This window comes from Rattus norvegicus, chromosome 6 (assembly GCF_021556685.1).
Source record: "Rattus norvegicus strain SHRSP/BbbUtx chromosome 6, alternate assembly SHRSP_T2T, whole genome shotgun sequence".
Classification (NCBI taxonomy): Eukaryota; Metazoa; Chordata; class Mammalia; order Rodentia; family Muridae; genus Rattus; species Rattus norvegicus.
The window spans coordinates 33,031,159-33,173,063 of record NC_141539.1 but is presented as its reverse complement, the minus strand read 5'-3'; the positions used below and the strand labels follow the sequence as shown (position 1 = coordinate 33,173,063).

The window sequence follows — 141,905 nt, the reverse complement described above, 5'->3', positions numbered from 1 at the left end:
GAGGGGGATGTTTGCCCGGAAACCGGGAAAGGGAATAACACTCGAAATGTATATAAGAAATACTCAAGTTAATAAAAAAAATAAATAAATAAATAAAAATAAAAAAAAGAAAGGGGGTTCAGGAACTACACGGGAGTTCCAGTCAGAGGAAATGCTGGGGTACGGCTTGGCCTGGGTTCCAGAACCATTGGTGCATTCTGGGGACTCCCAGCCTTTTCTGTATTAGCTTTCATTTCCCTAAACAACCTGGAGGACAGTCGACCCCTTTCCTTGCTTGCTCCTCCATGTGGTGTTTTGGAGGTTCACAAAGTTCTTTACCAGTTTGGTTCCACCGCTGCCTGCCACGTGAGAACTCAAAAAGTTCTCAGAGCAGGGCCTGGAACCAAGTGGGAAGCTCTGTTCCCGAGGTCACCGAAATGCAGACAGGAGGGCAGAGGGTGGAAGGAAGAAAGGAGAGATGGAGGGAGGAAGGGGAGGGGGAGAGGGAGAGATGGCCCAGAGGGGCTTCTGACTGACTCTTGTGACGCCTGCATGGTAAAGCCAGAGTTCTGCACCTGGCTGCAGTCATGCCAGGTGGCTGCGGGCACAGGGCTGGGGCTGCTCCCGTCAGTCCGGCTTTTCACCTGGGAGGGTTTAATTGGAAAAGAGATGTCACCAAGGTGTGAGTACGTTACAAAGGCAGGTGGAGAGATGACCTCCTTATGAGAGAAAAGGGCTAGCGGGGGTGGGGAGGGGGAATGGAAGGAAGACCAGATGGCAGAGAGCCCAACACCGGACACCCAACACCCCAGTACTAGGGGTCACCTCACCGGGAGAAAAGTCATTGGGATGAGACTGTAGCCCAACTCCGTTTGGGAGACCGGGCTCTCTGAGCCCTGAGGGTGAGAGCAAGCAAGTTCAGCTTGGCCCTGACCCCTGGTCTCCACGGAAATGTAGGAATAGCTGCCCTGAGGTAGAAGAAGCACATTGTGCCCTCCCAGGGCCCCTTGACAGAATAACAGCTTTCCATTGCTGTTTGAGGAAAGGCCCTCCAAAGGTTGGACTGGTGCCACTGTTGGCAAGGACACAGCAAGGGGCAATTTTTTTGTGAGAGAAGAAAGAGGAGACTAAGGGACCAGGAGTCCCCTTTTGCCTTCCCCTGGTAAGATCCTTTCTAGGCTGCTCTTGAGGACCAAAGAGCCTGGAGCAGAAGATGACTTTTCCCACCTCCTTCAGGTCCATCTGGGAGTTAACCCAGCACCTGTGCCTTCGTGTGTTGAGTTGTGATGCACTGGTGTTGGAGAGGAGAAGAGGAAAGCCCACGAGTAAGCATGGATGTGAGGTATAGAGTGTGTATCATGGGAAAGCAGGATGTGTACTGCCAAGCAGTCCCAGGGCCAGGGGTACACTCTGGGGCTCTGGATAAGAAAGGTCAGGAAAGGGCCTAAACTAGACGTTAGAATAAGCTGGATTCTGGGTGTGGGGGGGAGGATCTGGTCAGCTTCTAAGGGCAGAATTAGGACAGCAGGTGTGGTGGCACACACCTTAATCCCAGTACCTGGAAGGCAGAGGCAGATCTGTGGGTTGGAGGCTAGCCTGGTCTATGTGTCGAGTTCCAGGCCAACCTGAGTTACCCGAGATCCTGTTTGTTTTTTTTTTTTAAAGTTGAAGATGTTACACATGAGCTGGAGTCAAAGCCATTATTCTGAGAACTTCTTAGTCCCTGGATATGAAATATACTTATCTAGAGGTGATGGGGCCTGGGAGAATGGAGCCAATAAAACAAGGAGCACGAAAGTCTCGAGTAATGGCCAGCTTTAGTCAGAGAAGCAGCCGGTTCATACTCTGAGGGCTAAGAAGAGTCACATGAGGAACGTGCCCAATCACAAAGGCGAACGGGGCGAACGGCACATGGCAGGCACGCTGCATGCAGAGGGCAGGCACCAGGCGGTGGGCAAACTGCACTTGGAGGCCAAGCTGCGCATGGCAAACCATTTTTCCAAGGAGACATATCGCACCGATAATAATCAGTTAGAGTGAATAATCTGAAGTAAACTCACTCTTATCCAATACCCCTGAGAGGGGCCCACAAACACATTCTAAGAACAATTTTGTGTTTTGAAGAAAACTGAAACCACAAGAATCTTATCTTTTTCTCTTGGGGTTCTCTCACAAAAATTCTCTCTCTCTCTCTCTCTCTCTCTCTCTCTCTCTCTCTCTCTCTTTCTCACTAATGTTGGGAATCAAACCCAGGGTCTCACACACTAACCAGGTAGTCTGCCACTGAACCACACCCCAGACATGCTGGGTCCAAGCCAAAGACAAGATCCAGAAGGCATCCATGCGTGGCGCCTCTGGCCATTTTTGCAGAGCCACTCGAAGACTAAAGGTTCTGAAATTTCTCAGGATGCCCAGCAGCTGGCTGCACCACACTGGGATGTGGGAAAGGCTGAGGGGTGAAAGCATGAACCCAGTGAGCATGAGCAGTTACTTAACCTCTCTGAGCTTCTCAAAGGCCCACATCACCTCACTGGTGAGGGGTCAAGCAGATTGCAGAAGTTCCAATCGCTGTTAAGACTTCGCACGCACGCACACCTTTGATCCCAGCACTCCTGAGGCAGAGGCGGGTGAGTCTCTGAATTCTGTAGTGCAAATTCTAGAACAGCCAGGGCTACACAAAAAGATTACCAGTGCAAACACTGGGTCCACTTGCTATGCACAGTTCACGTCTGCCATCCCAGCACCCAGGATGCTGAGGCAAGGACCTCTCAAGGTTGAGGTTAGGCTGGGCAACTTAGTAAAAGGGCATTGGGCCTCCTTTGAGGACAGCCTGGTGGACTGAGGGAAGAATCCACAGATGGGTTCTGAAGCCATGAGCATGCTGAAGGAGAGTGTCCCTGGTGCCCCAGATGCTCTAGGGAAAGGGGAGGATCCACTGACCCTCGTCCCTGCCGAAACCCCAGGGGAAGCAATTTTTCAGGCTGTCCCATCCAGCTACAGCTGGGCCCCTTTATGGCATTCAGTGTGACCTCAAGGGCACAGAGGAATCAATTTGTGTGGAGAAGTGGAATGAAAGAGATTTCAATTGACCTTCGAATGGGGTTTTAATTTGCTTTATTACAGCCAAAGGGCCACGGTGAAGAGCCCCTTGAGACAGCTTTCATCCACTAATGCATGTATTAGCACAGCAGCCCACCACAGCCTACAAGGACTGCATGCCCTACAGAACAGAAGGGTCCAGGCTAGAGGCCCAAAGCTAGGGCATGGCCTCTCCCTGGGACAGGCTTTCAGTACCCTGAGGCCCAAGTAAAGTCAGAGTGTGGGAGGGAGAAGTGCGCGCAAGCAGGGTTCCATGCGTGGCTTTGATCCTTCCAGGCATTACATTCTATGGATTAAAATCAGCTCTAAAATGTGACTCTGAAGAAATGATGGTGGCTGAATGTGGTGGCTTCTGCCCGTAACGCCAACCCTTGAGAGAGGCTTGGGTAGGAGGACTGCTGTGAGTTCAAGGCTAATCTGAGCTACATAGCAAGACCTTACAGAAAAGGGGTGGAGGGGAGGGAGGGGGTGGGGGAAAAGGAGAGGGGGAAAGAGATGAGAAGAAACTGGGAGCATGGTCCAGTTGGCGTTTTTTACCTAGTACACAGAACTCTAGGTTCAGTCCTCAGCACTGCATGGAGCCAGGTGAGGTGGTCCACCTCTGAAACTCTAGGACTCTTGTAGTGATAATTCTGGAATTTTAGTTTCTTTTTAAAAAAGCACAGAAACATTATAGAAAAATGTTTTCATTTTAATCCCACATATGGAGATACAAGGACGTTTCGGATTGTTTGAAACAACTCACTAAGATTTGCCTCTTGCTCCAGCAGAGGTGTGGTTTTGCCAGCTACGATAGTTTCTGCCATTGTGTGACATTGAGAATTATGGGAACTTTTCAGAGGGTATGTAAGTGCTAGGGCCCCAAGAGAGAGGTGAGGTTGGTGGTTGTTTATGGAATTGGTTGTGGTTTGTTAGTAGCCGTGCTCAAAGAAGAAACAAAAGGGGTTGGGGATTTAGCTCAGTGGTAGAGCGTTTGCCTAGCAAGCGCAAGGCCCTAAGTTTGATCCTCAGCTCCGGAAAAAAAAAGAAGAAGAAACAAAAGGAAAGAAATTAGGTGGGGGATCTCATCCCCCCCCCATCCTTCTTTCTCTTCTATCTAGTGATAGGGGGTGAAACCTGGCAGGGAGGGAATTAAAGGTGGGAAAAAGAATCTACAAAGTTGGGCTGGAGAGATAGCTCAGGGGTTAAGAGCACTGACTGTTCTTCCAGAGTTCCTGAGTTCAAATCCCAGCAACCGGGGGTTGGGGATTTAGTTCAGTGGTAGAGGGTTTGCCTAGCAAGCGCAAGGCCCTGGGTTCGGTCCCCAGCTCCGAAAAAAAGAAAAAAGAAAAAGAAACAAACAAACAAACAAAAAAAAAATCCCAGCAACCACATGGTGGCTCACAACCATCTGTAATAAGATCAGATGACCTCTTCTGGTGTGTCCGAAGACAGCTACAGTGCACTTATATATAACAAATGAATAAATCTTTTTTAGAAAAAAAAAAAAGAACCCACAAAGTAGCAAAGACCAGCTTCAGGCTCTTGAAATGGGTACCGGAAGAGTGAAGAGTTCACAAATGTCTTCAACTATATAGTGACTTCAAGGTCATCTTGGCCTTGGCCTACATGAGATAGGAGGGAAGACAAAATATGGTCAATGGACACAACAAAGCTGTCTGAGCTCTGAGCCAAGGAGTTAGACATTTGTCCATCTGTCTCTGTTTTCCTTTGTATCTGCTAAAGTCTCCTCAAATGGGCTGGCCAACGATCTTTCTGCTTAATCCCAGAGAAAACTAGAACCAAGACAGACCTCTTGTTAAGTACCAAAACTTCTGGCAAAAGAATTTGGTGGATGGCCGGCCAGCCTGGGTCACAACCTCTGTCTGCATCACTCCTACACGCAGCGCCCATTGCATCATGATGGAATGGTGTGGTGCAAGGCCGTGTGACGCAGGGCCCTGCGTTAGAACATCACGCTCTTGTTCCCTGGCTCAAGGCGTAGGCGTGTTCTTCTGCAGAGCCTCTTGTGCCCTTTCCCAAGCTTGCCTTAGCTCAAACGCTCTTTTCAAAATGAGGGTTTGTTTCTGGGCAGTCAGAATGGACTTCCTGGAGGTGCAGTCTTTGCTGAAGATGTCCTGGATATTAGAGTCACACCAGACTCTCGCGGATGACGTCCCTGCAACCACTTACTCCAGACTGAGCTCGGGTGCCAGCAGTCACCAGTCTGACTCAGTGAGGACCACAATGGGCCCTTTGTGAGGCCCTCAGGCACTGACTGCTGCTCTTCCTCAGGAATGCAGAGTTCTCCAGCAGGGTCTAAGGAAAAGAGAGCAATGGAGGAAGGACACTGTTAATGCACATCCATTAGCGCAATGCATCATGGGAAGAGGCATTCAAAGCTCAGACTTGCCCACCTGCTGCTGGCCCCACAATGGGGCTTGAAGTGGCCTTTTTACAGGCACTCAGCTCAGTCCCTGTCTCTGTCCCAGCTGCCTAGGGTCCTCTGCTATTCTCATGCCTGCTGCTCAAAGGTACGGTGCAGCCTGGACTTCAAATCAAGCAGCCCAAACTGAGGTTCAGAGCTGCCTCCCTCCTGCTGTCCGGGGTGAATGACACTGGGCCCCAGCTGAGGCAGCTCAGTGTGACCTGCTCCACAACAGAACCAAGAGCCCAATGCTCTCTGCATGTACCAAAATCTTGAGAATTGATAGCATCTAGTCTGTAAGCCAGCTCCCGGGGGCAGCTGTTCTTGGTCCTTTAGCCCCTTATTTGAAAAAGCCAGTTGACTCCAAAGGTTTTGTTTGTTTGTTTGGCAAAGTATCAGTTATTCTTTTATTTTATAAATCAGCCCTGCAGGATTGCTTCTATCAGTATAGACACGATGCATTTCATTCCAACATAGCCAATAGATCAATAGTCAAGGATGGGGGCTGGGGATTTAGCTCAGTGGTAGAGCGCTTACCTAGGAAGCGCAAGGCCCTGGGTTCGGTCCCCAGCTCTGAAAAAAAGAACCAAAAAAAAAAAAAAATAGTCAAGGATGGGCATGGGGGCAAATAACTCTTGTCCCAGGTTGGACAACTGAAGTAGCCAGACTGGAACTCCAGTTGCAAAGGGCCTGATGCTCTCTTCTGGCCTCCACAGGAACCTATCCACACAGAGCATACATTCAATCAACACACAAATACAATCGCGTGTGTGTGTGTGTGTGTGTGTGTGTGTGCGCTCGCGCACACACACACACACACACACACACACACACACACACACACACTCAAACAAATAAATAAAAATAAGAGATTGTCAGAGAAAGAACTGGAAGAGCTTGAAGGGGCTCGAGACCCCATATGTACAACAATGCTAAGCAACCAGAGCTTCCAGGGACTAAACCACTACCTAAAGACTATACATGGACTGACCCTGGACTCTGACCTCATAGGTAGCAATGAATATCCTAGTAAGAGCACCAGTGGAGGGGCTGAGGATTTAGCTCAGTGGTAGAGTGCTTACCTAGGAAGCGCAAGGCCCTGGGTTCGGTCCCCAGCTCCGAAAAAAAAAGAACCAAAAAAAAAAAAAAAAGAGCACCAGTGGAAGGGGAAGCCCTGGGTCCTGCTAAGACTGAACCCCCAGTGAACTAGACTGTTGGGGGGAGGGCGGCAATGGGGGGAGGGTTGGGAGGGGAACACCCATAAGGAAGGGGAGGGGGGAGGGGGATGTTTGCCCGGATACCGGGAAAGGGAATAACACTCGAAATGTATATAAGAAATACTCAAGTTAATAAAAAAGAAAAAAAAAAGAAAAAAAAAGACTATAAAAAAATAAGAGATTGTTTGTTTGTTTGTTTGTTTGTTTGTTTGTTGAGACAGGGTTTCTCTTATAACAACCCTGGCTGTCCTAGAACTCACTTTGTAGACCAGGTCAATAGAGGACATCTTAATCATACACAATAGTAATAAATATTTTTAAAGGGCCAGCAGGATAACTTATGTGCTTAAGAGCACTTTTCCCTGGGGTTGGGGATTTAGCTCAGTGGTAGAGCACTTGTCTAGCAAGTGCAAGGCCCTGGGTTCGGTCCCCAGCTCCAAAAAAAAAAAAAAAAGAGCACTTTTCCCACAAGTCCAATGACCTCAATTCAATCCCTAGAACCTAAGGGAAGATTGGAGAGTACCAATTTGTTCTGGTTTTTTTGTTTTGTTTAAGATTTATTTATTTTATGTATGTAAATATATTGTAGCTGTCTTCAGACACACCAGATGAGGGCAACAGATACCATTACAGATAGTTGTGAGCCACCATGTTGCTGGGAATTGAACTCAGGACCTCTGGAAGCGCAGTCAGTGCTCCCAACCACTGGGTCATCTCTCCAGCCCCCTATAAAATTGGGTTTTGACCTCCACACATACACTGTGGTACATACTCAGGCTTGTGTGCACAGACTATAACAATAACTTTTAACTTTTTTTTTTTCAGCTGGAAAACATTTTATTTTCTACTTCATATAACATTGTTCAAGACCATATGACTTCAAAAGTCTCTTTCCTGTAACTTTTATGATTTAAAGGTACCACTTAAAAATATTTACTGATGCTATAAATATTATTTTTCCTATATATTAATGATTTTAATGAATGCCATACCCATTATATCTCTTGCTCCTTTGGTCAAAAAGAGAAACAGAAAACTTTAAAATAAAATGTCTAGACGTTCCAAACTGGTTTTTAAGAGAACATACACACAAACCGAATCTACACCAGCAACTATTAGTTAAAAAATTACACACAATTTACAAAGCAAATTTTAAGTTTTAAACAAAAAACAATGACCAAATTAAAGAAAATTTAAGCATCAGATTTAGTATCTTAAATTTTAGGCTATCCAGAAATATAGTTTGTGAATAAGAATTACTTCATAAGGGGTTGGGGATTTGGCTCAGTGGTAGAGCGCTTGCCTAGCAACCGCAAGGCCCTGGGTTCGGTCCCCAGCTCCGAAAAAAAAAAAAAAAGAAAAAAAAAAGAATTACTTCATAAATATATATGTATAAATATAAATAGGTATCTACAGGATATCTGTGGTGCCAGAGAAAATCCTTTAAAGAAAAAAATTGCACTTTTAGATTTTCAGGATGTTGTCAGATTTATCTTCAAGTGAAACACAGTTACCCATGCAGGTGCTTTTGGCACAAGTGTTCAGGTGAATATTGACACAATCTGAAAACACAACGCTTTTTATTTATTCGCGGAATATGAAGAACCAAACAGAATTCAGAATTCTGACCAAAAAAAAATCCCAGATAACTGCAATTACTTAAATACAAAAAAATATTGTTTAAAAAGACTTTAAGCCTGCCTCTCTATCTGGAATGTATAAAATTTTACTAGTAATTTTTTTTCCAATCCCTTCAGCAAGAATTCCCAGCTTAATACAAATGTAACACCATCTTTTTGATTCATGTACAACTTGGATCACACCCCAGTATATAAGGACAAAAAATAAATGTACAGTAAAAAGATCGGATAAATGAGCAGAGGCTTTTTGGTCTTGAATTCTTCACCTACGAGTAATGAAGCAGCACTGTAGGCAGCCCAAAACACGCCAAATAGTTTTATAAGTGTAGACACCATTTCAAAAGATCCAACCACTAAAAGTATAGGGGCTATTACAATGAGAGGAAGTAATGAATATCCTATAACTCCAAGAACTTGGCCATATGCAACTTCTCCACCAAGAACCCTAGCCAGTAAGAAAATTGTCAGTGAACCAAATATCCAAATGGTTATAATCCATGAGACCACCCTAAACTGTCCATATAATGATATCATGGAGAAGAACAGAACAACAGCCAGTGGACCCCAAAAGTCAGGATTGTCTCTCACCACTTGTCTATTAAAACCAAGCGATGGCATTGGCATCAAAACACAGCGGATTTTGTAGTAAATATCCTTTAGGTCAATGTCCAATTCTTCCAAAAGTGGCTTATTATCTTCAGGATCCTCATCTTCGACTTCCAAAAGCCAGCCGTAGCCTCTCTGTCTCAGAAATGTTGTTGCTGTAGATTCTTTGATGAAATCTCCACTTACACCGAGGTCTAATTTGACATCTGGAGCTGCTATAGAACCACTGAGATCTTCTGCGTCCCCCGAAGAGACAAAGGTGAAGTCCCCGTTGGCAGGCGCATAGGCCGGGGGCGGGCCCGGAGGCTGCATTCCGCTGGCCTGGGAGCCCGCGAAGGTGCTGGGGAGCGGCTGGGCCCGGGCCTCGGGGACGACCTGCTAAGGGGCGGCCTGCGAGCCAGGAGGCGCAGGCTGGGGCGAGGGTGGAGACGCGCGAGCCAGTCCACCCTGCAGCTCCTAACGAGGTCGCACCAGAGCCCAGCCGGTGGCGAGCACCCAAGCACCACCAACTTTTAACATTTTTAAGTAGAAATGTTCTTAAGGTAATACACAATGATGAAAAATGCTGAAAACTATTTTGTAATTCCTACAAAAATTATAAACTGTCAGGGCAGTGCATATCCGTAATCACAGCCCTGGTGGGGAGGGCTGAAAAGCTCTGAAGCTCATAGGCCGACAGCCTGCCTAACCAAGGGACTTCAGGTGCAGGGAAAGACTGTCTCGAAAAAATAAAGGAGAACAGTTGAAGAAAGCAATTGTCTCAACCTCTAGACACACACACACACACACACACACACACACACACACATACACACACACACACATTAGACAAAGTTATTGTATGACCCAATAATTCCATTCTTTTTTTTTTCTTTTCTTTTTTTTTTTTTTTTGGAGCTGGGGACCGAACCCAGGGCCTTGAGCTTGCTAGGCAAGCTCTCTACCACTGAGCTAAATCCCCAACCCCTAATAATTCCATTCTTGAGCACATACTCAAATATTTGTACAGGAAATTGTATAAAAAGTGTGTGCTTGCTATCTATTATTATTTATAGCAACATTGTACATAATAGACAAAAGGTAGAAACAACCGGAAATGTCAGGTCCTGGTAAGTGGGTAAATAACATGATAGACTCATACAATGGACTACTATTGGGCAATAAAAGGAGATGAATTGCCCAGACACTGCATAGACCAGTCTGTAAAACATGGCGCAAACTGGAAGCATCCATACACACAGCCATACACATTCCAGAAATTGGTGGACACAGGGTCTCATGTAGCCAAGTCTGGCCTTGTTTTCGATATGTAGGTGAGGGTGACTTTGAATTAATTTCTGATCGTCCTGCATTTGCCTCCCAAGTGCCGAGATGACAGTCATGCATCGCCATACCCAACCACATGGTTTTGATTGGACATGCGCAGAATAGGCTAACCATCCAGAGACAGGGCAGACAGGTGGATGGAGGGCTGGAGAGCTTGCTGGGTGACTACTAGAGTGACGGAATGTCCTTTGTGAGAGCTGAAACATTGTAGCAGTAACTGACTCAAACTGGGCACAGGGTCACTCACCTGCAAATCCAGTTACTTGAGAGCCTGATACAAGGAGACCATGGCTTTAACCTAGGCTAACACAGTGAGAACCCCCATCTCAAAGAAAAGCATGGAGTCTTGGGACGTGGAGACTGGACGGTCAAGGAGTTCAAGGTCACCCTTGGCTACATAGCAAGTTTGAGTTCAGCCTGGGCTACATGAGAGTCTGTCTCAAAACAAAAAAAAAAAAAATCAAAAATCAAAACAAAACCCAACAAATACAGAACGATGTATACACAGGCATACAGATGTATCCATGCTATATGTCTGATTGTCTGTCACTGCCTCACAAGCCACTCAAATCCAGTGGCATAAACCAACGACCAACTGTCTACATTCGCAAGTGTCTGGAGGTCGGGGGTTTGGACAGAACACAGCAGAAACTATGTTAGCTTTCAGAACTGTGGGTTCTGCTATGTATAGTGCATTTGCACAACAAGGAATCGTTTGAATGGGTGAGGGCTGGAGTAATCTTGAGGCCTGTGCACTTCTGTTAATGTCTAGGTTCAGTGACTCAAAGACCAGGTTTAGCTGGGCTGTGTTTATTCACTTACACACCTTGAGCATCTGAGGTATCTTCATGGCATGGTGGCCTCAGGTAGCTGTGCTTACTGTATAGAGCAGTGGCCCTCAGCCTCCCTAGTGCTACCATCCTTTAATACAGCCTCATGTTGTGGTGACCCCTGTCTTAGTTAGGGTTTTATTGCTGTGAACAGACACCATGACCAAGGCAAGTCTTATAAAGGACATTTAATTGGGGCTGGCTTACAGGTTCAGAGGTTCAGTCATTATCAAGGCAGGAGCATGGCAGCGTCACAGCATCCAGGCAGACATGGTGCAGGAGGAGCTGAGTTCTACATCTTCACCCAAAGGCAGCCAGTAACAGACTCACATCCTCTGGCAGCTAGGAGGAAGCTCTCCAGACCCACCCCTGACAGTGACACACTTCCTCCAACAAGGCCACACCTTCTAATAGTGCCACTCCCTGGGCCAAGCATATGCAAGCCATCACACACACCTCCAACCAAAAAATTATTTCATTGCTACTTCGTAACTGTAAAATTTTGCTACTGTTATGAATCATAATGTAAATAATTATCTGTGTTTTCTGATGGTCTCAGGGGGCCCCTGTGAAAGGGTCATTTGACCCCCAGGTTGAAGAGATGGGAAGGGAAGGGAAGGGAAGGGAAGGGAAGGGAAGGGAAGGGAAGGGAAGGGAAGGGAAGGGAAGGGAAGCGAAGGGAAGGGAAGGGAAGGGAAGCGAAGGGAAGGGAAGGGAAGGGAAGGGAAGGGAAGGGAAGGGAAGGGAAGGGAAGGGAAGGGAAGGGAAGGGAAGGGAAGGGAAGGGAAGGGAAGGGAAGGGAAGCGAAGGGAAGCGAAGGGAAGGGAAGGGAAGGGAAGGGAAGGGAAGCGAAGGGAAGGGAAGGGAAGGGAAGGGAAGCGAAGGGAAGGGAAGGGAAGCGAAGGGAAGGGAAGGGAAGGGAAGGGAAGGGAAGGGAAGCGAAGGGAAGGGAAGGGAAGGGAAGGGAAGGGAAGGGAAGGGAAGCGAAGAAAAAAATTTTCCATTAATGCAGAGGCTATAGAGCTCCAAGAACAGAGTTTCAGAAAGATCATGGGCGTTTGCCTGGAACATTGGCCTGGCCTCTGAAGTCACCGAGCGTCTCTTCTGTCACACTTGGTTGGTAAGGTGGCCACACTATATTTCTTTGTTACCTATTTTTGTCATGGGGTGGGGGATATCTGATGGAAGCAACTTAAAGAAGAATTGACTTTAGCCCACAGTTTCCGGGGATTTCAGGTCACCCTGGCAGTTGCCATGGCAACAGAAGCAGCTTAGCCTTTGTTGGATGGCGCATGGGGATGCTGGTCTCTTCATGGCAGCCAACCCAGAAATACTGAGCTCAAACTGGAACCAGCAGCAAATACGACCTTCAAGAGCAGCCCCTCCCCCGCCCCCGTGACCCATTTCTAATAATGGCGCCCCCCATTTCCCAAAGGTTCTACAACCTCCACCCACCGGCTGGGAACCCAGTATTGAAACAATAACCTCTGGGGGACATTTTACATTCCAACCACGGTGCTCTCCCCTCGCAGCCCCCACCCACTCATATCTACCTCATAATGTGAAATGCATTCAGTTCAGATTCAAAAGTCCCCAGCATCCTAACCGTCCAATGATCTTCTCTGAGACTTGAGGCAGTCTCTTAGCTGTGGGGCCCTGCGAAATAAAATAAATAATAATAATATTAATAAAACTAACTAAAGTTCATACTTCTGGTATCCAATGGCATAAACCTCCTTACTGCAAGAGGACTTGGGATCTAGTTCGACAGTCAGCAGGGAGAATCTCAAGTTTTATAACTCCATGTCCGGGCCTGGAAGCATCATCTAGGCTCCCATGGGCTAAATTGAACCACCCCCTGCAGCCTATAGAACAATACGACCTCTCTGATGAGTGTCCACACCGTTCCTCAGTAGATGACTGACATACCGTTCTTCAACATATTGGGCCTTCTAATGAACTTCAGGCTTCACCTTCACGGATTGGTTTCACTTCAGAGACTTCCACCCTGTAACGTGTTGCCTGGCCTCACCGGCTCTCCTCTACAACCTTGCCACAAGCCTTCCCACCACTCTTGCATTCTGCATGTGTGTAAAAGTAGTACCACCTAAGTGGGGTCATGTTCTGTTATCAGTCCATCCCAACCGCTGTTTGTGGTGACTGGTCCCCAAGGCTGCTTAGTAGCCTGACCCTTTGGGGTTACTCTGGCTCTTTAATAGTCATAGGGAGGAAACAATGTCATTGAGGAGTGCCTCCTTCAGCTGGCTCCCAGGAGAAGAAGCAGTTGGAAGCTGGCTGCATGGGGGTTTGGGGGGGAGCAGTCACATCTCCAGTTTCTTCCAACTTTCAGAAAGCTTGAGGCTGTGAGATGGGAAGCATTTTGCTGAAAGGCAGGTTTCTCTGATGGAGCTGGCAGGGAGCAGAGCTCAAGAGGGCCTCGCTCTCAGGAAAGTGCCCGTCCTGAGCATCAATGGGCAGGAGAGCCATTTAGCATTGTGTCCATGACCTTCAGCCCACTGCACTCCTAGGGAAGTGGATGCAAACAAAGGCCCGGGAGCTCAGTGACTCAGGTCTCAGGGATGTTTTAGACACTAATGAGGGCTGGAGTGAGGTAATGGATGGAAAGAGATTGGGGGAAGGGGAAAGGGGGGGAGGAGAGGGGAAGGGGAGAGGGTGAGGGAGGGGAGCAGAGGGGGGAAGGGGAGAGGAGGGGGAAGGGGGAGGCCAAGAACAGGGGCACTTCCAGAAGGTCTCAGAGGATCTGAGACTCCCTTCTATAACCAGCCTTCCATGCCGCCCACCCAGGGCCCAACTGGGCCATCTGAAAGAATAAACTTTGGTCACCAAGACACATATGTCCTCCAAAGTCAGAAAAGGGACAAGGGCACACACACAGAGTCCCCCATTCCTGAGTATGCCTTGAGCATGCACCCACACGTTAGCCAGGAGCATCCGTATGCAGCACCTACCTGGGGAGAATATGACAGGACATGTGGGGGAGAAGGGGCCGTCCATGGGGGCCAAAGGGCCTCCTTCCAACTGATTCCATTAGGCCCCTTCGGGTGACAGTAAACCCTGTGGTGTCAGGCAAAGATGTTCATGCTGTGGATGTTGTTATCCCAAACAGGTGGAAAACAGCCACCAAAACCATCATCCCACACTTACCTTCCAAAAGAACATACCTAAGACTATCAGAAAATTTGAAAAGCATGTGTGTGTCTCTTGTGACTAATTCCCATCCAGGAACTGTTGGACATTCCTGTGTTTTTCTTGGTCTCTATCCTCCTGCATGCCGGAGGCTGAGTCAACGGTTGCCTAGCCTCTTTGCTACTTTTCCTTTTGCTGCAATAAAGTGTCTTGACAAAAGCAATGTAAGGGGCTGGCAAGACAGCTCAGCAAGTGAGGGCAATTGAAGCCTGAAGATCTGAGTTCAATCCCTAGGACCCACACGGCAGAAGGAGAAAACCCCAGTTTCCATATACATTCCTGCAGGCATGAGAAACACGTGTGCGCGTGCACACACACACACACGCACACACACACATACAAACACACATACACACACTCACACATACACACACACATACAAACACACATACACACACTCACACATACACACACACATACAAACACACATACACGCATGCACACACACTAAATAAATAAAAAATATATAATATATAAATACATGTAAAGAATTAAAGTCACTTAAGGAAAAGACATCTATTACAGCTCAGTGTTCAAAGGTACAGCCTGTGATGGGGAAGTAAAGGCGGCAGGAACTTGAACTAGCTGCCACTCTGCATCTACGGTCAGGAAGCAGTGCGTGCACACTGCTGCTCAGCTCCCTCTCTCCACTTGCATAGCCCTGGTTCCCACCCAGGGAGTGGTCCAACCTACAATGGGTAGGTCTTTCCACCTCAGTGAGTGACACCAAGACCATCCCCACAGGCATGCCGTAGTGGTTTGAATAAGGGTCCTCATAGGCTCATTTATTTGAACACTTGGTCCCCAGTTAGTGGAACTGTTTGGGAAGGATTGGGGGTGTGGCTTTTGTTAGAGGAGGTGTGCCACTAGGGGTGGTCTTTGAGATTTCAAAAGCCCACACTATTCCAACTGGATCTTCCCTGACTCATGTTTGTGGATGAAAGGTAAAGTCTCACCTACTGTTACAGCCTTCCTGCTGCTATGCCTTCCTGCTGTTATGCCTTCCTGCTGCTATGCCTTCCTGCTGCTATGCCTTCCTGCTGCTATGCCTTCCTGCTGCTATGCTCCCTACCATGACGGTGTGGGCACTATTATCCTCTGGAACCATGAACCAATTAAATGTTTTCCTATGTAAGTTCCCTTGATGGTAGTGTTTTGTCTTGGCACTAGAAACAGAACTAAGACACATATGTCCAGAGCCCTAACTCCCAAGTGATTCTAGATTCCTCAGGTTAATCAATACCAGCCAACACACCTAGCAAGCACTCATCCTTGGTCTTCATTCCCAGCACCATTTACACAGAGTATGGTGGTGCATACCTATAGTCTCAGAACTCGGGATGTGGCTATGTGGAGAGTTCAAAGCCAGCTCAGACTGCATCAGAGCATGTCTCCTAAAAAGAAAAGAACCTACTGGGTTGCTCAGAAGGTAAAGTGCTCCCCACACAAGCTTGATGATCTAAGTTTGATTCCTGGAGCCCACACAAGTTAAATATTGTAGGGCTCGGCAGTTAAGAACACTTTACTGCTCTTGCAGAAGCCCCAGGTTCACATCCCAGGACCCTCATAATGGCTACAAATCATCTCAGAGAGTAGAAACAGCAAGATTAGGGGTTCAAGGCCAATCTTAGCTACACAGTGGGGTCTCAAAACCCAAAATGGGGTGCTGAAACAATAGCTCAGTCAGTAAAGTGCTTGTCACCCAAGCATGAGTTCAGTTCCTAGCTCCCAGGTTAAAAAAAAAAAAGTTGGGGATTTAGCTCAGTGGTAGAGCACTTGCCTAGCAAGCACAAGGCCCTGGGTTCGGTCCCCAGCTCTGGAAAAAAAAAAAACTGAGCGCAGTGGCACATGCTTTTAATTCTAGCACTGGGGAGGCAGAGACAGGAGGATACCTGTATTAGTCAAGTACCAGAGGTTATAGAGTTATTAGAATTATTAGAATGACTTACAGGCTGTGGCCCTGCTAACCCACCAATGGCTGCCTATGAATGGAAGGTCCAAGAATCCAGTGCCTATGAATGGAAGGTCCAAGAATCCAGTAGTTGCTCAATCCACAAGGCTGGATGTCTCAGCTGGCCTTCGGAATAAGCCTGAATGCACAAGAAGGAGGCTCTAACGCCAGTGAAGGAATGGACTTACTAGCAAAGAGCAAAAGCTTCCTACTTCCTTGCCCTTATATAGCTTCCAGTAGAAGGTGTGGCACAGATCAGCAGCCAGTCTTCCCATCTCAGAAGATCTGCATTAAACTGTTTGAGAGGACTTTTAGATACTAAGGTCATATAAATGAAAAATGTCTGCCATCGCACCAGCTAGTGCTTAACAATTTCATTCAAGTCCTAAGTATGTGGTGCCCTGCTGTTACTTTCTTTGTCAGTTGACCATTGAATTCAGACTTTTTACTTGGTTTTAAGTATAAGCTAAACAAGCAATAAAAGGGGGGAATGGGGCGTGCTAGCATCTCGTTATGCTCTCCCGAGGCTCTCTGTGCCTCTGTGCATTATTACTATTTAGATGCACGCAGTGCTAGCATGGCACTCTGGTCTTCACAAATACTGCAGTTTTTCTAGAACATACTCACAAACCAATAAATGTCACAGACAACAACAACAGAAGATCTGGATTGAAGGGGTGTCTTCCCACCTCACAGATCCACATTAGAAGTGAATCTTCCCATTTCAAATTAAGCAACAACCCCCCCACAGGTGTGCCCCATTTGGGAGTTTTAGTTCATTCCAGATTAACTAAGTCAGGTTGACAACAATAAAAATAGCCATTGCACTCTCTGTGGGCACTAGCCAGTCTTATTCCTAGTTGTCAAGCCCCATGTCCCATGTGTCGGACAAGGAGCAGGTGTCAGACGCTGGGAATATTCTGGAAAGAACAGTCTTTGCTCTAGAAGCTTAAGTTCCAACGAGTGACTGAGACAGACAAGAAAATAAATAACCAAATAAATGCACAGTTTGCAAAGCGTGAGAAGTACCATGGGAGAAAAAAAAACTCGCAAGAATCTCTAACACGGTGTAATACTGGAAAATTATCAGGATTATGATAATAATAATAAGCATTTCGGGAACGAAACAGGCAATTAGACGCTCTCAGAAGAGCAAAAGCTGTGGAAAGAAATATAATCAGTGTGGGAATGTGTCTTCCCCTGAACAATATTTACATAGCCATAATGATTTAACTAAATGTAAAATGTCAGTTTGGAAGTAACAGATTACCTATTACCTAGTGGGAGAGTCCAGGAAAGTCAGTAGAGGGGTTAAAATGCATAAAATACATTTTAAAAAACTGAGCTCCAGGTGCTGGGATAGGCGCCTGTAGTCCCAGCACTGGGGAGGCAGAGGGGATGGGAGGTGGGGGCGGGTGAGCAGTGGGTGTAGAGTAATAAAATTGTTGCTTTTCACTCCTTGTTTCTGCTGGTTTAATGCCACTTTGTTGCCAGGCCCTATCCCTGACACTGGAAACTCAGAAGTAAATGTAACAGCCCCAAAGGTACAATACCAAAATCCACACAATGTTGTAGAGTGGTAATCAATATGTAAAAAGCAGATTGGGGGGGCAGCATGGAGATCAAAACTTGCTCAGAGGTTACAGCTGCTTGCCACTAGACCCAGTAACCTGAGTTCAGCCTCTGGGACCCACATGGTGGAAGGAGAGAGCCAAGGCCTGCAAGTTGTCCTCTGCTCACACGAGTGCCATGGCACATGCTTCCCCACAGCAGGCATGCATGCCCGTGTGTGTGTGTGTGTGTGTGTGTGTGTGTGTGTGTGTGTGTGTGTGTGATATTTGACAGAGAGGAAGAAGAAGAATTTTGGTTTTTATTCATTGGTTTTAAGATTTGTTTAGTGTATCTGGATGTCCGAGTACCACATGCATGCTGGTACCCTCAAAGGTCAGAAGAGGGTTTTGGATCCCCTAGAACTGGAGTTACAAACAGTTATGAGTCCCGGGGTCTGAACCTGTCCTCTCTCTGCGACAGCAGCAAACGTTTAACCACCTTGTCATCGCTCCAGCTCTTCATCTTTTTTGAGATAGCCTCATGCAGTCCAGGCTGACCTTGAACCCTTGAAGTAACTAAAGTTAGCCTTGAACCTCTGATCCTTCTGTCTTCATCTCCCAAATACTAGAATTACGTGCCTGCCCCTCCATGTTGGGTTTACACTGTGCTGGATATGAACCCAGGATTTGGTGCACGCTAGGCAAGCACCCTAGCAATGGAGGTACAGCCACAGTGCCTCCATTCTTTTTAGTATCTGAATAAAACTTCATCACATGGCTTATTTTATTCATATATCTGAGCTGTTCCTCATTTAGCTGTCATAAGTAGTGCTGTTCTGAGCATTCATGTTGAGTTTTCTGTGTAAATGTTAATTGCTTCTCTTGGGTTTAAGCCCAGAAGTGCCATCGCAGAAGTGCCATCGCTCATGTGCCGACTTTAAGCTTTACTTTTTTCCCTCTGAAGATTTTGAAACATTATAAATTTTATTCTTATTTATGTGTGTATTAGAGGTCAGAAGTCACCAGATGCCCAGGAGCAGGAATCATAGGCAGTTGTGAGTCACCTGACCCGGAGCTGAGAACTGAACTCAGGTCCTCTGCAAGCATGCTGCTTACTCTTAACTGCTGAGCCCTCTCTTCAGCTCCCTCACCTCCTTCCCTTTTGTGGAGATGCCATCTTATTATATAGCCCTGGCTAATCTAGAACTCACTGTGTAAACCAGGCTGGCCTCCGCCTCTGCCTCTGCCTCCTAAAAGTTAGGGCTAAGGGTGTATGCAGCCACCACAGACACTAGTTGTTCTTCTTGTCCTTATTCCTCTTCCTCCTCTTCCTCTTCTTCAAGGTTTTTCTATAGGTGGACAAGTAGTGGTGGCTCACACCTTCAATTCCAGAACTCAGGAAGCAAAGGCAGGCATATATCTCTGAGTTTGAGGCCAGTCTGGTCTACAGAGCAAGTTCCAGGACATCCAGGACTCCCTAGCCAGAGAAACCCTATATAGAAAAATAAAACGAATTGCCTTAAAACATAATTGCTCAGTGTTGGAGAGATGAGTCAGTGGTTAAGAGCTCTTAATGCTCTTGTACAAGACCTGGGTTCAGTTCCCAGCACCAATGTCAGGTGGCTAGAAACCATCTGTAACTCCAGTTCCAGGTAATCCAATACCCTCTGGCCTCCTCGGGTGGCCCATGCCTACCCATGGTGTATGTAAACTCCTACAGGCACACATATATACATATAAGTGAGCCTACTGTTTTGCACTGTGAGCCCTGCATATGAATCTGCACAAACCGGGCACTGCTGCGGGTATGCTGCATCCTACAGCAGGATGCACTGGACCACAGGACATGGACACTTAGGATATCAACGGACATCCCATCAGCATCACATGCAAGCATGGATCTCAGCCAGTGACAGAGCCAGAGTTGGGGCCAATCTAGGGCCAGTAGGGCTAATTCCCACCACAAACCTCTGAGCACAAGGACCCCTCCCTTCCAGAAAAAAAAAAGCTGGTTTGGTTCCTGGAACAGCTACAAGCCAAACTGTCACACAAAACTACTTGTGGCTTCCAACTGAGCCCCCCTCCCCCATGGGAAAGTCTTGAATGGTACACTGAGTCCGATCTGAGTCGATTTGTTTCGATTCACCAAATGTACATAGTACTCTGCATAGTTAACATTGTGCAAATTCTGCTCCAATTGTTTGAATTCTGCCCCAGTTGTTTGCAAGATATATAACTCTCTGTTAAAGTCTGCTCAGGGTCGTCTCCCCTTGAAGTGGGAGGACCCTGGCATGCCGGAATTAAACTCCTCTTGCTTTTGCATCGATCACCGTCTCCCTGAGTCTTATTCAAGAGGTCCTGGAAGAGGTTCAATTCGGACCTCACACCAGCATCTATTTCTGACCTGAGTGGTGAGTGAGAGGATCAAGGAGCCTGCCAAGTGCTGAGAAACCAGAGCTGCCTCAGAGGCCCATGGAAGCAAGGCAGGGTATGGAGTTGTAAGTGGGTGCGGTAGAGCTGGCGTGCTGACTGGCAAGGCACTAGCAGACCTCTGCTGCCACCCAGGGGATGCCATTGGGACTACGGAAACAGTTGTAAGAGGCTGGAGAGGAAGCACAGCAGCCATAGTCGGGCGCGCTAGTAGAGCAAGCCTTCATTTTAGAATCCATGGGGTTGCTGCCACATGGCCTCAGATGAGGCACATCACTGCGGATCTGGAATTCATCATCATCCTGTGGGCATTTCTGGCTTTGAACTCCATGGTTCCTGACAGACAACAGGGCTCTCTTGTGAATTCCAATGTCCCCAAATGCAGACGGCTTTTCCTGTGGAGGTTTTTGCTTCTAGTGGAGGGGTCTCCCTCGTGCTCTGGAAAGGGCTGGGAGGTTCTGATTTCTACTGGTTTGAACTAAAAACAGCTCAGTCCAATCCGGCAAGCACTTCTTGAGAGTCCTGGGTGCAAATCCACCGTCCTCGTCCACATGGATAGTTTCAGCAGCCTCCTGATCAGGCTCCTGACCTCTGTGATCAATCCTCCATACAGTAACTCACCGAGCAAAAGAACGGAGAGGCAGAGACCGCTGGAGTCCTGTATCCCTGCAGGTTCTTTATCGCCAGTCCACAGATACATACCCCACACGCGCACTCTGTCGCCACAGGCCTTTGCACATTCTGGCCTAACTTCTCCCCCACGTGTTGTCGCTGTTGTTTAAGGAGCTTTGAATTTTACTTTAGGGTTCCGGAGATCTAGCCTAGGCTACATGCTAGCCAAGCACTTTATTGTTGCGGCCATGATATTAACCTTCACTTTAGTCTTGCCTAGTTAATTTCCTAGAGGTGTCTATTGAGAGTTAATCTCATCAGAGGTTTCCCTGACCTTTGTATAAAATAGCACTTGCAGGGGCTGGGGAGACCGTTCAGAGAAGTGCTTGTAACCATACTTTTTGGCTACTTATATTTACCTCCCTTTTAACCTTCTCCACTAGTCCCTCCCAACCCCCCAACACTTGGTAGGCTAGAAAGGTTAAGGGGAAAGGAGGTGTAGATCTCTTTAGACTACTTCCTGCTGACTAGGGGCATTGAGTTCCCAGGGGCAAGTCCAATTGGTGTCATCAGGATACTTCCAACCAGCAAACCAGCAAAGTGCAAACTCAGCAAACGCAACGACAGGAAGCAGCAGCAAAGGGAGCAGCAGCCCACACCTCTCTCAGGGCTCTGGCATCCTATACCTTCTCAAAAGTGCCCAGAATTCCAAAAGTAAACTATCTTTACCTGGCAGAATCACGCCCCTGCCAGAGCATGACACAAATCACAGTCAGTCACTGTGGACAGTCTGAAGCAGCCCCCTACCCCACACCTGGGATGAAAGCAAAAACATAGTCACATAACTGTTTTTTTTTTTTTTTAATTTTCACTACAAGGGCTTACAAGTGTGCATCTAGACCCCCAGCATCTAATGAAAAGCTGTATGCGACAGGTAGTAGATGCCTTTATTCCCTCGATCTGGACAGAGGCAAGCTGATTCCTGGTCAGCCAGTCTAGCCAAATTGGTGGGTTCCAGTTTCAATCAATCCCAGTCCTTCTCTCTCAGTCCCCTCGCCTACTCTATTTTCTTCACAATATTTATCACAGCCCTCACAAGATCTGTTTATTTATCTTTCATTCATCCATAAACACCACACCACACCACACACGAACACACACACCATACCACACACACATACACACAGCATAACACACACACACACACACACACACACACACACACACACACACACACACCATGAGCTTCAGGGAAGGAAGGACTGTTGTTCAAGGTCTGTTCAGATTGGGCATTTGAGCCTCCTAGGCAAGACGAACTTGTCTGCAGCAGTCTGGAGGCTAGCGAGCCTTAAGTTTTTTTTCTGGAGAACAGGTGGGGCTTTCCTGCTGAAGGTCTCCTGAAACAAGGCTCTCAGAGAATGGTGAGTTCAGAGAAGGTAATTGACTGGCTGTGCTTATCACACAAAAGGCAGAAAGACAGCTTGGGGTGGCTCAGGGTCCCAGTCTAGGGGTTGTAATTGGAGTGAGGGGAAAAAGGCTGATTCTTATTTCTGTGAAGATCTCCAAGCAGATAGTTCCTCAGGCTTTCAAAACTCTGCCTGGAACTTAGGTGGTGACTATATTTCCACAGTAGAACAACCCTGCCCTCTGGTGGCCACCTCAGGGGCAGAGGCGCCTTGGGACCATTTAGCCAAAAGGGAGAAAAATTCTCTCTACTTAACCTAGCTTCCATACAGATGTGTTAGAAGGCATAACATATGGAGCTTTGAAAAAAATCCAGTAGATGTTGGAATGCACAACTTTAATCCCAACACTAGAGAGGCTGAAGCAGGACAGCCAGGAGTTCAAGATAACTTGCCGAGGATACATAGTGAGTTCAAGGACAGCCTGGGCTACCTGAGACCCTGTCCTGAAAGGAAGAAGAGAAAGGGAACAATAGTTATAGAAATCTCTTTATCTGGCCATGGTGTACACAATCCTCAGAACTCAGAGGCAGAGGCAGGTTTGCAGCAGGCCGGATGCTGGTCTGATCTGATTGTGAGTTCCAGATCATACAAGGCTACATAGCAAGACCCAGTCTCAAAACAAGAGTAGGCATTGTGGCTCCGGCCTTTAATCCCAGAACTTGGGAGGCAGAGGCAGGTGGATCTCTGTGAATCTGGGGACAGTCTGGTCTACAGAGTGAGTTCTAGAATAGCCAGAGCTACATGATAGACAGACCCTATCTCAAAAATACCAATGTACAAACAAAGAAACAAGCAAACGCCACAGGGGCTGGGGAAATGGTTCAGTGGTGAATAGTGCTTGCTGCTCTTCCGCTGGACCTGAGTTCTGTCCCGAGCACCCACATGGTCCAGTGCCTATAACTCCGTCTCCTGGGGTTTAACACCGTGACCTTCTTGTCACACACACACACACACACACACACACACACACACACACACACACACACACATTAAAAACAACAAAAATCAAATCATCTTTTGAAGGTTTGTTTGAGGGCAAGCAGTCACGGGCATGAATGCTTTTCTGTGTTGTGTCGTCAGAGAACATGGACTTTCCGTTTCAGGTCTCCGCCTCCCATCTCACTGAGAAATCTGGGTAATACTAGACTTCAAGGGATAACACCACGTGGGGCTCAGGGGCAGGGAGCATCAGGCTCATGCAGATATGTAGACCCTCTGAGCCATCTCGCTGGTACTTTGATAGGTGGAGGGCAACTTCTTTCTTTCTTTCTCTCTTTCTTTCTTTCTCTCTTTCTTTCTTTCTTTCTTTCTTTCCCTCCCCCTCCTCCCTTTCTTTCCCTTTCCCTTTTTTCTTTTCTTTTTCTAAGACAGGATTTCTCCTTGTAACAGCCCTGGCTGTCCTGAAACTCACTCTGTAGACCACCAGGCTGGTCTTGAACACACAGAGATCCACCCGCCCCTGACTCCAGAGTGCTGTGATTAAAGACCACCCCATCTGACACCGCAGCCAGCCCTTACATCACCCCATCACAGTGGGCCCTGATCAGATCCTTTTTATACTCCTGGTGCTCCTGGAGTTTCCACTGTGCTTTGTTCCCAGTCAAGTATTTACAGGGCACCTACGACATTGCAGGCATTGGCCAGTGGTAGAATGAATAAGACTCTGTGTGCAGCTTCTTTCTGTTCTGGGTGTAATCATCTTGTGCTTTTCTGCCCTGAAATCTTCACTCTGTGTCACAACCTATATTGTCACACACTTGGCAGGAAATCATTGCTAATGGCCGCAGGCGGCCTCCGAGTGAATGCCCTCAGCCATTTGTCTGGTAAACAGCCTGGATAAGTGGCTGCTGCTTCAGATCAGAATGAGGCAGAGTGAGGGGTGTTTGGTCTCTGCAGGAGTGAGCTCAAGATGGTCATTACCAACAGCCTCCAGGTCCTCCGCCCCATGCCGCAGAGTTCCAGCAACAGTCCAGTCGTCAAAGCACCCAATATCCAGAATCCTTTCAGCAACAGCCACCTTCAGAGTCTGCACTAGAACGGATCAGTGACAGACATGGCTTAAACCAGGGGCCACTTCCCTGTTAGACGCTTGTAGTGAGAATTTTGGTTCCTTTAAAATACATAAATATAATAAGAATATGTTTTTGTTTTAATCCTAGGCCAGGACTATAGGGCTGCTTCAGACCATCCACAGCCGCTGACTATGATTTGCCTTGTGCTCTAGTGCCCCTGTAAATTTGCCAGCCGCAGATAGTTCCTGTAATTGTGTGACCTTTGGGATTCGAGGACTTTTCAGAGGATATATAAATGTTAGAGCCCGATGGTGGGGGCCGTTGGGTTGCTGTTAGTAGTCATGTGCAAAGAAAAAACAAGAAGAAATTGGATGCCCTGACATCTAAGATCAAGCTCACAGGAAGTATTCTACTGATGATAAGGTTGCTCTCTGTCCCCTCTGTCCTGTTTTACCTCCTATCAGGGAGTTCAGGGGTTAAAAGGAAGGGTTGAAAGGTGGGAGGAAAAGCTCACAAAAAGAGCCAAAGCCCGGCATTCATGTTCAAATGGCAATCCTACAAACTCAGGAAGCAGAGGCAGGAAGATCAGGAGTTCAAGGCTAGCCTCGGCATAGCAACCAACTTAGGCTACACGATACCCTGTTTAAAGCAAGCATTTTTTTTTTTTTAGATCCCTTGTAATAACCACTTAGAAAGGACGCTGGATGAAAAGAATGCATTCATACTGCCAACACAAGAAGAGCTGTTTAGAAATTCATTACTGAGAATCCTCTCTAAATGAAAGACGAGAACTTGAAAGATAGAAAAGGATTGCATAGGGGCTGGAGAGATGGCTCAGTGGTTAAAAGCACCTGACTGCTCTTCCAGAGGTCCTGAGTTCAATTCCCAGCAACCACATGATGGCTACAACCATCTGTAAAGAGATCCGATGCCCTCTTCTGGTGTATCTGAAGGCAGCTACAGTGTGCTTATATATAATAAATGAATAAATAAATTTAAAAAAGAAAAGGCTTGAATAAATACAAAGATACAAGTTGGGGGGTTGCTTTTTTCTTTTTTTTTTTTTTTTTTTTTTGTGCATGATGTTTTCAGATGCTGGTTTCTGTACGGAAGTCTGGTTGGGATCCAGATTTTTCTTTTTTCTTTTTTTTCTTTTTCTTTTTTTTCTTTCCGGAGCTGGGGACGAACCCAGGGCCTTGCGCTCGCTAGGCAAGTGCTCTACCACTGAGCTAAATCCCCAACCCCTGGGATCCAGATTTTGGTATTGTCATTGTGAAGCAGTTCCTGACTCAGCTTTTGTAAACCATTGTTCTCCATCATCTTCTGATTGGTCAATACTGGTCAGCCTATAGCTGGGCAGGAGAGGAAAAGGCAGGATTTCTAAGCCCAGAGAGCCAGGGAGAGGGTCTCTGCTGGACACTGGGAAGTTCCCACTGGGACACAGATGAAGAAGGCCAGGGCCAGACCAAGGTGGCAGGTAGTGGGCCACGTGACTGGGAAGTAGGCCACGCCAGCATAGGATGGTTAAAATGACTCAGTAGCTGCCCCGGTATCATGCCCTTTATATCACACTAAATATAAAGGGCTCTGTGTCGTTACTAGGGAACAAGGGAGGGCATAGAGAAAAACCATCCTTTTGTAAATACATTTTGTCTTGACTGAAAGAACCGTGTTGTGCCCAGGGCAAGTGTGTAATCCCAGTATTTTGGAGGTAGGTAAAGAATTGGGAGTTCATGGTCATCCTTGGCTACATAGAGAATTTGGAGGTTACACATGATCTATTTTAAATAATGGGTTTGGTATCTGGGCAGTGGTGGGGGTGCACAGCTTTAATCCCAGCACTGGGGAGTCATAGGGAGGTGGGTCTCTGTGAGTTCGAGGCCAGCCTGGTCTACAGAGCAAGTTCCAGGACAGCCAGGGTTACACAGAAAAACCCTGCCTCAAAAACAAAACAAAAAGGGTTGTGGATTTAGCTCAGTGGTAGAGCGCTTGCCTAGGGAGTGCAAGGCCCTGGGTTCAGTCCCCAGCTCCGAAAAAAGAAAAAGAAAAAGAAAAAGAAAACAAAACAAAACAAAAACAAAAACAAGCAAACAAAACCCACATACAAACACAAAAACAAAAAAATGAAAATTAAGGCCATGATGGTTTAGATAACGAAACCCTGTCTTGGAAACCCAAATAAATAAATAAATAAGCTTAATTAATTAAATTAAAGGTGGTCTGTGTATTTAATCCCAGAATCTGGAAGATGGAGTCCGGCAGATCACTTTGGGTTTGTTGGAGGCCAGTGTGGTCTACATAGTGAGATCCCAGTTAAAGGGGGGTGTGTGTGACGTGTGTGAGGAAATGGTTCCCTGAGTTAACCTATATATTTGACAGATATGTTTTATCATAGACAAAACCTTCTGTCCTGTCTTCCCCTTTCCCACGCAGGACTCCCCCTCTGCAGAACGGGGGCTGGTGCAATTATGTTGTATGTGATTTATGTTGCTCTCCCGTGAGGCCAAGAAAACAACGCTGGAAGTCATCTGGAAGATAAATAAGTGAAAAGTGGCAATAAACCTCTTACCAGGTGGCAAAAGTACAGTGCGAACCTGTGGCAAACTTGGCCAGAGCTCAAAAATAGGCAGAAAAATCAATAAGACACACCCGATCGGAAACAGATCCACTAAGTGCGGACATTTCACACTAAGTGGCTCAAAACCGTCAGGGAAACAGTCTATTCAGTAAACATCGCTGGAGACAGGTGATCATGCAGAGAGCAATTAAATGTGGACGCAAACCTCTTTTCCTTTACGTTAGAGTTGATAGAGGGCGGGTTCAAAATGGAACCTGCAAAAAACGGGAACGTAGAGCGTGTGGGGGAGAAAGCGGGGTACGCGTGTATTAATCTGAGTCTTTAAAATATGAAGGTCCTTGCGAAAACAACATGGCTAGGCAGTAGATGTATACTAATTTTCTTAACTACAAAGAAGGATTAGAAATCCATAAAGCAGACAGTGAACCTAGAAGACAGAGTGAAGAAATCGATGCAAGATAGCAGTGTGGAAAGCCCAGCTCAACTCCCTACTGGGATAGCTCAGTGGTTAAGAGCACTGACTGCTCTTCCAGAGGTCCTGAGTTCAATTCCCAGCAACCACATGGTGGCTCACAACCATCTGTAAAGAGACCCGATGCCCTCTTCTGGTGTGTCTGAAGACAGCTAATATATATATATATATATATATATATATATATATATATATATATATGTGTATATATATGTGTATATATATATATATACATATGTATATATATATGAGAACAAGGTTCTGAGACCTAGGTCGGTCTGCTGCATACAGATGCGTCCATGTAGCTATGCACAGACTTACAACAGTTCCAGAGAGAAGCATCCAGGTGCTTGAAAAATGTTGGATGGGGCTAGTATTGGATGGGGGTAGTAAAGTCAGTTGGCTCTAGGCAGTAGGCTACAGCCTGGGGGTGAGGGAGATGCCCTTCTGGGCTTTCATCTAATATGCCGTGGAGATGTCTTTTCCTTTTAAACATTCTCTAAACTCATTTTTACTTAGCTGAGTGGCGGTGGTGTACAATACTTAGGAGGTAGAGCCAGGCAGATCTCTGAGTTCAAGGCCTGCCTAGTTTACAGAGCGAGTTCCAGGACAGCCAGGGCTACACAGAGAAACCCTGTTTGAATTTTTTTTTTCTTTTTTAAATTTTAATCTGGGTGTGTGATCATGAGAAGAAGGCACTGGGTCCCCTAGAGCTGGAGTTACACGTGCTTGTAAGATGCCCAGCTCAGGTACTGGGATCTGAACTCAGGTCTCCTACAAGAACACAGATATTCTCCAGCTCCCCACACCTTTCCAAACTAAAAGATTTTTTATTTCATGCACCTGCACGTATGTGTTAGAAATGAGGTTAGGATCACAGAAAGACCACCACTTCAAACGAAGTAGACAGGGCAAAGTTTACTCTTGATCAAGAGGGTGTGCTGAAGCCGGGAGTAGCAGGGCTCACCTTTAATTCTAACACTGGGATGCAGAGGCATGTGGAGCTCTGGGTTCGAGGCCACTCTGGTTTACAGAGCGAGTTCCAGGACAGCCAGGACAAAGGTATGCTCAGAAAAGCAGACACACAGAGACAGGAAGTGGACTTTGTATTCTAACTCAGGGGGTAAATGAGTCTTTTCCCCTTTGGCTGGGGTCTAACCTCACAGTTTTACTGACTGAGACACCGGAAACAGGGGAGGGGAGGGGCAACTACCCGGGCCATTGGATTCTTGAAATGCAGCAGTGGCCCCTTATGCAAACAAGTATTTTGCTGCTGGTGGCAGTAAAACATTTGCATGAAAAGACACAAGGTGGGGGAGATAGCAGATCGGATTTCCAGTCCTAAACACAAGCTTTATAGTATTTAATAGAAGAGACTCATATTTAATATTCCTTAAATATGCAAGCTTACTGCATGCATGAAAATATAAACCGGGGCCCAAGTGGGACCACGTCGGGTGTTTTCTCCAGCTGGTCCTGGGTTGGTGTCATTGGGTCTTCTGTCTTCTCCCCCACCCCCATCCTCCTCCAGGCTTGCATAGCTCACCCTGGACTAGCCACAGAGGCTCCAGACACTCCGGCACGGGCCAACTAAACTTCACCAGCAGGAAGCCCGGCTTGTCCCCAGAACCTCTCATTCAAACCATCCTGTGCGCCTAAAACACGCTCCCCGTTCCCTGCGGTAGCACAGAGCACCGTCCCATTCTGCAGGTCCCTTCCTGTCCCTGCCACGTGGCTTTGCAGAGGAGAAGCCAGAGGCGCTAGTCTCACCCGGTGTGTCCCAGGAGACCCCGAAGGAGGGTGACAAGCGTGACAGCTCCTCCAAGTGCTCTGGGCTGCTTGTCATTCTGCCACTCACATTCCAGGCGTGACACTGTGTGGGTAGGAACAGGTGGGGGCTTCAAGATTCTTCCCCACAGAGGTGGATGCTAAGAGGCTGGCAGGGAATTTTTGGTGGCTGTGAGGAAAGCCAGTCCGTGTAGGAAAGGCAGGGTTACCCTGACATCAGCTGAAAATGCAAATCTAAAACCTGCAAAGGCCCAAAACTCTGCCTGGCAACTCGACATCCGGGCATTTACCATGAAACACGAGCTCCCAGGAACACATGTGGAGTGAGCGTGCGCCCCCAGAGGCCATGCTGGAAGCCTAGAGGCCGGAAAGCTGTTGTGCAGCTGCAGAAGGACCTTCCACTGCTGAAGTCTAACCTGATAAATGCTTTAAGTAATAGTACGAAGTTGACCAGTGTTCCTGCAGAAAACAGCAGTTTCACTCCCTCCCTCTTTTAAGGTGTGTGTGTGTGTGTGTGTGTGTGTGTGTGTGTGTGTGTGTGTGTGTGTGTGTACGCACTCGAGTGTGATCTCCCCAGCCTTACTTTTTTACTTTTACTTCGAAAGGGTATTTATGGTTTTTGTTGTTGTTATTGTTTTGTCTCCTGGGGGGATTTTCATGACAAGGTCTCAGGGAGCCCAGTGTGCCCCCCACCCCATCCTTGTTTCCCCAAACCCTAAATTATCAAATGACACCATGAAACAACAGGTTTTTGTTAATCAAATGGCAGGCAGCTCCTTGCCTTGAGTAAGCTCTCCCAACCCTGTCTTGGATGGCCCTTAAGTATTTAGGAATAGCTTTCAGAACCATGAGTGTCTTCCCGTCTTTCCTGAGCCTTGGCATCAGTCTTGGGAGATTGAGACTGGGTTGTCCCTATCTGTATGCTTCCAACAAAGAGGATTTGCAAAACCCTCCTGCTTCTACTTAGTGTCTACCTTCTTAAAAGAGTCTTGGGCTGGAGATGGTTCCTTGGAAAAACCTGCTTGCTGTGTAAGTATAAAGACCTGAGTTCAATCCCAAGAACCTATATAAAAAGCCAGGTTTCACACCTATAATCCCAGCACTGGGAGGGGGGGGTGGTGGTGGTGGTGGTGGTGGTGGTGGTGGTGGTGGTGGTAAGGGACTGAGGGCTAGTGGGTAGCGCAAGTCAAGTTGCTTTTATCACACCCAATTTTATGCTCTGACTTCTAGACATGAATGTAACATGTACACTTTCCCACTGGGATTAACACATGTGTGTTACAGGTTCAGTGTGGCTTGTCTTTCTCTGCATTTCTCGGTAGCAGCATTGGTGAGGCGGGCCTTTGAGGCTGGGGTTCTATATGAAGTTGGTATTAAAGTATCTCTTCTGCCTGTGTCTGTTGTGACAGACAGCATGAGGCCCTGGATCCTGGACCCAGCTTTCAGAACAGTGAGCCTGGCTTCCTTTCTAAATCAACTCAGCCCCAGGGAACTTGTGGTGCTGTGGAGAACAGGCAGAGGCACGGGTGGGGATGGCTCACTAAGGGCCCAGTTTGTTTCTTGCCAGACAGAATCTCTGAGCTGGAACTCAAAGCCTGCCTGCTGGTCTCGTTGAAGGAATCAGGCAGAAACCAAAATGTCCACTGTGACTTTCTCCAATTGGTCTCAGTTCTGGGAATCTATTTCAAGGGAAAAAAAATACAAAAAGGGGGAAGCCAAAACATAAAGATGTTTATTGAAGCTCTATTTATAGCGAAAATAAAATATATATAAACAAACATTCAACAAGAAAATACCATGCAGCCATTTGAAAGTAAGATTCCACATCAACATTGAAAAACATCGAGAAAAGAAGTAGAGTAAAAGCCAAATATACATTTACAACCTTGTCAAAGGGAAAAAAGCAAGAAAAAGTGCCCATGAGAAAACCTGTCTAGCCGAGCTTTCCCCATCTGCTCAAGGATCCCCACACAGTGTGTCTGCTATCCCAAACCCGCCCAAAAGCCTGGGGGAGGAGACAGCCTGAACAATCCTTAGGAGTGGAAACCCAGGCCAAGCCTACTGGCTACTCCCGGAGATATGGGGGACAGACAGACTCTGCATTCAGACTGACCTTCTAGAAAGGTGAGACAGAGACACCATGGGCAATAACACCTCAGGCCATAAGGCCCTGCCAGAGAGCCTACACTCAGACCAGCAGTAGCCTGTTGGCCACTGGCCCCAGCCCTTGGGTTACCTGTCACGTGTTGGCAAAGATTGCCTTTAAACCCGAGGTTCTTCTAGGGTTCCCCCAGGGCCCAGCTGTCTCCCTCCTTTCCTCACTTCTTCCTTCTGAGCCTGGCATCGGTAAGTCCCCACTGGTTCTCCTGCCACCTAACCAGGATGCTGATCTGCTTCCTGTTCTGGTCTCAAGACATCTGCTGTGTCTGGAAGTCAACCAGACAACTTCATCTTTGTCCGACTCTTTGATCTTGAGCCAAACTCCCTCTGCCCTTGGGTCCCAGCCCCTAGTTAACACCCACTCGAGAGCTGCGTTAGAAATCCATTCCCCAGACGCCCCCCAGATATTATGCACACCCACTTCAGCCCACTGGAGGACCGCGAGCTGTCACATCAGGGGAAAGGAGTCGCAGGACAAAAGGACATTATGACGGTGCTTTTCGTTTTCCATTTTTCTTTTTGCACAAAAACAGTCCATTTATTCAAGTGTTCTCCAGCACAAGTACATTAGAAAGGAGCTTTATTATATTCTTCTGGGCACAAAAAAAAAAAAAAAAAAAAGAAAAAGAAAAGTGATGAAAGCGGAACTGACGGACTGTCTACACCTGCTGTACGCATTGACCTTTTTAATTATTTCTTCAACAGCTATGTCACAAGCATCACGTACACAGAGATACAACGGGACACCGGATGGTGCGGCAAGCTGTGCGCAGCCCCCCACACCCCTCCTGGCTGCCCCAGAACCAGACTGTGAAATGTACAGTATTACTGTCAATAAATAGAGAAGCAACCCTAACAAAAAAATACAGTGGTAGAAGGAAGCTGGGACCAGGGAAAACAAACGACAATTTAAAAAGAAAAAATAGGAAAAGAGAGAGATAGGAAGAGGAACGGAAAGAGGACCGAGGGGGACTAGGGGAAGGTTCTGGAAGGTCCTGCACTTAGCTGCGTGGAATGTGGAGTAAAAGTGCTCTGCCACCGGGGTCAAAGCGAAATCGTCTGTAACAGTAAAAGTTATTACCAAACCAGCCACGGAGTTTATTTTGTAGTATGAATACATGATTTCCCACAAGTAAGCACCCGATACTTCGATGCCTCAGCTAAAACACGTGAAATCGTTCACTTAGTTTTCAAGTACAAAGTTAAAATGCCTTTTTAATAATAATATATCAGAGTAAAATAATAGTCTCTTTTAAACTCCACTACAAGAAAACAAAACAGAACATCATTGTCCAGACAGCAGACTTAATTTAACAATATATATTTTTAATAAAATGTGTTTAGCACCGTGTGAGTCATCCCCTCCCTCTGCATATTCTAAGGAATTTCAACTTTTCATTATTGTTGTTTCTATAGAATTCTAGGGCCGGACAATCAAATTAGTCTGTAAAATGGGACTAGGTGAGACTTTAGACCACTGCTCATGTCCTCAGGCTCGGGGACTGGGTGGAGTTAGGAGGCCGCTTTATGAGCCCACAAATGGGGTTCATCCCAATGGGAGAGCCAGTTACAGGAGTTCCTGGGGTCCCCTAGAGAAGCTGTGCCTTCCTACCAGCAACGGCCTTCCATACATCCCGATCTTGGCCTACCTCTTGGTCTCAATGCTGAAACTCCAGTGTCTGGCCTAGAGACTTGTCTCCAACCAAAGGCCAACCTTAGCTGTTGTCTTGGAAGCCTGAAAGGACAAGGCCTTTCCTCCCAAAGACCTCGGCTTTCTCCACACAAACATATGCGAGCTCACAATGACCCTGACCAACCCGAGTCCTTTCCTTGGGGGTTCTTCCGAACCAGCACTGCTCCTAGCATGGGTACCGACCGGATGGGACAGGACCAATCAGAAGGGCCACAAACTCCACACACCATCACAGGGTGACAGGCTTCGGCTGTTCTCTGCCAAGTGAACAAGTGAGCACGGCCACCTCATCACAAGTGCCAAGCTCAGATGCAAACAAACACAGGCCTGCTTGGAAACACAGCTGCAATGGTCACACCGTCCCAGCTCACAGCCAGGACCCCTACAGTGACCGGTTCTGAAGACCCTATAGTGTCACAGCAGCTTTGCACCAACCGGACAAGCCCGGGAATTTGCTTCTACTCTCTGGACAAACTGCGTAGTAAATAGAGAAACCAATAATCTGTATCTTCTTGTGAGCACATTTCTTCAAGGTGGCTCAGACTAATTCCTAAACCAGCATGTGATGACCACAGCATCTCCAGTACAGAGATGCTATTGGGGAAGGTATATGCTTTTGATGTTGGCCCGCAAGGGCCACCAACTCTACCTGTTGCTTCTGCATCCACACTTCTGGTCATTTGCCAAAAGCCACAGGGGTCTTTATGCCTGTGGTTCTACCTGTGGGACTTTGGCTTTCTAATGGGTGTTCACAGCAGGGATCAGCTTACTGCAGGCTCCCAGGCTTCTGGGTCCTGTGGAGAGGAATTAGCACCAGCTTGGGACCCCGCTAGCATGTGTGCCTCCTCAGGAGGCCTTGGTTCTGTGACCCTGGCACTAGCACCAGCTACATCCCCTGGCAAGGGCCACACACAGATCTTGGGTGTGAGACTTCACACAGCACCAGCAGAGGGGTGGCTGTCACTCAGTCCCCCAGCACCTTAGTTTCTAGGGGAAACAAGACTATTCTTTGGAAAGGAAAGCCCGCGGGGAACCTTTGGGGATCCTCCCATCCCATGACCTGACTCCAGCTTCAATTCCACCTACAGTGAACTAGCTCCTACATGCTCTGCCAACTCCCCACAGCCTCTGCTCAGCTACCACAGCATCCTAGGAGCTCTCCTTGGAGGTGACCCTAGAAGCCCCACTTGGGGTAGAGATGGATGAAGACCAAGCAGGCGCAGTCACAAAGACCTCCCCAAAAGATATTGGGGGCTAACTGGACTGGTGCCTACACACTATGGTAAGACTGGGCTGGAAGGAAAGCTAGTGAAGAGGCCCCATGGGAATCTATTAGGGAACTTGTCAAGTCAGTATCGGCCAGCCACCTGGGAGCCTCTACTCAGTCCCTTGAGAATGCCACATCCATTGACAGAGACCCCTCTTCCTGAGCCCTCACATTAACCCCAGGCATTGGGGAGCACCAGGCCCAGCTGGGGTGGCATGAGGCTCCTGGGGAAGGCTAGCTTCTTCACATAAGCAGTGGGCAGAGGTGGGAGGACCTTGAAGACAGTCCTGACAGGAGCTGGGAAGACCTTGCCATTGCTAGTTGGGGAGGGAGCACCTTAGACTGCCTAAAGCAGCCTTCCTCCCCTCCAGTCCTCCTGCATGGTGCTGGTGGACTCCAGGTCAGAATGGAGCCCTGCTGGAGCAGGGGAGCTATCACATTTAGTATAGGGACTCCAAGTGGGCAAGCATCCCCTCTCCTGGATGCCCCAGCCCCATAGTCACTACCTGCCACGGCAGGGAAAACTAGCTGTCATTTTAAAACTATCCAGAGAAAATGAGCAGAGGTGGGCAGGACCACACAGCCCAAGAGGTGTTACCAAGCCACCAGCTAAGCTTACTCCTGAGCAGTGAGCAAGGGGACAAAGCCTTTGTTTAGTTCTAACACTAATTAATGATTTGCTTTACTCCAAAAGTGAGGTACACTGTCCCATTTTAAATTTTTTTAATATTTTATGTTCCCAATGGAAGACCAATGGCCAAGACAGATTTCAGTTCGACTTTGGTTGGGGAGAATAGGTAGGGGGAGTCGAGGGCTGACTTGACTGGTGCCTAGAGTTGCAGGTCAGTAACCACAGGCTGCTAACAGAAGAATCTTTGACATCACCAGGGGCAAAGGGTATAGAACACAGACCTGCTAGAGGAAGCACCTGCTTGGATCAAACCTCCTCCTTTTCCTGACTTCAGCACCTAGCAACTTCTGGGATCGAGTCTACCTGTCATCAGGGCAACAGATGTGTGAGAGCTGCAGAGCGACTCCAGCATCCTGACCCTGGGGAGAAGTGTGCTGGGAGCTCCCTGGTGTGCATCCAGACAGAGAGAAGTCCCTGTGCATGTGTCAGACTGATATACTGTTTGTGGGGCTGTCTGCGGGAGGGACCCAGGCTCAACACAGAGCCTGCTCCCTCCAACCCCCACTGTGTAAATTTCTTATACACGACCCTATCTATGTATTTATACAGGGCCTATCACAGGCCCCATCTTTCTAGGGATGCGGTCTCGGGACCATGTGCTTGACAGCACACCTCCCAGCCTCTGCTGGTCTCAGGAGGTGCCGTCCCCCCTCCCATTATAAAATATATATCTCTATATGCCACATATCTACACTCCATCCATCCAGACAAGCCCTCACCCCGGGGCCAACAACACCTTCCCTTCCCACGGCCAATGCCAGGCTGCCCTGGGTAGGAAGCAGAACAAAGTGTGAGCGCACAGGCCCCAGGTGAAGCTGACTCAAGGTAAGAGCACAGCTATCGGACCAAACACTAGAAAAGAAACACACGCCACTCCAACCACGCACACAAGGAGAGAGGCTGCCCCGGCCTCCCTCCAGCCCTGACACACCGGACTCACGAGGAGGGAAGAAGAGAAGAATGACGGCCCGGAGGGCGGGCCTTGGAACTCCCTGGCTGCCTGGCTTGGTGCTGTACTGCCCAGTGGCCCACCTGGCCTGAGGGGTGGAAGCCAGGGCACCAGAGCCACTGGTCCTTAAAAAAAAAGAAAAGAAAAAAAAGCACCTGCCACCCCCCTGCACCTTGGTTTGAAACCTAAAGGGAAGGGTGTTGGGTTTTTGTTTTCTCAAAGAAAATCTTAAAATGAACAATTATAGCCAGAACCATAAGAATAATTATAATAAAGGTGTCATCAGCCTCCCAAGTATGAAACTGCAGTCTTTAGAGATGACCAAAAACATCACATTCCAGGACCGGAGCTGCCGTGTGCACAGGGGGTAGTGGGGGGCCTCATAAAAGAACACACAAAAGGCAACTTAGACAGAAAGCACCAGTACGTTTTGTATGTTTTTTTATTTGCTCCAGGTGGGGTTAATGGCGGATCACTTTCCCTCACTCTGGATTATTTCTTATCCCACAAGGGGGCCTTCAATGTGGCTGACAGATTCAAAATCAGGGACAACTTTTTTTTTTTTTAAGCCATTTTTCTGAGGCAGTCGTTTTAGATTCATATTCAAAGGTTATTGCACGCGAGTCTGGATAAATTCCACACTCCGCTTCCCCAGGTTCCGACCACCTCAGCTGAGCCCCACTTTTGGCAGGAGAAGCTAGGCATGGGGTGGGGTGGGGGTGGGGGCAATATGGTTCCTCCTTTGGTTTGTTAAAAACCAAGAGGGACAAAAAAAAAAAAAAAAAACGACACCCTCTAGCTGCTTCCCTCCCCCATCCTGGGCTGAAACCCTTTGCACAGAGGGCCAGGTGGAGGTTGATGTTTTTGCTCATCTCGCTGTTTTGAAAGCACCATTATGAAGTTGGGATGTACAGTAGTTAACAGTACCTTTTATATATATATCTCATATCTATCGTATATATATAAACTGTAAACAAGAGGTAACAGCGGCTTCTAGAAACTGGTTTTCTTCAAGGTTTCCTGTGTGGTAGGCACCTGAAATACTGTAGAAAAGTGTCTGGTGTGGTATTCTCAGCGCCCTGCTGCTAGTTGGGTTCTGTTCTGCATGACCAGGGATGGTGCTGTTGAGACCGCTCGGGGGCTGCGAGAGGAGACTCTGCCTCCGAGGGTCTCTATTCTGTTCCTGTTTGTGCTCCTATCTGATCAGGCTAGAGACAACCAAAGAGATATATAGAAAAGGAAAAAAAAAAAACAATATTTTAAGTTTTTATAGAATTTTCCCTCTCTCCCTTTCCTCTCCAAGGCATTACTTTTTGTTGTTACTGATTTTGCTGCAATTAACTCTCTTGTTTCAGTCACAGCAAGAAACAAAAACCCAAACAAACAGAAAACCCCTCTGAAAAAAAGAGTAGAAAACAAAAGGTTCGCCTCCTAGGACCGGAGGGGAGGAAGGGGAGGGGCCTATCCTGCGTTTTAGTTAGGACTGAAGATGAACATTGAAAACTCAAGAGATGATGTCCAACCCTTCTGCAAGGCCAAGCCCTCCGGCATTTCCTCCTCTGTGGTTTGCTTTAAATTCCTTTTTCTCTTCTGGGTGCTGAACTTCTCTCCGTCCTCTCGTTCTTGGTGTTTTATTGTGTTTTGTTTTTTTGTTTGTTTAACTTGGTTATCATCACTACTTCAGTTTGCCCCCATGTCCCTTACACACAAGCAAAATATTCCTTCAGCGGAGCGAAGAGGTGGCGGATGACTGGCACGCTCCACGATCGGCCCAGCAGTCTCTGCCTCGCCAAGCGGCTCATGTTGGAGACGTCTGTGTAGTGGACAGGGAAGCCAAACACCCTGTGGGAGGAAGGCAGAAAGGGCCCAGTGAGTGTGGGTGAGACGGTGGGTGTTAGTTTACTCTGAATTCCTATCATGGGCTGCCCTGTTCTTCATGGCAATTCAGTCATGGGCCAGGCTTCCTGTGGATTTGAAGATAGGTAGTATAATCCCAGCTTCAAGGGGTCACATTTACCAGAAACAAAGGCAGTACTTAAAACAAAACAAAACCAACAAAAAAAGCCCCAGATCTCTGAAATGCCTCCTCTGGATGTGTTCAACAGACTCCATGAGATCTGGAGGCGCAGGCAGCCAGAGTCTGAATACAGTCTGATTCATCCCTAAATAACCTCACTGTGAAGAGAGGGGTCTCAAAGAATGGGACGCTCCCCTGACTTGGTGAGTTCAGCGGTTCCCATTGCCCAGGTGTCTGTGAGAACAGCTTTTCCCCCGCCCCCCCCCCAGAACAGCCTTTGTCTAAATCCTACTCAAACCCAAGCAGAGCCCACCCAGCTGTGTGCCATCTGTGCAGTTCACAGCCATCTAGACTGGCTTTCAAAGCACACACGAAATACCTAGTATCCAAGCCCAGGAAGCCAGACTGTGTTGGGATGTTCTAGTGGGCTCTTTGGGTGACTCCAAGACCCTTTGGAATAGGAACCCAGCCACAGAATGTACAGGTCCTCTCCAGGAGCCTGGCATGCTGGGAAAGGTTTGTTAAAATTCACTCACAAGGAATTTGGGGGAAATGAGGATGTGGCAGCTGACGCAGAGTCTTCCTTCCAACCCAGCCCTGGCCAGACGCAAGCACCCAGCACGCTACCTTTCCATTTCAGTGCACCAGAGGATGTCTTCCTTCTCATTCATGAAGACAGGGAAATGCTGGTCTTTGCCCTGCTTTATGGAGTTTGACCTGGTGGTAATGGTCCTCACTTTGCTGAACTAGAAGATAAAGAGGCAGAGGACTAAGCGGCATCATAGTGAGCCAGCATCACTGGCTGGTCCCTGCTGCCCTTCCCACTCAGAGGGCACTTGGGCAATCTTGGTCTAATCAGGCTAACAGGACTAGAGGCAGCAGCTGTGGCTAGCCCCCCCACCCCAAGTCTTCCAAGCCTGTGGCTCTCTCAGGGGGAGCAACTTTCAGGCAGAAGGATGTCAATAACTCAGCTGCTCACAGGCCCATTGTAGAGACCTGCAGTCTAGAAAGCTAGACTGTATGGGCGGAGCCTAACATCTGAATGCTCGTGTGAGCATTCTCCAGAGAGAAACTACTTCAGAAGAGCCCTCCCTCCGTGCTGCAGGCTTGTAGGTCCTAGCCAAACACGAACAAAAGCATCTTTCTTTTTGAAGAACCATTTTATTAGTTGAAGAGAAAAACTCCAGAAAAGGCAAACTAAATCTCAGCAGCAGCCTGGAGGAAGATGAAGGAGAGGGGGAAATGCCATGCTGTGTAAGCAGGCATGGAGATCAGACACATGGTATAGACAAACAGCCAATGTCCAGGAGGCAGGATTTGGGGGGGGGGGGGGAGAGAAAGCCCAAAGTTTCAGAAAGGGCAGACTTAGGTTCTAGCCAGCAATCAAAAGCAAGAAGCACAGAAGACAGGGGAATCAGTACGTGGGGAGACCCAGACAACCCTCGTAGGGACTGCGCTGGCAAGTTGAGACCTGGGACACCCAACTTAAAAAGCTCTGAGGCTGGAGAGATGTCTCAGTGATTGAGAACACTGCTCCACTTCCCAGTACCCACATGGAGGCTTGCAACCATCTTTAACTCCAGTCTCAGGGGATTTCACAACCTTTTCTGGCCTCTCCAAGCAAGCATAGATACAGTGCAGAGAATATGCAGGCAGAACGCCCATACGCGTATACAAACAAAAGCCTCTGTACTTCCCAGAACCTTGTTAAAGACCCCACAGTGCCTACCCAGGGTGGGATGGACGAAACACATCAGGAGAGGCTAAGGGTCAGCATGCTTGGCTCAGTCCCTGGCCAACTGGCTCTATGCTCCCACACCATCCCAAGAGGTCAAATGGGTGGTGTGCAGCTCGGCCACGCCCTCCTTAGCCTGCTGTCCTAGCACCCACCACACTGCCCGGGTGCTGAGGCTCACCTTGGCTATTCTGCCGTGTTCCAGACACTCTTGCAACTCCAGCTTATCATTCACAGTGGATGCCAATGGCCTAGAAAGCAAGAGACACCATAGAAGCACAAAGCAGGAAAACCCTATCTAAGTACCACCCCCTGGCACAACACACACAGCATAACCGTCTGCATACCGTGCCTGCCCACAAGCAACCAAACAGGCCTTAATCCTTACAGGCAAATTTAAAGGGGGTTTCAAAAATACATACCAGGCAGCTAACACCTACCTGGGGACAAAAAGTACATAAGCCACCTGCATCTTGCTTTCTGGTGGTTTGTTTTAGGGGTGGGTATACTGGCTGAAACTGATTGGAACATAAACCTTAAAAAGGCACCCTTTATAAACAAACAAAACAAAACAAAAACTCCTGCAGGAAAGAGCAGCACCAGGGAGGTGTTTGAGGCTAGCCCAAGACAAAAGTTTTTCTCCATCCAAAAGCTAAGGGTCTGTGTTGCTGTGTAGTACCTCAGGGCAGAACGGGGGATGTGAGGCCCACTTTTGACATTGCCCTTTCCTAGGGTAAGAGATAGCTGGGTACCATCCCAACACTCAAGAAGGGAAAGAAGCGGGGTTGGGGATTTAGCTCAGTAGTGGAGCGCTTGCCTAGGAAGCACAAGGCCCTGGGTTCGGTCCCCAGCTCCGAAAAAAAAAAAAAAAAAAAAAAAGAAGGAAAAGAAGCATTGAGGAGCCCCACGTTTGAAGTCAGACTTAGACTATAGAGAACCTGTCCCAGACACCAGGCTGGGGTTGCAGCTCAGTGTCCACAGAAGACGCTAAATCTTCAGTATCCATTTTCCCAAGAAGGTATTTAAAAAACAAACAAACAAAAAAAGCACGTCAGAGCAGCAGCCTCAGCAAAGGCAATCCTGGCTGGACACTCAGTTTCCCTTGGGCCGTCTGTCCTGCCTGTAGCCCTGCAGCCCCTCCTCCCATATCCCCCATGCCAGGAACCATAACTAACCTGTTCATGCCAGGAAGGTTACCCCAGAAATAACGGGCCCTGTGTGCAGCAGACACTTCTTTGGCGTCGATCATCACGGGGTTAGACTGTAAAACAGGAGATTGTTTCAAGGCGACCAAAGAGGAAGTATTAATTAAATACTGCTGGGTAACCAGGCTGCCCAAGAGCCTCGACTCCCCAGAGGAACTTCTTTCTTAGGAAGTCATACGCTGTAATGACCTGAAGACCCAAGGTCAGAACATTCCCCATGCGATTGCTAGAACATTCGAGACAGACCAGCATGATCCAACGGAACTTTCTGTAATGCTAGGAACGGTTATTGTTCCAGTAGCACTATGGGTGACTCCTGTGTGCTTAAAATGAGGTTCACTCTTGGAAGAATGGCCACAAGGCTGGTGACTCTGTAAGACCTTAGCAGAGCAAGCCCGTTTGTGTACTATGCCCTCACATTCACCATCTGAGTTATCACTGAGCTTGGGCTGACAGGAGCGTAAGCTGAGAGCCCACCACAAGAATGCCTTGGGTAGCAGCAATCCCCTGTGTATGGCTTGTACTTGGCTCAGTGTCAAACTAGGGGCTCACATAACAGGAAATGAAAGCAAAGACAAGCAAGCCATGATTTTATCTCAGATATCACAAGACCCCCACGAGGGTGCCAGAGCGTGGCCATCGGCCATTCTGATCAGAGAAAACTGATTTTGCAGTTCTCTACAGAACCGAAGTCTCAGGACTGGCCCCAGCCCATGTGTTCTAGCACTGCTTCTTCTCTACACGGGAAGACTTCCTCAAGCTGCCCTTGCAAGGAGAAGCCACCAGTCCCCAGCTCCAATCCCCCAGCTCCGCAATGCAGACACGACAGGGATGAAGCAGCAGTCACAGGGAGAAGCCATTAGTGAGCTGGCCAAACCGAGGTTGCAGTCTATACCTCAAGAAATCTCGAGATGTCCCTCTTGTCACTAACGCCCATGGCCACCACATTCTCAAAAAGCCAGAAGAAGGGGCGATCATCTCCCTCCTTGGGCCGCGCGTCATGCAGGAGGCGGTAGAACTCAAAGAAGAGGCGGCCCGTGCCCTCTGAGAGGTTGGAAGAAAGAAACAGCCATTAGCTGGGGCTGTCTGCATCGCACAGTAGTGAGGCTGGGCACGGTCAGGGCGGAGGGAAAGGGGCCACCGGAGGAGCTGCCAGGGCAGAAATGTCCAAAGCAAACTCCTGAGACCTAAGTGCAGAAGGCACAGATCAGAAGGTAGAGGAGGAGGAGGAGGAAACCTACCGTAAAGTCCCTTGCGGGCAGGGTTGACGATGGAGAGGTCATTGCAGGGACTGCCCCCAATCACCAGATCGAATGGGCCCCACTCCTGGATCTGGGAGGACAAAGGTAATGTGATGGGCCTGCTGTGCACGGGCAGAGGTGGAGGGGGGACCACCTATGAGTCTAAGAGTCAGGAGAGCCTAGAGAACTTCTAGGCTTATCATCTCAGTGAGCAAACAGACCCAGCAAGGAGCCCAGGAGGTGCCAAGCCACCCCTCTAAATGGCAGCCTTCCCTGAGGTGGGGAGGAGTTAATTGTGATTAATCATGTGATTGTCCCCCTGGGATTGGATCAATGAAACTGCCAGCACTCCCTTAAGCCCCTGAAACTTCCCAGAAGCACTTAGATGACAGGAGGCCTTCTCCAATCCACAACATATTACCACAAACAGTCCTGACAGCACTGGGGGGGCAGCTGGAGCCCCGGAGAGCACTCCACCCCCGCCCACTACACAAGTTGGGCCTAAACAGAGTCTTCAGACCCTCTAGGCAAGAGTTCTATGTTCTACCTTTGGCTCTTAAATCCCCATTTCCAATCCGCTCATCGCCCAGAGAGGCCACAGAAGTAAAATGGAAAACGAGGAAGAAAGGCCGGAGGAGAAAAGGAATAAATGAGAGGAATGGAAGGAGTGGATGGCGGTGTCCCCAGAAGCCGAGGGCACTGGGGGGGAACAGACATCCCCGCGCACGGACATACATGCTTCTGTGTGACGCTGCGGACGTCCCCGACGTACATGATCTTTCCCTGGTGCCGCACCATGCCCACTGTGATGGAGTCCTCGCACACCTCGGAGGCGATGTAGCGGTCCACTTGGATGCCCAGGTCCTTCAGCACCAGGAGCCCTGTGCCAGCCAGCAGAGGGGAAGCACTGTCACCAGAGCCATCCACCTGATACCTGGTCTTAAGACTGATCTTGCCAGCGTACACGGGGTCACCTGTAGGCCCGAGTCTCACCTTGCCCACGTGACGATCCCAGTATCTTTTCTCAAACCAAAGCGGATCAGCACAGACAAGCACCGTGACTACACTTCAGCTTTGCCTCAGTGAAGGGTGGTCAAAGCCAGGAAAGACCAACCAAAACGGCAGGCGATTTCAGGTCCACAGAGGTGGCCTTTGCTTAGTGTCCATGTGTCACATGACACAGTAGCATGGTGCCTGCTGTAGCATGGTTCACTACTGGCCCAGCTCCCCCAGCAGTCCCCTAGAACCAGTTTTCTGTGGCCAGGCACCCGGCACTTCAACCTGTTTATTTATGGCTTTGGATTACCAAGGTCAAATCTGGGTCCCTTCACTTTTCTTTCTCTCAACTAGCTGTTTCAACTTCCTTACAAACCTCTGCTGCCTACTGATGCAGGGAAGCAGTACCATAGCCAGAGAGGGACAGTGACAGCATTCCGACTGCTCCCAACAGCTCCCCCAATAGCTCCCCAGGGAGCCTCTATAATCTTAGGTGTAACAGCATTGACTTTTAATATTTTGTGGACAGGGCCTCACTATGTAGCCTCAGCTGGCTAGATCTTACTATGTTGAGCAAGCTGGCTTTAAACTCAGAGATCTGCCTGCCTCTACCTTCTGAGTGCTGGGGTTAAAGGTATGCACACCATGTCTAGCTCTAACAAGCAATAATCAGTCATTTACTGTTTTATTTTTGAGACACAACCCTGGGAGGCCTTGAACTAGCTCTGTAGCCTAAGCGGAATGAACTTCTGACCTATTCTGTCCAAGTACTAGAACATGTATCATGCCTACTACTTTCTTTCCTTCTTTTTTTTTAGACAGTGTTTCATTGTATACCCCTAGTCATTCTAGAACTTGCTCTGTAGACCAGGCTAGCCTCAAACTTAGAGATCTACCTGCCTTTCCCTCACTCCCGAATGCTGGGATTAAAGGCGTGTGCCACCACTGCGGGGTTCATGCTTAGTTCTTAATCATTCAGTTTTATGGGCTACATAAACTTACTACTTCCACTATCGGAAGAGAAGCAGACCCTCAGGCCCCCTGCCACTCACCTGTAGCAATCCCATCAAAGAGAGATAGCACCCGGATGGGCTTCCTCTTCTCAGCTGGCACAGGTGGGTAAACCTTCGGGGGGTCCTAAGTGGTGAACACCATTGATCAGATCCATGCTGGGACTACCCCTATCTCCCCATTCTGTGTTAGCCCCTCCAGCTGAAGATGACAGGCCTTCCTTCGAGACAGAGCTCACACACACCTCAGTCCCTCTTGCAACCTGCCCAGGCCCCACTGCCTACTCAAGGGCTGTCACGGAGGACTAGTCTCAGAAAGGCATGAGTGAGACCACAGCCTAGCCCCAGCACTCACAAATTCCTGGTCGTGGTTATTGGCGAAGAACATCTGGAGTCGAGAAGGCCAGTCCTCCCGTCTCCGCAGCAGCCCATACGTGCCCTTGTGCCCACACATGTAGCAGTTCCAGGGGTCTTCCTTAATGGCTGCTTGGGCAGCCCCTGGCCCCACCAAGAGATCCACACACTCCACACAAAAGCACCTGGAAGAAAGCGCATCAAAGAGGGGACAGACTGTCAGGCCTGATCGGCCACGGTGCAGAAGGAAGCAGGAGTGCTGGTCCAGAGCACGCGGGTGGACAGGCAGTGAGGGCCCAGTGGGAAGCTCTGAGGAGACCTCACCTGCAGCAGTTGTTGTTCCCACACATGAGCACTTCGCGCCCCCCACAGCAGATGGTACAGTAGGACTGGTACCCATCGTCATCGTATTGGTAAGCACACTCCAAGAAGCAGTTCTAGGGAGGATGTGAAGGGTCAGTGTGGAGTGCAGCAGAGCCAAGTGAAGACAGGCTCCGAACCCAAGGACGGCTGAGAGGGGAACTACACAAGACCTCCATCCTGCAGCCGTCTACAGGTCTCCCACCTATCATCAGCTTGTCTGACCCGCCTCTACCACCCTCCCTTCACCCATTGCTCTAAGTCCCACTCCTGCCCACGTGAGGACAAGACTCAAGTATGAGGGGATCAGAACGAGCCCCAATCTTTGGAGCACGCGAGGGTCCACACCACATCCAGTCAGGTGCTGGTTTCCAATGCCACGAGGTGGGTGGGTTGTTTCCCTACCTTACAGTTCTGGCACATTCCACCAATGAAGAGTGGGTGCTCCAGGGTAACATTGAGGCTCCCACATGAGATACAAATGTCTGTAAAATAATGGGACGCCATGAGCATCCATTCCCTGGAGTTCCTGCCCACCTGGGGCCAGAGCCCAGCTAAAACAGGATCCACCAAAGTGGGTGTCAGAACAGCAGCCAACACTAAGAAGTCACTCCCATAATCTCAGCATCTGAGAGGCTGAGAAAAATCAAAGATCAGCGTGGACTACAGAGTGAGTCTAAGGCAGGCTCAGTCAGTGAGACTCTGCCCTAAGACAAAGCAAAAATCTGCAAAGAGCTGTGAAGAGCGATGGCTCGAGCCAGCATGAGAGTCCAAGTTCAGACCCCGCATCCACACCCAACAGCCAGGTATGCTGCACCAACTGGACTCAGCGGGTTATGGGGGTTGGCAGACAAAGGTAAGAAAGAAGCATGTTGCAGTAAGTCCAATGGAGAGGCTGAGGAAGGCACGATCAAGAGACGCTGAATACACATGAAAAATTTAAAGTTAAAAAGAAAAAAGGTGCTGGGTGGTGGTGTGGCCCATTAGTCTAATCCCAGGCAGGCGAATGTCCCTGTGAGTTTAAGGCCAGCCTGGTCTACAGAGTAAGTTCTAGGACAGCCAGGGTTACACAGGGACTATCTTACAAATCCGAGAAGGAGGAAGAGGAGGAAAAGAATGAGGAAGAGCAGGAAGAAGAGGAGGAGGAAGAGGAGGAGAGGGAGGGAGAGAAGGAGGAGGAGGAAGATGAAGAGGAGGGGGATGAAGAGGAAGAGGAGGAGGAGGAAGAGGAGGAGGAGAGGGAGGGGAAGGAAGAGGAGGAGGAGGAAGAGGAGGAAGAGGAGGAGAGGGAGGGGAAGGAAGAGGAGGAGGAGGAAGAGGAGGAAGAGGAGGAGAGGGAGGGGAAGGAAGAGGAGGGGGAAGAGGAGGAGAGGGAGGGGAAGGAAGAGGAGGAGGAGGAAGAAGAGGAGGAGAGGGAGGGGAAGGAAGAGGAGGAGGAGGAAGAGGAGGAGGAGAGGGAGGGGAAGGAAGAGGAGGAGGAGGAGGAGGAAGAAGAGGAGGAAAGGGAGGGGAAGGAAGTGGAGGAGGAGGAGGAAGAAGAGGAGGAGAGGGAGGGGAAGGAAGTGGAAGAGGAGGAGGAAGAAGAGGAGGAGAGGGAGGGGAAGGAAGAGGAGGAGGAGGAAGAAGAGGAGGAGAGGGAGGGGAAGGAAGAGGAGGAGGAGGAAGAGGAGGAAGAGGAGGAGAGGGAGGGGAAGGAAGAGGAGGAAGAGGAGAAAGAAGAGGAGGAGGAGGAAGAAGAGGAGGAGAGGGAGGGGAAGGAAGAGGAGGAGGAGGAAGAAGAGGAGGAGAGGGAGGGGAAGGAAGAGGAGGAGAGGGAGGGGAAGGAAGAGGAGGAGAGGGAGGGGAAGGAAGAGGAGGAGAGGGAGGGGAAGGAAGAGGAGGAGAGGGAGGGGAAGGAAGAGGAGGAGAGGGAGGGGAAGGAAGAGGAGGAGAGGGAGGGGAAGGAAGAGGAGGAGGAGACCATCAGGCATGACAGTATAAGCCTGCAATCCCAGTGCTGGGGAGGGAAGAGGATGGGTGAATTCTTAAGAGCTCATTGCCCATCCAGCTTAGTTAAAATTTCTGAACTTTAGATTCAGGTTTGTCTCACAAAATAAGGTGGAGAGCAATTGAGCAGGACCCCTGACATCAGTCTATGCCCTCCACAGACGCATGCACCCACACATCGTTCACAGGCCCCCCACATGTTTTTGAAGGCAGCAGTCGGTCCCCCATCCCCGAAGCTCTGCATCCTTCAGTTATTCTAGGCCTAGGGCACCATGAGGACAAAAGCCATTCACGAGAGCAGGGTTCTTTCTCGGTCCATCCAAGTTGCCCTGACGACCTCCAATGCTGTTCTTTCCTAATTCTTCTAGATCTCAAGACCCTGGAGTTAGCATTATCACTGGACCAGGGGAGACAGATCCTGCCTTTGAGAAGGTGAAGGCTGAAAGAGACAACTTCAGTCAAGGCCACAGGACCAACCTCCCCTGAAGGGTTTAAAACCCTGAAGGACTAGGACTAGAAGCATCGGACGGATGGAGGGGTGTGCAGACAGCCCGAGTCACAGCCTTCCCAAGAACCCATGCCAATGCCACTCTACACACTAAGCTGTGTGAGGAGCAGGCCCACCCAGTCCCACCAACACTTACCCTCGATGTTTCGGCACTTCTGGCGCACCTCATACACGAGCCGTTCTGCAGAGGATGCAAACCTACATTAGGGGGTTGCCCAGATGATGTCCACCCCTCAGAGCTCCCAATTCTCTCTCCAGAGCCAGGTTCTACCTCTTGTGCGTTCATCAATGATCTCCTTGACCTTGGGTTTCTCTGTTGTGCTCTTTCTGGGTTTCTTGGCTGGTGGGGGTGGGGCATAAGCAGCTGCCTCAGGCTCCACCCACATGTCGGTGTAAACTTCCTTGTAAGGATTCTTCTCCTCTGTACCAGGAAGGCAGCGGTCACATAGTTACAGGCTGATACTAGCAGAGTACTCACAGTGGGAACCATATTGCCTCAGTGGCTTCCCACACCCCAGTTCTGAGAGTCTGGTGAGCCAATGGATGACAGGGTACTTTGGACTCGCCCAGTAGCAGCAGCACACCCTTGGGGTGACGGAAGCCTCACATGCCATTTCTATTCTGCCCTACTGTGCGGGCTCTGTGACTCTCCAAGTGTGGCTTTCCCAGTGCCAGCTGCACCAGACCAGACCACATTTACCTTCTGGTGGCTCCAGGCCTTTGGGACCAGAGGGCTGGAAGCCGCCAAGGGCCCACTCAATCATCTGCTTGTTCTGCACCTCCACAGCCTTGCCAGTGTCACTTTCATCGCTGTCATGACATGCTGGGAACAGCTTCCCTGCACGGCTGCTGGCCACCTAGAAGGGAACAAATGTAGGGACAGGCTAGAAGTCAGGGGAAGTGTGACTCAGAGCAGCAGAGGTGGGCAGGCAGTGGGTAGGAGGACAGCAGGGAGCCAAGGGCCTCGGGCTTGGCTAACACAGCTCCGCTCCGACTTCCAGGGGTCCGGATAGTTAAGCTCCTTGGAGCCGCTCACCTGGAGGACTTCGTAGATGGCTTTGCGGTACATGGGCTGCTTGTTGTAGGTGGCCTGGTGGAACGCACTGCAGAAGGAGCTCAGGGGCATGAGCTTCTCGACACACACCTAGGGACCAAGCCACCCTTAGTTTGTTCCTTTCTTTTTTTTTTCTTTTTTCTTTTTTTCGGAGCTGGGGACCGAACTCAGGGCCTTGCGCTTGCTAGGCAAGCGCTCTACCACTGAGCTAAATCCCCAACCCCTAGTTTGTTCCTTTCATAGGACACAGTCTCCCCCACAGTCCTGCATGGCCTAGCATGCACTACGGAGCTCAGGTTAGTCTTGAACTTGTAACCCTCCAGCTTTAGCAGGGAATACTATACCCAGTTGTCCCCTATACAGTTAAGCCACGTGCCTTGTAATGGTTATGCATGAGGATCATTAAGAGTCACTGGACCCTTGGGGGACCAGAGACAAAAGTGACAAATGGTAACAGAAGAGCCGAGATCAAGAGTGGGAAAACGCCTATGTGAAGGGCTCCAGCAGCTGACAGACCAGCACGCTTTCTGCTCAGCTCAGTGATGGCTAGTTATGGCTTCTTCCACTAAAAGGAGGGCAAGCAGAGTGCATTTTTACTGCCTGTATTCCAGACGGCACCCAGCAGAAACCAGGCCACAAGACCAAGACCCCTAATTCTCTCCCCCGACCTCCTAACCACCAAGCCCGACTCACCACTGAGAATTTGCCATCTCCGAACCACATGACCCAGCGAGTGCCTTCGGCTGCTCGGCTCCGGCCTGTCATCCACCAAGACACAATTCGGCCTGGCCACCAGGAGAAGCCCCGGAGTTTCCCCCACACCAGCTCTCCAATGCCAAAGCCCCGGCCATCCTGGAGCCCCAAGGAGCAAAAGTCAATACACAGCAGTCCTAAGTGCCAGCCACCCTGAAACCTCCCAGAGCTCGACCCCAGTCCTGGGAATCTGAGGGAAGGCAGGGGCCCATGAAAACAGGTCACAAAGCCAATCCAGGAACTGATATTCTGGAAGCAGCCAGTAATAGCTGGCAGACCAGGAGAGAGCTGGTCAAGGCTGCTAGAGAACAAGCTGCTCACCTCATACTCGGGCTCGTCATCAGCTGCCTTGGTAGCATTCTTGTCCCCAGCATCAGCCCCTACTGGCTCAGGGGTGGTGGCCACAGTGGGAGATGCAGGGTCCGTGGGCTGCTGCACTGCAGGAGGGCTGGCCTCCTCCACCTTCTGGGACTCCCCAGAGGCCTGGCTTTCCTCCACAGCATTCATTACTGCAATCACCTTGGCTTTCTTCTCAGCCTGGGGAAATGGGGGCAGAAGTCATCTTGACCCCTCCCGGAATGAGCAAGGCTCCGTGAGACTCAGGGACCTTCAGCCCATCAGTGGTCTGGAGAGAGTGGCTTTACTCTAACAACCCAAGCAGCTCACCATGTGAATAAAAACAGCTGAAGCTGGAAGAAGGCCTACTCAGCTTTCCTTCCTGCCTCCGGGGAAACCTCCCTCTCGGCCCAGTGTCTATCCTCTGACCTTTGGAGGGCAAATCTCACATAGTCCAGGCTGGTCTCAAACTTGCTATGTCGCTGAAAATGATCCTGAACTCTCAGTCCTCCTGCCTCTATTTCTTTTCTTTTTTTAAGATTTACTTTATGTATATGAGTACACTGTAGTTGTACAGTGAAGACAGTACAGCTGTCTTCAGACACACCAGAAGAGGGCATCAGATCCCATTACAGATGGTTGTGAGTCACCATGTAGTTGCTGGGATTTGAACTCAGGACCTTGGAAGAACAGTCAGTGCTCTTAGCCGCTGAGCCATCTCTCCAGCCCCTGCCTCTACTTCTTAAATTCTAGGATTGCAGGTATATACCACAAGGGCTGACTTGTCATAGATTAATTGTACACCACTGTTCAGGCAAGGATCTAGGCTCCAACTCTTTCTGTCTTGCTTCCCAACTGAGAAAGTGCACCTTTCCGGTTTTCCCTTCAGTTTCTTTTTGACAATCAAATCCTTCCCACCCACCAGTTTCTAGGTGACTTAGAGTACATCTCTGACAGTGTGACATAAGGCTCTGTAAATGCCTGTTCCCATGCAGCCAGCAAACTGCTGTTTGTTACACGTGCTCGATCACTTGCTCAGGACACTGGATCAGGAACTGTCTCTGCCATGCTGCCAACAAGCCGAACCTCACCTATTCTCACGAAAAGATCCTGTCCCTCCCTCTATCTCAGACAAAGGACTGTGAGCTGAATTCCTTCTCAAAGCCAGGCACCCTGGTGCATGCCCTTAATCCCAGCACTTGGAAAGCAGGTGGATTTCTGTGAGTCTGAGGCCAGCCTGATCTATAGAGTGAGTTCCAAGATGGCTAGTTACAAAAGACAGACCTTGTCATTAAAAAACAAAAACAAACTTGGAGTTAGAGAAAGGATTAAAGGAGCTGAAGGGGTTTGCAACCCCATAAGAACAACAATACCAACCAACCAGAGCTGCCAGGGACTAAACCACCATCCAAAGAGTACACATGGACAGACCCATGGCTCCATCCACATATGTAGCAGAGGATGGCCTTGTTGGGCACCAATGGAAGCCCTTGGTCCTGTCAAGGCTGGACCCCCAGTGTAGGGGAATGTCAGGGTGGGAAGGGGTGGTTGGTTGGGTGGGGGAACACCCTCATAGGAGAAGGGGGAGGAGGGATGGGAGAGGGGGTTTGTGGATGGGAAACTGGGAAAGGAGATAACATTTGAAATGTAAATAAATGAAAAATATCCAATGAAAGAATAAATGTAAATAAAACATCCAATAAAACCAAACAGAAGTAAAACAAACCCCTGCTCAAGGATCCCTAGAAAGTGCAGGCTTGACACCAAGTTCTGGGGACCGTTACAGCTCACCTCCATTTAGGCACACTCTACCTAGGGCACGTGTCCTCCAAAACTCAAGGTTCTGCACTTATCTTCACTGTATCAGAAGGGACAGGGCAGGGAGAGGAACCATGACCCTTTGGGGTTTTGGCGACAGGATTTCTCTGTGTAGCCCTGGGTGTTCTGGGATTTAGTAGACCTGGTTGATCTCAAACCCAAGAGACCCGCCAGCGTCTGCCTCCCTCGGGATCGCAGGCGTGTATTTCAACTCGGCCCAACCTTTGAACCCGGAGCCTCGTGCATGCCGCCGCCATGTGCTCCACCAAAGCTCACTTTCTACCCTAGAACCCGGAGCAATGAAAGCTAACTCGCTCTTAAAGACTAAACATCCATGCCTCGGGATCGGGGAGCGCACTCAAGAGTCGTAAAGGCAACTTTTTAAAAATATTTTTTTTTTTTAGTGATCAGAAAACAACTCGCAGCCAAGTGTAGCATGCACACCTAGAATCCCCACACAGGCAGAACTGCTAATTGGGAGGCCAACCTGGGCTACCTTGAAATCCCTCTTGAAAAAAAAAAAAAAAAGAATGTAGTTGGGAGTTTTAGAACTGCCCTTACACGCATGGCAATTCAAAGGCAGCTGACTGGCCCAGCCTGTGAGTTGCTCCACCTCACGTCTCCACTGCAGGGTTTCTGGTCACTTTCCTGACCTGATTAAGAACCCGAGGACTCCAAGGCTGCTGGCCCCAGCTGTCAACGCACACCTGCCAGGCTGTGCGGAGCGGTTCACAGGGTCACCTTTTAGGTGAGTAATCTGGTACCATTTTGCTCCAGTCCTCATGTTCTTGCCTCGGGGCAACAACCCAACTTCCTGTGATCCCTAAAACGCAAGGGTGGTGATTTTAAGTGCTTACTATTGGTTCAACAAATCCGAATGGAATGATACAGCTGGGAAGTTAGCTCGGGCTAGGAAGGAATGCAGGGCAGTTACTCAACTTTCCCCAGCCCCACCCTCACCTGGCGGGCTTGCTTTCCCCTTCCTTGCAACAACTAGCTATCACCTCCCCCAAGGAGGTGCACCAAGGTTTGGCTTTGGAACCAGTCCTCCTTTTTCCTCTTCTGGATCCTCGGCAGATGTTACACACAGAGTTACACCCCTGCCCAGATGTTGCCTCTCTCCTCCCATCATGCCTTCTAGAACTTCTGACAACCACACCAGATCCAACTTAGGCAGCTGTCTCCAATGACCCAGAGACCCTGCATTGCAACGCCTCAGCCAGCCCGAGGCATGCGGCTTACAGAGGAAAGGGCCTGCCTGCAACCATTTCCACAGCAAGGAATAGCTTGTAGGCAAAGGCTCCTTCCCAGGCCACCAGGTCTCTAAGGGAGTCGTGCCTGCCACCACCCTCATTATTCCCCCACAGCTCCTTTGTCTTTCTCCTCACCCTTCACCACAGTTCGTAAAAATTCTTCTCCCACAACTTCCCCAGCTTGTCAGATGCCGCTGCTGATGGCTGTTACAGCATCCCCAACCCACCAGCACAGAACATGTGCCTAGCACAGCTTGGGCTAGCAAAGAGGAAAGGGGCCTCCACCAGGACCAGCGCGGTAGAGGGGGTTAGCAGCAGGAGGCCAGAGGAAAGGGGAAGAGGGGGCTGCGCGGCCGGTGGGGGAGGGGCTCATTAGAATAGTCAGCCTGGCAGTACAACCACCTTCCTTCCCACGTTCACTACCTCTACTCCCCAAGCAGACAATAGGAAAGGGAAGGGTTAACTAGGGGCTCTAGCATTTGGTCTCTAAGCCCTGGAACTGGGCAGCGTCCAAGAGGGGCACAACACCATCCCCCAATACCCATAGCTTAAGGAAGCCACTTGGCCTAGAGTTCCTCCGGCCCAAGAAGCCGCTGGTAACTCCAGCCTACAGCTTCTCTGTCCAGTTCCACCTCCTCAGGCAGTTGTACCCGCACTACCTCTCTCAGCGACTCCCATTCCAAAGGTCAGGAGGTCTGCCTCTGCCGCCAAACCCACGCGGCTTTGGGCTATCTTAGTGTCACAAAACACCAGGCTACCTCCAGAACCCTGAGGGTCGCACTAGTCCCTACCATAACTCACCACTCCTTTTCTGGTTGCTGGCCTAGTGATACAGGAATATTGGGGTGTACTATGGGAGGAAACTGTCTCTCTCCAGAGGCCTAGAGTTGGTAGGGCCTTGAGGCCAACATGGTCCCCCAAGAAAGCACACATCAGAAACTACCAGGAACCCATCAAGCCACCAGGACAGCCCAGGCTGCTTCCAACCTAACTCCAGTCCTTTACTGTCTTCAACCGGGACGTCTGCTCCCAGCCTGCAGTAACCGCTGTCCGGGCTGATCTTTCTGTGCCCTGAGCATGCCAGGTGACAATTGAGACCAGTGACGAGTGAGGCCTTGAAGCTCCTAAACTCGAGTGAGTGGGGCGACCCAAACCAGCAACCCCGGAACTCAGTTGGGCCGGAGGCTAACTTGACTCTTTGCAACACTAAGGGCTGCGGGGATCCTCCCACCGCCCCCACCACCTCCCCGCCCCCGGTATCCCCAGGACTCTGTCCAGGAACCTACCCATAAGGCCAGGTGCAGCCCCTCTGCAGTACAGCTCAGGTGTGAGCCCCGGCCCGAAGCTCTGTAAATAGCTGCCCGTCTGGGGGGAGGGGCAGGGGGCGTTGGGGCTGGGGGCGGAGGGGGCCAGAGGGAGGGGGAGGGGGCGCTGGGGGGGAGGGAGGGAACATTTTCTTTGTCTAGAACTCCAGGTCACGTGGGCCCCACTGGATTTCCTGGTTGGCTACGCGCGGGCCGGGGGAGGGGGCCGGCCTCCTACGCTGGCGCTGGGCCAGCCCCTCACCCCGGCCCGAGGGGCGCGGGGGGCCTGGGGGCGAGGCTGGCCAGTCCGTTCCCAGGGCTCCGCCCCTCCAGCCAGCGCTATCGGACGGGCCCGCTCTACCCCCTTCCCCCAACTCTAGGGTTGGGGGGGTCGGGTGGCATAGGGAAGGGGGACCCTGGGGGAGGCAGGGTGCGTGCCCGCCGCGAGGGACCCAGAGCAGCGGTGGTGGGATAGGAGCGCTGGCTTCAGGCAGCCTGAGAGTGCCGGGAGAAAGTTGCAGAAAGTGAGTTTCGCAGAAGCAAGAACAGAGGAAAAAAAAGAGCCGAGTGAGTGCGGGAGCGCGCAAGCGAGTTTACAGATTAGAGATGAGACTCGGAGTTCAGGGAAACGCGGAGTTTATGAAACGCAGTTTAGGGAAAGAACGTTGATGTTAAGTGGATAGAAGGTGTCCCACGCAGGTTGAGGGAGCCCCGGAACAATAACTGCTGGAGAGTTAAACCCCATCACTACATTACAGGTGAATGGGGGGGGGTGCTTTAAAAGCGTGGTTGACAAGTAGACTTTTGAAAACTTCTTCCCTCCCAGTCCCCCAGGTCACACTGTGTGCCTAGCTTGGTTGACTCATTTTTCTGTTCGTTAAGAGCAAGGCCTTCATTCACAGCCAAGGCATCAGCAGCTGTTAAAGCCCGTGGTGTGAAGTACACCTGTAATCTTAGGATGTGGGAGACCAGAAATCAGAAACTCAAGGTCATCCTCGACTAACACAAGTTCAAGGCCAGCCTGAACATCACAAAACTCTGTCTCAACAATTATGGAATAGACATACTCACACGCTCGTGCTGATGTCTCCTAGAACCACCAGGTGAAGCTGAGGCTATTTCATTCCTAAGCAAAGGTACACACACACACCATCCCCGCCCCTCCGTTAGAGGGCTGAAGCATCAGATACAGACATAGACACTTGTTCCTGCTCTCAGGAAGTTGATAGATTCCACTTGACTTGAGGAGATAGGAGAGAAAAATCACTGAAAAGCAAACTCTATGTGGGTAACTACCCAAACCACCAAGCACTTAACACAAGGCTGCATCAAATGGAGGACATGGGTGAGAGATAGGTAGGACAAGAGAGATCAGAAGATGAACAGGATTTGGAAGAAGCAAGCAGGTAGGAGGCAAGACCCACCCTCTCAGTTTTGACTACAGCTAAATGGCTGAGTAGTGAGAATGATGTTAATCACTGAGTGGAGATAGTCTGTAACAGGGCAGATGTTTTGGAAAAACAAGGTGAATGGGTATTTTACAAAGATTAGCCAGGAGTCAGTTTGCAATTAGAACAAAGAACTGAAGGAGAATGCCTCAGTGGGGGGCCGCTATCTGTCTGGAACGCTTGTGGAAGACCTGCTCCCACTGCCACGACCTTGACACAGACCACTTAACCCCAACATGTCTGTTTTCTCCTCTGCAAAACAGGGTGATGACATCAGCCTAAGAGCCTGGAAAACCAGCATCCTAAAGACAATGAGGTAACACCCCAGGTGCCTGGCTCCCAGCCAGTGAGCTAGAACATACCAGCTAGAACAGATGCAGGCGTAGGTAGAGGTGAAGGGATGAGCCAGGAAGGAGAACTCTCCAGCTCACCCTTCCGGAGACCATCAGAGCAGGTGGGCAACTGAAAAGGCTTTCCCCATGTCAAATTTAAGGGTCCAGGGCCAGGTCTCATGGTGCACTTTGTAATCCCATCCCCCCAACTCCTCCCCCATGGCTCCCACAGGAGACAGAGAGACTGGGAGATCACTTCTAGTAAGTCATTTCATGTTTGAGGCTAGCCTGGAACTCTGGCTCAAAAAAACAAAAACAAAAACAAAAACAAAAATCTTAGGAGTACAAAATTCCCCTAAAAAAGGAAGAGCCATTCCCTGCTCCCCCAGTGAGCCCCACTGCCCCAGTGCACCTTTCAACACTGTCATAGTGGTACCTGTTTAGGCCGCCCAAGCCGAGAGGAGAAGCCGAAAGGAGAAGCCGCGAGCTTGGGGCTGTGGTGTAGCTCCATGGCGGACCACATTCTCAAACCCTGGTTTGTTCCCTAGCACCTTCCCACCCCTGGAAGGGAAGGAAGTCCTGAATTGACTCCTCTTGCTGCCCTCTGACCTTTCAGAAATAAAGGACCATAAAAGACTTGCTCACTGCCATCTCCACAGGCCCAATCAACACCTCAGACCTCTCAAAAAAAAAAAAAAAAAAAAAGTTCCTGCTCCTTAGCTTGGCTGCAAGCCATGCTGACTTCTAACTCATTACGTAGCCAAGGCTAACCTTGAACTCATCTTCCTACCGGTGTGTACTGCTACATCTGGCCTTCAGGTATTCTTCAGACAAACTTCCTTTTATTAAGCGCCATGACCAGTATCGTGCTCCAAGTGGCAAAGAGTGTGTGTCCTTGACAAGTCAGGAAGCTTCCTTTCTCCTGTATGCTGCTTTCCTGGGACGTTAAAGCACTAAACAGGAGCTGGGAAAACTTGGTTTTCCAGCCGCACAGAGGTAAGGTGAGCCTCCGGGCCATATCATTAAGCAGAGAGCAGTACTGCCTGGACGTCAGTGGTGAAACGGGTCGCTTACACCAGCTTGACAAACCCTGGCTCTGAGCTCAGCATCTGTAGAATGCAGTGACCTAGGGAAGGAAGAGATTCTGTTGCTGCCTGGACTCTCAGGACAGGCACCACTGGGAAGTCCTACCTCTTCCCTTCCTTCTGCCCACGTGTACTCACTGTAGACACCAGACCTGGAGACATAGCAGAGGCTGTGAGGTCGGTGTGATGGGTATCTGCTCTGAACTTGCCCCTCGGTCCGCAGAAGCCTCGGTGTGAAGCAGCCAGCATGCCGAGTGATATTCAAGGCCCCCCACAACTTAGAGGTCTCCCTGATAACAGCTCCTGGCTCCACCCTGAACCCACCTGCTGCTGACTCCCACAGGGCCCTTCCCTTTCAGCCTCCGCCAGTGGAAACCCTGGCTAACTTTTAGGTGAGCTTACCCGCTTTCTCCACCAACAAAGTTCCTCTAACTCTGGGCTGTCCGTGTAAGTAGCAGCTAGCTGTGTGTAAGTTAAGTGAATTTTTTTTCTTTTTTCTTTTTTTTTTTTTTTTTCGGAGCTGGGGACCGAACCCAGGGCCTTCCGCTTGCTAGGCAAGCGCTCTACCACTGAGCTAAATCCCCAACCCCGTTAAGTGAATTAAAATTAAGAATTAAGCTGCAGTTCCTCAGTTGCATCAGCCTTGTTATACATGCTGAAGAACCACCATTCTGGATACATGCACAGAATACAGAACAAACCCATTATCACAGAAAGTTCTGGATAGGGCTTCTCAAACCCCCCTCCCCCCATAGCTCTCCCCACTGTGCCTTATCTCCCACTCCTATCTTGCTCCCTGCCATTGGCTTTGCCTCTTAGGAAGAGGGCTGGACTCATCATCTCCATAAGATTACAGCTCCCTAGAGGGCAGACACAGAACCTTCCTCTGCTTCTGTGGAAATTAGGGGCAGAGCGCCCTGCTAGCCACGGAGGAGGAGTAATGCAGCTGAATGCAACACTGCTTCAGGAGTGTCCTCTGTCTACATCCATCCCTGCGTTCCAGCTGCAGGCAGATCCTGTCCATAGCAGGCAGACATTCTAATGATTGCCAGGAGTCCTGGTTTAGGGCTCTCCAAAGCTGCCAGGAAATGTTCGTTTTCCTATTCCTGTGCAACCCATATGGAGGTGGCAAGCAAATGACCAGGACTGAGCTGCTGGCAGTGAAGCTAAAAATAGCCTCAGAGCCAACAGTGTGGAGTTAGCAGGACTTGTTGCTAAGGAGACAGCCACAGAGAGAGCAACCAAGCAGGAGAAAGTGTCAGACATTCACCAGGAGAGCAAAGGCTGGGCTGGGGGACACAAAGTTGACAGGGGGCCAAGACTCCCACCTGGAGATGGGCTGCCTTCTGGCAGCTTCTGACTACTGTTCAAGTGGGGTAAATATTCCCCTGTCCCTCAGTACCTCGTCTCCATGGCAACCACCAGGGCTGGGGTAAAGTACCAGCCCCTGGAAGGGAGGCCTCTGCCTGGAGCTAGTTGTTATGGCAACTTCTCCCCTTTCCAGTCATTCTCTCCCTCCCAGCTTCCCCTAAGGGATGAGGTGGGGGGTCAAGACTTGGCTTAAGCAATGGGACCAGGAAACACCTGCTAAGCAGCCAGGGGCTCCTGGGAGCCCAGGAAGGCCAGCAAGTCCACTGGGCTACATCTCTTGTCCCTTAGTCCTTCACAGGTGACCCTGCTAGAAAACGCCCACACTCGCTGGGGTTTAACCCCATCAAGATCACCAGCGAGGGAGTTAAAAATACAGATGGCCAGGCCCTGCCAACTGGGATCGGTAGGCTCGAATGGAGGCCAGGGCTCTTTTTAAAACCACTGTAGGTAATTCTAACATCAGCCAAGTGTGGGAGCTTCAGAAAGCTCAGGTTGTGGGCTGGTTATCAGGGAGTAACTGAGTCCTCGAGAGGACTGGGACCACCAGAAGGGTCAGAGTCACCAACTGAGGAGAAAGTGGTCTAGAAAAGAGGGACACTCATGCATCGAAATGCAGGGGTCGGGGCTGGGGATTTAGCTCAGTGGTAGAGCGCTTACCTAGGAAGCGCAAGGCCCTGGGTTCGGTCCCCAGCTCCGGAAAAAAAAAAAAAAAAAAAAAGAACCGAAATGCAGGGGTCCCAGGAGGGTCGCTGTACTCTGGCTACTGTCTGACTAGGCCCTGTGTTGAAATCAAAGCAATGAATAAGCTGTTCCCTGTGGTGGAGGGCAGAGGGTGGGGGCTGGGAAGCCTGCTTCCCATTGAGTGCAGAAAGGTAGCACAGATCACTCAAGCTAAAAGAGAAATCCATCTTCAAAGGTAGAGTGAAAGGGTCACCATGGCAACTATGGGGTGCCAGCCTGATTGATTCTACATAGCCAGCCTGGACCTGGGCCCTGCATTAGAACCTTGATCACAGCTCCTAAGAGTAGCATTTGGCCCCAACGTCACACACCCTGCCCCAGTAACCAGATCCATTTTCTGGAGCCAACTGTGAGTCTGTCTGAAACCCACCTACACCAAGACGGCTGAGTCTGGAGAGCCTGCAGTGGCCAGGCTGGGGAGGAGCCCTGGGGTGAGGGCTGGGAAAGAAGGTGGAAGGGATGAGCTGCGCTCCTGTCACTCACAGCCTAACTGTGTGTCCAGGACCCACCACACACAAACCACAGCCCTCATTCAAGACAGCATGCAATTAGGTGGTAAATTATGTGGTAGTGATGCTTCCTACATGTGCAGAGGGAAATCAGAGGCTGCCAGAGCCAGCAAAGGCAGGAGAATTCCAGGGATGTAAACCAGGAATAGACAGAACCTCCAAGCTTTTCGGGCAGGATGAGCAGATCTACAGCTCACCTGCAATGGCACTTTCTTCCTGGTAGTAAGCGGCTGGAGGAAGGGTGTGAGAAGCATGAGGTAAGCCAAATTCATTCGTCCTTAGAGACAGGCAGTGGCCTGGACCTGCTGGACTTGAGAGAATTCTCATGAGCAGCATCTAATGCAGAGCTAAAAGCCAGTCCTTCCTTCTTGCTGACTCCTTGACTCTGTCCATCCTGTGCATCTGACCCAAGCATTCCCCAGCCCTACCAAGCTCCCCGGATCCCGTCAGTCATTCCTATGCTTGGAAACCCCAATCCACCAGGTCTGCCTGTGGGCTCCTGCTACCTCTTCCTCCTGCCACCCTTACCAGCCATATTCTGCCCACCTCCCTGCAGCTCTGGAGCCAGGCCCCAGACCAGCCTCACTTTGACCTGCTGTGCCAGGGCTGCTAGGTCTGCACTGCTCCTCTGATGCCTACATCTGAGGGCCTGGGCAAGAGAGACCGAGGAGACTTCAGGGTGGGGGAGGCTATGCTGCACAGACCCAGGCCTCACCAGACAGTGATGACAGGATTCTAAGTGACTACCTAGCTTCTCTAACCAGTCTAATGGGTCTAGAGACAGCATCTACCCAATACAGACGGGATCTAAGGAAACAAGAAGGGCTAACACTTGGGCAGAGAGAACCGAAGGTAAGTTTGCTCAAGTGGACGTTGTGACCCTGGAGAAACCTGAGTCTACAGAGAGGTGCTAATCACCCCCCAGCAGGGAGAGTGTGCCAAGAGGAACGCAGTGTACTGCCCCTCCCCCACCCTTTCTCCAGAATCCAGGGGTCAGCGGAAGAGGCAGAGGGACCACCCTTCTGATTCAGGCATGCAGACTCTCCCAAGTTTCAGGGTCCAAAGACGATGGGAGGAGCCCAGAAGGCTAGCTTGGCTATTGCCGGAAAAACGACGGGGTGGCCTCCATCTCCATCCGGAAGAGGAAATTTAAATCAAAGCCGGGGTCCTTTCCGGCCTCTCCACCCCCCAGGCTTAGAAAGTGAGAGTTACAACCCCAGCAGCGGCGCCTTCCAATCACCTGAAGACCTGAGCTGCCACTCAGTCCCCAGTGTAATTAATCTGCCCCAGGCGGGTTAAACAAACAGCTCCTGGTGACCCTAGTGCTTAGCTAGGCCCTCTCCATGAAAGTGAGGCAGCCTTGGGGGCTCTGGGCTAGGTTCAGTGCTGTTCATTTCAGAGGCCTAGTGATTTCCCAAACATGAGTAAGCCCAGGCCCGTGGGCCAGGGCTGATACCCAGGCTGCTGAGGCACTGCCCAGAGACTGGTTTCCACCGCTCAGAACAGGTCTCTGGATGCCTGCCCAGGTGATGCAGAACAACACATACTCTTTCCATTGCTGCTGCTGCTACAGTTTTGTTAGAGTCCCGCTCCTGGCCTCAACTTCCAGGCTCAGGAGATCCTTCTACCTCAGGCTAGTGGGACAGACGGCACACCCAGCTGAGCACTGGCTTCTGTCCGCATCCTTGGGATGTAAAAAGTAAGTTCAACTAAATGTTTGCTGTTGAACTTTTGCTACCCCCCCACCCCCGACCCACCCAGTTCCCTTGCCAATGGCATCGGTTTTTAAACATACAGAGGAATGAATTGTTCTTTTTGTTCAGGCCGTCTGAGCTGGGATACGAACAGACACAGGCGCTGCCTCTCTGTTGATGGAGGCTGGGAAGAGTGGCAGTTATGTGGTAACATAGAGCATAGAGCGCTGTGGCGCTGCCAACAAGAATACTGCACTCCTTGCAGCTGCCGTGTGAAACCTGAAAGGCCGGAGCTGGGACAGCTGAGAAGGGTCCCCAGGCCCGGTGGGTGGTGGCTCACACCTGTAATGCCAGCACTTTAGAGACAGGGCAGGAAGATCAAGAGTTGGATGTTACCCTTGGCTTGTCAAGGCCAGCCTGAACTGACGACCTTAGACAGACCCTCCTCAAAAAGAGCAAAAACAAAAGGAGAATGTTCTGTGCTGGGGCTGGCCCAGCAGTTCCTCAGGAAGCCCACCTGTTGGTGAGCCAGAAACCTCTCCCTTCCTTGGTCTTGCTTTCCTTGCTTTGGGTCTGTTTTTCTGATTGTCCCCACAGTCACTCATGGTCTGTGACAGCTACTGGAAAAAGTAGCCTTCCCCAAACCAAGCAAAAACAAAAAACAACAAAACAAACAAACAAAAACAACAACAACAACAAAAACCCAACCATGTCCTTACTTTGATGTATCAGGGTATTAACCTGTGGCCCCAGCTGTAGTTCTGCCCCTCCTAACTCACCCTCAGTGAAGGTTAAATGTAACGCCATCTTCACTTCCTCTGCTCCTGCACACCCCTCTCTGAGTCCCCTTAGATCACATTAAACCATGTTAAAATGCAGCCGGGTCCTCTCTGCTCACAGCTGCAGACTGAGCCCAAATTTCTCACCATGGCAGGGAGGTCCCTGTGATGTAACCAGCAGTTTTCTCTCTCCTCACATACCCTCCTAACCCTGTACCATGTCTCTTGCTGTCTCAAACACGTCAGCATGTCCCTCTCTCCTCTCTGCCCAAGGTAGTTCCAGTTCCGAATTGTCTCCAAGGAAGCCTCTTCCAGGATGTTTTTCTCAAGCAACCCTGCCCCTCCCCCAAGCTGTGGTCCTCTGCTCCACACAGCTCAGATCAGCTCTGCCTGTAATACAGCCTTGCTCAGAGCCTGGCAGCCACCTCTACCATACGGCATGTGTCTCTGGGACAGTCTGTGTCATTTGTCTCTTGGGCCACTAGCACAATAAGCTGCGTCTTTAGTCAATCCTGAGCTAAGCTTGTTAACTCTCTCTACTAAAACACAGAATTCTTTGTGGAGCTAAAGAATCGGAGGGCTCGCTCTCCCCAAGAGTAAACATCACTGGGACCTCCCCTGGGCAGTGGACAAAAAAAAAAAAAAAAAAAAAAATCATGTGGGTTTTGTTTTGTTTTCCTGGTTGCTTATTTTGTTTTTGTTTTTTTGAGAAAGTCTTACTTGGTGTAAAACTCAAAGTAGACCAGGCTGGCCTAGAACTTGCAATGCTTCTTTTGCCTCTGTCTCCTGAGTGCTGAGATTGCAGGTAAATGTGCATCACCATGCCCAAGTGTTTAGGACAGTGTTGTGTAGCTCTGGCTGGCCTTGAACTTCTGGTCCTCCTGCCTCTTCCCTCCTAAGTGATGGAATTCAAAGTGAGCACCACCACATTCAGTCTTTGCGGTACCGGGAATAGAACCCAGGGCTTCCTGCATGATGGGTAATCATTCTACCATCTGAGCCACAACCCCAGCCCTCTGTCGCTTCTGGGTGTTTTGCCTGTGTGTATGTCTGTGCATCATGTGCATGCGGTGACCATGGAAGCCAGACAGGGAGCCCCAGCCAGATCCCTTGGGAGTAGAGTTACAGGCAGTTGTGAGCTGCACTTGGATGGGTGCTGGGACTAGAACCTGCAGAGGCTGAGGCCGGCAGATCCCTTGGAACTGGAATAAGCCTTACAAACCTACGCATGTGGGAGCCAGAGACGGAAAGGTCTTCTGCAAGAGCAGTCAGCACTCCTAATGTCCAAGCCTCTCTCCACCCCTTAAATTACACTTGCAGATGTGCCAGCGGATGTGCCAGCGGATGTGCCAGCATGCCAGGGTGGTTTTAGTTTACGCATCTTCTGTTCTTGAGACAGGGTCTCCCTGTGACTGTGTAGCTCTGATGGGCCTGGGACTCACTATATAGACCAGGTTGGGCTCTAACACAGAGATCCATCTGCCCCTGCCTCCTGAGTACTGGGACTGTAGTCATGAGCCTCCATATTCAGCTCTGGGTCTTTAGGATCTGTCTAAAACAACAGAGAAGGGAGGGGCACAGCCATGAAGAAGGGAGAGCAAATGTAACCATTTTTATAACCCTTCTCCTGAGGGTGCTCCATCTGCACATCTCTAGGAGGTGCTGGGCTCTGAGGCTCGCTCAGAGGGAGCCGTGGATCCTGATTCCAGCCCTTCCCACCCCAGATAATAAATGTCTAGAATTCCTGTAATTGGGCAATCTATTTCTATCACACTAGAAATCAGGGAACTGAACTGATCAACTAATCTGGAGCAGAAGCTAAGACCAGGCTTCCGGAATCCCATCCCAACATTATCCTAATCCAATTTTTCAGCTTCAGACGTACAGTCCTGAGAAACAGCCAGTCAAGGGTGGGGCGAGGGCACAGGGAAGCAGGGCTGGGAGAAGCACTCAGCCTTTTGGTAAAGCTACTTTGTGTCTCAGCTGCAAATGCTCCTACCCAAGAGTGAGGAAAATGGGGTCGAGAAGCACCCACACCACTGGCTGCTCCTTTGCTGAGGAGATCACACCTACTACCCACCTCATCTTCCACAGCCTCTCACAGAAGGCGTCCTTCCCCAGGGTGCTACAGGGTAATTGCTTATTAAATGGCGTATGGCCCAGCAATAGGTGACCCTCTGGACACTCACCGGCTGTTCTTCCTGGGCAGACAGGAAGCGGTCTGTCACAAGCCCAGGTTGTAAAGCAAATGGAGTTCACATTTGTTAAAACCCCCAGAAGCAGAAGCTGCAGCACAAATGGTCGATAAACATATGAAAAGATAACCAAGGGTCTCTTACCCTCTGGGGTGTGACAATTAGAGTCATAATGAGATGCCCTGTCCCACCCACTCCATCAGCAGAACGCAGCCGCTAACTAACTGGCACCAAAGTTGAATTTCAGGCAGCTCTTTCTTAGCAACTTGTCGGATTTTGTAAAATGCAAAATGCACATTCCTCCTGCTTGGATTTCTTTTCCTAGGGGTATGTCTTACCGACAAACAGAAGCAGGAAGAAGCTGGCTACCGCTAGCGTGCAAGCAGACCCTGCTTCAATCCCTAGCACCCAACTAATAATCCAGGCACCTAGGAAGTAAAGGCAGAAAGGGCTGGAACTTAACAGGATATCCAACCACATACCAGGCTTGGGCCAGCCTGGGCTACCTAAGGCCTTGCTCACACACACCAAGGAAGGGTACTGCCCCAGCATGCCTGGATAGCAAAGGACTGTGGCATAAGTAAGAGTCTGGTTAAATAAAAGCATGACAATTCATACAGTGGAAATATTCTAGTAATTATGTGGCTAAACTGGCCAGTCTCATTGTAAGTGAAAAACCAAACTGTAAAATGAGACTACAGAATGGCTCCAGTCACAGAAGCACAAACCTGTGAGGCAGGCTTTGACCCACAGCCAGAAAACTGTGACGTGTATACAGCAAACAGTGTGTGTGTGTGTGTGTGTGTGTGTGTGTGTGAGAGAGAGAGAGTGTGTGTGTGAGAGAGTGTGTGAGAGTGTGTGTGTATGTGTGTGTGAGAGTGTGTGAGTGTGAGAGTGTTGAGAGTGTGTGAGAGTGTGAGAGTGTGTGTGAGAGTGTGAGAGTGTGTGTGTGAGAGTGTGAGAGTATGTGTGTGTGAGAGAGTGTGTGAGAGTGTGTGTGTGTGAGAGAGAGTGTGAGTGTGTGTGTGTGAGAGAGAGTGTGTGAGAGTGTGTGTGAGAGAGAATGTGTGTATGTGTGTGTGAGAGAGTGTGTGTGTGTGAGAGTGTGTGAGAGAGAATGTGTGTATGTGTGTGTGAGTGTGTGTGTGAGAGAGTGTGTGAGAGTGTGTGTGTATGTGTGTGTGAGTGTGTGAGTGTGAGAGTGTTGAGAGTGTGTGTGAGAGTGTGAGAGTGTGTGTGTGAGAGTGTGAGTGTGTATGTGTGTGTGAGTGTGAGAGAGTGTGTGAGAGTGTGAGAGTGTGTGTGAGAGTGTGAGAGTATGTGTGTGTGAGAGAGTGTGTGAGAGTGTGTGTGTGTGAGAGTGTGAGAGTGTGTGTGTGTGAGAGAGAGTGTGTGAGAGTGTGTGTGAGAGAGAATGTGTGTATGTGTGTGTGAGAGAGTGTGTGTGTGAGAGTGTGTGAGAGAGAATGTGTGTATGTGTGTGTGAGTGTGTGTGTGAGAGAATGTGTGTATGTGTGTGTGAGTGTGTGTGTGAGAGTGTGTGAGAGAGAATGTGTGTATGTGTGTGAGTGTGTGTGTGAGAGTGTGTGAGAGAGTGTGTGTGTGAGAGTGTGTGTGAGAGTGTGAGAGTATGTGTGTGTGAGAGAGTGTGTGAGAGAGTGTGTGTGTGAGAGTGTGAGAGTGTGTGTGTGAGAGTGTGTGTGTGAGAGTGTGAGAGTATGTGTGTGTGAGAGAGTGTGTGAGAGAGTGTGTGTGTGAGAGTGTGTGAGAGTGTGTGTGTGTGAGAGAGAGTGTGAGAGTATGTGTGTGTGTGAGAGAGTGTGTGAGAGAGTGTGTGTGAGAGAGTGTGTGAGAGAGTGTGTGTGTGAGAGTGTGTGAGAGTGTGTGTGTGTGAGAGAGAGTGTGAGAGTATGTGTGTGTGTGAGAGAGTGTGTGTGAGAGTGTGAGAGTATGTGTGTGTGAGAGAGAGTGTGTGTGAGAGAGTGTGTGTGAGAGAGAATGTATGTGTGTGTGTGAGAGGTGTGTGTGTGAGAGAGTGTGTGTGTGAGTGTGTGAGAGTGTGTGTGAGAGTGTGAGAGTATGTGTGTGTGAGAGAGTGTGTGAGAGAGTGTGTGTGAGTGTGTGAGAGTGTGAGAGTACGTGTGTGAGAGAGTGTGTGAGAGAGTGTGTGAGAGAGAGTGTGAGAGTGTGAGAGTATGTGTGTGTGAGAGAGTGTGTGTGAGAGAGTGTGTGTGTGAGAGAGTGTGTGTGTGAGAGAGTGTGAGAGTGTGTGTGTGAGAGTGTGAGAGTATGTGTGTGTGAGAGAGTGTGTGAGAGTGTGTGTGTGAGAGAGTGTGTGAGAGTATGTGTGTGTGAGAGAGAGTGTGTGTGAGTGTGAGAGAGAATGTGTGTATGTGTGTGTGTGAGAGAGTGTGTGTATGTGAGAGAGTGTGTGTGTGAGAGAGAGAGAGAGAGAGTGTGTGTGTGTGAGAGAGAGAGAGAGAGAGAGAGAGAGAGAGAGAGAGAGAGAGAGAGAGAGAGAATGTGTGTGTGTTTTGAGACAGTATCTCATTCTGTAGCCCAAGCTAGCCAGGACATCACTAGGCAACCCATTCTGGCTTTGAACCTGTGATCTAATCAGCTGGACACGGTAGCTCACCCCTAAAATCCCAACCCTGGGGAAGTAGGTTAGAGGGCTGGCAAGTTCAAGACAGCGTAGCCTGTTTTACAAACTCCTGTCTCAGAAACTAGTAGACATGAGGCCAGCAAGACAGCTCTTCCAGCTAGACCCAATGTAGGCAAGTCCGGGACGTGTGGAAGAAAGAAACAGACTCCACGAAGTAGTTCCCTGACCGCTACATGCACTCCGTGGCATACACAGGTACATACACACTAATAATCTGCCTGTGAGGTGGCACACGAGCACTTGGGAGTCAGAAGCAGGAGGATATCTGTGAGTTTAAAGCTAGACTGATCTACATAGAGAAACCTTATCTCATAATAATGACAGCAGCCAAGCTTCTGTTCATGCCAACTTGTCAAGGAACTTTAAAGTTTGCACGTTCTTTAAGCCACACATTTCTGTGTTTAGGATTCTTGCTCTACCTAGCCCACTGCAGGCATGCATGTCTGTCTGTCCACATGGAAGGTCCTCAGTTTGGTGCTTTAGTCTCAGACCCCAGAGGGGGTAATCGATGAAGTATCACTTGCAAAGTGCCCCCTAAGGTCTAGGAACAAAGCTCCCTCCCTCCCCTTCAGGAATGTGATAGTTCTATTCCAGGCTGGACAGCCTTGGGTGGAGGCAGGGTCTTAAGGCCACAGATTGTTACTCTCACTATGCAATATTATCTGATAAGTATAGAGACACTTGAGCCAGGGCCCATCCCTCAAGCTGGAGTCAGGGAAGATAACAGATATCCAAGAGACTGTCTGGAATATGGGACTCCTGCCCTAAAGTGACTTAGAATCTGGTCAGGGTGAAAGGATTAATGAGTGAGTCCTACCATCTACCATGGAGTCCTAATGCTAGGCTAATTTGGGAGGTCACAAGGTTGAAACCTTGGGAAATAGCCAGAATCTGTACACATGACTGGAGGCAGATAGGGGTTAGGGCATGAGGGAGCTGTAGTGGGTTCTGGAACAGGGCATGGTGTTTTATTATAGCAGAGCTGACCCAAGACAATAGCTTCCCCTCTCCAGGAAGAATTTCCAGTCAGAGATGAAGGAAATGGCCAGCTTTCCTTATCACCTATGTTAGTTCATTTTGTGCAACTTAAACTGTCATTTATTTACTTTTACAGACAGGTCTCACTTGCTATGTAGACCAGGGTTGGCCTTGAACTCAAAGACCCACCGGCCTTGACATCTTGAATGCTGGAATTAAAGGCATGCATCACCTTAGCAATCATGGACAGGTGAAAAGTATAGCTCTTACCCAATAGCTAAAATGTGAATGACGAGCTTGGAGGAAGGGGAAACTAGGTTGGGAAAGCAGCGTCTATCTGCATGTGGTGCTGTGGTGCCGAGACTGAAGCCAAGGCCTTGCTTGCTAGGCAAGTGCTCTCCCTCTGAGCTAAATCCCTGGGAAATCAGCTTGTGGGGTGAAAAAGATCTCCTAGGTAAGGCAGATGCAGAGTAGGGACTAATGGAGGCTTCTAGAAGGGCATACAAGCCCTTCAGACTTGAGCTTCACCCTGCCATCCAGGAAAGGCCTGGGGACTTCCCAAATAAAGCAATCTCTTTCTGAAATGCTCCCTCTACTCCCTGAAATCCTAGCTCACCCGCTAAGAACCCAAAGCTGCCTCTAGCTGATGAGTTAGTCTGAAGCCTGTTCCGAGCACTGTGTTCTCTGTAGGTCACTGAGCTAGCAGGGCTTCCAGCACAGGGCTCGATGATGTGCCTGAAGGAAGTTTTAAAGCTTGTGTGGGTGCCTCATTCCAAGGCTAGGAGACGCTGGCTGGCCTGGAAGCAGGTGCTGTAGGTGCTGAAGAATGGGGGAGGGGTATCAGGATTGGAGAGGGCAGGGGGTGTAGCCAGAAGTGGGGAGGGCAGGTAGTTAGACTTATGAAAGCTTTTCTTTTCTTTTTCTTTTTTTTTTTTTTTCCGGAGCTGGGGACCGAACCCAGGGCCTTGCGCTTCCTAGGCAAGCGCTCTACCACTGAGCTAAATCCCCAACCCCGAAAGCTTTTCTTGTAAATCTGTATATTGGGGAAATGAAGGTGGGTGGCAAAAGCACACACGGTGAAACCAACTTTGGAGGTAGAGGCCAGGTCAGTTCAGGTGAGCCTTAGTTACATAGGAAAACGAAAACGACAAACACTCAAACAAACAAAACCCAAAGTCAAAAGCTGCAGGTATGCGTCATGAGGATCAAGAGGAGGCGACCCAAGGGTTATCCTAGTTAAGAGACAAAATACATTGCTGAGAAATGTAGGGGCTGTGAGCTTCAGGGGCACCAGGCCAGCCCAGGGAAGCAACATCAGAAGAAAAGCTCAATTGAGCCTTAGAGCTGAGAAGCAGGCCTGGGGGCTGGAAAGTTAGCTCAGCACTTAACAAGCATTTGCTCTGCAGAAGGCCCAGGCTTAGTTCCCGGCACTGTGGTAGCTTAACTAACTATCCATAACTCTAATGCCAAGGAACCCAACATTCTCTTCTGACCTCTGTGGGCCCAGCGCACATGTGATACACAGACATATGCAGACAAAATAGTCAGATGCATTAAATTAAAAAAAAAAAAAGAAAAGAAAAGAAAAAGGAAGTGGGCTGATACCATCACGTTCCGCTCTGTAGTCCGCAAAGCTGCCTGTTTCACCAGCAGGGAGTTAGTCCTGCACGGTCCCTAGCTGGGTGTGGCATTTAGAGCCCAACTCCTTGAGATTAGGAAACCTAAACTCTAATCCAGTACTGGCCCCACTCCCCACAAGCCCTGGGGGCTTGTGGCCAATCAAGAATCAAGGGATGTGTAGTCACCATTTAAGATCTGTAGATCTGGGCTGGAGAGATGGCTCAGTGGTTAAGAGCACTGACTGCTCTTCCAGAGGTCCTGAGTTCAAATCCCAGCAACCACATGGTGGCTCACAACCATCTGTAAAGAGATTTGATGCCCTCTTCTGGTGTGTCTGAAGACAGCTACAGTGTACTTATATATAATAAATAAATAAATCTTAAAAAAAGACAAAAAAAAAAGATCTGTAGATCTGAAGAGGGTGGGAGGGACTTAGAGGAAGAGAGGAGGGGGAGGGGAAAAGAGGGGCAGGATTAGGTATGGGAGGAGATGGGGGAGATGTACAAAGGGTCAGGAAATTGAACAGAGGTGTATAGCAATGGGGGATGGGGAACTGGGGGTAGCCACCAGAAAGTCCCAGATGCCAGGAGAGCAAGAGTCTCCCAGGACCCCACGGTGATGACATTAGTTGAAATACCCCACAAAGGAGAGGGAGAACCTGTAGAGACCATGCCCATCTGAAATTTTAACCCAGAACTGCCCCTGTCTAAAGGAAATACAGGGTCAAAGAGTAGAGCAGAGACTGAAGGAAAGGCCATCCAGACACTGCCCTACCTGAGGATCCATGCCACATGCAGCCACCAAACCCAGTCACTACTGCTGATGCCAAGAAGTACTTACTGACAGGGGCCTGATATGGGTGTCCCCTGAGAGGCTTTGCCAGATCCTGACCAATACAGATGCAGATGCTCAAAGCCAACCTTCAGACCAATCACAGGGACCCCAATGGAGGAGTTAGGGGAAGGACTGAAGGAGCTGAAGGAGCCTTATCTGGCATCGATGGGAGGATGGGAGGAGAGGCCCTTGATCCTATGAAGGCTTGATGCTCCAGTGTAGAGGAATGGTAAGGTGGTGAGATAGGAGTGGGTGGGTGGGAGGGGGAGCACCCTCATAGAAGCAGAGTAAGGGGGGATGGGATGGAGGTTTGCAGAGGGGAAACCGGGAAAGGGTTTGAAATGTAAATAAATAAAATAATTGCATTGGAGATCACAAAGTTCATTTCACTGATAGAAAGTACATTTTGTTTTGAGGTTGCCACACTACAGGTCATAGGTTCCTCTAATAGTTCAAACTGAATCCATTTTTTTCTACTTTTCTGTTAACACCTAGAGGTCTTTGTGATGGTTAGGATGGCAAAGCAAAGCCCAAACCTAGCAGACTCACTAGAAAAGCATTTAATAATTGCTGAAGCGCGCGCGCGCGCGCGCGCGTGTGTGTATGTGTGTTCCTAAATTTTTTTTCTTCTGAAACAGGGTCTCACTATGTAGCCCTGGCTGTCCTGAACTCCCTAGGTAGATAAAGTTGGCCTTGAACTCAAAGAAATCAACTGGCCTTTCCCTCTTAAGTGCTGAGATTAAAAATATGCAGCACCAAGGGCTGGAGAGATGGCACAGACGTTAAAAGTGCTGGCTGTTCTTCCAGAGGTCCTGAGTTCAATTCCCAGCAACTACATGGTGGCTCATAACCATCTATTGTGAGACCTGGTGCCCTCTTCTGGCCTGCTGGCATACATGCAGGCAAACACTATATATAATAAGTAAATCAATCTTTAAAAACATGCACCACCACATCTGGCCAATGTTGCTAACTTACTTTTTTTAATTATTATTTTTGTTTTTTGGGGGGGATGGGGTCTTGCTGTGTAGTGGGAGAGGAGCTTGAACCATGTGGTGTCCTATAGACCAACCTGGCTTCAAACTTGTATCTTCCTTCTCCAGTCTCCCAAGATCACCTATCTTATATATTCTTACTTTAAATTTTTAAAATGTTGTTTACACTTATTTATTTGTTTATATGTGTGCTGCCTGTGATATTCTCTCTCTCTCTCTCTCTCTCTCTCTCTCTCTGTGTGTGTGTGTGTGTGTGTGTGTGTGTGTGTGTGTGTGTGTGTGTATAGAATTCTTTCCTGTGTGAGGCTCAGTGACAAGTGCACTTACTGGCTAGAGTCAACTTGACCACTCAAATCTTTTAAAATTTTAGCAAGAACCTAAATTTGATTTAAAAAACAAAAACAAAAACTTCATTTTCTGGGAGTGGGAAAAATGTTTCTTACTTTGGCTCTGGGTGGCCTCCATGTAATACTTGAGGGATACCAGGCCCAGGTCACTACCTCAGCACCTTTGTCTCAGGGCTCAAGAGCAGAGGCTCAAGAGAGGTGAAGCAGGGGCTGGGGATTTAGCTCAGTGGTAGAGCGCTTACCTAGGAAGCACAAGGCCCTGGGTTCGGTCCCCAGCTCCGAAAAAAAGAACCAAAAAAAAAAAAAAAAAAAAGAGAGAGAGAGGTGAAGCAGAGCTTCTCTGAGCCCCAGGGTCCCGGGAGGGGAGAGAACAGCCTAGATCTGAAGCCGTACTACACAGTCTTAGTGCTTCGGTTACAGGCATCTGCCCCTCTCAGACCTCAGCCAGGCTGCCCTTTCTCCAGACTTTCAGAAGGATGATTTCAGCCTTCCTGGATCCCAAAGGAACTAGAAACAATAAGGCAGCCATGTCCCCTTCCCTTGTTTGGAACTTTCTCTAGGACCAGCAAGCACATACTGTCATATAACCTGAGGTCAAGACCCTGCTTCCTTTCCCTCCCTGTGGGAGTGGTGCCTACCACCCTCCCTTCCCGCAGCTGATCTCAGAGGACTAATGGCTGCCTAGGTCTTTCTGTGGCTTTCCACTCCCTTGCCCTTTCACAGCTCTGGGTGGCTGCCAGCTCCCTCAAGCTTGTCCATTGTGGGGCATGCTCCCAGGTCGAGGCTACTGATGGGGAAACCAGCTCTCCTGGACACACCTCTCCCAGTCTCCTGGGGCAACACCCAAGCCCACAGCTGTAGCCCTGCCTTTCTCATTGCCCCAAAACGCTCGCATCTCTGGGCACGAAATTCGGAGACTCTGTCTCTCTGTCCTCTACTGAGGAAATCTGAGGCTCTGCATCTCTGCCCTCTACTGAGTAGGCTCCACAGACCCCATCTTCTTGGTGTCTGCAGCCCTGGGCCCAGCCTCCAGCTCCTTGGCACCTCACACTGAACTCTCCATCCCACCAGCCAGTCCTCCTATCAGAACAAACAGTACAATGCTTGCCTGTGCCCACGCCAGACCTGACAGTGTCCACCACAGCTGTAGCAATTCACTGACCTGTTGTCAAAATGCCCTTGATCCCCCGTTGCTACGGCTGTCACCCGTACCTGAGTCATTTCACTGTCCATGCTTCTCTAGACACTCAAAGAGTGCAAATGCCACCTCTTCCAAGAGCCCTGCCTTGCCCTTGCGCTGCAGGTCTCACCCTCAGAACATCAAGTCCATCCCCAGGTACCAGAGCGCTGCATGCACACAGTTTACTTATGTGCACGTACTACCTCATATCCATAAACACGATGAAGGACAACCGAACTTCATACTGCCTAGTGGTAGTTTCCTGGAAACACTGGGAGTTAACCCTAGGGGGAAACAGTCTCAGCTGTGGCCTGACAGAAGTCCCCCTGACTTTTGGTTTGCCAGTTCCACACTAGGCACCAGGGATAGAAGGCGTCTCACCTCCCTTTTCCAACGTGCCAGCCACTCATCCCGCTTCCGTTTGCTGATGTAGTAGGGGTCCCCTGCCTGGAAGGTGAGTCTTGGCATGGGCCGCTGACGGAGGCTGGACTCCCACCCCAAGCCACCACGCAGTCGGCCCCGGGAGCCCTAGGACAGAGAGACAGACAGGTATTAAGGTGGGCACAGAGAGCCTATAGGGCTCTCTCCTCCTGGAGGGGAAACTGAGAGGGGTCACTCATCCCAAACAGAGTATAGAAATTCTGGTTCCTGGCCAGAGGGGTTGACCAGGAGGAGGGAGGGACGCATGAACAAGGCAGTGAGGGGAAGTGCTTGAACCCTGGAGGGGGGGTGGGGATGAGCTGGCTGCCTCACTAGGGGACTTCCAACCTCCACCCCCACTTCCTCTCCCTCTCACAGGGGACAACCAAAGATGGGGCAGGGACCCACCCTCGGGCCCCCTCACACACACTCGCCACAGTCCGTCAGAGAGGTGGCTTTCTTCTAGAATCAGGATCCACAGAGCCCCTGGGGGTGAGGAAAACACTTGCCTCCATTTTCATGGATTCGATGTTGGTCTGCTTCTGTTCTTTGCCTGTGGAAAGGGAAGAACAATACGACTGTGACTTGAGTCACAGGGGTGGCTCAGAGGAGCCTGGGGGCCTCCAAAGGGTCAGGGTCCTCCTAGCGTTTACTTGTGCCTGTGTCATCCACGCTGGCCATACCGTATGCCAGGCTGGCTCCAAGGACTCAGAGCAAGACCTGGAGCAGAGATCCCCGTCCAGGTTCCAAGCCCAAGAACACGGGAATCAGAAAAAAGTCAGGGCCATGGTTTCTGGCCCTGGACCCTGGTCACAAGTACACAAACCAGGCTTCAAAGTGGCCACCACCTTCTGCTCACCCCCAGCCCTCACTCAGAGTGAGGAGCAGGAGGGTGGAGGGGCAGCGCAGGGGTTGAACTGAAGAAGCCAGACTGTCTTCACTTCTTTGTGTGGTACACAGACAATGGGCCAGCAGGAATAGACCCCAGGAAACAGCTCCATCTTTTTGGAGTCTGTCTCTTCACTACACATAGTTCTAAAAGGTATGGCCCTGTTATCAACAAGGAAACTGTCTACTCCTGGCTCCTTTTCAGGTTAAGATAAGAATTTGGGGCGCGGTTTTCTATGTAGCCCTGGCTGTCCTGGAATTTGCTCTGTAGACAAGGCTGGCCTCGAACCCACAAAGATCTGTCTCTCTTAGGTGCTGGAATTAAAGGTGTGTGCCACCCAGCTCAGGCCGGATTCTAACCACCTCGAAATGACCCCCTAACCTCTGCTATTTCCTCACATGTTCTAAGGATTGGTGTGGGCAATGAGTGCATGAAACAGGGCTGGGCGTACGGTAGGTACACGTCAACATGTCTCCGTTCTCTAAGGGACTCCCTGAGGCATATGCTTCTCTCTCTGTTCTCTTGGCTTTTCTCAAAGTTCCCTGACTGGCCACTGCTTCCGGTTCCTGGGAGGGACATCTGGGCTGGGAACAGCAGTCTCCACAGCGCCATCTTTAGGAAGGACTCTGTGCTTGTCTCGGCCCGACATGAAGGCAGCTACATCTTCCTGCCATTTCTGCACGCTTGCCAAGGCTCCTCTCCCAGGCAGCCCCGCGGCAGCTAGCTGTATGGCCTTTCCTATTAAGTAGGGAAAATTCGGACCTTTCTTCACCTGGATGCCTGAATTCTTCTTTGAGACTGAGAAAATACAGGGCTAAGGCCTAGAGCAGGAAGGTCACTAAGTTTGGCTCACGTAGCTTGGTGTGCATGGGGGTGAGGGGTTGAGGGTGGGTGGGTGAAAAAACAAAGAGCCCCAAACGGAAAAAACAGCCCCTGTTACATCTCCCAGCTCAGGAGCGGAAACCACCCGCAGCATTTATGGCTCCAAATCTTTAGCCTGGACGTTTCCCCCACTGTCACCAGACAGGACCTGAGGTTCCTCTCTGCACCTGCCCAGAGTGCTTTAAACAGCCACGCGTGCTGGGCTCCATCTACAGGGGATGAAGGGGGGGGAGGGAGGGAGGGCAGAGCCCCTGCTGGTTACCCTGCGGGCTGTGGACCCCGTGGTAGGCAGGCATGTCGCTGGGCCTCGTGGAGGCAGTGCGTGGGAGGAACGTGGTGGCTGTCACCCATGTGTGGTTGGGGGAGTGTGCCCTCCCAGTACAGGGTACATGGTTGGCCTTTTAAGGCATGTCTCACCCACCACGTCTCTTTCTCCCTGCTTCCTCCATGTCCTCTCTCCCACAAGTCGGCTTCCTACTTCCCACAGGGTTCCCCCTCAAGCCTGCCCGGGGCCTCCCACCTCTAGGGCAAGCCCCTCCCTCAGACCTCAGTGCTCAGCCTGTAACCCAGGCTGCCAGGAAGGGGTGCCTGTCTGGATCACGGGTTCTACTCCTGCTGAGGCTGCAACAGCTGCAGCAGAAACCATGCAGCAGTCAGCTGAGGGTGGTGAGCAAGGATGCCAAGCTGGCCCAGGCTATTAGACTGCATATGGGACCTCCCAAATACAGCTCCCTCCTACCCCAGTGGCTTTTGACTACGTTTACCAGGAGTGATTTATTCATTAGACTGTAAGAAATTTTGTCCTGAAAAGAAGACATGGTTGAGTATGCTGAATATTTCACAAGAGGCATCTGAGGCCGGGTGAGCCGTGCTGTAATCAGATTTCAGGGCTTCTGACTCTTTAGAGGACTACCACCATTATAACTTGTTTCCTTTGCCAGGCCTCCAGCCCTGAAGTCTCCCAAATGGAGACTTCTTGAAAAAGTTTCCAACTGGCTTCTTTCTGGAATTTTTTCCCTGACAGACTGCTAGTGCCTACGTGAGCTTTCTCACTGTCAGCCACACACACGCACACATGCACACACACACGCACACAAACAGGCACGCACACTCTTTCCCTCTCCAGCCTGGCCAGTAGACCACAAACTGGCTGTCTCTGAGCACCAGGGCTCTCACTCCCATATGCTCTGGACTCAGAGTCAGGGTCCCTGGGCTAGGTGCCTGTGTGCCTTCCAGAGTGGCGCTGGAGGATAGGAGCATGACGCCAAGGTACCTCAGGTCCTGGGAACAGGGGAGGGCAGGGGCTTCAAGCAGTTAACCTGTTGGCCAGAGCCTATCCAGTAAAGACTACCCCGAGTTCTCCTTACATCGAGACATTGTCCAGGTGAAGGGCAGGGCTAGATTTAAGGCAAGCATGGTCCCTTGTGCATTTGTGCTCTGCTCAGTCTGAGCAGAGCGGCCTTTTGCTGAATGACTCCCCCCATTCCTGTTACCAGGTTTTATGTATTCTGGTCTGGACTCAAAAGCTATCAGAAGCCAAGAGTGACCTTGAACTTCTGATCCTTGTGCCTCCACCTACCAAGTTCTGAGACCACGAGTGTGAGCTACCACACCTAGCTTCCCTACTTTCTTCCAAAGCAGAGACAGTCATGTCTTCCTCATATGGCCCAAGGCTGAAGTGAGAGAAGAGGGTCCTCAGGAAGCATGAGGAGCTCTGAGGTAGAGCTACAGATTCTGCACCATGGCTTCCCAGGTACTCCGGACAACAGCTGGCTGGAGGACCCTGAGCTGAGAGGGGAGAGCACATTGTGCAGCAGAGGCAGGCACAGTGGGCTTCCAGGGAGGATGGATGAAACTCTGAAAATAGTCTTGAAATGAGGGGAACTATGTCTTCCTCATCTGAAGTCCTCAGCTGAGATGCAGTCATAGTCAGCTGACTGCTGGAGCTGTGGCCAGACCCCATACACCAACACACAGGCCAGAGCCTCCAAGAGGCCACTCTTCACCTCTCTTGGATGTTCAGGGTCACCCAGGAGTGAAACTCCCCCTTCCCCAGGGTCAACTGGAAGTTGAGACTCGGAGTGTGCCTATCATGCCTCCTCTGAGTCCCCAGACCAGGTCATCACCTTTTCTTGAACATTTCTTTACCTCTCAGATCCCTGACATTTGGGTGCTTCCCTCCATCTGTGCAGATCTGTTTTGCTTCCTCCCCACATCTGCAGTGGCTTCCCAACCTCTCATCCCACCTCCCAGACCTTCCGAGCCACTGGGGAATCTAGATGGAAAGTTATCTTTTCCAATCACAGCCTGTCAGGTCAGCCGTGAGATGGCAGCCAGAAAGCCTAGTTTGGCCATCTGCCACCCACTGCCTGCCACATCCTTCCCCCTGGCTCTCTCCACTCCAGTCTGGTGACTTCTGTCAGGTCCCTGATACCATTCTCACTTTGGAACCAGTCTGTTCTCATTGTCTTCTTCTCCCACAGCTCCTGTGGTGGGCTTCAGCACATCCCTTGATTATGGCAGGAGAGCCAGGGCCAGCTTAAGTTCTGAAGTCTAGCTGCTTGTGCCTCTGTGTCTCTCCCCTTGCCCCAGGAGCACTGTCCTTCAAGCACAGCAGCACATTTGGTTCTGTTGTCATTGTTTGTGTTGTTTGGGAGGGAGGAGGCTGACCTAAAAATTGATAGGCAGAGGATGATCTTGAACTCCTAACTTTCTGTCCTTCTCCCAAATCCTGAGATCTGGGCACCATAGCAGTTCCTCAGTGCTGGGGTCTAACCCAGGGCTACTTGTCTAGTCGTAAGGACACGTTTAAAAGCACACAGTCTCTAGCCAACTGTGAGGTCCTTGAGGACGAGAGCCAGGTTCTGTTCAGGATGGTTTCCACAGATCAGCACAGGACCTGGCACACTCCAAACGTGTTTAATGAACACTTACTTGTTGGCTGACTAAGTACCTAAGAACTAGGATGCAGACAGGGAAGCCCTGAAGTTAAACACATCCTCAAGGTCAAAGAACAGCCCTGTAGCTTTGGCTCCATCCTCCCCAGGTGAGGTGAAGGGCACAGTATCTGGCTAGGAAGGGCACTGAGCTCTCCGGCACAGGCGCCATTGTGAGCTGCAGGGGGGTATCTCTGCTTCCTGTTCCGTCTCTGCTCACGTTCTCTCACACTCCTAGAGGCCTGGGTAGCCACACAGTACTGAGCACAGAGCAGAGCAGAGAGGCTCAAGAGCAAAGGCTAGCCCGTCCTGGGTTGGTACAGTGCTTTGCCCAGCATAAATAAAGTCCTGGCTTCAATACCCTGAGCCTAAGCCTGAGAACCGCATAAAAACAGAGATGGGCAGCCAAGATGACTCAGGAGGTAAAGGTGCTTGCTGTCAGAACTCACAGTCTGAGTTTGAACACCATCCCAGGGCTTTACGTGATGGAAGGAGAGAGAGAACAGACTCCAAGCTGCTCTCTGACCTCTTCATGTATGCTGTGGCATGCTCAAGTGACCAAGTGACAGACAGTCAGACAGACAGACAGACAGACAGACAGACAGACAGACACACACACACACACACACACACACACACACACACACACACACACACACAGAGTAAAATCTGCGTTGTGGAGCCTGATTGTGCAATCCCAGAACTCAGGAGGAGGAGGAAGAAGTATCAGAAGTTCGAGGTCCGGGCTAGGCATTGATAGTGCATGCCTGAGCCCCAGTACTCAGGAAGCAGAGACAGGCCAGTGTCTGAGTTGGAAACCTGGTCTACACAGTGAGTTCCTCCAGGCCAGCCAAGGCTACACAGTGAGAACCTTAAACAAAACAAAACAAAACAACAACAACAAAAATCCACAAACAAAAAGTTAAGTATTGGAAGCCAGAGGCCAGGCCTGGAGGCCATGAACAAGTCACTCCCTAAGTTGTACTTTCTTCCTGGACTTAAGATGGGGCTCACCAGACCTCGTGAACAAGATCATCCGGAAGAGGAAACAGAACAAATGCTCAGTGCCTCAGAGCGTGCTGAAATGTTTGCTGAATAATGAATGAAAGATATTTCAAAATAAGTTTGGAAACCTCTTTTCTGGAAATGTTCCCTCTTCTGCATTAATATTAGGCTTGGATTCATGCAAATACGTTATGCCACTTAATCAATTTACTCATCCCATCATACGCACTTGGAAGGAAGACTTTTTGAAATTAAAATGCACATATGCAAAACACCCTGGCAGGGCCCCTGGGATCAAATGTGATAATGGAGGAGGAGGTGCTGTGTAAACTGTGAAGCCGGTACAAATGCAGGCTGTCCTCAGTACTCACTTGTTTACAGCTTGCTTGGCCCTGAAAGCTCTGGCTTAACCTGAAAGAGAAAAGTGGGCGACTTTCCAAAATTCCAGGGCTAGGCCATAAAGTCCCCAGATGGGAAGGTCTGAGCAGGGCTGAGGGCTGAGGGCCTCCTCCAGCCCTCCCCTCGGCATCCACTGTCACAGCCACGCTTTCTATGGAGTCAACCAAACTACAGTGTCTGGCAAGATCTCTGCACTGGGATAGGTAAACTCAGCACCTGTGGTCCTCAGGAGCCAAGGCAGGTCAAGTGTAAAAGTAAGTGGGCCAGGGCTGGAGAGATAGCTCAGTGGTTAAAGCACTGTCTGCTCTTCCAGAGGTCCTGAGTTCAATTCCTAGCAACCACATGGTGGCTCACAACCATCTGTAATGGAATCTGACACTGTCTTCTGTCATATTGGCATGCATGTAAATTAAACACTCATATATGTAGATAATTTTTTTTAAAAAAAGTAAGTGGGCCAGCTGGCAGTGGAAGGAAACTGAGGCACGAGACCAGTACAGGAAGAAGGGGGGCACCTATTACCTCTATCTAGCATCCCTCTGCATTGTGCAAACAACCCCACTGTTGCCTGTTGCGAGAGCCAGCTCCCCCCACTCCACGAAGAGCCAAAACTCCAGATTTTCATTTGGAATTTCTTGATTTTTAAATACTGGCAACTAATTTCTAAATAACCGTTTAGCACATTAGGTGGGCCAAGTAAACATTATGGGCACATGCTGTATTGATCTAGTAGCTTCTAGACCACTGCCATGGCCCCGCCCACTTTGCTCATCATCCTGAAACCTGCCATAGACTCGTCTGTGACTCTTGGGAGCCCAGAGGACCTGGAAGAGGATCCCTCAGGCTGAGACTCACCCTCTCCCGCAGAGGCTCCACGGCCTTCCTTGGTTACGCAGCAGCCATTCTCCACTGCTCTGGAGGCTTCTGGTGGGGTCTCAGTTCCCTCTCCTTCAGCTGGGGCCCCACCCTTCTGCCCTGCAGCTGGGCTCCCCTCCTCAGGTTGGGGTTCACTCCGCTTCTCCAAGTCTCCATTGGGTAGCAGATCTGAGGGCCCAGAGTCCTGGGCTGTGGGCTGAGACTTGGTGGTCACCGCTGGGTCCTTGGGGGTGTCACTGCTTTCCACCTGGAAAGATGAAGAAGGGCAAACATAAGGACCAGACCTTTGAACGTTTAGGGGATCAAACAGGTGGGCCAGCCTGATCCCACCACCCCAGGATACCCCACTGCATTCCATCTCACTAGAACCAGGACTGGACTTCCCACTTCTAAACAGATGATCCTGCAGCTGTGTATGCAGCCCAGTTGGCAGAGTGCTTGTCTAGCAACACGAAGCCCTAGGTTCAGTAGTCAAGTACTGTGGACAGCAGGCCAAGCGTATACACCTGTGATCCTAGCACTCACCATGCAGAAGCAGGAGGATCAGAATTCAAGGTCATTCTCATCCCACATTGAGTGTGAGGGCGGCCAGGGCTACATGAGATCCTGGGGCTGGCAAGATGGTTCCATAGGAAAAGGTACCTGCTATGCTAGCTGGGTTGCCTGAGTTCAATTCCCACACCAAAGAGAACCTACTCTGCAATAACGGTCCTTTGACTGCCAACGCACTCATTGTGTACGTGCCTATACACAGATGAACATAACAAATAAAAACATAGCAAGAAACTAAGACTAAACAAAAATGTCCCTCATGCTCCGCCATTGAAACTGGACTCTTCCTCAGAAAATTCAAATGCCACTCAACCAATTCCAGCTACCTGAGGCTGGCCTGACTTCAGCTCTCATAGTCTTCCTTCTATGCTCTCATGGTGTGTGTGTGTGTGTGTGTGTGTGTGTGAACATGGTCCTCCATAAGAAGCATCCTCTGGGGGTTGGAGAGATGGCTCAGAGTTTAAGAGCAACATCTGCTCTTCCAGAGGTCCTGAGTTCAATTCCCAGCAACCACATGGTGCTCACATCTGATCTGATGCCCTCTTCTGGTGTGTCTGAAGACAGCTACAGTGTACTCATATACATAAAGCAAATAAATAAATCGAAGAAGTATTATATTATTATCATTATTATTATTATATATTATATCATCATCATCATCATCGTTATCTGGATCTGATCTAGCTTCATAGCTTTCTGTCCCCCAACTCAGGCCCCCAAGAGGTTCTCAGACCAAGGCTACCCAAGGCCCCAAGCATAGGCCTGCCTGGAAAAACAACAGGCAGCTTCCTCCCCTGGTGCCTGAGATCCAAAGCTGCTAAGGTTCCCACTGGTAGAAACCAAATCACTCTGGCTGTCTTCACATTGTCCTGGGACCCCAGTTCCCTTTCAGTATCTCTCAGCTTCTCAGGGAAACAAGACGAGATGCCACAGTGTGTGTGAACCCGTGCTCTGTGTCCCCTCATCCCTGTGTGTGTGTGTGTGTGTGTGTGTGTGTGTGTGTGTGTGTGTGTGTGTGTGTACGCGCTGTTCTTGCTCCTCTGGAAGCAAGTGGTCGGAACATCTTGGAAGACGGCAGGTGACTGACTGGTTCAGGGTCTGCCGGCTCGCAGGCTCTAGGGTGTGCTCAGTAATCCTACACTTACAAAATGCTCCCGGGTACAAAGGGCAGAACTGGCTCAGCAGGCTCCAGGGAGACCTGAGCCAGGTGTGGTGGCACATGCTAGGCATCCCAGATTTCAAAGGCAGAGACAAAAGGATCAGAAGCTCAAGGTCACTCTTACCTACATAGGGTCTGAGGCCGACCCAGCTACCTGAGACCCTGTCTCAAAAACCAGCTCAAACCAACAAAACAAGGCTCCCTTCTCTTTGATTCCTTTTTTTTTTTTTTTTTTTTCCGGAGCTGGGGACTGAACCCAGGGCCTTGTGCTTCCTAGGCAAGGGCTCTACCACGGAGCTAAATCCCCAACCCCCTCCCTTCTCTTTGAAAGGTGAGGTGACAGTGCTTAATCAACAGGTACTTGGCCTGACTCTTTTGTTGTTCTCTGTTTCACAGGGTCCTGGCCCTGGACTCATTATATAGATAAAGATGATCCTGACCCTCTGTCTTTGCTTCCTGAGCGGTGTCCTCAGACAAACAGCACGTTATCACCTTGCCCAGACTCCTTTCTCTATTGTAACAGTGATGGGCCAGGTGTGGTGGAACAGAGGCAGAGGCAGCAGATTTCTTTGAGTGCTAGGTCATCCAGGACAATATACTAAGAGTCTGTCTCAACAAAAATACACAAATTTTAATTAGTAATTAAAAAAAACAAAACAGACATACGGGGCTGGAGAGATGGCTCCTCAGTTAAGAGCACTGGCTGTTCCTCCAGAGGTCCTGAGTTCAGTTCCCAGAAACTACATGGCGGTTCACAAGCATCTATAGAGGGATCTATCTGATGGCCTCTTCTGTCTGATGCATACATGCAAACACAGTGCTCATATATATACATAAATAAGTCTTTTTAAAATAATCAGACATACATGATATATTTTTGTGTGACACAGGCCTCAAACTCACTATGTAGCTAAGGATCACCTTAAACTCCTGAACCTCCTGCCTCTGCCTCCTGAGTGCTGGGATTACTGGCACACAGCAACGCACCCAGTTTATGCGGGGTTTGGAATTATACCCATTTCTAGGCAAGTGCTCTACCCACTAAGCCAAATCCACCGCTCCATAAAAAATCTGAATTGCACAAACCACAACTAAGTTGACGAGATGGCTCAGCAGGGAGAGGCGCTTGCTGCCAAGCCTGAGGACCTGAGTCTGATGACCAGGACCCACAGCTGGAAGGAGAGAACCAGCTCCTGCAAGCTGTCCTCTGACCTCCTCCATGAAAGTATCTGTCTGTCTGTCTGTCTGTCTGTCTGTCTGTCTCTCTCTCTCTCTCTCTCTCACACACACACACACCAAATAAAGGTAAAAAAAAAAACCTTTTAAAGAAAATAATTGTTTTAAAGGTTAAGTCCCTATATTAACACCCCCCAAATTATTTTCTCCCTGAAAATCATTAGCAACTTGATAAACATCGTTTCCAGCCCTCATCTTTGCCCCCCAAACAGGGTCCCAGCATGTGGTCCTGGCTGATCTGGACCTCAAGGAGCTCTGTCTGTGCTCCAGAGCGCTAGAATGAAAGACGTGGAACCATACACCATCCTTTTAGACTATTGTTCCATCTCAGGCTAGAGAGATGGCTCATGGTTAATGGCTCTTGCAGAGGACCTAGGTTCAATTCCTAGCAACCACATGGTGGCTTACAACCAGAACTCCAGTCTGAGGAGGGTCCAATGCTCTCTTCTGACATCCACAAGTACCAGCATGGCAATCATAGTCACATGCTGGGAAAACATTCATATACACAATTAAAAAGCAAAGTAAAGGGGCTGGGGATTTAGCTCAGTGGCAGAGCGCTTGCCTAGGAAGCGCAAGGCCCTGGGTTCGGTCCCCAGCTCCGGAAAAAAAAAAAAAAAAAAAAAAAAAAGCAAAGTAAAACAAGGTTTCATGCAGTCTAGGCTGGCTTCAAACAAACTGTATATCTGCGCCTGGCCTTGACTCTTCATCCTTCTCCTTTGTGTGTCAAGCGTCGGGGCAGCAGGCGTGTGCTGAAGGGCTAGGTTTCCCTTTTAGACTTTTCACAGTCACACGGAAGTTACGAGTCACACACACAACGGGATCCAAGATCATGCTTTGTCATGATACCCAGAAGGTTCTAGAGCTCACCTCTCCCCTGACAAATACAATGGCACCTCTCCACACCCGCACATATGGCTCTCCCTCCTGCTCAGTGGATGCTCCGTGACTCGAGCCAACTGTGGGTACTGGGGCTGAGCCTCTTCCTGCTGTGTCGAGCCCTGTGACTTCCAGTTCCCTATAGCTAAGTATATCTGTAGGGCAGTCCCAGGGGACTATGTCTAGAGAGAAATGCTAAGCCCGCTGCTTCAGAAAGGCCCAGCACACAGCTTGAGAGGCACAAGCGACTGGCCCCTCACCTCACAGCCTCCATTCCGTGTCTGGGATGGGGACTGTGAGCTCACTGCTATGGGTGAGGAACTGGGAGAGGTGGAAAATCCAGAGTCTTCGGACTGCCGCCTCCTGAGGGCCAGCAGTTGGCCTGGTTGATCCAGCAGTCTATACTTTGAGCTCTCATCTGGGAAAGAGAAACTGCTGAAGAGCTGCATTACTGCATGCCTCAGCAGCTGGGGCTTCCCGGAGGCTGCAGCACAAAGAGGAAGTGCCAGTGGGAGGGAGAAAGCCTCCACAGGCCGTGCCAGGCTGCTGGGCAGCTGCATGCGGAGAAGAGGAGCAAACAGATGACCACCCACTTCCTTTAGTCCCCAGCTCCATGCCTTGTGTCTGAACCACCTCAGGGCAGAAACTGTACCTCCCTGTGTCCATCTGTTACTCTGCAAGGTTGAGGTGAGTCACACATGAGAGAAGGCCTTGCCTCACTGTCCTGGTGGACACTTCCCAGGGACCAGTGGTACCACAAAGCCAACATGTACTACAGGGAGGGAGGCATAGGTTGCCCTTGGACAGAAGCAATCTTTCATGGCTGCTCTCTCTTAGCCACTTGCTGCCCCTACAGAGCTGCTTAAGATCACCCTAGAGGCTTACTTCTTGTCTGAGGATCACATGGCCTCCTCACCTAAGGACTCACTTCCTGTGATACCAATCCCATAGCCCAGGGAGCCAGGAGTGCTAGCTCTCGGTCTGGCCACAGTCTTTCCATCACACTGCATAGGTGCTTCCCCACCAGCCCTGCCAGGAGGACCCCTCTGCAGTAGCATCTGATACACACGGAAGTGGGAGCTGGTACACAGGTGGATGAAGGGATGGGAATCCGCCACACAGCTGTAAACCTGGGATCAGCTCAACGGCTGAAAGGCCCGACCCTTCCCACTGGCCCACACCACCACTACCTCCATGCCCCATGTTGGTGCTGGGAATTAAACCCAGAGCCTTTCTTGCCTGTATTATGCAAATGTCATCAGTGAGCTTGATCCCAGCCCCACCATCACCAAGCTCTCTTCCCAACACCCCGACCCACTCCTGCTTAACTCTGGTTCCTATTTTGTTTTGTTTCTTTGAGAGTGGGTCTCACCTAATCCAGGCTAGCCTCCTGCAGCCCAGGTTAGCCTCCTGCAGCCCAGGCTAGCCTTAAATTCCTGATCCTTATCTCCCCACCACTTGTCCTCCTGAGTGCTAGAATTACAAGTGTGAGCTACCACACTAGGTTTATACAATGCTGGGGGTGGAACCCTGGCTTCACTTGTGCAAGGCAAGCACTCTACACATTGAATTACATCTCTAGTCCACCATTCCACTTCCTTCCACTGACCTGGGGTTCAAGTGAATTCATGACCCCTACACCATAGCTGTCGCCCGCTTCTCCTTACTCTCCAGAACCCTAGACTAAGCATGACCTCTCCCTAGGACTCTTGGGACCTGGGCAACAGGGCAGAGTAAATCTGCCTACAGAAACTACCCAGAGGAAGGAATCCAGACTGCAAAGTAGTCTTCCAGTTTCTGTTGGGGGAGCTAGGGGCTCACTAAAAGGGGCATTTCAGAAACTGGAGAGATGGCTCAGAGGTTAGGAGCACTGACTGCTCTTCCGGAGGTCCTGAGTTCAATGCCCAGCAACCACATGGTGGTTCACAACCATCTGTAATGGGATCTGATGCCCTATTCTGGTGTGTCTGAAGACATCTACTGTCTATATATAAAATAAAATATATATATATTTTTAAAAAAGGCTGGGGTTGCATTTTGAGCAGCCAGACCTTCGAGTCTACCTTGAGTGCCCTTCCCTCCCCTGTCCCTATCAGCTCCTAGACTCCTGGAGCACAGGGACTTGGTTTAAGTCAGTTGGATGTATCATAGAGCAGGCCCATAACAACACTCCATAAATATTCCCAATGGCTCCATTAGTGACAAAGACTGGGTTAAAAGTTCAAACACCCAGCTCATGAGCCCAGAGGGAGCTCTGGCCCTGCGGCCATGTCAGAGTGTCACACCAGCTGTTTCTGTTTGCTTTACTTTGACAGTGCCTCTGAAGGAGACAGCACAGCCCTGAGACAGACATTCCACTGGTCACTGCTGGCCATCTTAGGAGGCACCAAGCACAGCTGCAGGGGACAGCATCAGAGAGGCAAGAGCAGCAGTGAGTACCTTCTCCTCTGCAGAACAAGGGGCAGGAGGACGCTCTGGAGATTGTGACACTAACATCCCAGAATTCAGTCAAGCCTGGTCCCTTTGCCATTGTCTGCCTCCCCTGCCCATGCATCATTCTGGGTCTGTAAGCCCTGCTGACAGCCTATGCCCAGCTCTCAAAGCCCTCATCACATAGATGGCAGGTGTGGACAGCTGCTGGGTCCAACCTCAGCCCGAGGACCAGTAGAGTCCACTGTGGCACTTACTCCCAGAAGTTGTCACAGTTTGCTGACCTTTGTCCCTGCCAGTAACCATCCTACCTTGTCTCTACACAACTTTCCCCTACTTCCCTGCTGCCCAGCACCCTCCTCAGCCTCTGCTTCATGCCACACATTCTGAGCAGAGTTCATGGGTGGTTCCTTCTAGGGAAACACCACGACTCCCCCTCGGGACATTTGGCAATGCGGTTGGAGACTGGTTTGGTGTCACGTGTCACACGCTGGCAGCTAGTGGATACAGGTCAAGGACTCTGTTACACACCCTAACATCTACCATGTCGAACCTTAAGTAATACATAAAAAAACAAAAATCTAACAAAAATAATTCCGCGGTAGCTGGCTGTGGTGGCCCAGACCTGGTAATTCCAGCGCTTGAGAGACTAACTATAAGAAGATTGCTACAAGTTCAAGGTCAGGTCTGGGCTATGTAGGAAGACCCTATCTCAAAAAGTAAAGATAAACAAAATAATCCCCCAAATCCATGTTGAATTATATACAAAAATTTGTCATTTTAACCATTTGGAAATATACATAGACTACACTCATGTTCTGTGACCAACACCTCACACAGAAGTTCTGCACCCCTGAAGCAGTAACCCTCGGTCTATGCCTCGCTCCCACAGCCCTCGATAGATGACAGATGTGGACAGCTGCTGGACCCAGCCTCCTCCAGAGGACTGGTAGTGTCTACTGTGGCATTCCCTCCCCCTCTGCCACAGCAGGCCACACTGTTTACAGAGCTCCACTCTCTTCTCCCAGCATTCGCCAGGCTGAAGTAATGGCTTCTTTACAGTGTGCCTCCCTTCTAGGCTGTGTGCTCTGCCTTTCCTTTCTCTACCCCAGCCTCCTAGCACCCGGCAAAGAACCTGGCATCCATTCTTTAATAAAATCAATAAACTTAATTATCTCAAGGCTCCTGAGGCAATATGTGGAGTCCTAGCTCATCTGAGGAAGATGGCTCCCAGGCTGGCCTCGGCTCACACACATCTCTCATACTCTTCAGCAAAGTTCTCAGGGTGACCCAAGTACAGGACAGCCATCTGAAGGACAGTCCCCTCCCTGGTGGAGTCCTCCTCACAGGAAAGTAAGGTTTAACAGTTAAAAGGTCAGCCTCCAGTTCAAGGGGGAACTAGGGGTGAGTCAAGGAGCCCTCTGCAGGGCCTGGCTAGATGTGTACCAGTTTGAAGCTCCTGCCACCCACCCCACACTGCAGCCAACCTTGCTGCAGTGAAACTCTGACCCATCCTGCCCCAGGTGAGGCCATGCCTCTCAAAGCCAAGGCAAGGGTCACACTCCCCAGGGGGATTAAAAGTACTATGCTCATTCTACCCCACGGTCCAGTCCGTGTCACTCCAGAGCCTTTGCCACTCTTTGGAGAGCCACAGCCTATTTAACCTGTCCCTGCTTAGCATTGTGTCCCCACACTTGGTAATTCACGGCCATTCCCCGGCTTCCCAGATGATGTTTTCCTGAGATGGAAAGAACTGCTGTGTGTTGCATCTGTTAATTTTCTTAATGAAAACAAAACAAACAAATGAACCGCCACCACCACCACCACCACCACCACCACCACCACCACCACCACCACCACAACAACAACAACAAAAGAAACATCTGACGAAAGCAACCCACGGAAGGCAAGGTTCATCCCAGGATGCTGCCCATCACAGCCTCGGGAGCTGGAGGCAGCTGGTCACATCCATCACAGCCAGGAAGCAGAGAGGAGTGCTGGCTCTCTCTGGTTTTATCCACTTCAGGATCTCAGTACATGTAATGGTGCCTCCCGCATTCTGGTTGTGTCTTCCAAAGTCAGTGAACCCAAACTAGCATCTCTCACAGACACACCCAGAGGTTTGTCTCTTAGAGGATCCTCAGTCCTGTCATGCTGGCAGCCAGTGTAAAGCATCACACGTACACAATGTCCAGGTGAGCGTGAGGAGAGGGAGCCAGGGTCAGCTCTCCTAGGGTAACATGTACTGGCCAGTGCTGCATGCCTGAAGAGAGGCTGGTGTGACTGGACCCCGAGGAGGAGGTCACAGCAGCTGACACCAATGCATCTGAGATAGTTGTTAGCAGTGGCCCTAAATGGTGTGGCTCTGGCAAGAAGTCAAGATAGGGCAGATATCAAGGTGGGTTTTTGTTGCTCTTTTAATTCATTGGACTAGGTCCCCCAGTACTACCAGCTATCTGTTTCCCCCTCCAGTGTTGGTGGGGATCCCAGCATGCTTGACAAGTCTCTAATGATCCCCACCAACTCTATCTCAGAAGGCTTGGTCTCTGACAACAGCCCTGACATTGTCCCTGTGGAGTCATTGCTGGGGCCTGTGGCTTCTCCACACCCTACCAGGTCAGGATTTCCTTCTTTTGCCCCATACCCTCTATGTGCATTTCTTAAAGGACACAGAGCAAGAACACAGGAGGGATGGTGCATACCTACCGAGAGGCTGGGTACAGAGACACAGGCCTTTGATCTCTACACTCAGAAGGCAGAGGAGGTCATCTCTGAGTTTGAGGCTAGCCTGGTCTACATTGTGAGTTTCAGGACACCCTATCCCAAAAAATAAAATAAGATAAAATAAAATAAAATAAAAAGAGTAAAACTCCTCAGGTCTCTTGCACACTAGCTTTCTAGGTAAGACCCGTTTTTAATGGAACCTTGGTCCACATGTCAGGCTGGTATGCTCAGGGCCTGCCTCTCAACCCCTGTACCATGCCCGCCCTACCTTGCTCAGCAAGGCCTCAGCAGGATCTGTCACATTCCCCTTGGTTCCTGCCCTCCTTTAAGGGCCAGGCAAGCCCCACATTTCCCAGTAGATTTTTCCTGGCTTCCTTGACCCTCAAGGTCAACACCTGGTGGCACCCCACCCCCACCACTGGCCTCCTTCAGCCATCCCAGCTCTATCTTCCTCAGACTTTCTAGAAGGCCACTGCTGGGGTATGACTAGGAGCAGCCGCCCAGGACTAAGAGAGACTAAAATCAAGGGAATCAGCCATCAAGTCTCCATTTAAAGAGCTAGTCTGATCTGGAAACAAGGAGGGGGTTTAGTTCTGTTGGAGAAGAATCAAATGTCTCTTAGACTGGAAAAGTAACCCACACTACAAAGCCCTGGGAGCAGTAAAACTGCCCGGGCAGCTGGGGCTCAGCCCAGCACTGCCTGGCTTCCCCTGGCTTCTGCCCTTCTGCCCTGCAGCACTGCCCTCTGGAACCCACTCCCTCCTGGCTGTTCAAGACGCTGTGTGGAGTAAGAAGCCCAGCCTGGCTCAGCTGAGCTCGGCGCCAGCTCCCACCCACTCCTCCTCCCGCCCTTGACGGGTTATTCTTAGCAAGAGTGACCTCAGAATGCTCCCTCCAAGCAAAAATAACCCTGGAGGAAGTTGGTGGGTATAAATCCCCACTGATGTGCGTGCAGCTAGCAAACAGGGTAGACCTTGCAGGACCTGTCACCCCTACCACCTAACCTGGAGGTCTGGTGGGCCAAGGCAGAAACTGTCCCTCTGATGCCCCAGCTGGAACCACCCACAAAGAACAAAGACTTCTGCAGAGCTGTCTGGGCTTGTGACCATGCAGGAACCAGTCTTGCACAGCTCCACTTGTCACAGTGCAAGGTCTTCAGGAGCTGGTGAACAACGGGGAAACGGTCCTTTCTTTCTTTGCACTGAGACCCGCACACACAGGTCTGATTTCACATGCCGGCCTCCTCTCCAGCCTGGGCACGGGCCAGGCCACAGGCCCTGGCCCAGGTGCCAGCTCCCTTCCTAAGCCCCTCCTAGCCCAGCAGCTGGCTTCCTGTTTCCTGTTGCCGGCAATATCTTGGCTTTCACCAATGCATGCTGCCAGCACAGCAGGCCACTGCCTACTCTGAAGCAGGCTCTTGTCCCAGCCCTTGGACCACTCCAGCTTCCCCAATTACACCTGGGTTCCTGGGATTTGTGTCAAATTCCTCCCTCAGTTATATTTTCTTTTATTCTTTATTTTTGAGACAGGGTCTCACCGGGCCAAGGCTAGCCTTGAATTGGATGCTGGCTAAGGATGACCTTGAACTCCACATCTCAGGTCCTGGCATTATAGGCACGTTTATGTGGTGCTGAGAATCAAAACCAGGGCCTGGTACATGCATAGCAACCACGATACCAACTGAGCGACACACCCAGATCTCAGCTTTCTCTGTACACTTTTTTGGGAACATAGCGCATGTTTTCCTTTCTTTTTTTTTTTTTTGGTTCTTTTTTTTTTCCGGAGCTGGGGACCGAACCCAGGGCCTTGCACTTCCTAGGTAAGCGCTCTACCACTGAGCTAAATCCCCAGACCCGCATGTTTTCAAACAGCCCTGCATTCATATACTAACTTTAAAAAGGCTTTGGGGACCCAGGCTCCGAGGGAGAAAAAAAGCACACGTCTTCACAGTAGGGGGAGGGTGATCCAAGAAGTGAATCTTTTCATGAATCATTATTATTGGGGTGTGTATGTGTGTGAGCATGCGCACTTGTGTGCGTGTGTACATATGTGTATGTGTAACACACAAACGTGTTCATGCCATTGGCACTCTTTTGAAGGTCGGAGGGCAATTCTTGAGAGCTGGTTTTCTCCATCCCCCACAGATTCTTCAGGTTTTTACCTACTAAGTCATCTCACTAGCCTGAGGTAAGTCTTTGAACCAGTCTTTGTGGGTGACAAAGTGCTGTGCTATCTGCCTTTTTATTCTTGGTCTAGGCCCTTGACTATAGCTTAGGAAATAAGTTCAATGGATTGTGGCAAGTTCAAGGATAGCCTGGGCTACAAAGTGTCTGTCTCAAAAACTAACCAACCAGTGGAGGAACAAACTTTACTTATCCAGGGTTAAACGCAAATGAGGTTGTGGGTTTGGGGGTGGGGGCTAAGAGCCCAGGGAGCTGTGGTGGGGCTGGATTCTAACTTCTCTATTTTCGAAGAAAGCATATCATTGTGAGAAAAATGAAAATAGGCACATGAACACGGAGAGTAATATAACTCTGTTAAAGAAGGGCTGGGAGGAGGAGGGAGGGGGAGGGGAGGTTTCCAGGGCTGGAGGTGGGGCTCAGGGACCCAGCGCTTGGCTGAAGATGTGTAAACTAGGTTTGAGTACCACTCTGGGAGCTAGTATGTAAATAAGTTAAAAAAAAAAAAAAACGAGACTGCAGTTTAGAAACCTCGAGCTCCCAGACACTGACTGAGAGCTCTGCAGACAAGCAACAACCATGCCTCCGGTAGTGAGGTGTGCAGACCACTGCCATGCAAACCTGTAGCTCACAGCTCCTCTGGTTTCTTAGTACTTCACTGGGATTGATTTCACAAGCAGGTCGAGGGGGACTTACCATCGAGAGAGGCCAGACTGGGCTTTATTATATTCCTCAGTGTGTGTGTGTGTGTGTGTGTCTGTCTGTCTGTCTGTCTGTCTGTCTGTGTGTCTGTGTGTGTATCCATGTATGTGTGTGTATCCGTGTGTGTGTGTATCTGTGTATTTGTGTGTGTATGTGTGTATCTGTGTGTGTGTGTCTATATCTGTGTGTGTGTGTGTGTGTGTGTGTGTGTGTGTGTGTGTTATATGGAGGTAGTGCCTATACCATAGCAGCGGCGTGGAAATTCCAGGACAACTTTGTGAAGCCAGTCCTCTTCCCCCCGCTTCTCATGGGTTCTAGGGTCGGAATTCAGGTGCCAGCTATGTGCAGACGTGCAAACCTTTGCTTGCTGAACCCCCACCCTGGCCCTGGGCTTCATTTTCAACCAAGGTTTGATGTGGTGTGGCTCCAAGGAAAGAGGCAAGCAGGGCTATCAAACTGCACAAGTAGTGAGACTGAACCTGGCGTATCCTGTGGGACAGCAAGAATACAAGATTCTTCTGTCCATGACAGGTTAAGTGTTGGGCACTGGTGTGGAGAGGGCAGGGAAAGGGGAGGAGCCGGAAGTCAGGGGCAGTGTTCTGGACTTGTTTTTTTTTTTTTTTTAAGGTTTGTGCATTTATGTGTAAGTAATCTGTCTTTGTGCACACCAGAAGGCATCCGATCCCATTACAGATGGTTGTGAGTCATTGTGTGGTTGCTAGGAATTGAACTCAGGACCTTTGGGAAAGCAGCCAGTGCTCTTAACCTAGGAGCCATCTTAACCTCTCCAGTGCTGGATCTTGTCTTAAAAGAAATGGAGTCCATGAGCCAGCTGAGGTGGCACATGCCCCTGGGAGGCAGAGGCAGATAGATGGATCTCTGTGAGTTTGAGGCCAGTCTGGTCTACAAAGCAAGTTTCAGGACTGCCAGGGCTATTACAGAGAGAAACCCTGTCTTGGAAAACCAAAAATGAAAAGAAGGGAGGGAAGGAGGGAGGGAGGGAGGGAGGGAGGGAGGAAGAGAAGGAGGGAGGGAGGAAGAGAGGGAAGGAGGGAGGGAGTCCTAGGGCTGGAGAGATGGCTCAACCATTAACGTTGCTACTCTTCCAGAGGACCCAGGTCTCAGATTCCCAAAACCCACATGACAGCTCACAACCATTTGTAACTACAGTTCCAAGGGATCCAACACCCTCCTCTGCTCCTCTCGCCTCTGTGGGCACTGGGTATACACATGACACTTGCATGACGTACTTGCAGGAAAACACCCATGCCGATAAAAATAAATAAAATAGAAAGAAATGGACACACCACACACCTTGAATCCCAGTACTCCAGAAGGTCAGCCTGGTTAATATAGAGTGAGTTCCAGGCTAGCCAGGGCTACATAGTCTCTCTCTCTCTCTCTCTCTCTCTCTCTCTCTCTCTCTCTCTCTGTGTGTGTGTCAACACACACACACACACACACACACACACACACACACACACAGGGGGGGAGGGGAAGGGGGAGGGAGAGAAAGAGTCTAGACTCTCAAGAACAGCAGTATATTACTGGGACTGTGCCTTTCTTTTCTAGTACACTAGATTGGAAGGCAAGTCGGCAAGAAACAGTAGGGGCTTCTGGGAGGTGAGCTAGCCTGGGCAATCCTAGCTAGGAACTAACAAAGCAGCACCCAAGGACAGACGTCTGAGGATGTTGAAGTTGCACAGGCTTGGGGACAAATAGAGGAGGAGCCAAGAGTGCTTAATCTGGGGACTGGGGAGAACTTGAACCTCTGCCCAGGGCTGCAGGTAAAGCTGGCATGAAAGAATCTGTCCTCCTGGCCACACCTTCCCTCCATTACCTCTCTGCCCTCTACACTTGCCTGGGAGACACACAGGGCTGCTCTAGTGCTCCTAGGGAGTCTAGTCCCAGGGCTGCAGCAGATCCCAGAGGAGCCTCCTGAGCTCCCGCTGCAAAGGAGAGAATAATACCAGGAAAGAAGAGCAAACCTGGGCTGTGCAGAAGAGCTAGGAACCCAGATTGAGGCCATCTAGCCTTCAGGGACAGGAGCCATCCCCAGGTGGCCTGCAACAGTTTCTAAGCTGACTTTCTGCTCCCTCCAACATATGAGGTGTCTTTTAAAAGATATATATATATATATATATCTTTATATATCTATATCTATATATATTTAATATGTGAGAGTTTTGCCTGCTTGTAGGTCTGTGTTCCATTCCTGCCTGGTACTCTTGGAAGTCAGAAAGAGCATCCAATCCCCTGAACCTGGAGTTCCTTATGATTGTGAGCCACTGTGTAGGTGCTGGAAGTCAAACCCGAGGTCCTCTGCAGGAGCAGTAAGTGAACCTGTCAAGTCCACTCTCCAGTCCCTTACAAAAAATTTTTTTTAATTTAATTTAACCTTTTAGACAGGGTCTCACAGCCAAGGCTGGCCTCAAACTAACTATTTAGCTGAGGATTACCTTGAACTTTTATCATTATTATTTTGTTTTGTCTTTTCGAGGCAGGGTTTCTCTGTGTAGCCCTGGCTATCCTGCAACTCACTCTGTGGTTGGCCTCAAATTCACAGAGATCTGCCTGCCTCTGCCTCCCAAGTGCTGGGACTAAAGGCGTGCACCACTACTGCCTGGCTGACTTTGAACTTCTAATCCTCTGCCCCACACCCAAGTGCCGTCATGCTTTGCTCAATATTATACAGACCTGGGATCCAGCAGAGTGATTCGTGCATGCGAGGCAAGCACTCTACCAACCAAGCCACGTTCCCAGACCACAAAGTCTCCTTTATCTCATGTCCCAGACTCCTCAGTCTTTCCTAGGGGCTCTCTCCAAAGGCCTCTCCTCCAGTACAGGTGGCTGCAGTATCACCCAGGGCACCGGCTGGACCACACCCACATCCGCTTGATGCTTTGTGTGATGTTCATTGAGAGGTCAGTGCTGGTCTCCACCCCAAAGGCCCACAAGGTTACACGGCTTGGAAGCAGCAAACATGGCATTCTTTCTCCTGTCAGACTGTGATTGCCACGGTGCCAGGCAGGGACGAGCTTAGCCCTTGCTCTGGACCACACTGAGGTCATCTCAGGCACTCTAGAAGGAATACATCCTGCCTGCGGGTCTGGCTGTGACAACTCTTTCAAGCTCATAAAGGCGGTGGATTGTGAAGCTGGTGTTTGAACCCAGGTCCACTGGTCTCCAAAGGCAGTGTTTTTCTTTCTGCACTGAAGCCCGATCCAGGCAAGGGCTGAATGACTCCCGCCCAGTCCTTGCTCTGCCGTTATTTCCTCGTACCCCCTGACCCCAGACTTTCACCCCCTCCCTGTGCTGCGCCTGCCTTTTGACTCCAGACCGACAAATTGGAGTCAAAGGGTCACTGGCTCTTTATTTGTTACAGGTGGTGGCTCTGGGTCCTCAGCGACCAGAGTGCAGAAATGTGCTCTGCAGATTACAGGCTGAGGTGCCACAGGGGGGTAAGGACAGGCCCACAGTCGGATGGAGCCAGCTGCTCCCTCACACACCTTCACCCCCCAAGGTGCTCTTGGGTGAAAGAGTGGGGCAGAAGCATGGGGGAATCTGCCTGCGCAGCCGCCTCAGACTGGAAGTTCTTCCAACTCTCATTTCATTCTTCCATTGTCAGGTGAATTTTTCATTACAGGCTATAAAATATCCATGTGTGCTTTATTATTAAGATGTCCTAAATTACTCACCAGCTAGTTACCTAACTTCCGCCTTTCCCTCTACATCGCGCAGAATTGGCTGTGGTTCCCATCAGCTCCCAACAGTTTCCCAGAGCCTCTGGCCTCTCTGGAGCCATCTCCCTAACTGGATGTGTGAAAACCGCTACTCCCTGTTGTCCCGCTGCCCCAAGGACTGTTACCAATCTGGAGCTGCTGCTCCCCTTCATTCTCCTGCTCCAAGTTTACCGTTCTCTGCTAGTGGAGCTAAGGGAAAAGAACCAGCTGGCCTCGTGCTGGGGAATAATTATCCACCCTTAGGCAGGAGGGAGGCAGCTCTTCCAGCCCAGAGCTTCGCCACCCCCACCCCCCAGCTCTCTCCATCTTGAGCAGCCCCAGAGCTCCCCTGGACCTCAGCAGCATGGCTCCCTGGAGCAGGAGCTTGTGGGCCAGCTGCACCACCGCCAGCCGCCCTGCAGGCCTTCAGCAGTGCCTGGGGCCTCTCTTGCAGAAGCTCAGCCTCATGTCTTCCTTTCTCCGGCCTCAGGTCCTCCTGGGTGCAGAGGACCATGGCTAGTGTACGTCTCTGTGGCAGGGGTCTACGTGGCCAGATTCAGAGGCTCTTAGTCCCGCTGGAGAATGTGGCAGGCTTTCTTGGTACCCTTCCATGGGAAGCCAGGGGTCAGAGCCTGGTTAAAATCTCAGCTCCTACACCCACAGACAAGGTCCCTGGCCTCTAGTTCAAAACTGGAGAAAATAGGGGAAGGACAGACAGGTTCAAAGAACGGAAGGAGTAACAAAACCCCACAGCTGGCCTTAATGTCCCCAAGGCCTTGCATTGTCGATGCTGCTGTCCATAGCACAGGCATGGTCACATGAGAGAGGACACTCACCGGTGGGTGCTTGCGCTTCCGGCCAGGCCTCCCCACTTTCCGGGCCGTGGCGCTGGGCTCCTGACGCTCTTCCTTACCACGGTTCTCCTCCTGTTCCTCTCCTTCCTGTGGACACAGACACACCCTGTAAGGCAGAGCTGACCCAAGACTCACTGTGTTCAGGCTATCCGGACTGGCACTGGCCTCCTGAGCTGTCTCCACAACATTCCCATCTCCAGCACTGTGCCATGCTGTCTCCAACCCTCCTGTATGGTAAGGTTGACCCCATCCCAGGACCTCCAGAGGGAGGCTGGGGTGCAGCTTCCGTGGCAGAATGTTTGCCTACCGTGCACAACTCCTTAGGTTCCGTCCCAGGCACTGGCCAAATAAAATAGTTGGGTAGTCAAACCATAGAGGGACCCCAGGGACCTCCAGTGGGTGTTACTCCTTCTGATGACTGCTCTGTGTGTTTTGACTTTTTTTTTTTTTTAAAGATAGGGTCTCACTATATAACTCTAGCTGGCCTTGAACTCACTATGTAGACTAGGCCTCAAAAGAGACCATCTGCTTCTGCCTCCTGAGTTCCAGGATTAAAAGTATATGTCCTGGGGCTGACGAGATGGCTTAGTGATTAAGAGCACTGACTGCTCTTCCAAAGGTCCTGAGTTCAAATCCCAGCACCCACATGGTGGCTCACAACCATCTGTAAAGAGATCTGATACCCTCTTCTGGTGTCTGAAGACAGCTACAGTGTACTCACATACATGAAATAAATAAATCTTTTTTAAAAAAGTATATGTCCAGTGTACAACTTCTTTTTTAAAAAAACTATACGATGATGATGATGATGATGATGATGATGATTATTATTGCGGGTTTTTTGTTTGTTTCTTTTCTTTTTCTCTTTTTTTCTGAGACAGGTTTCTCTGTGTAGCCCTGGCTGTCCTGGAACTCACTCTGTAGACCAGGCTGACCTCAAACTTGGAGATCCACTGCCTCTGCCTCCACTGCCCGTCTTCTAAGACAGGATCGCATCTGGCTCCGACTAGGCTCAAACTCCCGAGGTAGCCAACCTTGAGCTACTGTCTCCATCTCTGAGTGTGCATGTGCCACCACAGCTGGCTGTAACCACACAAAGAGTGCGTGTATGTGGACATGTGGGGGTGGAGCCAGTCTCGGGTGTCTTCCTCAGCTGCTCTCCACCTTTAAAAAAATATAATTTCTATAAGCCACGCCTTTAGTCCCAGTACTCGAGAGGCAGAAACAAGTGGATCTCTGAATTTGAGGCCATCTTGGCCACAATCAAGTTTCAGGATAGCCAGGGCTACTTTTTTTCAGAGAAACTTTGTCTCAGAAAAACAAAAACAAACAAATAAAAAATAATGTCCTCGAGAATTATTACATACATTATGTGTAAGTGTGTGTACACACATGCAGCACAAGTAGACACGTGACAGACAGAGAACTCTCAGGAGTTCATTCTCTCTACCGTGGGGTATTGGGAGTTGAACTCAGGTGGTCAGGCTTTGTGCTAAGTGACTTCACCCACTGAACTACATCACCAACCCTAACCCTTGCAGGGTCTTCCCACTGGTCTGACTGCTAAGCATCATGGGTCTTCCTGTCTATCTCCCCAGCACTGAGGTTATAGGTGAGTGCCACATCCCAGGGTTTATGTGGGTGCTGGGGATCTGGCTTAAGCAGCAAACACTTTACCCACCGAGCCATCTCTCCAACTCCCATAGTTTCCTAGTTATAAGATCATAACATGGCCAGGCAGTGGTGGCACATGCCTGTTAGCCCAGGACTCAGGAGGCAGAGGCAGGCAGATCTCTGAGTTCCAGGCTAGCCTGGTCTACAGAGAGAGTTCCAGAACAGCCAGGACCATGCAAAGAAACCCTGCCTTGAGAGAAACCTTGTCTTGAAAAACAAAAAGCAAACAAATGAATGAAGGAACAAAAGATCATAACACGAGGCTCTGGGTGTGTTTGGTTTGGATGCTAGGGACTGAACCCAGGGATTCATATTTGCTACATAAGGGCTCTACCACTGAGCCATATGCCCAGACCACAGTTGATTTATTTCTATGAAAGGGGAAAAAAAGCTCGCATGGTTATAGACACTCGACCAGCAAGCTATTTAATGATTTTTTTAAAATTCATTTATTTATTTTATGTATATGAGCACACTGTAGCTGTCTTCAGACACATCAGAAGAGGACATCAGATTCCATTGCAGATGGTTGTGAGCCACCATGTGGTTGCTGGGATTTGAACTCAGGACCTCTGGAAGAGCAGTCAGTGCTCTTAACCACTGAGCCATCTCTCCAGCCCTATTTAATGATTTTTATTGAAAACAAAATATCATAAAATGATCAATTTAGTGACATTGTTTAAAATGCATGCAATACTTGTCTCTGTGCAGAAAGTAGGAATTTCATTCAGGCTGTAAACACCCCTGTCCCAGAGTCTGGTCCATGTGGCCCTGGCACTGATGTCACCACGCCACAGATGTGTCTTGGAGACCATGACACCTCTTGATCCTTCTCACTAAATTCTGTTTGCTTTGCTCCTACTCATCAAAACCTTCTCAGGGCTGAGACCTCTGGGCTTATCTTCTGGGGCAGAGTTGCGTACCTAGAAAGTCCTGCCTCACTGCTCCAGCTTGGCCACAAACCACCCACAAGCCCCTTTTGACTCAGCAGGCTCCAACATGACTAACCACTGGTAGAAACAATGTTGGGGAAGGGGAGAGAGCCCTTGACCAAGGGCAGCAGGCTGCTCCCCAAGCCCTACCTGAAATTAGCTGCTGAAAATGGCATTGCAGATCTCACTGCAGAAGCCAAGCCACAGAGACACTGGTACCATGGACAGAGAAGGCAAGGGCGCCCATGCTTCCTGGAGATTCGCAATGGTCCTCCACATCCCACTCAACTTTCATTTTCTGTGATTTCAAAATAGTGTGTGGTTCACCACATCCATTTTCAGGTATTGGGAGGGCATGTAATCAAGACCTACAGTGACCAATCACGGGCATCTCACACACGGTGATAGCAATGCTGACCCATCTGTCTGTCTGCCCATCCGTCCATCTACTCATGGAATGTCTAGGAAGCAGACAATCACAGCTCAAGTCCTAACAGGCCTCTGGAGAGAGGAGTGGAGGTGACAGACAGGCATACCTCAGCACCTACTGGCGGGGACTGTCCAGCGGGGACTGTCCAGCTTACAAAGGAGACAGAATAGACAGACAGAAGAGGTCTCCAGTGCACTGTAGAAGGAAGGAAAAGCTAGCAGGCAGGAGACCCGATAAGATGATGTCAAGGAGGTCTGGCTTTGGAGGGCACTGCCACTGGGCAAGGCACAAGGACATGAGGCATGGCAAGGGGTTGGAGAGGCACTGGAAGGGACCATGTAAGGGTCCAGCCATAAATGGTCTCCAGAGGGAGCCAGCAAGCAGAGGCTCCAGTGTGGAGCGAGAGGTTGCCTCCAGGACCACTGACCTCTGGCTGTTCCTTTTAGGAGAGGCTGACAAAGAGGTGAGGCTAGAAGGCTCCAGGAAGACAGGCAGCAGAAGGGGCCCTGCCACAGGTAGCCCAAGGACACACGTGAACGAGAAGCCAGGCTGTTGGTTCTGTCCAGTTGTTGTTCTGTTGAGTTGTGTCCCAAGGTCCTAAGGACACCTCTTCAAGAAACTAGTGGGGACACGCAGATCAAATCTGACACACAGCTCAGAGTGTGTGGGTTACTTTGGTATGACAACTTCGGGAGCAGGACATCGCTTTTGGTTTGGTACTACCACAGTTTGTGACTGTTTTTCTAGGAAATATCAGGGGAAGGGTGAGGTCATAGAGGCGACTAAAGCAGGTCTGCAGCTCCTGGGTCTGCATCATGGATCCTCCCACCCTGAGCTCAGCTTCCTCAGTCACAGGATAGGGTAAGAACACAGCTGCCTGCCTTTGGTTTCTAAAGTGAACAAATACCAGGTCTGTTGTCTGCTCTGTTCACTGTTTCTCCCTCAGAGCCTAGGTGGATCCTAGAGCTACCACTGCCCAGAAATTCTGGGGTTTGAACTAGTATTTCTTTAGCAAACTACATTTATTACAGTGTTTGGGATTTGTTTGACTTTCTAGATTTTGTCTGAAAAAAAACAAAAACAAAAAAACAAAGAGTGAAGGCCAGTCTAGGTCATTAATCAGGAAAAAAGAAAAAAAAAAAGGCCACCATACAGCAATGACCAAAAACCAAAGCCATTTGGGCTAGATTGGTAGATTGCTTGGCTAGTGTGCTTGAAACCGAGGCCTGGATTCTGAGCGCTGCCTACACCAGGTGTGGCGATCTATGCCTGCAACGCCAGCACTTGGGAGGTAGATGTGGACGATCATGTGTTACGGTTAGCCTTGGCTATATGGAGTGTTCAAAAACCATCTTCAGCTGTTACAAAAACAAAACAAAACAAAACAAAAAACAGAAATCAAGCCAAACTGAAGACACTTGACCTTCTGGTAACAGACAAACCTCTGTTCTCATGACTTCGTGGGAAAGGCCTCTAGGGTCTTTAACAGTAAACCCTATGCCATGTGGTCCCTCCATGTGCTGCTCATATGTTTTACCCCATACAAACTGTCCAGGCACGCTACATACAGTCAGCACATGTTTGCTCCTGCTGGGTTCGATTCAGGCTAACCCAGCCTAGGAAGAAGGAGCCACCTTTGCAGAAAGCAAGTTAGCAACACGGCATTCTAAAATGGAGGGTGTGCTTTCCGCCGAGCCCGCCTGTGGTTCCTACCACCGGGCAGGGGGGGCTGACACACTGAGTGGGTGGGCAGATGGCCTGCTGCCCTCGGTGACCCCAGGAAGGTCTATCAGAGCATCTGTCAGAGGCCTGTTTTATGCAGTGTCAGTGCTGACAGGTTAAGCAAAGGAATGTGGGCTACGCTTCTCAAATCTGCAAGCAGCACCAAAGGAAGGGGTGTCTCTCATATTGAAATGCAAGAACCCGAGCTCTAGTAACCTGAGCAGTTGGAAAGAGCAGCACATTTAGTGGGAACAGATTTGAGCCCAGGCTGGTCTGCTCATCTGTCAGGGTGGGAGTCTCAATTAGCCCCTTCAAGAACTGTAGCGGGGGTGGGGGTGGGTGAAATTATAGACAAGGGGTTTGCAAAGAGCAGGGCTGGGCTGAACGGGGACGTACACTGTGCCCTTTACCAGCCACCTCAACCTTAGGTCTCTGCAGCCTCTTTCCTTATCACAGAATGGAAATCATGCTTGCTTCACAGCTGTAGCATGAGAAATAAGTAAGGCGATAGAGGGACACGGGCACGTGACAGTCACTGGGGACCGGCTTACTTCCTCCTGCCTCCATACAGCCTGACTAGAATGTTTCACACAGGCCAGCATTCCCAGCCCGCCAGCAGAGGCCCCCTCCTGGCCTCCAGCAAATCCCAGCTCTTTCCCCTCCATGTGCAGCCATCACTCACAAGCAGACAGATCCCAACATCTGGCTGCTGCCCGTTGCTATGGTGAGCTATGCGGATGCTGGGGCAGCCGACTTTTCCAAATTGCAAGGTGGATTATGTCATTCTACAGAGCTTTAACCCTCTCTGAGGGGGACTCCAGGGGCCTGCAGGATCAAGCCCAGCTCCTAGTCCTTGCAAAGGTCCCTGGGCTCTTGCTGAACTGCCTGTGTCTCTTTTCCATCCCAGGGCCCCAACATAGGCAGCAGGTGCAAAAGCAGCTGCTTCCTCAGGCATCTAAGCATAGCTATTCCTTCTGCCTAGACCATCTTCCCTGAAGGCTTCCTGGGCTTGCTTCCCCTACCCAGACGGAATGAATAGGTCCTGAGAGCCGCCTGCCCCTGTAATGCTATGAGCTCCTTGAATCGAGTAACCAGAGCTGTTGTGTTTGGTTTTGGAGGCAGAGCCTCCCCAGGAATTTCAGGCTGACCTCAGACTTGTAATCCTCCTGCCTCCAGTGCTAGGATTATGGCTTGCACTAACGTGCTTAGCCAGTAGGGACTTCTTGAGAGGTGGAGGCAGGAGGATCAGAAGTTCTAGGCCAGCCTAGAGTACTTGAGTTTCTGTTCTAAAAACCAACAACATCAGAGAGAGAGAAAAAGCCTAACCTGACAGACAGCACAAGACACACTGGACAACCCTTAGAGGAGTGACTGTCACATAGCAGATACTCAGTGAAGAAGAGGGTCCACATGCACAAAGGAGACACACATGCAAACCTGTGCAATATACAGTGCACAGGGCACAGAATCACATAGATGTCTCCACAGTTACAAACAGGGTTTAAACATGGGCTTAGCCCAGTCGGGTCTAAAACTCATTGTGCAGCGTAAGCTGCCCTCAAACGTACAGCAGTCCTCCTGACTTCCCCTCAGGGGCTGCTAATAGGCAGGAGCCATCAGACCTGTTTGGTTTCCCGTTTGTGTGTTGAGGGAGGCCCTCACTGTGTAACTCAGAATGTCCATGAGTTCAGGATCCTCAACACCCAACCTAAATAGATCATTCATCCCTTAAACGTTAATTGTCACTGTCCTTTTCTGGAAGTCTTTACAGCTTTGGGGACCCTTCAGCTAGGGTGGCCTGTTAGATTAGGTGGTTCCCACCAGCCTCTCTCTAAAATTCTGAGGCTATGACTTGACCTACATTTCAGCACAGCTCACTGGATGGAATATTTTAAGCTGCACACATCTTTGCCTTCTGACAAGCTGGGCTATGCCAACAATAATCGCTCGCATTTGTACAACACAGCGAAATCAACCAAGCATTTCCATATAGTCTTTCTTGTCGTTGGGTTTTGAAACAGGCTCCCATGTGCTGGAGCCGGCCTGGAACTGGATAGGTAGCTGAGACTGCCTTGATCCTCTTGATACCTCCCGAGCACCGGGATTACGGGCCTGCGCTGCCATGCCCGGCTCTACTGCATTTTATTTTTACGATTGGCAGAAGTCACAGTGGGTGTCATGTTCTCCCATCCACCGGTGGCAAACCAAAGCTCAGAGAGATTATGAGATTTGTAGAAGGCAGAGGCAGGAGAGGAAGCCTTCAGAACCAACAGCTCCCATCTTCAGTTTCCAGCCTGTGGGTCTTTCGAATGTAGCCTGCCTCTCTATCCGCCTATCCGCCTATGCCATGCTCTATGCGCACACGGTGAAAACACACACAGTGCACACTGACAGCACACCTCCCGTTCACTGGCATGCAAACACTCGCGCTTGCCTCTCTAGCTCCAGACATCATTCCTTGTCCCCCAAAAGAGATATTTCGCCTGAAGCCCTTTTCCAGAGAGACATCCAAGCTCCCGTTAGTGCTTAGAGCAGAAGCCACTGACCCAGAATCTGCTGAGCAGATGCCTCAAGTTGGTTTTTCAGTCAAGGGGATGAACTTGCCAGATCTAGCCAGCTACTTGCCTAGGCCTCCCAGGACAATAAGCATGCACAGCCTTTGCCAGCTGGCTGACCTCCCAGGAACTGTCTGTGGCCGTGGAATTTGATGAAAGAATTGTCTTCTGCAGGAGGCAAAGCCCTGTCCTGGGCTGCCTGAGCACCCTGCTACAGGAGCCCCAGCAGGGCATCACAGACCTGCACAAAACACGCACAGCTCTTACATGCACACGCTCACATGCGACATGCCTCATCCCCCTATGCAGGTGGTTCTTGTTCCACAGCACGGGACAGAGGTGGCACACATCATTAATCCCAGGACTGGGGAGGCAGAGGCAGGTAGATCTCTGAGTTCAAGGCCAGCATGGTCTACAAAGCCAGTTCCAGGACAGCCAGGGCTACACAGAGAAAAACCTGTCTAGAAAAACAAAACTAAAAACTAAACAAAAAAAGAAGTAGTTTGCCCGCCAGGACCTCCTCCATCCTGCCCCTACAAACTACTCACTTCAGCTGTTTCTGGAACAAACACACAGAAGGCTGGATCTCATCCTCCACCCTTAGGCCAGGCAACACTGAAATTAGCCACTGAATACCTACTGTGCACTGAATACAAATGAAACTCGGTCTTGAGCTCCCAAGTAAAATACCCACTGTTCTGCTTGCAGCCAGCCCCATGGACACCAAGCACATTCATGCCTGCTCCTTCCGTAGCCTACCATGTCTGGATGCACCCCCCTGCCCCCGATGTACAGAAGCAGCTAGTCTAGATGAAAGAACTTTGCAGCCACCTGGCCTTTGCCAGGTTCCCTGGCTTCTCCTGGCTCCCCACCTGTGGGATGGGGACAAAAGCAGCAGGTGCTTCCCAGGTGACTATGAACAGTAGCAGTGACTGCTGGGTAAAGGAGAGGCCTGGCTAACTTGCCATACCCTACCTACAGCGAAGTAAAATGCTGGTGGCTGACACCTTAACTGTCCTGTGGCTCTACAAAGGAAGCAACAGGCACAGCCAGGCCTTCTGGGCCCAGGCCAGAGGGGATACCTGTGAAGGCCAGTTCTCCATGTCCTTCTACATGGCTGACTCCAGTCTTCCCCACACTTACCCTAGGGGACCTGCTTCCCTAACAGGGTTGGGTTCCAGACCTCCCCTTATCATTTAAGACTTGAAGGACCAATGCGACTGTAAGCCTGTGGTCCCTGCTCAGACTCCTGGAGCTAACCACAGCAGGCAGCAGCTCTCCCGGTCTTCACTTGCCATGGCTTCCCTTCTGTTCCATGAATGAAGAGGCCTCAGGCATTTTGTGCCTGCAGACAGGGAGAAAGGAACTTCCTTTCTATGCTGGGCTCATAGAGGCCATACTCCACACACCCCCATCATGGCTCCCTTCCCTCACAGCCCAGAGAGAGGCAGGCAGGCAGGCAGGCAGGCAGGCAGGCAGGCAGGCAGGCAGGCAGGCAGGCAGGGTGCTGGCTCTGCGGCTGAGTCATGCAGGAAGCCCCGATGCAAATCCAGGTCTGTATCTAGGGCCTGGCTGACCACACCTGAGGCCTTGCTGAGAGCACACTTGCCGGGTCATAGCACCTAACTTTAGAGAAGTTTAGACAATATAAGACAATCCTGGGCTCTGGTCAGCTCTAGTGGGCCATGTACATCACAAGCCTACCCCAGTGCCAAGCATTCAGTTACTCCATTAGGTAGAGATGTACATGTCATCATGATGTGGAAAGAAAAAAAATCAGTTTTTCTCTATTTGAGAGGTGGCTAGGTGGTTAAAAGTGTGTATCCGGGGGTTGGGGATTTAACTCAGTGGTAGAGCACTTGCCTAGCAAGCGCAAGGCCCTGGGTTCGGTCCCCAGCTCCGAAAAAAAAGAAAAAAGAAAAAAAAAGTGTGTATCGGCTCTTTCAGAGGGCCTGAGTTCTATTCCCAGCACCCACAGCAGGCAACTCACAATGGGCTACAACTCCAGTTCCAGGGGGTCCAAACCTCTAGTCTCCGCAGGCACCCAGAAACACGTAGCACACATGCTCACACACACACACACACACACACACACACACACACACACACACACACACACAGCAGAGCCCCTACATACAACACTGCACTCCTGCAGACCTGTGGAGCTGGCAAGGACCTCACCAAGGATGCCCTTGAGCTGTATGTCACACAGAGGAAGAGTCAGTGCCAAGGGAAACCTGCACTTGCCAGGTCTCTGGGCTGCACTTGGAGGAGGGAAGAAAGAGCCTGAGCCTTTGCCCCACGAGCACATGTACACACATGCACATGCACGCACACACACACACATACTTTGAGCTCTCCAGCACAAATCTGCACCCCTGCAGCCTCCTCTACCCCACACCAGGAAAGGCAGAAGGGGCCACCTGCCTGAGTGACTGTGGCATGGCCTCACCATCTCGTAGTTCCCACCCCTGTTGTTCAGGAGTCCTCCAGGACCATCCATTTCATCCTGCAGACTTATGGAACTGAGCTGTGTGTGAGGCCCTCAGAGAGGTAAGGGAGTCTGACAAAATACAGGGATGGAGTGAGGGAGGAAAGGAACAGTATCTCCAAAGAGTGGGGGAGGGGGAGCAGTTGGATGCTCACAGCAATGTCTCCAATGAAGGAAAGTGCGCGCTCTCTCTCTCTCTCTCTCTCTCTGGATGGGCCTTCACATCCACACATGAAGAGCTACGCAGGTTGGGGATTTGGCTCAGTGGTAGAGCGCTTGCCTAGGAAGCACAAGGCCCTGGGTTCGGTCCCCAGCTCCGAAAAACAGAACCAAAAAAAAAAAAAAAAAAAAAAGAGCTATGCAGACTCTAAATAAACACCCTTGACCTCAGAGAGGAGGAGCCCACGCAACACTGCAGAGCAGCACATCTGGAAGCCGCTGCTCACTCCACTCCACCTCGCAGGACCCTGAACAGCAAACCGGGAGACCTGTGACTTAGCATCTCCAAGCTTCAATTCAGTCCCTACCAAGAGAGACTCGTGAAAATATCAGTGCCTTCTGGGGCAATGGTAAGAATTAACATAACTCATCTAGTGTGTCTCAAGCAATGCTCAGCGCATCTCGGCCACAAGGTTTCTGAAGCCAGAGAAAAGGGAAGCATGGAGGTCTCGGTTGGACATAGCCCAGTCACAGAGATAGCCCGGTCACAGGGATAGCCCTCCTCGTCTCCCCACACCAGCCCTCTGCTCTCGGCTTCCACAAGCAACAGCTGCTCCCCAGCTCATTGATGGCAGGGTGCAGGGAGGGAGTTCACTTCCACAAATCCCTGTGTATTCTCAGAGACAAGCACAGCCCTTTTGTCTGTCACCCCACTCTGCACCCCATCTGCCTGGCCCTGGGCTCCCTGGTGGGGGTGATGCGTTTGGCTCCCATCCATGGCATTCCTCCTACTTCAAGCCACTGCAGACCCTGGGAATCACTAAGAGAGGGATGTCACTCCTGGGCCATGAGTGACAAGACTCCCAGGGTCCTAACTCCAGAGCTCTCAACTCTGTAGGACCAGCAGGGGCTTGCACCTTGCAACTCCCTTATGTTTGCAGTGATGCTGAAATGGATGTATTGGGAGTCACGGCTGAGAATGATTGGTCTGCAAACTGTAATCTAAGAGACTACAGCCAGGGCTTTCCCAGAGAGGGAACTGAGCAAGGGAGTAGCTAGCAGGAGAAGTAAGGCAAAAGCAAAGGCCTGAAAATCCAGGAAGGGCATAGATGGTATCTGGAGGCTGCAGGTAGAAGGCTAGATAGGCAGGTGGGGCTGCTAAATGGAAAGGGCCAGCGGGAGCCTCACCCCTCCCCTCAGGCGCAGCAGATGGTTCTATTGTGCCAGGTGTCTGTGTTGGCTCTGTAGACTCTTGGGCTGTAGAGCAAGTCCATGTCGCCCTTATACAACTACACAATGTCCCTGTCCCAGGCTGGCTTTTAAGGACCCTTATGACAACTGTCAGTGTCTCTACCTGCCTTTACCAGGTGGCTCTGCTGGAGCCAGCCCATGGGTGCCAGGTGAACCAGGATGTGTGCTGTGGGTGTAGGTGGTTTGAAAGGAGGCCCAGCTCTAGCCTTTGTCTCTCCAGATTGCTGTCATCTTTTGGCATAATGGCCCCTGCCAGAATGTGAATATGCTCACTCTATCAGCCCCAGGATCTAGGGCTGGGCGTGTGTTTGTTGCCACCAGAGCCAGAGCAGTTACTATGGGTAGATAATAATAGCATTCGTAATCCCTCATAATTGGACCAGACTTTGCTGTCTGCAGGGCACTTCCCTGCCCGTGACCTCATCTGACTTCCACAGGCACCCTGTAAGACGGGCAAAGCTAGAGTTACTATCCCCACTTTTCCAGCTGAGCAAACACAGCCCAGATGGCCTGCAGTCGCATCTCCCGAAGGTGGCATCCCCAGCGTTGGGGCCTGGGACTTCTGACTTCTTGTTCAGCGTTTCTTCCTCTGCTTTGGAGTGAGCTATCATGGCACAGGGAGCTCGTGACTCGCTGCTGTGCAAGCTGGGGTTCACAGTCTGATGACAGGAGTCTGTCCCAGCTGTGGGGCTGTCTGGAGTATGTGAAGGTCTATCAGCATCCATAGAACATGGAGCAGAAGAGGTTACCCAGCCGAGCAGAGAGAGAAAGCCAGGCCCAAGGAAAGGAGGGAATTAGCTTCACCACCACTGCCACTGCAGTGCTCAGGAGACTGTAGGTATCGCCACCATTATGGCCAGGGACTGTGCACTCCTTGAGTAGAGAGCAAGAGGAGTTCAGAAGGCCCACAGGGAACTTAGATTGTCTAGTCGTTTCCCGTGAGATCACAAAGGAGAGGCTAGAGGCTAGGGATGTAGCCCCAGGAGTAGAGTCTTTGTCTTGCACACACTAGGCTGGGTTTGAACACTGTATAAACCAGCCAGGGTGGCACAAGCCAGGAAGTGGAGAGCAGGAACAGAACTTCAAGGTCATCCTTTATTACACCGAGCATCTAAGACCAGTTTGGACTGCATGAGACCATGTCTAAAGGGGAGGAGCTGCGGAACTAAGAACTTCCAAGGGTCCCTGTCACAGTGATTCCCATCTTGTCAGTACATATGTCAGTACATATGACCACACATGCACACACACGGCACTGTGCAGGGTTGTAGGCTGGGCCCCCGGACCTTTTGTGTGCACACCTATGTATATGTGTGTATACTGGGGGTAGGGTCCTTGTCTACATCAGGGCTATGGGTGGTTATGGTAAGGTAAGATCCAGGAGGCAAGAGAGCGGATCCCATCTGGGCTCACCGATGACTGAGCTCAGCATCCCCTTCTGTAAACCTGGCCATTTGTTGCACCTCAGTTGTTTCAAGGGTTGCCATCAAGACAACAGGAGCAATGGGTGGATAATAGAGAGAACACAGAAATACACTCTAAGGATGAACAAGGCAGAAAAGGGCTGAGTGTGAATGTGACAGCCCCCAGCCGCTGGCCCTGGCCTGTGTGGACAACCCTGTCAGAACAAACCTCACACACCTCTCCCAGAGCCCCAGAGAAGCAGGACAGTAAGGCTGACAGACTGACAGAGGGGCCGCAGAGTCCAGTTAGTGGCCACAGCTCCAAGGCAACTTTTTGTGGCCCCTTCAGAGGGATTCCCACCCATCTGATGAAATCCCTTTTGACTGACTTGATCCCAACCTAGAGTTCAGCAGTAGGGTGATGAGGTCACCTCTCACGGGACTCTGAAAACACAGAAGTCACTAGTTCCATGCCGGAGCCACATCAAAGGTTACCCAGTGACTCCCACTTGCAGCCTTGGTGGGTGGGACATCATTATCTCCAAAGGTCGATGACGTCACTTGCTCCTGAGCATCTGAGCAAAGCCACAGGCTAGAATATCTGTGTGGGCTGATCACCTCATGTCTACAGTGCCCCCAGAAAGCGACTAAATACGGGGCGGGGGGGGGGGGCTCTAACAGGGGCACAGTGATGCCGGAGGTCTTACAGCTAGTATAGTGCAGATCCAGAAAGAAATGCAGGTGTTTGGACACCCCCTTCCCTGCAAGGATGACCCCTCAAAGCTGCACAGACCTATAGTTTGGGCCTGTGGATCCTTAAAGTTAAGCCTCAGAGACCACAGTGGTTATAGGTATGGTGGTGCAACCAGAATGCCTGGGTTCAGATTGGTGCCTCAGCTTAGAATTTACCCTCTCTAAGCTTCAGTGTCCCAGCACCTATTTGGCAGAAATAATCAGTATATGTGACCCCATGACCCATCACCACAGCAGGTCAGCATCCCTAAGCTGTCACTATGTGGGGACAGGACCCTTTCCTTTCCTGGGCACCAGCCACAGGGTGCCCTAAAGAACCAAGAGGGTTGCTCACCTTTCGATCATCCTCCCGCTCCAGAGAGGAGATGCTGGTGTCCCCGGGGCCGCTGGAGGGCATTGCGGGCAGCTGGGCAGTAGGAGGCAGGCTGGGGCTTCGAGGGCGCTGTGGGACTGCGAGGGCTTCAGAGAAGGTATTATCGTGGTCTTTGTGAGCAAGAGCTAAAACTTAAACATAGGTCCTGATGTCAAGCCCTCGGAAAGTGATGCCTCAGCGCTGGGTGGCTCTGCCTGCGGGGAAGAGAATTTGGTCAGCAGGGCACAGACACTCCCAGGATTAGCCTCCAGCCCAGGGCCAGCCTGGCCTCTGACCTCTCTTCTCCCAGTCTCACCAACACCTCAAAGTGTGAGAAACTGAGGCAGCCTCTACCTCCTCTAAGAGCCCGGAGGCTGTGACAGTCCCTTTCAGAAACTCGAAGGTGTAGCGTGTCCCACTGTTGGGACTTTCAGAGGCCTACTGCTCCTCCCCTCTCAGCTTTTCTTCCCTCTGAACACTTCCGAAACCCTCCCTCCCACCCCAGCCAGTCCCTGGGAAACCCCAGCCACCACCAGAGGCCCCCAGCCCAGCTACATTTTCCTTCTAATCTGTCCTCACCCGACCCCCCCACCCCCACACTGCTGCTCCTCGAGTGGAGGAGGAAGTGAGCAGCAGCCACAGGATGTAGTGAAATGAATGTCATTTTGCTCAGCCTGCCCAGGACCGGCACCTCACTGACAAAGCGGAGGCCTGAACCCAGGCTGTTCTGGGATGCTGGGTTTGCTGCACTCTTTGGGTGCCTAGGGGTGAGCGGAACAGGCACGCAAGCCGCCCTCTCCAAGCTCCTCTCGCGGCCCCATTTGCTGTCAGAACCGGTGGGCTTGAGCTCTACACAGCTGTATTTTAGGGGTTTTTCTTCCTCCCTCCTCCAGGTGTGGGCCGCAAGCCAGTGAAATAACAAAGCTTGAGCCTCAGGCCACAGCTCAGGGTGGGTGTGTTACTGCCACAAATCAACCCCCTTCACTCCCGGAGACACACAACGGTTCCTGCTCCCCCACCCCGACCCCCTCCCAGAGACAGCGCCAAGTCCCTGCCTTGAGTGTGTGCCTGCCGGGGAGGGGATTGGCAGGAGTGGGAGAGTAGGAGGTAGGCTGGATCCAAGCCCACCCACACCCTTCCCCTTCCAGTTCCCTGTTCTGCTTCCCAGCTCCCCTCCCTGTTGAGCCTTTCTTCCCAGCCCCCTCTGCCAGGGCTCCCTGGAAAACCAGGAACGGGAGACTGCCCGAGCTTGGGTTTCCCACGGGCCGGGTCCCTTCCCCAGAGATGTGATAGCCTGGGAGGTGGGTGCCCCAGTTCGGTCTCTGCACTGGCAGCGATGGGAAGAAGCTGGAGCTGGGAGGGGACATTGCAGAGCCAGGAGAAAGGGACTTAGAAGTTAAAAACCAAGCACTGCTGGAGAGGCTATGCCCAAGGGCTGTACTCTGTCTAGGGCAGCTCCAGGAAGGAGACACCTTACTCCCTACAACATTTAGCTTGTCTGGGCACTGGGTTCAAGGTTGGCTGTCCAAATCCTGGAGAGAGTGGCTGTCAACAAAGAGAGTGGCTCTGCGTAGTGACACCATATCTCATTTGGCAAGCTCCAAGTGCTTCCCTAGTTTATTGCTAAGGCTAAGGTTCAAACATTTGGGACATGTGTAAGGAGTGAGCCAGGTCTCATGACTGAACTCTGAGGGCCTGAGTGCTCTTGGAAGCTCCACCCCCATCCCCAACTCCACAGCCTCGAAAGAAAACCCAGTCCTCAAGAGGCCTCCCTCCTGCCATTGGCCAGTGACCTCACACAAATCCCAGCATCCCCTTTGTGGCTATAGATGTTACCAATCACTGCGCATCACAACCTTGACAAGTGGGTGACAGCCCAGAGACTCAGTCAGTGAAACAGAATGCTGGACTCACAGCTAGTGGATGAGGTCCCCCTGGGTTAGCAGACCCCCAAGGTGTCATCCAGCTCCCACCTGCCAGGCTGTTGGAACCTCATGGGCAACAGGAGCCCTGCCCACAGGCTGGGCATCAAGTACCCACAGTGGGGACAGAACAGGCACAAAGCAAGCTGGGAACAGTCTGCTTCACAATCCAGAGAGATACAGGGGTACCTGTACTGGAGTACGGAGAGGAGCCTCTGACTACAGAGGGGGAAAGAAGGGAGTTGTCAGGGAAGGCAGAACAGTAGAGGGCACCGACCACCAGGGCAGACACCCAGGAAAGAGTGGAAAGGAAGGAAATATCTCAGGCCACCCACATCCCTGATACCTGAGCTTCGTGAGAGGTCAGTACAGAAAACAGTGGTCCTGGGGCCAACCTAGGTCCCTTTGTGTTTCTCCAGAGACCTCAAAAAGCCCTCAGCATCATCAGTGTGCAGCCAGGGAGTGCACATTTAGTGGCCAAGCACTGTTCACCTAAACTTTTTTTTTTTTTTTTTGGTTCTTTTTTTCGGAGCTGGGGACCGAACCCAGGGCCTTGCGCTTCCTAGGTAAGCGCTCTACCACTGAGCTAAATCCCCAACCCCTCACCTAAACTTAATAGCCACATTTTCAAGCTAACCTGGCTACAGGGAGCAGTGGGCTCTGGGACTCACTGTCCCAAACTAGCAGCAAACTCCTGCAGCTGACAGCACCTACAGCATCCTTCTCTCTGAGTCCAAGGCTGCACCACAGAAATCCTCACCATGAGCCCAGCCATCACCACCAGCAGTTTTTTTTTTTAATCTTCTCCTCAATAATTCATGTCCATCGTGACCCTGAATAATGTTTATAACAACAACAGCATAAAAGTGCTTATCCTTGGGGCTGGAGAGATGGCTCAGTGGTTAAGAGTGCTTGCTGCTCTTCCAGAGGACCCTGGTTTCTAGCCCAGCACCCACACCAGCTGCCTCAAAACAGCCTTAACTCTAGCTCCAGGAGATGACATCTTCAGACCTCCACAGATGCTGGTACACACATTGCAGGTGTACACACACACACACACACACACACACACACACACACACACACACCGATCTTCAGGGGGCAAATGCTCATTCCTGAACTCCTGATCCTCCTGCCTCCACCTCCCACAAGCTAGGGCAGACCAGTAAGTCCTACTAACTGAGCCACCCTCACAGCCCATTTGGTTGTACTTTTGTTTTCTGAGAGGGTCTAACAGCCCAGATTGCCCTCAAACTTACTATGCAGCTGAGAACTTGAATTCCTGATCCTCCTGCCTCCCCCCACCCGAGTGCTGGGATTACAGGCATGTGTCACCATGTCTGGAGAGGACTGCAGTACCAGCTAGACTCCGTATCTTACAACCTTCTTCAACCTAGCAGACTTTTTTTTTTTTTTTTTTTTTTTTTTTTAAGATGTGAAATGACAAGAACAAGGGAAAGGCTTAACAAGGGAAAAGACATTACCAACAAAATTCAAGATTGGGAAAGCAACTTAAGAGCCAAATCTGAGACAGGCATGTAAAAGCGGATTTTCAATGTGCAGTTCTTAACAGATCCTTGTCGCCATAGCACCAGGCACCTGTGGGACTAAACTGAAGAGGATGCATGTGTGAAAACAGAGGGGCTGGAGCAAGAACCATCCTGACACCTGCATCCCCTGAAGCTGCAACTTCCGATTCTCTGGAGGGCAAAATGGTGGGGGTAGAGGTGACATCCCAGCTAGCTGAAGTAAGTTCATTTAAATACTGAGTTCTTAGCCCCTTAGGGACTAAGGGACAGGACAACAGTGGCAGCAGACCCTGCCAGGGCAGAAGAATCCCATCAATACCACAGGAATACCACAGGACTGCCTGTTCATTCACCACTGAGGATCTGAAAGTTGACAAGTCTTCGGGCCCAGAGCTTCCAATAAACTTCTCTGGGTTCGCTGGTCTCAGTTTTTTGGTTTTTTAATTAATTTTTATGTATATGAGTACACCGTAGCTATCTTCAGACACACCAGAAGAGGGCACCAAATCTCACTATAGATGGTTGTGAGCCACCATGTGGTTGCTGGGAATTGAACTCAGGACCTCTGGAAGAGCAGTCAGTGCTCTTAACCACTGAGCCATCTCTCCAGCCCCCATTCATTTTAGCTTTGAGACAGGATTTCTCTATAGAGCTCGGACTGGCCTGAAACTCTCTGTATAACCCTGGATGGCCTTAAACTAGAGATTTTCCTGCCTCTATCACCTGAGTGGTGATTTCAGGTCTGAATCATCACATCCAGCTACTTCCCTGCCCTTCTGTCCGTCCATCCGTCCTTCCGTCCGTCCTTCCTTCCTTCCTTCCTTCTTTCTTCCCTCCCTCCCTCCCTCCCTTCCTTCCTTCCTTCCTTCCTTCCTTCCTTCCTTCCTTCCTTCAGAGAAAGGGTCTCACTATGTAGCCCTAGTTAGCCTTGAACTTGCTACACAGACTAGGTTGGCCTAGAATTCAGAGAGCTCTGCCTGCCTCTTCCTCCTGCAATTCTTTTTTTTTTTTTTTTATAACCTTGAATATTTCTTATATACATTTCGAGTGTTATTCCCTTTCCCAGTTTCCGGGCAAACATCCCCCTCCCCCCTCCCCTTCTTTCTGGGCGTTCCCCTCCCCATCCTCCCTCCCTTGCCGCCCTCCCCCCAACAATCTAGTTCACTGGGGGTTCAGTCTTAGCAGGACCCAGGGCTTCCCCTTCCACTGGTGCTCTTACTAGGATATTCATTGCTACCTATGAGGACAGAGTCCAGGGTCAGTCTATGTTTAGTCTTTAGGTAGTGGCTTAGTCCCTGGAAGCTCTGGTTGGTTGGCATTGTTGTACCTATGGGGTCTCGAGCCCCTTCAAGCTCTTCCAGTTCTTTCTCTGATTCCTTCAATGGGGGTCCTATTCTCAATTCAGTGGTTTGCTGCTGGCATACGCCTCTGTGTTTGCTGTATTCTGGCTGTGTCTCTCAGGAGAGATCTACATCCGGTTCCTGCACTTCTTTGCTTCATCCATCTTGTCTAATTGGATGGCTGTATATGCATGGGCCACATGTGGGGCAGACTCTGAATGGGTGTTCCTTCTGTGTCTGTTTTAATCTTTGCCTCTCTATTCCCTGCCAAGGGTATTCTTGTTCCCCTTTTAAAGAAGGAGTGAAGCATTCACATTTTGATCATCCGTCTTGAGTTTCATTTGTTCTAGGCATCTAGGGTAATTCAAGCATTTGGGCTAATAGCCACTTATCAATGAGTGCATACCATGTGTGTTTTTCTGTGATTGGGTTACCTCACTCAGGATGATATTTTCCAGTTCCGACCATTTGCCTACGAATTTCATAAAGTCATTGTTTTTGATAGCTGAGTAATATTCCATTGTGTAGATGTACCACATTTTCTGTATCCATTCCTCTGTTGAAGGGCATCTGGGTTCTTTCCAGCTTCTGGCTATTATAAATAAGGCTGCGATGAACATAGTGGAGCACGTGTCTTTTTTATATGTTGGGGCATCTTTTGGGTATATGCCCAAGAGAGGTATAGCTGGATCCTCAGGCAGTTCAATGTTCAATTTTCTGAGGAACCTCCAGACTGATTTCCAGAATGGTTGTACCAGTCTGCAATCCCACCAACAATGGAGGAGTGTTCCTCTTTCTCCACATCCTCACCAGCATCTGCTGTCACCTGAGTTTTTGATCTTAGCCATTCTCACTGGTGTGAGGTGAAATCTCAGGGTTGTTTTGATTTGCATTTCCCTTATGACTAAAGATGTTGAACATTTCTTTAGGTGTTTCTCAGCCATTCGGCATTCCTCAGCTGTGAATTCTTTGTTTAGCTCTGAACCCCATTTTTTAATAGGGTTATTTGTCTCCCTGCGGTCTAACTTCTTGAGTTCTTTGTATATTTTGGATATAAGGCCTCTATCTGTTGTAGGATTGGTAAAGATCTTTTCCCAATCTGTTGGTTGCCGTTTTGTCCTAACCACAGTGTCCTTTGCCTTACAGAAGCTTTGCAGTTTTATGAGATCCCATTTGTCGATTCTTGATCTTAGAGCATAAGCCATTGGTGTTTTGTTCAGGAAATTTTTTTCCAGTGCCCATGTGTTCCAGATGCTTCCCTAGTTTTTCTTCTATTAGTTTGAGTGTATCTGGTTTGATGAGGAGGTCCTGGAAAGAATAGGAATTCAAGGCCCATACCTAAACATAGTAAAAGCCATATACAGCAAACCAGTTGCTAACATTAAACTAAATGGAGAGAAACTTGAAGCAATCCCACTAAAATCAGGGACTAGACAAGGCTGCCCACTCTCTCCCTACTTATTCAATATAGTTCTTGAAGTTCTAGCCAGAGCAATCAGACAACAAAAGGTCAAGGGGATACAGATCGGAAAAGAAGAAGTCAAAATATCAGTATTTGCAGATGATATGATATTATATTTAAGTGATCCCAAAAGTTCCACCAGAGAACTACTAAAGCTGATAAACAACTTCAGCAGAGTGGCTGGGTATAAAATTAACTCAAATAAATCAGTAGCCTTCCTCTACACAAAAGAGAAACAAGTCGAGAAAGAAATTAGGGAAACGACACCCTTCATAATAGACCCAAATAATATAAAGTACCTCGGTGTGACTTTAACCAAGCAAGTAAAAGATTTGTACAATAAGAACTTCAAGACTCTGAAGAAAGAAATTGAAAAAGTCCTCAGAAGATGGAAAGATCTCCCATGCTCATGGATTGGCAGGATTAATATAGTAAAAATGGCCATTTTACCAAAAGCGATCTACAGATTCAATGCAATCCCCATCAAAATACCAATCCAATTCTTCAAAGAGTTAGACAGAACAATTTGCAAATTCATCTGGAATAACAAAAAATCCAGGATAGCGAAAACTATCCTCAACAATAAAAGGACTTCAGGGGGAATCACTATCCCTGAACTCAAGCAGTATTACAGAGCAATAGTGATAAAAACTGCATGGTATTGGTACAGAGACAGACAGATAGACCAATGGAACAGAATTGAAGACCCAGAAATGAACTCACACACCTATGGGCACTTGATTTTTGACAAAGGAGCCAAAACCATCCAATGGAAAAAAGATAGCATTTTCAGCAAATGGTGCTGGTTCAACTGGAGGTCAACATGTAGAAGAATGCAGATCGATCCATGCTTATCACCCTGTACAAAGCTTAAGTCCAAGGTCAACCAAGGGCCAATAGATATTTTAGGAGAGCCTCTGACTTGGAAGATAGGAATCAGAATAAAACCAAACCAACTGCAGCAAAACACATCACATTTCTATAGCCACAAAACAAGAATTCGATGTTACTGAAAAAGAAGAGATCAGGAAAGCACTTCCAGGGGCTGGAGAGATGGCACAGCTCTTAAAGAGGGCAGAGTTCAGATCCCAGAACGCTTATCAACTGGATGGCGACCGCCCACAGCACCTGGGCATGTGACATCCCTGGCTTCTTTGGGTATCCACACTCACACACACAGACGCGGCCACATACACAAACACACTGTTAAAAATAAATGCATCTTTTAAGAAAAGGAACCTCTACAAATAGAAGCATTGTGGTAGTAGAAATAAAACTGTGGCCAACTGGAAATAAAATGATTTAGCCTGTGATCCAGGACCCTACCAGCCCACCACCATAACTACAGGAATCCAAAAGGGTGAACGATGTCAGAGAGTCACCTGCACTTCTGTTTGCAAGAGGGATCAACTAGGCATCCGCCAATGGATGACCAAATAAAGGGAATGTGGGAGGTATGCCCAGCTGAGTATCGTTCAGTTACAAAACAATAACACTGTCACCTGCAGGCAGCCCTGTGCGGGCACATTAGATCAATAACACTAGTCAGGCATGGAAGGCCAAACACCCCATAGTATCGTTTGCATGTAAAAGTCTGGCCAGGCCGGGTGCTGCGTGCCTTTAGTCCCAGTGCTTGGGAGGCAGAGACAAGTGGGTCTCTATGAGTTTAAAGACCATCTGGTCTACACAGCAAGTTCCAAACCTGCCAGAGCTACACAGCGAGACCCTGCCTCAGGGAGGAAGAGGAGGAGGAGAAAGCTTTGTACGCTGTGTCTCAAAGAAATAAGGTACAGACATGCAGGTAAGGGAGGAGGGGGAGAAAGGGCTGAAAGAAAGAATGGAGAAGACATGGTTAATGGTACAGGGGTATATCTGGATACAAGTAAAGAAACCTTTTTTTTTGTTTGTTTTTGTTTTTGTTCCCAAGAAAGGGTTTCTCTGTATAGCTCTGGCCGTCCTTGCATTCACTCTGTAGACCAGGCTGTCTGCCTCTGCCTGCCACCAGAGCACTGGGATTAAAGGCATGCGCCACCACCACTGGCTAAAGTACTAACTTTTTTAAAAAGTTAGTTTTTAATTTATGTGAACGTGACTATGTATGGCACATGTATATGGGTGCCCTCAGAGGCCAGAACGGGGTGTTGTTTCTCTAAGAAATAGATTCCATTGTATAGGGGGCGGGGGGGGGGCAGAATCCAGGCCCTCTTCAAAAGCAGCAAGCACTCCTAACTGCCAAGCCATCTCTCCAGCTCCACAAAGGAATAACTTTCAATGCTCTGTGGCACAGGAGAGCAACTGAGGCCAATACCAATTAATTGTAAATTTCAAAACAGCTGATAAGAAGAGTTTGACTGACACACACAAAAAAATGCTTGGTGTTTGATCAGTGTTGGAGGTGATGGCTATGCCAAAGCCCTGATCTGATTGGACCATTATACACACATACCACAGTGTAGGCAGGAGAGGTGGCTTTGTGGGTGAGGTGATTGCTACACAGTCATGACAAGGACTTCAGATCCCAAGAATCTATGCAAAAGCTAAGCAGAGGCAGAGCACACACGTCTGTAATCCCAGCACACTTCTGTGATTCTGTCTTCCCAGAAGACAGAAGTAGAGACAGGAGAACCACTAGAAGTTTGCTGGTCAAATGGGTCAAACACTGTTACATACGAACACATGCATGCATGCATGCATACATACATGCATACACACACACACACACACACACACACACACACACACACACACACCACGCCAAAATATCTGACAATGTGCCCCAAGACTATTTGCCTCATGTTTTGCTTTGTTTTGTTTTTCAAGACAGAGTTTCTCTTTGGGTAGCCTTGGCTGTCCTGAGACCTGTAGACCAGGTTGGCCTCAACTCAAGAGATCTCTGCCTGCCCCTGCCTCCTGAGTGCTGAGATTAAAGGTGTGTACCACCACTGTTCATCATTTAATAGAAGTGGTTTGTTAAAAAGAAAAAAATGATGGACATAATTGTGCATAACTGTCATCCCAGATACTTGGGAGGCTGTAACAGGAGGTTTGCTATGAGTTTAAGGCCAACTTGGTCTATATAGCAAGTTTCAAGCCGGCCAAGGCTACCTAGTAAGATACTTACTGGGGTAAAGGGGAAGAAAAGAAATAAATCTGACCTTTTCTGGTAGAGTTCTTTACCCTGCAGTTTCATCATTTAAGTATGAGAACAGAATAGACACTTTCAGCCGTACAAGGCCTCATACTCTAGTCAGAAGAGGCTGGGAAAAGAGCCTACAATACAGGAGAACCAGCACATGAGGTGAGGGAAAGGATTCTTTGCTGTGAAGCTGAAGAGAGAGTACGCAGCAACCACCTGACGCGTGACTCGAAATATAGGCCTGCCAGGCATCGCCATCTCCATGCATCCCTATTCAACCAGACAAGTGGCAGGGGCATCTTCTAGGCCTACTCTACAACCAGAACCCAGGCACTGACTGTATTTGGATACTCAGTCACCCGTCCTAGAGGACAATCACAGGAATGAACCGAACAAGAGGAAGGCAGAAAAACAGTCACAACCAATGGGTAGAATGACTTCCAAGGATGACCACAGAGGAACATCATGAACGTTAGCAATCACAGCCTTGTGCCTAGAGAAGAGTGGACCAGGACAAGAGAGTAAAGACCTCAAAATGTGGACAGAAGAATTTTAAACCCACTGTTACAGAAGGAATTAGCAACAGGCACAAAGAAGTTTAAAAACAAAACAAAACAAAACAAAACCAAAAAATCCAAGGCAACTACTAACTACAGGAAAAAAAAAAAAACAAAAAGGAAAGAAACTTGTTAGGCTTGACTGAGAATAACAGTTACATTAACACAATAATGTAATTATGTTGATTTAACAAAGGCACTTACACACACACATACACACACACACACACACACACACACACACACACACACAGTACAAATGTTTTCTGTAACACAAAATTCACGGCTTAAAAGAACGGATTTCTTGGGTTGGGGATTTAGCTCAGTGGTAGAGCGCTTGCCTAGCAAGCACAAGGCCCTGGGTTCGGTCCTTAGCTCCGAAAAAAAAAAAAAAAAAAAAAAAAAAAGAACGGATTTCTTACCTGACTTCTCTGCACATTAGAAATCACAGCAGTTTTCCTAAGGCTAAGGCCAGAGTGCTGGCAGGGCTGCATTCTTCCCTATGGATGCTGGAGATGCTAGGGAGAATCCACTTTTCCATCTGTCCTGCCTTCTAGAGGTTGACTCCCTTCCTTGGCTCACAGCCCCTTCCATCGCCAAAGCTAGCAATGGTCATCAGTTTCCTTCACTCTCATCCCTTCCCTGCCACCCTGCCTGCCTTCTTCTCTCATTTCTAAGGACCCTGTGGTTACAATGATGCATTCAGAAAACCCAGGATAATCTCTCTCTCTCTCTCTCTCTCTCTCTCTCTCTCTCTCTCTCTCTCTCTCTCTTTCTCTCTCTCTCTCTCTTTCTCTCTCATACACACACACACACACACAAATAAGATGTAAAGATTTTTCAAAAGGTCTATTAAAAAGGAAATCAATTAAAATGTCTATATAAAGGGATCAAGAAAGTGTTGTATGCAGAAGGGGCCGTAGGAATATAAGATAAGATCACTGGAGGAAACATCTGGGAGGATTAGACGTGGCAGCCTCTGAGACTGCAAGGGATCGGCAAGCTCCGTACTGTCTCTAGAGGCTACTGCTTCCTAGACCTTTGATTGTGAGGAGAGGTGAAGTTTCCCAGGAGGGACCAGCACTGAGAAAAGGCCTTCACTCCACTGTGAGCACTGGGGAAGGCCTTCACTCCGCTGTGAGCACTGGGGAAGGCCTTCACTCCGCTGTGAGCACTGGGGAAGGCCTTCACTCCACTGTGAGCACTGGGGAAGGCCTTCACTCCGCTGTGAGCACTGGGGAAGGCCTTCACTCCGCTGTGAGCACTGGGGAAGGCCTTCACTCTGCTGTGAGCACTGGGGAAGGCCTTCACTCCACTGTGAGCACTGGGGAAGGCCTTCACTCCGCTGTGAGCACTGGGGAAGGCCTTCACTCCGCTGTGAGCACTGAGAAAAGGCCTTCACTCCACTGTGAGCACTGGGGAAGGCCTTCACTCCGCTGTGAGCACTGGGGAAGGCCTTCACTCCGCTGTGAGCACTGGGGAAGGCCTTCACTCCGCTGTGAGCACTGAGAAAAGGCCTTCACTCTGCTGTGAGCACTGGGGAGGGCCTTCACTCCGCTGTGAGCACTGGGGAAGGCCTTCACTCCACTGTGAGCACTGCTGGAGTGTGGTCTCCCTCTCTCCTCCAGAAACAGGAGGAGCTGCAGCTATTCTTCCTCCTCTGCTCTTCTGTGAAATCAAGTCCCTCAGAACAAACAACGCCAGCTCTTTGCACCCACACAGTTCCATCACCAGCTACCTCCCTCCCTGTCCCTCATGGAGTACCCAGTCCTCCCAACGCATTACCTCCCAGTCCAGCCCATGACAGCACCTCATTCTCACCACTCCCAAACTGGGGGTGTCAATGCTAAACACATCCAGTCACAGCCTCCCTCATCCGGCCTCCTGCTGGGGCCTCCTGCTGGGACCATACACCATCCCCAACACCATCTCCTCCTTCTTCTCCAGGCTCAACCTCCTCAACACCTCAGAACTGATGCCTCAGGTCTCTGCTCTCCCTTGCGCCCACTTCAGCTAGGGTGTATCACTCTGAATCAAAATAAACCCGTCAGCGCCCACAGGCCTCAATCCTTGTTCCATCCAAACGGGGCCAAAGTCAGAGCCCAGCGGCCCCTCCCTCCCCACCTCCAGTCTTCTGGGGATTTCTGAAGGTTTTGCTTGTTCTTACATTCTTGCCCCAATATCCACCCTGGTGCACAGTGGACATGTGATCTGACAGAGCCTATCAGAGGCCTTACCTGGGACTTTACTTTTTTTTTTAACTGAGACTACAGAAGGATGAAAGGAACCAGGAGTAGTCAGGGGCTGCCAGCCACTGTTTTGGGGCCACGTGGGACAGTAGGGCCAGGACAAAGAGCCAAGAGATGAAGAGAAGGAATCAAAGATGGCAGTTGTCTGTGAAGGGCACCGGCCCACCTGACCTGAGGGAACTTCCTGTGTGCACTGTGTGAGCGAGTCTGAGGAGGCTGACAGGAGCCTGATTCAGGAGCTAGTATCAAGCTCTCGGAAGTCCTCCAGGGAGCCAGGCTGGTTCAAACCTCAACCTTTTTTTCTTTGAATCATGTTGGCTTGATACGGAACCGAGCCTCAGGTTCCTCAGCTGTAAAACAGAGGGGGAAACAGGACTTGCCTCACAGAACCATGGAGAGACTGAAAAAGTAATGAATTAAAAATGCTTCCTAGAGTGCCTGGCACTGAGAAAACATCGATAAATCTTCACGATTATTAGAGTCTGACTCATCCACCCACAGATTTCTCTCCTCTCTCAAAATCCCTGGAGTGCCACAAGTGGACGTCGCTCAACCAGAAGCTGTGTGTTCCTATGCCACACCACACCACACCACGCTTGTGAATAGAGCTTTATGATGTCAACATTTCATTCATTCTCACCCCCCACCATCTAAAGCGAGTACTATTTTTATCCCCATTTTCCAGATGAGGAAAGTGAGGTTCCCAAACTGCTCAAGGTTGTAATTAGCAAGAGGAACAAGATCCAAAGGCTGTCCTGCTCATCACAATCTCTTTAATTAGCTCAGGACTTTTATAGCTATGTTCATTTTGGGCATAGACAGGTCAGAAAACAATTTCCTGTCTTACCTGCCTGTCTCAGATTGGGTGGTTTTTCTCTCTGTAGCCCTGGCTGTCCTGGAACTTGCTCTATAAACTGGGCTGGCCTCGAACTCGTGGAGATCGGACTGCCTCTGCCTCCCCAGTGCTGGGGTTAAAGGCATGTGTTACTATGACTACCATGGAGGGTTTAACCACAGCCTCCTAATGTAGTGATTTACCCAATGAAGGAGTTCATTTATTCATTCAACTCTTTGCCTGCAACGTGACAAGCACTGTGCTTTGAGGGTGTGTTGGTCGTTGCATTCAGTACTTAAAACAAATCCAAGAAGCAGGTTCTTCTTAAACATGTCATCCATGTCTTTAAAGAAAGAAGGGAGGGTCCTAAGGAGCACAGCTGTGCCATCCCAGCACAGGATCATGGATCCAGGTACACTCCACAGCCCTCAAGTAGGGCGGCATCCAGCAGAGCAGAGTCAGCATAGGTCCCCATGCCCAGGCCAGCAGCCCTGAGAGAGCTCCTGCATAACGGCCACATGGCCGAGTTTCCTACTTGAGCTGGGAATGAGGTAGGAGTGACTCCTGCGGGTAATGGGCTTATCCCCCACATCACCCCACCATCCTCAAAGGTGGTCGAAGCAGAAAGCTGAGTGGCACATCAGGGTTTTCCCCACCTCCTACCAGAGTGTCTCTGGGTCACAAGGCTGCGGCTGGGTAGAGGGGCCAGGGGGAGGTCTTGCTTTCACTTTTGGGTGAGATGACATCATCAACCCATTTGCTCCCACTTTCAGAAGTGTCGCTTGCACCCAACCCACCAGCTGCCCACAGAATCCCAAAAGCCTCTGGTGACAGGCCAGCAGCCCTGTCATCCTGTCCCCACTTCAGAGCCTGACTCAGGAGTCATCACGAAAGGATCTCATGCTCCCTCCTGGAAAGCACACCATCAGACGCAATGAGCAAGCCACACCTCCCGCCACTATGGCAGCCGCGGGGGAGGGGGTGAGTCTGCATCACGGACTCCTTTGCTTGCGCTAATGGTTACCATGGCACAGCCCCTAACGCAGAGAGAATAAAAGGTTTATGCCCAAAATAGACGCTGTGAGAGAGCTGCAGTTGTTCTTAGGAGTCAACAGGAGCCACCACAGACTTCATAAAGGAGCGCCTGTTGCTGGGTGTGGGCCACCGAGGCTCCTGCCTCAGGCTATGTGTTATGGCAAACCAAACCGGCTTCCCGTGGTCTGCGTGCGAGTGAGGACTACGAGGTTTCCAAGCATGAATGCACACGTGAGAGTCAGCATGTTGTCCCTGGGGAGTTCTGTGGCAGTGTCTACCCTCCTAAGGAGGTGGCTCCTGGACCACACAGCAAAGTGTTTCTCCCAAGAATGGGCCACACTTGCCAACTGTAGGGTCTCTTCACTCACTCTCCCCAGACCCCTTCACCTGGCTCCTGCTCCCCTCCCCCTCCTTTCAGCTCACTGGAGACTCAATCCTGAAAAAAGGGAGGGGTGCTCATTGGGAGGCCTCAAAACTGGTCCGTGAGAAGGTGAGACACATTTGCCTGGCTTTTTGGGGCCCCTGGGGCCATTGACTCAACTGTGTGAAAAACATCGGCTTACTTCAGTGTCTGGAGTGACTGGTCCTTCATTAGTAAGCATTGCTGGTACACAACAGAGTCATCTTCTAGAAAGAACAGCAATTGCTCTCAACTGCTGGGCCACCTCTCCAGCCTGATCTTGAATTCTCTTGCCTCTCCCTCTCAAATGCGGAGGTTTCAGGTCCGTGCCACCGTGACCGGCTAGGATTAGAACTCTGAACAGGAAGATGCCCTGCTGTTGTGTGGGAGGTCAGAAGGATAGGAAAGATGCACCTGAGAGCCACGTAGCCAAAGTACTAACTAGATTGTGCCAATGCTAGTACCCTTCGCTGCCTTCCCTGTAAAAGTATGTATGGGCCCTTTAAATCTCTCTCCACTGCTGGCTCGCACAATGTAAAACTTAGCAGACAGGGGTTGGGGATTTAGCTCAGTGGTAGAGCGCTTGCCTAGCAAGCGCAAGGCCCTGGGTTCGGTCCCCAGCTCCGGAAAAAAAGAAAAGGAAAAAAAAAAAAAAACTTAGCAGATACTGGAGAGCTGGGCAGTGGTAGTGCACACTTTTGATCCCAACACCTGGGGATGGGGGTGGAGACAGAGACCAGTGGATCTCTGTGAGTTCAAGGCCAGCCTGATCTACGGAGTGAATAGGGCAGCCAGGGATACACAGAAAAACCCTGTCTCAAAAAACACAAAAAATGGAGGATGGTGGAGGGAGGAGGAAGAGGATGAAGAGAAGGAGGAGGTGGCAGTACTAGAGAGATATTCAAGGAGCAGGCTGCCCTTCCTGGATCCAGTGTGCTGTCATAAAGGTTCCTCTGTCTCACCCAAATCTCACAGCCTGGATACTCTCTAGCACCAAGCTCTCCTAGGAGACCAAACTTCCCGGCACTCAGCTCTTACATTGTGGCTGCTTCTCTAGCATCTGGCTGCAGCAGGGCAGGAAAGCAGCAGCCAGAATCTCCCCCAGCACTCCCTTAGGGAGATAATCAGTGTACCTCAAGGAGCATGCCCCCTTTAGACTCAAAGGTCCAGAATGCAGATGTTCACTAAGATTCATCCACATGACACCAGTGACTCCTCTGCCGTCTAGGGCGCCACAGCCACACCCTCTCCCACAAGGGATGGCTCTCAGCCCCAGGGCAGCCTCCTCCCTGGGCACTCTAGCAATCCCAGGAGTAGTAGCTGTTCTCATGCCTGCTACTTGTGTATCCACTGGAGTGCATTCGCTCTGGCTGACCAAGCCTTACTACCCCAGTCCTGTTGCAGTTAATAGTTCTTTGCATTCAACTTGAACACCCTGTGGTTTGTCTGCTGATGGACCCAGGTTGACACAGCCACTCATGTCCCCAAGGGTTTGTCCTTCCTGTCATCTTTGGCTTGTTGGCAACCTGCCAGCTAACCACCCCCCCACTTCAAGCACTCATCAATACTCATGTAGGGAACACCACAGTTGAGCAGGGCTGCAGAGTACAAGAACCCCTGCTTCTGGAAGCTCACAGCCCAAGGATTGTCTGCCACCCTGGTCTCTGCTGCCCTGGCCTCTGTATTATGGCAGAGCCTAGTGAGGAGGCAGCCCTGACATCTGCAATGCCCTCCACCTGCAAGGCTCTGTCCGTCTTTATTTTCTGCCTGCCCATCTAGATGCACAGGTCAAATTCTGCTTTAGAGAACCAGGTCCCTAGAGCTAGCTGGCTCTATTTCCCAGCTTCTTCTCTCTGTGTAGAAATGGCAGTTTTCTCTTAGTCCCATGACCCAATCCTCCAGAGTCTCTTACCCTTCACTTCACTCTGGGAACCTTGTGTCACTGGACAATAACCTTGGTGACTACAAAGCACTGGGTAGGCCTGCTTGGTCCCTTCCTCCAGCCCACCCTGTCAGCAGAATATCCACACACGATTCCCTCAACCAAAACAACTGACTCTGGTGATGGACACAGTCCTGGAGGGTATTAGAGACAGTCACATGTACACTTACAAGGGTGAATCATACAGAATGCAAATATATCTTGATAAAGCTGACTTCCCCCAACTGTGAGGTACCAACGATTTTCACACACTGGTCAGATCTTTCACTGACAGCTGGCTCTGACCTCACCTCTCCCAGCTGACCCCTTGTTTCCACAATCTGTTCACACCATTTCCCTCCGAAGCCCCCTGAGAGCCTTTGCCCCATCCCTCAGGTTCACATATCTCCTTCCTTCATCCCTCTCTGACTACCTACCTACCAAGGGGCTCTAATAGTGTCTGTGGGTGGTCATGCAACACCACAAACGTATACAGATGTGTCTAATTTCCCAATCACATGAGGTCAAGGTTCATGTCTTGTTCTTTCCCATCCAGGCAGCACAGCCCACAGTAGGGGCTGGCCTCTGTCCTGTTCTAATTGACCCTTGAGGCAGAGAGGACCGTGCAAAGTCACTCCCTTGCAGCTGCAACATTCCCAGCACAGTGCTGCAGTGACTAGAGTGACCCCCCCATACTCCTCATTCTGGGGGTTGCTTGGCAAAGCTCCAAGGCATGGAAAGGCCACGTGGAGCTGAGGCTCTGGACCACCATCTGCAGGACAAATCTGACACCTGCCCTGGATTTTCCAGGTATTCCTGCCCCCAGACACCCATCATAAGGCTCCCAGGAAGGGCCTGGCCTCCCACCCCTTGGGAAGCTGGCTTGCCTGCAACTACAGTGTCCACTGTCACCCTCTTTCTCTACAGAGCATGCCAATAACGATGGAACTGACCACTCCTAGGTCAAAACTGGGAAGTCCCTCGGGTCTTCAGGACCAGGATATATGGGTGGATCTCTTCCTCAGATAGCAGGGCAGAAGCAATCAGTCCTTAGAATTCTCCATGGGTCCTGGTCTGTCTCTCTACTCTCCGCAATGACCCAAACCAAGCTGTTGGTGGGAAGAGTTGATATTTAGAGGTGTGGGGTTCAGTGTCCTAATCTGTGAAGTGAGGTGAACGAGAATCATCATCTTACAAGTCCACCTCAAGATATGAGAATGGGACTTGAATGTTTAGCTCAGTGCCTGGTTACATGGTAGATGTTCATCAGATGTCCATTTTAAAAATTATTCTGTGATTCAGGATAAAAGGCTAGGTCATCTAGACTGCGTCCTAAGCTAGCTCACACTCCTGGGTCTGCTGCAGCCTGACTCAGGGTAGCAGCTTTTCCTCTAGGGATAGGCTTAGAAATCTCTGTAAGTCACACAGACCCAGATGTGTGTACACCAACAAGCACAGATACACACACACACACACACACACACACACACACACACACAGCGAGAGAGAGAGAGAGAGAGAGAGAGAGAGAGAGAGAGAGAGAGAGAGAGAGGAGGCATGCACTGGACCACATAGAGACATGATGTATATACATAGATTCACACACAGTCATACAAATACATACCAATCAACACAGATCCACATACAGAGGCATAAAGACATAGAGACAGTAACACAAACACAAAAGACAAACACAGACACATGCACACACAGCACAGATGGATGCACAGAGTCATACAAACACAGTCACAGATGAAAAACAGACACAGGAAAACACGCACACACACACACACACACAGAAGAAGGCTCACATGGTAGCCCAGGAGCACTTGCAGACTCTGGGGGACACCTGTAACAGGGAACCCGCAGTCACCTCCACACAGACGGGAGTCTGCACATTTCACCTACTGTGTGGGCCAACGAGGCATTTGGAAACCAGCTTGGGAAGCTCATAACCATTCATAACATTGTTCTGCAAGAAAATACAAAACCGCCCTAGAAGCAAACATTTGCAATAGAGCCCTCCGAAAGCTGGGAATTGTCCCCACCAGAAAAGTAACAGTGCAAGAAGGGGGGAAAAAAAAAACCGCATAAACTTGGTTCGCCTCTGCAAAATTAATACAAATTACAAAAACATTTATGTGAACTGCTTACCATTTACACCTAATTACCATGCAGAACAATTATGCATATCGTTAAGAGCATACAGGATTAATTATGCTCTATGCTTCATGTGATTACACCTCCACACCCTGAGTTCACAGAGACCCAGCTTCCCCAGGGCCAGTCCAGGGTTAAGGCCCTTGCAAGGTTCTGCAGCAGATTCACAGCAAGCCACACCCAGCTTACACTGCTGCCCAGGGACAGCCTAAGCAACACCATCTGCATACACACCCCTAACGAGAAGCCATCTTTGGTCAAAGCCTCACAGAGGATCTTCATATGTCTACCAACGGGCATATCGAGGGTCACAGGGTCACCACAGGGCACAGCTAAATGGCCCCATGGGAACCTGGGCTCACCAGCTCCAGAGGTCTGGCTCTGTAAAGACAGCCCATCCAGGTCCAGACCTCATCACCTTCAAGCTCACATATGGCCGTGACCATCACATCTACACTCCCTCTCTGATCCCCCTCAGTGCTCACTCACCCTCAATAACCTCTCAAGTGTGCCGGGGTGACCCAGGCTGGTGGCAAAGACCTGAGCACAAGGACCTGTTAGAGACCATCATAGACAGCTGCAAAGACCAGGAGCTGCCATTCAGCCGTTCTGCTCACAAGACAGGGAAGGGGAAGCAGGCATCTTCGGGCACGCCTGCTCTGTGCCAAACCAAGAACACACATGGTTGGATTTAAATCCTCAAACACCTGTGAAGCCGACCGCCTAAGGATTCTTTCAAAAGACGGTGAGAAAAAACAGCCAGGCTTCGTGCACGGAGCCCATATCCAGCAAACAAACAAACAACAGTCCTAAGAGCCTCTGAGAGGATATCCACTCTGCAGATGGCAACGGCAAGGTGGACAGAGGCTGGGTGACCCCCTGAAGGACGGACACCAGTCAAGGAAGCAGCAGAGCCAAGGTCAAACCCCACCTACCCAGTGCCAGGTCTGGTGGCTTTGGCACACTGCCACACTGCCTCTGCCTGAAGTAAGCAATACCAACGTGGTTCATGTCCTTATCCCAAAAAGACTTTGGGAGCAGTCTTTTGATTCTACTTCATGAAACACTAAAGTCTCCTTTCTCTCCAAAAGTTTGTGTATCTTTTCTATTCACTTACCAAAAAGGCTGGTCCTAGATTGTTCCCTCCTCTTTTGGCAGACTTGGCCCTGACGGAGAGGGGCGGCTTTGCTCAAGTCCAAGGACACTCTGAGAAGGTGACAGTGATGCTTACCCAAATGGAGCAGCCTGGGAGTGGAGGGCTAGGCCTGAAAGTTCATTTTGGGAAGAATCACCAAGCAGCAGACATCCCGGTTCAAATCCCCAAACACCAAGAACAATGACTGCCTGATGCCTGTGACACAAGCCCAGTGAAGTCACCACCGCCTCCCTCACACATCTGCAGGGCTGCCTAGCCAGCACCGAGGAAAGCAACGGCCCTTCCTCACCCATCCCACAGACGCCCCCCTCAGGCCTTCTGACGCAGGCTCTCGCCGCCTTCTGCAAGCCTGGCCCAGGCCCAGCTCCAGTGTCTCCCAGGAAGCAACACCCCAGAGCCCTCAGGACTCCGCAGAAAGCGGAGTCACCATCACCTCCCCTCCCTCCCTTTGGAGCATAGCCCTTCGTGCAGACCCTCCTCAACCACCCACCTGACCTCTACATTTCTACGCTGGCTTCTGACTTCCTCCTTCTGGGTGCCCCAGAATGACCTTCCTTGGATGTCACTGGGGGCTGAGGACTCTCACCCTCATCTGTGGACATTGCAGCTTCCCCAGCCTGGCCGGACCCAGCCCTCCAGCCTTCTGGAGCTGAATCTGCCCTTGACCATCTAACTCCATGCCCTTCACCTCAGCTTAGGCGTCACATCCATCAAAAATCCCTTCACGGCATTCCCTGCCTGTGACCAGGCTTCCCTATCCAGCCCCAGTAAGCCCCCTTCCTGTTTTTTTCAAGCTGACCACAGCTGGCAATTCGTTGCCCATCCTCCACCTGAAGTGCAGGGAGAGTCCTTGGGTTTCATCTGTATGGTCAGCAGCGAGTGGCCTCCAGGAGGCCTTTCAGCGATGAACAGAGACACTATGCATCTGGAGCAAGGGACCTCCAGACTGGGTTTAAGATGCCAAGCGGTTGGGAGGGTGTTGACCGGAGGAAATGCAGAGGCCCTGCCCAGCCTCACTGGGCTTTTAAGATGAGCCTCCAGTACCAAGCAGGGCCCTCAGACTACCACCAGCCAGGCTGAGAACCACAGGCCTCTGAGTGGATAGCAACAAGTACACTGTTTATGGCAATAAAACCATTAGAGGACATTGCAATGCCAGTTGCCAAACTGGTCTAGACCCTCCCATGCTCTAGACTATGGGCAAAGTCAGTAGGGCCAGCAGGACCACAACCCATAAGACATTGGGAGTTGGGGGTGGGGGTGGGCTGTACAGCCAATTCCTGGTTTTTCACAGTAGTAACAGAGAGACCATCAAGGTAGTTCAGGAATTGATGATTTCTGTTGCGAAACCTGACAACTTGAGTTTGATGTCAAGGACACATATGGTGGACAGAGAGAACAGATATCCCACAGGTTGTCCTGGTGTGCGCCCCCCTATATAAACTGATATATAGTTATCAAAATGATCTGCTCCCCTTCATCTTAAGGGTGTCAAGAATAGTTGTTTTATAGGCTCTCACAGCACAAGGCCTTCCTGAGAGTTCCCCTTATTCACAGACCATTGTATAATGAACCCCACTTTATGAAAAGGGGCAATTCCTTCCTGGGCACCTCCTATGAGTGGCTGTAAAATGAGAATCATTTGGTTTACAGAAAAAGCATGCAACTCAAAACTGCTTAGGGCTAGGCACTAGCGAATGTCAGCAGCTGAAGGTGCTAACCCCGGGGGGCTGCCTGACTCCCTACTTCCCCTTTTGTCCTGCGCAAGCCTGGAACTGTGGGTCCGGTCAGCAGAGGGACAAGCCCCAGGCTTCCTTCCATGCTGGGTTCTTTTCTTTGCCGGGTCTTAGCCCTTCTAGTTTTATCTCCAAGTGACCAGGAAAAGGAATCTTTGTTTCTTTCCTTATATTTTTGGTTGTGAGCCTAGCCTTTAATGGCTGAGCCATCTCTCCAACCTCTTTGTTTCTTTCCTTAACGCCCCCTCTCCGTTGTCACCCAGCTCGCTGCTACCCACTTCCTCAGGAGCTCCTGGATCAGAGCTGGAGCCCACAGACAGGGCAAGTTCCACAGATCCTTCTATGTCTGTGGCAGGACCTTCTGATGGCAAACTCATCCTTGAGTGTGGCTTCTCCAGGTGATCTCAGAGATTTGGGCTAAGAGACCTGCCCTCCACCCCTGGCTGGATCTTTAGTTATGCCTTTAACACCCAGGGGACAATCTGGGTGACTAACCATTGCAGTGATGCCTTTCAGCAGGATTTTCCGAGTGATTTTCCCCATCCTGGTTCGAGATTTGTCTACCGTCCCTGGGAACTAAGTACAAGCAAGACCCCTCTGCTCTCAACCCTTCCCCGCATCCAGGCTTCTTCCTGCATAGACTGAGTCATCTAGCCCTCAGTCTTTAAGTCAGTTCTATTTTTTAATGCCTTACCATTTATTTGTTTGGAATTTTGTTTTATTTGAAACAGTCTATGCAGAGTTGGTTGGCCTTAAACTTACAGAGATCCTCCTACCTATTTCCTAAGTACTAGGATGCACATGCGCGCGCGCGCGCGCGCGCGCACACACACACACACACACACACACACACACACACACACACACACACAGGCACAGGCACGTGCACATGCATACAACACCTGTGGGTTCCTGGGGATTGAACTCCGATCTCCAGGTTTGTGTGCATCCACTAAGCTCTCTCTCTCTCTCTGGCTGTCTTGTGTTTCCATATTTTTTATCCACAAGCTTTCCAAAGGTATGATTTTTTCTGTGTTAGCAGATCTCTCCCAAAATCTCATCCAATATCTGTTCTCAGTGCCTGCCCCAATCACCCTGCCCTGCCTACGTTAGGACTTCTCTTAAACCTGCACGCAACTGCCCCATGTCTGAGGTTTCCTTTCAGGGACCTTCCTTCAACAGAAGTAGCCCTGGCTGCCCTCAAACTCACTAGGTACACAGAGGATGCCATTGAACTCATGATCCTCGTGCTTCTACCGCCCAAATGTGTGTGCTACAAAGTCCAGCTTTTTGTTTTGAGGTAGTGTCTCACTCTGTAGCCCAGGCTGGCCTTAGACTCTCGGCAGTTTTCCTGCTTCAGCCTCAAGAATGCTGTGGTCACACAGTCTTGAGCTCCACACTTGGTTTCTGCTGGTTATTTTTCCTCATAAGCAGCCAGGCTCCTAGGCCTGGATTCCCATTGGTCCCAGCTATTGAGGATGAAGCCCTCCACACTGTGACTCTCTCTCTACTGCGAGAGTTCCTGGATAAAATATGGTTCTACCTCATCCCCCTTTACGCCACGTCTTTATGTTTTGTTGTTGCCACTACAAACAAAGTCACATTTTTCAGAGAATACAGGTCGGTGTGTATCCTTAGAGGGAAATCTTTTATATGCATTCATTAACCTATAAATGGAATTCTTTTTTTTTTTCTTCTTTGAGACATGCTGTCACTATGTAGTCCTGGCTGTCCTGGAACTCACTGTGTGGACTAGACTGGCCCTGAACTCAAAAGAGACTTGCCTGCCTCTGTCAGTCAGTCAGTCTGTCTCCCTCCCTCTCTCCCTTCTTTCCTTCTTTTCTTTCTTTTTTTATTTCCCAAAACAAGGTTTCTCTCTGTTGCTCTTGCTGTTCTGGAATTCTGTAAACCAGGCTGGCCTCAAAATTCAGAGGTGCAACTGCCTCTGCTTCCTGAGTCCTGGGATAAAAGGTATGCACCACCACCTAACTTTTTTTAATTAAATTTAACCCACATAGTGGAAGTCTCCCACAGGTGTCCTTCTGACTCCTACATGCTTGTCATGCATGTGTGTAACATACACACACACCAAACATAATAAAATTTAAACAGTTTTTTAAATGAGTTCTACCTCCAGCACTTGAAAAGCAGAGAATTCAAGGCTAGCCTAGTCTATAAAAGGTAAGAGATTACAGAAAGTACATTGCAATTTTGGGTGACTCAACACCTCAAGGACACTCAAGCAATCAGAATAGACCCCTCACCGCCTTATTTATTTGTAAGCTCACCTTTTCAGACTCTGTATTAATCACACGGGGCCCATCCCATCAGGAGGCTGCCTCTCCATAGCTTCTGCCACCTGAGGTGTCAGATGCCTCTGGCTGGCATGGGCAGGTTACACTGTCTGGCACCTCCCAGAGTCTTTGGGGAAACAGAAAAGGCATGCTTCAGGGTCATGGCCACTTAGACAATCTCAATGAAGCAGCCCATACTCAGCCAACAGTTAAAACCACAAGTGTGACCTCTCAACACCGCAGTCACCAGCCTAAGTTTCTAGTATCATTTCTCAGAACGGAAGTGTCTTCTGCACTAGTGTCCACTTCCAGGGTAAGACCAGCATAGGGGCCATGTATAGAAGTTCACATTTGTAATCTCAGAAGGTTAAAGGAAAGGTGCCATGAAAATGGAGCTAGCCTCCGCTAAAGTGAGACACTCTCAAAACTCCAAACCACCAAACCAAAACCAAACCAAAACCAAAAAACCCGCTGGGCTAGAAGCAGGAGACCCGGATCTTACTCCCATCACTGGCCGTAAGACAGCCACCTGTCCATTCCATCTGCATTACCCAGACAGGACGGCTAAAAGGCTCAGAACGGAAAATGACCTTGACATTTGAAACAGAGCGGAAGGATCAATAGGAATGACCATAGGAAAAAGAAAATGGGAAGCTGGCCCTGTATCTGAATAAGGTCGGGAAGCCTGAGGAGTCAGAGGGGTCCACAGAAAGACAGCGGGCAGTGCAGAGTAACAGTCACTATTGAAAAATAATCCCACCATAGTAGGATTCAGCAGGAAAGCCCTAGGTTAGGCTTGGGAGGGCCCTGTGTCTCCTTCCTGTGGTGCAGCACCCACATCTGTCACCTGTCAGTGTGGGGTAGCCCTCTAGGCATCTCCCTGGTACTGGGGAGGACGAGGAAGGCAAGACAGAGCTGTCAAGGCAAGGACCTATCATTCCACCACAGCCTTCCCTTCAATCCCCTGTGAGGTTGTTCTGGATGCTGGAGGGTCTCTGCCCGGGAGCTTGGACAACAGGGGATGTGGGGACCTCCCAGAGACCAGGACAACAGAGACTCCGCTTGCAATCCACATTGGCGTTGCTATCGGCAGCAGCACTGGAGGACCTTGGCTCTGCCTTCCCCTGGTTGCCAAGACCCCCTGGGGCTCCACAGCCAAACCCATGCTTTCCTGTCCCAAGTCTGAGCTCTTAAGCCCTAGACTACAGACTGAAGAATCAAGATCCTGCACCACCTGGGCTCAGCTGGCCAAGCCTGCTTTCCCTCCACTGCCCTGCAGGGAGACTCAGGCATTTCTCCGTGAGCACACACGGGAGTCACTAAGTACAAGGACCCAGTCCTCAAACTACTGGGGAGCCTTAGCCAAGACTCCAGCACCTCCCAGGCCCCCTCCACCTTCCCAGGTGTCCGGCATGGGTGAGCATTCTCACATGGCAGCTGGCCCAGACGATGCTCTTCCCCAACTCCACTCCCAGGCTCTGAGGCCCTCGATACTGCCCCTTCCTCCTAGAAGCCTGCCCTGACCTCTCGGTTGGCAGTGACCTCCCTCTCCAGCACCCTGAATTATTAATTAGTTGGGTACTTCTCAACATGGGCACTGGGCCCTGCTCACAGGAAATGCCCAACAAATAAAATCTCAGACAAGCGGAAGCAAAGGTGGGGGAAAATTCTACGGAGGAGTTCAAGGCAGAGTAAGAGTAAAAAGCTGGAACAAACTCGAGGGACTGAAGGTGCTCGCACAACCTGTTGACAAAGCCATTTGTGAGAATGGAAGCTCACTGCCAAGATTTCCAAGCACTGTCAGCAACGTCCTTACAAAAACCAAGGCTTTATAAGAGAGACCGAAACATGGGTGGGGCTTTTCCAAACTTCAAAATGCCCCATGTGCCCCAAATAGGGACAGCAGGGACAGCAATCCACACATTCACTGACCCTTGGCTAAGATGGTGACCAGCTGCTCCATACATCCCAGGAGCCAGCAGTTAAGTCCTACAGCTAGGCCTTATCGACAGACACTTCCTCCTAACTCCAGGACCCTTGCTTACAACGCGCTGACCCTGGCTCATGCAAAGCAAGCTGGGTGTCCATGTCTGCACAAATACGCAGACACACAGCGTGGACCCCATCTTGCCCACATCACTAGCCAAATGGAGGTAATTCGGACACAACACACAGATCTCAGGGAGAGACTTGTCTTAATGGAACTCACTTGGCTCATTTTTTAGGGAAAAAAACCACTATAATCAACAAGACAAACGGAGCCAGATGCATGTCCCCCTAGATACAAGAGAGGCTAAAGAAAGCTGAGGAAGGGCTGGAGAGATGGCTCAGCGGTTAAGAGCACCCGACTGCTCTTCCAGAGGTCATGAGTTCAATTCCCAGCAACCACATGGTTGCTCACAACCATCTGTAATGAGATCTGATGCCCTCTTCTGGTGTATCTGAAGACAGCTACAGTGTACTTATATATAATAAATGAATAAAAAAAAAAAAGAAATAAAAAAAAAAAAAAAGTAAGAAAGCTGAGGAAGGGTTGAGACCAGTCTGGGCAGCCGTGATTTCAAAAGAAAGAGACAAATGGCCCCAAATAAACCCTTAGAGTTTACACAAACTTCCTTATAATGCAGCACTTGGGAGGCGACGGCTGAAAACTCAGTTGAAGGCCAGACTGACTACAGAGCAGGACCCTACCTCAAGGGTGGGAGGGGACAGGAGGGGAGGGGAAAGGGACGCCTCTGATTTACTACTAAAGCCCTGGTGGGGAGCAGCAGAGTCCCAGCCTTGCTGAGAAAGCAGATGGCTTCTAACATGGAGCTGGAGCCAACTGCCCCTAGGACCCCACTCCAGCTCTGACTTCTACCAGCCAGACCTGCTCAATCATCAGCAGGGAGGAGGTGGTAAGGAGACCTCAGGCCAGCGGCTGGAGGTGGCAGTAAGTGTTCATGAGGCAAAGCGCCCCAGCAACCCTCCTGCCTCAGGCCCTGGGAGGCAGAGCCAACCACAGAAGGAACTGGCTTGGCCTCTCCCACAGAGCCAGCTCTTAAAGCTCCCGGAGCTCCCAGCTCCCTTCCTAAGGGCTGCAGCAGTCATGGTGACATCTCAGAAGAGGATCTACACATCTGAAAGGCAAGGCTGTGCCAAGACTCCCTTTCTATCTTGTTCCCCGAAACAGAAATCTTGAGGGAATCTGGGAAAGAATTTGGGCCTGGGGGCACAGGGGTGGGAAGCAGAACTCTCCAGGTGCACAGGTAGTGGCCACTGGAGCAATGCGGGCAATAATATAACCACTGGAGTAACCACCAACAGAACCGGTAAGAGAGCCACATCCTGGGAGAGAGCAGGGAGCCTCATCAAGCAACCTTCCTCATGGGAGCCCACTAAATGTTGTCGAACAGAACATCCAGGACTCCCCAGAAGGCAGATCACCTTCACTTCCTCCCACCCAGAGAGGCTGGACAAGGCTGGACAAGGATCCTTTGGTCCATCTTGTCCCTTGCTGGCTTGTGGGAAAGAAGGGTGGATGGGGTATGGAAGTGACGGTCAACTACCCTCAGGGACTGAGGGACTTAATACAGATTGGACTGAGGGTGACCCTTGCAAATTACACACACACACACACACACACACACACACACACACACACACACACACACCCCTCTTCAGGAAAGCACCAAGCAGAGAGGCTGCATGGAAGCTGTGTTTTATGTCCTCTGCAGTCAGACCTGACAGACAAACACATCATCCCTCCCCTCTCTGCCAAAGCCCACCTCCTGGCAGCCCCCACCTTCTCCATTACCACTACCCTGGAGCGAAAACAGACCACTCTAGCCCTGTTCTGGGTCTGACATTCCACCAGGAAAGTCAGAGCCATAGAATCTCAAAGTTGGAATGGGACTGCAAGCTTCATCCAACCCCCACCCCACAGAGGAATCCTGCCTGCAGACACCCTGACAGATGGCCATTGGCGGCTCCTGTAGGCTTCTCCACTGTGGAAGGCAGGCCTTGCACTGGGGATGTTCATTCCCTGAGTCTAAAGGGATACACCTTTCCTCAGGTTAGGCTCCTGGCGAACACTAGACAGCCTGGGCCAAGTAACACGGAAAAGTTTGGGCCATCGTGAGCCCAGAAATGGGGAGCTGCAGATTTGATGGGGAGGGTTGCAAAGATAGAGTCCAGGAGGAGGGCTCTGAGAGGCAACAGGGCCCAGAGAAAGGGGACACAAGGAGGGAGGAGGTGGATGTCAAACCTATGACACAAGTTGGCCTGGGGACTCTACCTAGCATCCTAGCATCTTTGTCTCTCTGTCTCTGTCTGTCTGCCTCCCTCTCTCTCTCTCTCTCTCTCTCTCTCTCTCTCTCTCTCTCTCTCTCTCACACACACACACACACACACACACACACACACGTAGACAGAATAACCTGTCAACAGCTCCACCAGGGTCTTAATGGGTCCCAGAAGCAGAGAGGACAAGTAAGCTTGCCCACCAAAGCCCACAGGAACTTCTACAACCCAACTATCCAAAGGCAAGGACTGCTCTAACTACCTGCAAACGGCCCCTGCCAGCACAGAAGATAGCCCAAAGACGGTCTGCCAGGCAGCTGGGCTTCCCAAATCCCACAGGCCGGCCCCAACACCCCAGCAAAGCAAGAATAGCTCCCCAGGCTGCAGCTGTCACATCTGCCTGGGAGGGAGGGAGGAGGCACGGTGGAGCAGCACCTGATCCCAGAATCCCAGCGCAGCCTGCCCAGGAGGAGGTTCAGCCGCTGGCAGCTCAGGGTGAAACATGAAGACTGAACTGTCCCCGGGGATGCTGATGGCAGTCTCTGGGCACGGCAGTGAGGGGCAAGCTGGGTCACTCGGCCGAAGATACTCCTCCCTGAAGGCTACTGTCCCCTCTAGTTTGAGAGGGGGGCAGTTGTGCAGTCCCTAGTCCGCCCTTCCTCCCCAGCCCTACGCAGGCCAGAACTGCCCAGCTGGGTGCAAGACGCCATCTTAGGTCAAGGTGCAGTCACAGAAAGCTCCCCTTGGGAGCCCAGGAAGGGAGCAGTGAGACCCAGTGGGAACCTACTCCCACCCAGGGTGCCCACACCTAGTCAGCTGGCCTTGCAGGGAAAAAGGAGAGGAGGGGATGCAGAGACAGGGGGAGAGCAACTGAGTGGGGAGCGAAGGGAGAGGGTGCCCCCAAGAAGGCAAGCTCCAGGAAAGCAAAATGAAGTTTGGCAGCCATAGGGCTGCGGGCCTCGAGAAGAGGGGTTGGGGGAGGCCGGGGGCGGGCCCTGGACGCAAGCCAGCTCGGTCCGCGCCAACGAGGGAGGGCATGACGGCGTGGAGTGGGGAGCCCGGGTGAGGGCGGGACACGGACCGCGGCTTGCGGAGGCTCGGGGGTCTCCTGAGGTGCGGGCAACATGGGGACTGAGACCCCCGGATCCGCAGCCTCCGCGAGGCCTCGTCCTTCACTGTGCAGATGCGAAGCTTTCAAGGACACGTCTACACCGACCCGGCGGGGGTGCGTGTGAGTGTGTGCAGGGGGAGTCTGCTGCAGGGGGCGACCCCGGCATCCCCACCAGAGTCGTTTCCAGCCTTGCCGCTCCCGCCCCCGCACCTTCTAGTCCTCGGCGGCCGGGCCCGGGGATCCTCGCCCACTCCCGCCCCGCCCCCACACTGCGGCGGCGCCGCCACCGCCGCCCCGCTCCCACGGCCCGCAGCGGGGGCAGGGAGGAGCCGGGCGCGACGCCCCCCCACGCCGTTCCGCCTGGCCTCCGCGGGAGCGTGCGCCCCCCGAGCGGGCACGCTCCCCACGCGCGCGCCCCTCCCAGGCCCGCCGGCGCCCCGCACCCCCAAGCCACAGGTGGCCGCGGGAAGATCGCGACGCCGCGCTCCCCGGCGCGGGCCCCGGCCGCCCCTGGGCCCTGCCGGGGGCCTCCAGGGTCCCCCCGCCGCGCGGAGCCTCCAGGCCCGGGGGAGGGGCGGGGCGGGGAGCGGGGCCCGGGTCGTGCCAGGCTGCCATTTTCTGCCGTGGCCACGGCGCTCCCCGGCCGCCCGCCCCCCTCCCCCGCCCCTCCCCCTCCCGCCGCCCGATTCCGGGTCGGGTCCGCACCCCGCAGCGCACGGCCGCAGGCCCCGGCCGGGCCCCCGGGCGGGGGCAGAGCCCGGAAGGCGGAGGCGGCGGGGCCCTGCGGCAGCGCGCGTCGGGCGGCGCGCAGGCCGGCGGAGGCCCCCCGCGGCATTGTACGGACTTGAACTTGAGCCCGGGCCGGGCGGGGGCGCCGAGGGGCGTCCGCGGCTGAGGAGGCGCGCAGGAGAGGATCGGCGGGCGAGCTGCGGGGACATAAACAAACCCTCGGCCCGGGCCGTCCGCTCCCGCAGCCCCGTGCGCCACGCACCGAGTTGCGGGGTCCGAGCCGCGCTCCCCACCGCCTTGCTGCGCCCTCCCGCCCGCCCGCCCTCCCAGCTCCGGAGCCGTAGGCCGTGCTGGTTACCGTGTGGCCCGGCGGGTCGGGCGGCCCCGCTCGCCCTGCTGCCGCGGCGCCGCGTCCCGGCTCGTCCTCTGCTCGCGCCGCCGCCCGCGCCGCCTCCCGGCCCGCCCGCTGCCTGCCGCGCTCCCTCCCTCCGTCGCTGTCGCGCTCCCTCTCTCCGCCTCCTCCGCCGGGTCCCCCCCGCCCGCCCCTTCTCTCCGCCTTCCTCCTTCCCTCCCTCCGGCCGCCCGCCGCCCAGGCCTCCGCCCGCCGCTCGCCCCCCGTGGCCGCGCTGGCTCCGGCCCCGGCGCTGCGGAGCCGCCCGGGAGGCAACACCGGGGGCCCCGGGGCGCCGCGGCGGGAGCGACCGGAGCTGCGGGCGGTCCTAGCGCCCCCGGCGGGAGGAGCGGGTTCGGGACCCCGCCGCGCCCCGGCTGCAGCGCTCGGGGCCGGGCACTCCGCCGGACCCGCGCTCCCGGGCGCCCCGTATCCCTCGGGTGGTCCCCGGGCCGCAACCTCCCCACCTTGCGGCGCCCCTCTACCTGGCGCGGATTCTGTGCGGGGTCCCCGCATCCAGCACTGGCCGTAGGGACAGCTGCCCCTCCTCTCCCGGGCCGGTGTCAAGTGCCTCCCCCCGCCGCCCGCGGAGCCCCCGGCGGCCTTCGCCCTGCAGTTCTCCCGACCTCCACCAGAGCCCACTGCGCTCTGCGCGCCTCAGCACTGGGGCTGGGGACAGCAGCGCCTGCCCAGCCGCGTCGCCACCCTCAGCCAGGTGCCGCGGTGGCCAAACGGCTGCACACGGCCAAGGTCGCAGCGCCTGGTGCCTCGAGGCCATCCTAGGGGCTCGAGCACGGTCGTGGAGTGAGCTCCCTAAACGGCAGTAAGCGTCCTGTACCTTGGGGTGTCCAAAAAGAGTTGGATGCCCTCAGGTGGGCTCTGGAAAGATCTGAAGAGGTGGGAGGTTGAACTAAATGACATTGAAGGCCTGCCTCTTCTTCCAGCTGCAAGATCCTCCGCAGACCTGCACTAGACCTGGCTCCCTCAGGGTGGGGGTGCTCTCAGGGCTCCGGGTCTGTAGTGCTCACCTCTCCAGCTACCATCGGTGGAGCTTGGCACTGGATCCCCGACTCCCAGCCTCCTTGTCAGGCTCCTCCCTCCCGCCACTGGACAGCACCAGCCAGCCAGCCCTTCAGTGCCCGTGTCCTGAGGTGCATCTCTCACAGCCACGTCACACTTATTTGCAGACCCTCAATTTTGAAGCAGCACCCCACCTGGTATGCTACACCCCATTGAGAGCCCCAGGGACAGTTGCCTAATTCGCAGAACTGTAGAACCATTTCATATTGCAGGGCACTTTTACCCTTCAGTTTTCCCCACCCCGAAGCAACTCTCTTGACCCTTCCTGTCACCCACCTCAAAGCTCTCCCGGCCCCCATCGCTACTGGTGTTCATTTCTGCCATAGTCTTTCACCTGGCCAGTTCTTAAGACTAGTCATGACCTGTGAGGACGAGGACACC

At 50.5% G+C, this 141,905-nt stretch overlaps 2 protein-coding genes, 1 long non-coding RNA gene and 1 pseudogene across 13 annotated transcripts; 2 read left to right on the top strand and 2 right to left on the bottom strand.

Moving 5' to 3' along the window:
• Positions 1 to 8,265: 8,265 nt before the first annotated feature.
• Yipf4l1 (Yip1 domain family, member 4 like 1) lies at positions 8,266 to 9,328 on the bottom strand (annotated as a pseudogene). Its single transcript, XR_015622246.1, has one exon. The product of XR_015622246.1 is annotated as a Yip1 domain family, member 4 like 1 (transcript).
• A 21,553-nt stretch (positions 9,329 to 30,881) lies between these two features.
• On the bottom strand, positions 30,882 to 141,087 carry Dnmt3a (DNA methyltransferase 3 alpha). Of its 10 annotated transcripts, XM_087554163.1 has the most exons (25): positions 140,412 to 140,481; positions 133,927 to 134,059; positions 129,864 to 130,011; positions 110,183 to 110,415; positions 96,461 to 96,565; positions 80,020 to 80,287; positions 73,563 to 73,606; positions 73,015 to 73,161; positions 49,471 to 49,686; positions 49,090 to 49,248; positions 48,379 to 48,486; positions 48,043 to 48,199; positions 47,614 to 47,763; positions 47,479 to 47,523; positions 45,254 to 45,333; positions 44,813 to 44,925; positions 44,490 to 44,673; positions 44,177 to 44,261; positions 42,864 to 43,009; positions 42,129 to 42,219; positions 41,783 to 41,931; positions 40,858 to 40,943; positions 39,864 to 39,933; positions 38,575 to 38,693; positions 30,882 to 37,772 (listed from the first exon to the last, which is right to left on the bottom strand). In XM_087554163.1, exons 4-25 carry the CDS (start codon positions 110,243 to 110,245, stop codon positions 37,631 to 37,633), a joined length of 2,727 nt encoding a protein of 908 aa, XP_087410289.1. In that variant the 5' UTR covers positions 110,246 to 110,415; positions 129,864 to 130,011; positions 133,927 to 134,059; positions 140,412 to 140,481; the 3' UTR covers positions 30,882 to 37,630. The 10 variants fall into 10 exon arrangements, with proteins under 10 accessions (XP_087410289.1, XP_087410290.1, XP_087410288.1 ...); XM_087554164.1 differs by lacking the exons at positions 129,864 to 130,011; positions 140,412 to 140,481 and adding an exon at positions 140,930 to 141,087; XM_087554162.1 differs by lacking the exon at positions 129,864 to 130,011.
• LOC148005125 (uncharacterized) lies at positions 45,354 to 47,385 on the top strand. The gene is made up of 3 exons (XM_087555174.1): positions 45,354 to 45,422; positions 45,651 to 45,704; positions 45,847 to 47,385. Exons 1-3 carry the CDS (start codon positions 45,354 to 45,356, stop codon positions 46,918 to 46,920), a joined length of 1,197 nt encoding a protein of 398 aa, XP_087411300.1. The 3' UTR covers positions 46,921 to 47,385.
• LOC120103494 (uncharacterized) lies at positions 90,404 to 97,231 on the top strand. The gene is made up of 7 exons (XR_015622881.1): positions 90,404 to 90,839; positions 91,165 to 91,207; positions 94,103 to 94,235; positions 94,697 to 94,826; positions 94,908 to 95,130; positions 95,288 to 95,530; positions 95,644 to 97,231. It is a non-coding gene; the product is annotated as an uncharacterized LOC120103494 (long non-coding RNA).
• Positions 141,088 to 141,905: the final 818 nt, after the last annotated feature.

Bases quoted from the DNA above. Each gene is read 5' to 3' on its own strand.
- Dnmt3a (XM_087554164.1), bottom strand. From the start codon at position 110,245: ATGCCCTCCAGCGGCCCCGGGGACACCAGCATCTCCTCTCTGGAGCGG. The intron at 44,262-44,489 runs GTGAGTGCTGGG...TTCACCACTTAG, and splicing joins ATAACCACGACCAGGAATTT to GACCCCCCGAAGGTTTACCC. The intron at 43,010-44,176 runs GTGAGTGGCAGG...TGGCTGGCACAG, and splicing joins CTTTGATGGGATTGCTACAG to GGCTCCTGGTGCTGAAGGAC.
- LOC148005125 (XM_087555174.1), top strand. From the start codon at position 45,354: ATGAGCATCCATTCCCTGGAGTTCCTGCCCACCTGGGGCCAGAGCCCA. The intron at 45,423-45,650 runs GTGGGTGTCAGA...CACACCCAACAG, and splicing joins CTAAAACAGGATCCACCAAA to CCAGGTATGCTGCACCAACT. The intron at 45,705-45,846 runs GTAAGAAAGAAG...GTCTAATCCCAG, and splicing joins ATGGGGGTTGGCAGACAAAG to GCAGGCGAATGTCCCTGTGA.